The 141,812-nt window shown below is 36.1% G+C and overlaps 12 protein-coding genes, 1 long non-coding RNA gene and 3 pseudogenes across 20 annotated transcripts in view; 8 read left to right on the top strand and 8 right to left on the bottom strand.

Annotated features, from left to right (window-relative positions):
- CLF (SET domain-containing protein) overlaps positions 1-5,073 on the top strand; it is a 6,809-nt gene extending 1,736 nt beyond the window's left edge. For 2 of the 4 annotated variants that reach the window (XM_086646501.1, XM_086646502.1), the window contains 14 exons: positions 458-619; positions 1,132-1,216; positions 1,412-1,561; positions 1,658-1,705; positions 1,791-1,862; positions 2,005-2,720; positions 2,901-3,051; positions 3,130-3,350; positions 3,535-3,666; positions 3,869-3,959; positions 4,136-4,183; positions 4,251-4,379; positions 4,479-4,556; positions 4,652-5,073. In XM_086646501.1, coding sequence (XP_086502627.1) covers positions 458-619; positions 1,132-1,216; positions 1,412-1,561; positions 1,658-1,705; positions 1,791-1,862; positions 2,005-2,720; positions 2,901-3,051; positions 3,130-3,350; positions 3,535-3,666; positions 3,869-3,959; positions 4,136-4,183; positions 4,251-4,379; positions 4,479-4,556; positions 4,652-4,849 — 2,281 coding nt within the window. In that variant the 3' untranslated portion in view covers positions 4,850-5,073. The remainder of the gene's footprint in view (positions 1-457; positions 620-1,131; positions 1,217-1,411; positions 1,562-1,657; positions 1,706-1,790; positions 1,863-2,004; positions 2,721-2,900; positions 3,052-3,129; positions 3,351-3,534; positions 3,667-3,868; positions 3,960-4,135; positions 4,184-4,250; positions 4,380-4,478; positions 4,557-4,651) is intronic. The other 2 variants (XM_086646503.1, XM_086646504.1) reach the window with 1 other exon arrangement.
- Positions 4,961-8,085, bottom strand: LOC147533235 (wax ester synthase/diacylglycerol acyltransferase 11-like). Its single transcript, XM_086646505.1, has 6 exons — positions 7,195-8,085; positions 6,636-6,708; positions 6,479-6,546; positions 5,857-6,072; positions 5,628-5,765; positions 4,961-5,288 (listed from the first exon to the last, which is right to left on the bottom strand). The coding sequence occupies exons 1-6, from the start codon at positions 7,957-7,959 to the stop codon at positions 5,136-5,138; spliced, it is 1,413 nt and encodes a 470-aa protein (XP_086502631.1). The 5' UTR covers positions 7,960-8,085; the 3' UTR covers positions 4,961-5,135.
- Positions 8,086-12,745: 4,660 nt separating this feature from the next.
- LOC147533234 (uncharacterized) lies at positions 12,746-22,462 on the bottom strand. The gene is made up of 12 exons (XM_086646499.1): positions 19,806-22,462; positions 16,878-19,439; positions 16,647-16,754; positions 16,472-16,572; positions 16,272-16,362; positions 16,039-16,149; positions 15,877-15,942; positions 14,889-14,948; positions 14,220-14,777; positions 13,899-14,018; positions 13,693-13,812; positions 12,746-13,177 (listed from the first exon to the last, which is right to left on the bottom strand). Exons 2-12 carry the CDS (start codon positions 19,392-19,394, stop codon positions 13,112-13,114), a joined length of 3,918 nt encoding a protein of 1,305 aa, XP_086502625.1. The 5' UTR covers positions 19,395-19,439; positions 19,806-22,462; the 3' UTR covers positions 12,746-13,111.
- LOC147533233 (small ribosomal subunit protein uS9) lies at positions 21,873-22,556 on the top strand. Its single transcript, XM_086646506.1, has one exon. The coding sequence runs from the start codon at positions 21,949-21,951 to the stop codon at positions 22,378-22,380; it is 432 nt and encodes a 143-aa protein (XP_086502632.1). The 5' UTR covers positions 21,873-21,948; the 3' UTR covers positions 22,381-22,556.
- Positions 22,557-25,683: 3,127 nt separating this feature from the next.
- Positions 25,684-26,442, bottom strand: LOC147533232 (ethylene-responsive transcription factor ERF035 pseudogene; annotated as a pseudogene).
- Positions 26,443-38,141: 11,699 nt separating this feature from the next.
- Positions 38,142-39,784, bottom strand: CCOAOMT1 (S-adenosyl-L-methionine-dependent methyltransferases superfamily protein). Its single transcript, XM_086647885.1, has 5 exons — positions 39,484-39,784; positions 39,290-39,369; positions 39,044-39,188; positions 38,724-38,855; positions 38,142-38,631 (listed from the first exon to the last, which is right to left on the bottom strand). The coding sequence occupies exons 1-5, from the start codon at positions 39,574-39,576 to the stop codon at positions 38,338-38,340; spliced, it is 744 nt and encodes a 247-aa protein (XP_086504011.1). The 5' UTR covers positions 39,577-39,784; the 3' UTR covers positions 38,142-38,337.
- Positions 39,785-52,490: 12,706 nt separating this feature from the next.
- On the bottom strand, positions 52,491-55,321 carry LOC147533230 (protein FAR1-RELATED SEQUENCE 4-like). Its single transcript, XM_086650031.1, has 6 exons — positions 55,272-55,321; positions 55,141-55,179; positions 54,972-55,052; positions 54,354-54,487; positions 53,722-54,189; positions 52,491-53,530 (listed from the first exon to the last, which is right to left on the bottom strand). Exons 1-6 carry the CDS (start codon positions 55,319-55,321, stop codon positions 52,491-52,493), a joined length of 1,812 nt encoding a protein of 603 aa, XP_086506157.1.
- A 10,928-nt stretch (positions 55,322-66,249) lies between these two features.
- Positions 66,250-76,794, top strand: LOC147533229 (uncharacterized). The gene is made up of 6 exons (XM_086650459.1): positions 66,250-66,736; positions 66,975-67,035; positions 73,476-74,973; positions 75,879-75,998; positions 76,082-76,225; positions 76,333-76,794. Exons 3-6 carry the CDS (start codon positions 73,681-73,683, stop codon positions 76,462-76,464), a joined length of 1,689 nt encoding a protein of 562 aa, XP_086506585.1. The 5' UTR covers positions 66,250-66,736; positions 66,975-67,035; positions 73,476-73,680; the 3' UTR covers positions 76,465-76,794.
- A 301-nt stretch (positions 76,795-77,095) lies between these two features.
- LOC147533228 (uncharacterized) lies at positions 77,096-81,414 on the top strand. Its single transcript, XR_015228443.1, has 2 exons — positions 77,096-77,276; positions 81,069-81,414. It is a non-coding gene; the product is annotated as an uncharacterized LOC147533228 (long non-coding RNA).
- An 8,739-nt stretch (positions 81,415-90,153) lies between these two features.
- Positions 90,154-92,590, bottom strand: LOC147533227 (uncharacterized; annotated as a pseudogene).
- Positions 92,591-95,433: 2,843 nt separating this feature from the next.
- Positions 95,434-102,813, top strand: NAPRT2 (nicotinate phosphoribosyltransferase 2). The gene is made up of 15 exons (XM_086646797.1): positions 95,434-95,772; positions 96,227-96,371; positions 96,628-96,747; positions 96,898-97,032; positions 97,109-97,170; positions 97,618-97,693; positions 98,634-98,735; positions 99,275-99,391; positions 100,067-100,125; positions 100,831-101,005; positions 101,337-101,471; positions 101,559-101,657; positions 101,857-101,965; positions 102,309-102,421; positions 102,523-102,813. The coding sequence occupies exons 1-15, from the start codon at positions 95,618-95,620 to the stop codon at positions 102,598-102,600; spliced, it is 1,680 nt and encodes a 559-aa protein (XP_086502923.1). The 5' UTR covers positions 95,434-95,617; the 3' UTR covers positions 102,601-102,813.
- Positions 102,814-103,725: 912 nt separating this feature from the next.
- LOC147533225 (uncharacterized) lies at positions 103,726-104,430 on the top strand. Its single transcript, XM_086650029.1, has one exon. The coding sequence runs from the start codon at positions 103,726-103,728 to the stop codon at positions 104,428-104,430; it is 705 nt and encodes a 234-aa protein (XP_086506155.1).
- Positions 104,431-105,718: 1,288 nt separating this feature from the next.
- On the top strand, positions 105,719-118,694 carry ICU2 (DNA-directed DNA polymerase). Its single transcript, XM_086648361.1, has 31 exons — positions 105,719-107,212; positions 107,456-107,626; positions 107,733-107,816; positions 107,921-107,995; positions 108,612-108,676; positions 109,608-109,698; positions 109,801-109,983; positions 110,409-110,572; positions 110,707-110,821; positions 111,311-111,490; positions 111,610-111,723; positions 112,152-112,271; positions 112,370-112,687; positions 112,825-112,917; positions 113,830-113,948; positions 114,048-114,120; positions 114,233-114,289; positions 114,416-114,508; positions 114,905-115,030; positions 115,117-115,214; positions 115,355-115,400; positions 115,642-115,755; positions 115,844-115,927; positions 116,127-116,240; positions 116,789-116,878; positions 116,979-117,055; positions 117,143-117,374; positions 117,465-117,518; positions 117,637-117,756; positions 117,837-117,911; positions 118,323-118,694. Exons 1-31 carry the CDS (start codon positions 105,977-105,979, stop codon positions 118,470-118,472), a joined length of 4,731 nt encoding a protein of 1,576 aa, XP_086504487.1. The 5' UTR covers positions 105,719-105,976; the 3' UTR covers positions 118,473-118,694.
- A 747-nt stretch (positions 118,695-119,441) lies between these two features.
- On the top strand, positions 119,442-122,250 carry LOC147533223 (putative serine/threonine-protein kinase At1g01540). Of its 2 annotated transcripts, none has more exons than XR_015227734.1 (7): positions 119,442-120,437; positions 120,668-120,772; positions 120,891-121,013; positions 121,104-121,274; positions 121,406-121,530; positions 121,663-121,872; positions 121,966-122,250. XR_015227734.1 is itself a non-coding variant. In XM_086648362.1 (7 exons), exons 1-7 carry the CDS (start codon positions 119,878-119,880, stop codon positions 122,056-122,058), a joined length of 1,392 nt encoding a protein of 463 aa, XP_086504488.1. In that variant the 5' UTR covers positions 119,442-119,877; the 3' UTR covers positions 122,059-122,250. The 2 variants fall into 2 exon arrangements, 1 of the variants encoding a protein (XP_086504488.1); XM_086648362.1 differs by having other exon boundaries at positions 121,406-121,535.
- Positions 122,251-122,609: 359 nt separating this feature from the next.
- Positions 122,610-131,133, bottom strand: LOC147533222 (PI-PLC X domain-containing protein At5g67130-like). 3 transcript variants are annotated; one of them, XM_086648364.1, is made up of 10 exons: positions 130,861-131,133; positions 130,611-130,701; positions 130,411-130,500; positions 130,202-130,324; positions 129,959-130,096; positions 124,223-124,321; positions 123,842-124,145; positions 123,519-123,742; positions 123,068-123,151; positions 122,610-122,939 (listed from the first exon to the last, which is right to left on the bottom strand). In XM_086648364.1, exons 2-10 carry the CDS (start codon positions 130,614-130,616, stop codon positions 122,868-122,870), a joined length of 1,140 nt encoding a protein of 379 aa, XP_086504490.1. In that variant the 5' UTR covers positions 130,617-130,701; positions 130,861-131,133; the 3' UTR covers positions 122,610-122,867. The 3 variants fall into 3 exon arrangements, with proteins under 3 accessions (XP_086504490.1, XP_086504491.1, XP_086504489.1); XM_086648365.1 differs by having other exon boundaries at positions 130,837-131,069; XM_086648363.1 differs by lacking the exon at positions 130,861-131,133 and adding an exon at positions 130,811-130,858.
- A 6,507-nt stretch (positions 131,134-137,640) lies between these two features.
- LOC147533221 (mitogen-activated protein kinase kinase kinase 20 pseudogene) lies at positions 137,641-138,969 on the bottom strand (annotated as a pseudogene). The gene has a single exon (XR_015227735.1). The product of XR_015227735.1 is annotated as a mitogen-activated protein kinase kinase kinase 20 pseudogene (transcript).
- Between the last annotated feature and the right edge of the window lie 2,843 nt (positions 138,970-141,812).

Here is a 141,812-nt window from a genome sequence, read left to right as displayed (position 1 = left end):
TTATTTTCATGTTCTCCGGTTCTCCCAAACTTTATACTTCGGCATTAGTTTCTTTCTCTTATGCATGCAATGCTTCCAGCTATAAATGGTTATTTGATTTGATTCGATTTGATTTGATTTGATTTTAACATTTTCATCATTATAATGTCTTTTTCCTAAACAAGGTAGCCTAGCTTAGGGCTTCTTAATGTGCTTGTCAAAACGGCACAACTTTGTTACGAGATTTCTTTTGCATAATTTCAAATTTACTCTATTCAGTTTATGAAACTACTTTAAATATCAAATGATTCCAAATATTCAATTTTAAACTTTAGATGAGCTTTGACAAACTTCTTACAGGTTTAATGTCTTTTCTTGCAGTTTTCTGAGAGTCTTTGTAGTTTTTATTCCGTTTTGTTTATGTGTTGAAGTTCCATTACTTTTTTCAACCTTTTTACTCGTGACTGTGATGATGCAGAAATCAAAGAATGACAGATGATCAGTCTGTTGTTGGCCGAAGGAGGATTTATTATGATCAAAATGGTGGAGAAGCCCTAATTTGCAGCGACAGTGAAGAAGAAATAGTTGAGGATGAAGAAGAGAAGAAGGAATTTAGAAATGCTGAAGATTTTATTATCCGGTAGGTTCTGTTTATGATGTCCAACACACTCTTAAAGTTGTCTAAACTATAAAAAATAGGTCTTTACCTCTGGAGCTTCAGACTTTTTTTATCATGCCACACACTTAAGGTTACCATTATGTTCTTTTACACAATTTTATTCCACAATAATCTCAAGCTTGCGTTGTTGTTTTTCCGTACGTTTTCTAAGTATTTAACTGGCATTTTTTATCCTTTTTGGGCATTGTACTTCTTGTACTTAATGTCATACATATTAGAATGCGCAATCTTTTCACTTCTGCAACTATGCACTAAAACAAAATCTTGTTATTTTATTAATTTGATGTATCATTCCAATGCAAAAGTGTGGCTCCCATCTGCGTGATTCTTTCGTTTAATCATGTAGGTATCTATTTGTAAACATGGATAGGAATCCTGCTGCTAATACCCTATTAGTTGGATATGTTTTGTTGTTTGTACATCCTTCCTTGCATAGAAAAGATATTTATTGTGCTATTTCTGAAAAATGTCAGCATGACAATCGAAGAAGCAGGTTTGTCTGATGCGGTGCTGGATTCACTTGGTGAATGTTTTTCTCGGAAACCCTGTGAAATAAAGGTACGTGCTCTTTATGACAAATAATATATAATGCCGTTTTGCCTTAGAATTGCCTATTTTTTCGTTTTTTGTACCCTTTTCTACTTCTTTCATCTTACCTACTAAGAGCTCGGAGTAAATTTTTAGTCTAGCCGTGCTCATTCACTTTGTGTTGGCTTCTTAGATCTTTGAACCCATGTCAAACATGTTATGCAGGCAAGATATGAAAGTCTCAAGGGAGAGATCCCACAATGTTCCAAGATGGAAGATACTAAAGATGAACCTAAACTGGAAGAATTATTCGCTGATAAAAATCTGGAGGCAGCTCAAGATTCCTTAGACAACCTATTCTGTCGACGGTGCCTGGTAGCTTAATTTCTCTTGTTCTTTCCTATTTTATGCACTTCCTGCCCTCTGTAATGCTTTCTTCTTAGCAAGTTAATGGATTTGTTTTCTTGGCAGGTGTTTGACTGTAGATTACATGGGTGTTCTCAGGATCTTGTTTTTCCTGTAAGTTGGTTTTAGGAGTCACGATGTCTTAATGTTTCTAAGGATTTCTATTTAATTTCGAAATTTCCTTCCAATTAAATATCAGGCTGAGAAACAACGTCCATGGAGCCCTCCAGATGCGGAAAAAGTACCCTGTGATAGGCAGTGCTATCTACTGGTATGCATTTCAAATGTTTTTTTTGGTTTCTGAATCTACTGCTACTACATCTTTGAGGTTTATGTATTTCTTTACAAATTAAGCTTGGTAGTTGTCGAACTCCGCAATTTTTATTTAAATATCTAATTGTTTATCCTGTCAGACCTTGAAGTCAGAGAGCATTGCTACTGGTAGTTGTTCCATGATGCCGGATGAAGAAAATCCAATGCCTTCATTTCGAACTGGGGGTCAGAAATCACATAGAAGGAGAACCGTCGGGTCATCTTGTGGAAAGCGCACCAAGTCTAACAAGAGTGAAAGTGCTTCTTCTAATGCAAGAAATATATCAGAAAGCAGCGAGTCAGAAATAAGACCCCAACAGGACAAAGTTTCCACCCAAAAGTCCTCCCGGACCTCCCCTGTCAAGGCTAAGCTCGCCAGTAAGGGTATAATTCGGAATAGGCTGTTGCTGAGTACCCAGCAAGCTTCTGACCGAGCTTTGCGCTGCATGCAGAAGAGGCAGAAAAAACTGGTTACTTCTGACTCTGACTCTGTCGTCAGTGGGGCTATTTGGACAAGAGAGATGAAGCTTAGGTCTAACTCGCAAAAGGAAAATGGAGATGCGAGCTCTTCATCACAAATGAAAGTAAAATCTCCAAGGTTGAGGATGTCGAGGAAGGAATCTTCAGTTAAGAACAACAACAAATTGGTGCCAGTTGAAGGTGATGATGAATCATCGGATGAGGTGGATAATGATGACAATTTGGGGAAAGACGAGTTTGTCGGCGAAAACATATATAGAAATGAAGGTGATAAATCTTGGAAACCTATTGAGAAAAGTCTTTTCCTAAAAGGTTTAGAGATCTTCGGGAAAAATAGGTAAGACCAGTTCAGCAATTTTGCAGGTTTAGTTTCTGCTTTTATGGCAGATTTCAAATTTCCTACACTTAATTGTTTGGAGTAGCAAAATGGAATCATATTTATTTTTACCCGTAATTTTTCTCGACGGTTCAACTGTGCTTATGCATCTAACTGGGATTCGTTTATTTGTCTTGGTAGCTGTCTAATTGCAAGGAACCTTTTATGCGATATGAAGACTTGTACTGATATATTCCAATACATGAACTTCACCGAAAATAAGCAATCTTATGGAGCGGATGATGGTGCTGATTCTGAAGGCCAGTCCAAGGTTGACTACAATGATGCTCTGGTTAGTTCTTGATGATACATGGCCTAATTGGACCATCTTTGCCTGGAAAGTAAATTATATCTCTTTAATGCATTTCAGGGTGGTAAACTACGAACAAGATCAAGGTTCATTCGTAGGAGGGGAAAAGTTCGTCGCTTGAAGTATACTTGGAAGTCTGCGGGATACAATTCTATTAGGAAGCGGATTACCGATAAGAAAGATCAACCATACAGGCAGTATAATCCTTGTGGCTGCCAATCTGCTTGTGGAAAGCAATGCCCATGCCATTTAAATGGCACCTGCTGTGAAAAATATTGCGGGTGAGCCTTTGTATTTCACTATTTCCTATAGAAATTGGAATCAAGTTCAAATATCTATTAAAGAAATGAAAATGGATTATTGCACTTGCTTCGGTCAGGGTTTAGAAGCATGATTAAGAGTAACAGCTTTTTCGACTTCAAGTGATGTGTTATGTCCCAACTAAATCTATTAATTGCCTCTCAGGTGTCCCAAGAGTTGCAAGAATCGATTTAGAGGCTGTCATTGTGCTAAAAGTCAATGTCGGAGTCGACAATGCCCTTGCTTTGCTGCAGGTAGAGAATGTGACTCCGACGTTTGTAGGAATTGCTGGGTGGGGTATGTTTTCTTCCGACACATTGATGTAGTATTATAACCATTAACAATTGTTCGACCCTACACTTCATTCTTCCATTTTTACATCATTACGTCTTTTCTAAAGCTAGGATATAATGTATATAAATATCTAGGTTATGTTTCATTCAATTTACATCTCTTCTTTTCTCCCACATTTCATGACTATTTTGAATTATTATCACAGTTGTGGTGATGGTGCTTTTGGAGGCCCTTCCCAAAGTGGTGATAACTATGAATGCAGGAATATGAAGCTCCTTCTGAAACAACAGCAGAGGGTAATAACACTATCAAATTTTATTTACAAAAGGGGCTCTGATCTTTTCTGACCATATCTACTTGATCATTTGGTGTTACTATTTTCCCTCGTTACAAAAACTTCGTCAAGGTTCTCTGTTGATTTTATTGTTAGATGTTAAATCAATTTGATTTCTGATCGATTCCTTTTTTACAGGTGTTACTTGGAAGATCTGATGTTTCCGGTTGGGGAGCTTTTCTAAAGGTAATTTTCTGCGAGTTTCTTGTCCATGGCTTCTCAAATCGCCAAATAATTTATAACCATTCTACAGAATAGCGTCAGCAAACATGAATACTTAGGTGAATATACGGGTGAACTGATCTCACACCGAGAGGCTGACAAACGTGGAAAGATTTATGACCGTGAAAATTCATCGTTTCTCTTCAATCTGAATGATAAGGTATGTTTCACTAAAACCAGAACATTGAACTGGAAATCTCCATTTATTGATGTTCTTGTTAATGCTTCTTTCTTTGTATTGACATTCTAATAAATGCAGTTTGTGCTCGATGCTTATCGAAGGGGCGACAAATTGAAGTTTGCTAACCATTCCCCAAATCCAAATTGCTACGCTAAGGTCTTCTCATACTTTATCTCTCTTAAAAGTTCTTGGGCATTTATATCACACTCATTTATGTTCTGCCCATATTGATGATTCTTTTTCCTCATCAGGTCATCATGGTAGGTGGTGATCACAGAGTAGGCATATTTGCTAACGAGCGGATAAATGCTGGAGAGGAACTCTTTTATGATTACCGATATGAACCTGACAGAGCTCCTGCATGGGCAAAGAAGTCTGATGCTCCAGGTTTAAAGAAAGACGAAGTTGGCCCATCGAATGGTCGTGCAAAGAAGTGCCCAAAAGGTTAGAGAGAAAGACAGCGACGGAGAGAGTTTTATTTGATAGCGCGAACCTTCCTTTTGTTGTTATTTTTGTTGTTTTAAGATGTTCTTTTGAAACATATCATTTTTTGACATTGAAAGAAATCATATTGCAATAACTTTACCTAAAGAATTGACTAGAGAGAGAAAGAACTATCAATGTTGTCTTCTCCAAATAGGAATCAAGAACATGTTCATTTAATCAAACAAAACCTGTTTCTCAAGCTTACACTGATTTTCAACATTTATCAAAAGAATACAGGCATTTCAGCTTCTAGTTCTTCTTAGCAGAAGCAGCATGTTTCATTTTAACCAATGCATCTTCAAAACAGTTTGCGAGAAATTGAGGATCGGGTATTATGTCTTTAGCCACAAGAATTTGCATCTCTGCTTTTCCTGCGTAGCTCACCATATGCATTGTGAGTGCCTGTTCCAGGAATCTAACCCATTATAAAGTTTTCGAAAAGAAATTTATCGAACAATTCGATATCAAAAACATATCTAACACGTCCTAGTATTGGTCATATTGCTCCATATTTGGGCAGAACTGAGGCCACTGAAGCGCAACCCCGTAACGTACAAAGACCACTTGGTCTTGCCAACATGAGTAGTCAAGACGCCACACCCACCCAAAATGCCTTGTTTAAGACCATGATCTACTTGAAACTCGGTTACGGAAGTCTTTTTAAACAATGTGGGATTAAGTACAAGGCACATGAACCTTCAGTTAACATTAGAAGTACAGTCCAATGAAAAGAGATCTTACGTGAGGTAAGCTAGATGAGTTCACTCTAAATGAAGTAATTGGATTTGCTGCAAACATAATCTCTTCCTGTGGCCCAACGACGTTCGATATTGTAAAAGTTGTATTGCAAAAAATCCTGCTATTAAGAAACACAGAGACCTACACGAAACCCCCCAGAGATTATCAACACAAAAAGATCAATATCCATATGTGAGGTTCAAGAATGAGGGTAGTTTGATTTGTCTCTTACCTTAGGACCTAAAATTGACATAATTAAACTTCCAACTCTGTAAGAAAAATGAGCTTCACAAGAGAGCTTCTTTCTACCAAGAATGGCTTTAGCTCTCTTCACATATTCAAGAGGATTGTCAAACTCTTTATGATGATAAATTGGGAGTAAAATGAATCCAAATTTGTTACCCCACCACCTTGACACTGACTTATTTTTCACCAAATTAGACATATCCTATTTAAAACGAACAGAAAAATGATTTAATGAGTTCCATATCAAAGTGCAATATTTTGAACACTAGTTAACAAGATTTTCACATATTAGATTTGGGTATATCTCTTCACCAAACCGTGGCCGGCCAAAGGACTGAAACTGCTAACCCGTTATTCCTCCGCACTTTTGGGCGCACGACACGGAATGACCTGCTAAGGTGTCAAATGATGTTTGGCCTGTTTGCCACGATACAAATCATTTGGCGTGCCTGCCACGATGCGACTAGAGAGGCTTTAGATATTATATTCTTGATTATGAGGCTTCAATTATTAGACAATTCTCAAACTAAGGATATAGAGTAAAAAACCAATGGTAGATCAACTCGAGCTCAAACTATGATTCTCATAAAGCAAAAAAGAAGTAGAACCTGCAATCCAGGCTGCTTTCTTGTGTTAACCATTGCTAGTCCTGTGATTCGAACGCCTTCTTGTTGTTCTAGCAAATATAGTTGAAAACTTGATTAGAATTAAGATAATTAGATAGGATTATTACCTGAAAATTAGATTATAATCCTGTAAAAGTACTTGAGTTCGAATGATGATCCAAGTATTTTGATAGTCCAAATGAAATCATTCCAAAGAGGACATCGTTGATCGTCTGTCATGTCATGTAAACATTCATACGTTAACGGACGTGACACATTATACTTGGGAAGTTTGATACACGAAGGTGGCTGGCCGAACACCAAAACGGTCAAAAAAAAAGGAACAATCTAGCCGAACACCAAGGTGGCTGGCCAGATACGGCCCTCTTGATTGGTTTGGCGACATAAAACCAACCATCTACCGTCCACCTCAGAGTTCGGGTGCAGTGTTATTAGAGAACGTCTACAGACGCCCCTCTTTTTTATTCAGGTCCGCTTTTCCTCTTTGCGCCTAACCGATTAGGCAAGTCCGAGGGCATAATCGGTGTTGGGTCTGAACAACACGAACTGAGACCAGTTCAAAGCCCACTAAAAGTGGCAATAGTGAAGGCAGACTTGAGTGAAAAATGAGGGGCGCCTTTAGAGGCACCTGTTTTATTATACTCAAAAAGTCAAACTTAATACTACAAAAAGATAGAGAGAAAAAGTAGATCATTTACCACACCAGCTATAGCTTTCTTAACAGACTTCATATCATCTAATCTAAACCTGGCAGTAGCTAATCTTCTTGGCCAAAGCTCAACCCCTGAACCACCACTTACAACCGTTTTTCTATCTTTGACCCACAAAACTCTCACCAATAAATCAATAACGAAAATCAAAGTAAACCACCCAACCATTAACAACTTCCTCATTTGCCCCCAAATTCCACCATTAGTACTATCCTGAGTTTTGTTTTTCATTGAAGAAGGAATTGTGGGTAACTGATCAGGATTATCAGTTTTCCGACAATCAGCAAGAATTAAAGACATCAATGAAATCCCATCACCTAAAGCATGATGAATTCTCAAAATCACAAATTTCTGGTTTTTCAATACATGAATTTCCCAAAGTGGTTTATCTGTATTGAGAGGTGATGAAACTGATAAATCTGCTAAGTATCTGTTTACAACTTTATCATCATCTTCTGAATCATCAGAACTTGAATCATTACCATTAATGGGTTCTATTTCTTGAATGAAGATGTGTTTATCTAAATCTACTTGTTGGATTAATTTCCAGTGTTCTTTTCCTCTGTGGGTTTTTACTAGTAAGCTTCTAAATCTTGGGTGTTGAATCATGATTGATTTCTTGATTTCAGCTTTAATGGAGTCTATATTGATTGGGTTTTTGGCACCGATGGCGCAGTTTATGACTTGGTCTGTCTCATCTTGGAGGAAGAATCGTCCAGCTGGAGTGACTGGCTCTTGTTCTTCTTCCTCCATTATCAGAGAAAGAGAGAGAGAGAGGGAGAGAGAGAGAGAGAGAGAGAGAGAGAGAGAGAGAGAGAGAGAGAGAGAGAGAAATGGTACTGATGCTAGTTTTTTTTGTTGAGGAGTACTGATGCTAGTTAGGATGGTTAAAGTTGGAAATCACTCTTTTTTTTATTGTGGAATAAAGAGTACTTTTTTTTGACACCGGTTGGTCTAAAGGTGCCTTGCGGCCGTGCCTAGCACAATTGTTGTAGCTGTTCTTCTGTAATAATTTAATTTTTTTGAGAAATTAACTACGATCTACGTTAGTCGTTAGAAGGCACTAGTGCATCATTAAAATGCGATAAGCACAATAATTGTCTAAGTTAAACTAATAATTAAGGTTGTTCTTCCGTCATCAAACTTGTATAGTATTATACAAATTTTAGAAGGAAATTTTCTACATATTTAATTTTTGTTTCTTCCTATTATTCTTTGGTTGTCATGTTGATAAAGACAACTAGAGAAGACTTCTAATATTCCTTCTAAAAATTTTTCCCTACTTCCTCTATTCCACATTTCTGGTTCTCTTCCCTTTCTATCTCTCTCTAACTACTTGGCATCTCTAACTACTTGGCCACCTTCATCAAAAAAAAAAAAACTACTTGGCCAAAGAAAGACCGAAAGACCCCCTTCACAGGAATGCCGACTGATTTTTGGGAGACCCCAAAACCAGTGTCTAATTGGTTTGGAAAGACTTTTCCCCTAAAATCAGTCGATGTGGGGAAAGTCCCCTTCGCTAGAACAACGAAAGAGAAAGAGAGGAAAGGAGAAACATGATGGTGATGGTCATAAAATGAAGAGATGAGAAAGAAAATGAAGTTTTGGAGCTCCAAAAAATGTACTAAAATCCACCATTTTCCTTTATAATATTGTACTCCACATTATGAGATTGTTTCCAAAAGCGTCACATTTTTTAACCAATTACTAAAATCCACCATTTTCCTTTATAATACTGTACTCCAGATTATGAGATTGTTTCCAAAAGCGTCACATTTTTTAACCTCTATCTATATAACAAATGACATAGGTTTTAGTGTCATGTCATAACTTTTGTTTATAAATCTCGGTCGTCCAATTTTCTTTTGTAAATCATGACCCTTCTTTTTAAATAGCCTTTGAAAAGATTGATATTTAACAGTCAAAATAACTACTCACTCTCTCTAAACTCTCCAACTATTTTTCTTTCTGTCCTCTTTTCTCCCTTCAAACAACTCAATATAATCTCAGTTATTATTTTTAATATATTTTTATTGCTTCAATATATGTATAAGACCAAATTTTTTCATAATTTTGTGTAACTCAAATATAAATATTTCCGTTCCCTACGGGCACGGGCTATACCCTAGTCTATATAACAAATTAGCTAGATTTTGGTGTCATGTCATAACTTTGGTTTATAAATCTCAGTCGTCCAATTTTTTTTTGTAAATCACGATCCTTCTTTTGAACGAGAGTTTTAAAATATAAAAGTGTAAAAGTCAAAATAACTACCCACTCCTTAAAAACTCTCTAACTATTTTTCTCTCTTTCCCTCCTTCAAACAATTCAATATAATCTCGGTTATTATTTTAAGGGTTATTTCCCAAATGGCCCCCAACTTTGTGACCAGCTTCCTGCCTAGCCCCCTACTTAGCAAATATTCCCATATGACCCCGTTTTTTCGTTATCTTTAACTGTCCGTTACTCTCACTCCTCCACCTCATTTCTTCTCTCTGCCAAGTCACTCAAAATGCCACATCATCGTCTTCTCCGGCAGGGGTCGTCGCCGGCCGGCCAACTTTAAACATTAAAAAAATAAAAATAAAAAAATTTCCCTCTCTCTTTCTCTAAAAAAAAAATCGCCTTTCTCTCTCTAGATCTGATTCGAATCAATCGAACAGACCTCCATTGAAGGTCTGTTCGAATCAGACCTAGATCTGGTTCATGGTGAATCAGACCTAGATCTGGTTCATGGTGAACCAGATCTAGAGAAACAGACCTTCATTTGAAGGTATGTTCAGTCTGTTCAGACCTTCATTGAATGTCTGTTCGAATCAGACCTAGTGAACCAGATCTAGAGAGAGAAAGTTAGAGAGAGAGAGGGAAGTTTTTTTTTTTATGTTTGAAGGTGCCGGCCGGAAATTTTGCCCGTCGGCGACCCCTGCCGGAGAAGACGATGATGTGGCATTTTGAGTGACTTGGCAGAGAGAGGAAATGAGGTGGAGGAGTGAGAGTAACGGACAGTTAAAGATAACAGAAAAAGGGGGTCATATGGGAATATTTGCTAAAGTAGGGGGCTAAGCCGGAAGCTGGTCACAAAGTTAGGGGCCATTTAGGAAATAACCCTTATTTTAAATATATTTTTATTACCTCAATATTTGTATAAAAACCAAAATATTTGATAATTTTGTATAACATAAATATAGAAATTTGCGTACCCTACGGGCGCGGGCTATACCCTAGTTTAACTACAAGAGAGAGGTTGAGTCAACCTTAGTTTGAAAACAATAATTGGGATGAGGGAAGTTTTATAGGGCCCTCCCATTTTTGTTAAAATACTTTCTCATGAATTCATTGACTTAGTAAATAGTTATTGATCTTGTTTGTTCAAAGGACTCTCCTGCAATGAATTTAAAAAACCCACACTTTAAGGGTGTGTATCACCCACATTAGCAAAAATATTGTACAAAAGCAGAGAATTGGGAAGTCAGTATGAGTTTCCTAGGTGTCTTAAGTCTTGCTTTGACTTTAAAGTAAGTGAGGTCATGTCTGACTAAAACTCCCCTCTAGATCTTAAACGTGTGAGGTCTACGAGAGTGGGCCCAACACCATAAAGTGCCATATTGTCTCAAGGCAAGAAAAAGTGGAAGAGAACCTAAATTTCCCAACTAAACCCTTGCGAGAAATCGAGTCTAGAGAAAGAAAGAAAAACAAACTAAGGTGTCGTTTGGCAACCAGAAGTAGAAGTACTTTTGCTTGTAGTAGATTTCTTTTGCTTTAAAAAAGTAAAAAAAATTTAAAAGTATATTTGGCAAAAATGTTACTTATAAGTAAAAAAGTCAAAAAGTTAGTTTGGTAACTAAATTTACTTTTGATAATTTTATTTTTCTTTCTCATAGAGATACTTGATTTTAATTTGGATTTATTCAAGATTTTCACGATTAGTCTTGTATACGAAGTAGTGGTGATATTGGTAGTAGTGATGGTGCTAGAAGGTATGGTTATGGGTTGTGGTGGTGGTTGAGGTTTGATGGTGGTGGTGGTAGAGAGGTTTGATGGTGGTGGTGGTAAAGAGGTTCGATGGTGGTGGTGGTAGAGAGGTATAATGGTGGCATCGGTGGTGGTGGAGGTATGATGGTGGCGATGGTGGTGGAAGTACGATGGTGGTGGTGATGGTGGAAGTACGGTGGTGGTGATGATGGAAATACGGTGGTGGTTGGGATACGGTGGTGGTTGGGATACGGTGGTGGCGGTGGATAAGGTATGTGAGTGATAGTGACGGAGTTGTGGTGGTGGTGGAGGTATGATAGTGGCGATGGTGGTGGAAGTATGGTGGTGGTGGAAGTACGGTGGTGGTAACGGTGGAAATACGTTGGTGGTGGTGGATAAGGTATGTGAATGATAGTGACAGAGCTATGGTGGTGGTGGTATGGTGATGGTGGTAAAGGTGGTGGATAAGATATGTAGGTGGTACTGATGGAGGTACCGTGGTGGTGGTGAAGGTACGGTGGCGGTGACGGTGGCGGTGAAAGTACGGTGGTGGTGGTGGTGAAGGTACCGTGGTGGTGGTGAAGGTATAATGATAGTGGTGGTGGTGGTGGAGCTACGAGGTGGTTGTTGTCGAGGTGTGGTGGTGTATAGTGGTGGTACGAAGGTGGTGGTTAAGGTGTGGTGGTGCTAGTTGAGGTAGGGTGGCGGTGAGGGTAGAATGGTATGGTAGAAGTTTACTTGTGGTAGTGGAGCTGAGATAGACAAAAAAATTTCGTCAAGTAAAATTCATGCATGTCTCAAGGAAAAGTTACTTTACTTTGAAGTCAAAAGCTAAAAAATTTAACTTCTAGAAAAAGTCAAATTTTAACTTAAATGAAGTCGATAATTTTCGCGTACCAAACTAACTTTTTGACTTTTCTACTTAAATAAGCAAAAAAATAACTTATTTTAGTGTTGCCAAACGACACCTAAGCCGGGACGTCCGAGTGGGTTTTCCAAATTTGTCTAAAAACAAGTTAATATTGTTTGAAATTTGTATCCAAATTTGTCTAAAAATCAAGGAAATTTGTATCCAAATTTGTCTAAAAATCAAGTTAATATTGTTTGAAATGTGTATGGAGTGTTTCTTTCAAAATCGAGGTGAGCCTATATTGTTCCATACTTTGTAAGAGAAACCAGATCTGCCCCTCCATTTCTTCAAGACATGGAACCACTCCAACTTCCCTTAGCAGATTACGCAGGGGAGCCATTCCATCACTTCCTCAGTCAGACCGCTCATTGCTCGTCTTTCTACCCCTTGTTCTTCAAATGTCGATACGGTAAAATTACCCTATTGTCAGAAGTTTCAATGGAGATTGTGTTGATGAGGAAGACTAACCCTAATAGACTTTTTGGAAGCAAGAATACAAGTGGGTGACTTAAACCCTGGGGAACCATAGACCTGTGTGATCAAAGAGTATTGATCAGCCTCAAATCCGTAAACTAAACCCCCTGGGAGCTAATATCGCCCAGTTGGAATTACCTTTTCATCAGAAAATAAGAACTGTGTCAAAATGTGTGAAGTCTATAAAGAAAACAAATTCAATTCAGATATACTGAGTCATGAATATTATAAGAACTCCCAAAATCTCAAAAAGAAAACAGAGTGATTTAAAGTAGTAAGGAATCGCAGAAAAGACAATGAAACGACACAAATTTTGTTCTCTTTGCATATTATTGTTATCAGCAAGTAAATTGTCCTTTTTTCTCTTTTTCTCTTTTCCCACCTGATAATACTCTAACTACGATTACGACTCATTTCCACTTACATTAAGACCCCTTCTTGGGAGCAAAAGAACCATCTTCTTTCTCGCTAGACTTGAAAATTGATTGGGAGGTCCGACAAACTCCCTGCTTGCATTAGGGTACAGGAGCAGAAATCACAGATTCGGAATTACTGGATCTTGAAGATAGTCTTCAGTTTCACAACCAACCTCCATTCTTCTATAGACAAATCATCCTGTGGACAGTAGGTGGTAAAGGAAATACGGTTAGACACGAAATTGTCGAACCACATTGGTCCAAAACAAGAAGGATTCTAAGAGACCAGAGGTTGTGTTTGTTTTTCCTGTTCGAGTCTGACTTGTCTAAGTCTGCCTCTTCCAGTCAGGAGTATGATAGCAATTTCAGGATATCTCAGATAATGATATCTAATTCAGAATTATTTTATGTCGGACTCAGACAGAACCAAAATCAGCTTGACTCATCCATTCACACCAGTCAAACAAAAACGAACATTCTGAAATCAGCCGGTGTAAAACAAAAACCCAGAAACACCTAATTTATCTACACAATTTTGTAGTAAACAAGAAGAGACTAAATCGTCGATCCATCTCATGGAAAACAGGAACATCTCATGGAAAACAGGAAGGAAGACACTAAATTGTCGATCCATCCATCTACAGAGACTAAATAGTAGATCAATCTTTGCAGAAAACAAGAAAGAAGACTGAAGTATGGTTTTGCATTAATTACCCGATAGTTAGTTTTCAATATATCAATTGACTTCCTGCTAATGTGGCTCACAAGCTCATCATCCATCTCAAAATGCCTGCCAAACATCTTCTGTTGCTCCTCGCCATTGGTGCCCACAATCTGCACAGGAAAGAAAAAAGTTTGCAACTCAAAACAGAAAATAATAAACTCTTGAGACTTTTTATTGTGTATGGTTCAAAAGTTACCTTTATGGCCACCTTCTGCCCTTTCTTGGCTGTGTCAACTTGTTTGTGATTAATTTCGATTGATGCAATCCGGCCAATATCAATAAATTCCTTTGAAGGAATACAAATTGGAGTCCCAACCTGAGATCAGACCAAATCAACATAAAATAAAATGTCGCGGAATCAACATATGAGAGATTGTTATATAACTTGAATTCTGAAGACTCATAAAGTTCAGTGACTTCAGTACTGCTGTTTCAATTAGCTAGTACTAAGAAGAACGATAATTGGTCAAAGCAATGACTAGGTCGAGGTAACCGAGAAAAGTAAGTAAAATTATACCTTAGCGATTCCTTCAACCACGTCAACACCCAAAACAATTGGGTCTTTCTTGTTGAAAACACAATTAGGCATGATCTTAAGAACACATGGAAAGACGGCTTCTTCTGCTGCTTCCTTCTTCTTTTCTTCCTTGAGATTATCAATATAAGCCTTGAACTGATCAAACAAGTGATATATAATATCAGCAATAAATATTTTTACACCAGACTCCTCAGCAAGGTCACGGGCCTCAGGTGTCACTTTCACATCAAATGCCAAGATGGTGGCGTATTCCTTCTTCCTCTCAAGCATGACACTGGCCCTCATGACATCTTTTTTGTGTACTGGCCCTATGCTTATGCCACTGACGGGTATGTTCACATCTGGGGATTTCAAGAACTCCAATAAGGCCTCCAATGACCCGAGTGTCGATGCTTGCACACAAACACCTTCCCCACTCTTGTCAGTTCTGCTCATTACACTTTTCATATCTTGCATTGTTGTTTCCTTAATGTCTTCCACATCATCGTCAGGACCCACTACATAAAGCCCAGTTCCGGCAATAGCATGTTCAAGGCCCTGAAAAACAATTACATCTTTAGAACATACCCATAAAAGATGTAAAAGCACATGTGCATATGTAATCATCGGGATATCAATTCTAAAATAATGTGCAAAACTATTATATACCTGGGCAGTGATCTTGATACCCTGTGCTGCCTTGATTTCTTTATGATGCAAATAAGAACCCTGGAGAAAGCAAAATATGAAACTCGTCATGCAGCGTTGAGATTTCTGAACAAATTAAAGCTTCTTCTTGCACAAGAATATCTGAACACTCATCAGTTATAATTATTTGGAAGTTAACTCAAGCAGAAAATGAAATATTGGTGTGAATCATTGCATTTTCGCATATAAAGTGCCTGTAGGAACAATAACCATGTCAATTGAGTTAATGGTAATTGGCGAGAAAGAGGACAATGACATATTCTACTTTCAATTACATATCGGGGATGAAGATTAGCAATGAAATAAGCTGAGCATGTAGATGGAATATAATGGATGATGGAGGAAGAACGAGAAGGAAAAGAAGTAAGACATGTAACATTCTTTCAGACCTAAACTTATTTTCTATGGCTATTCTATCTACATTTTCTTTCTTAAGACCACAAAACCACAAATCGCAACTCAATTCTTCCAAAAGTCAAACATAACATAACAGAGAAAAATTACATCACGGGAAAATGAAGCCCTCTGAAACCAATGAAACATTTATAGTTTCTTAATATATCTATAAATAAGAGTGGGGAGATCTAAGTACTACCTACCAACAGCAAGACTTGATTTATAATTAGAAAATCTAAAGATGCGACGAAAATGTAGTCTGTAATCTAATACCTAAAATAAAGTAATTATATATGTAATTTCAAACATCTCCTCTCCAAATTTTCAGGGTTTCACTAGCATGTCATCTCTTTAGTTTTCAAGCTTGCGAAGTCTAGTACCAGCGCAAATTACATATTGCGGAAACATAGTCAACAGAAGTAAGGTGTGGCTTATACTGGATGCATAACTGAGCTCAACACTCTTCACCGCAAGTTCGGTACAATTTTTGTATTTCTCACATGGATAAAACACACCATGGTACACTTAGATAATAAAAGATATAACAAGTCACCTTTATTCGAAGTTCCTTCATTGGATGTGGAGTGAGTAACGCACGGATTGTAGTAACAATAGGCCCCTACAGCAAGCACAGGTGAATGTAAGAAGCTTACAGAAGAAAAAAGTGTCAAAAACCTCCTAATTCTTCAGTACTGTTACATATAAGAAGGTATACCTGCATTCCACAAACCACTATTTGATCTCCCTCATGAAGCACACCATTAACTAATACAACATCAATGGTAGTTCCTAGGCCTTCAATGACCTTAACTTCCAACACTGTGCACTGTAACACAGTACCAAAATAAAAAGAATAAATTATGTCAAATATGTTAAACCACTAGTTTTGATGGACATCATACTATGATTAATACTTCTTTGATGCATATAAATGACAATAATGTAAACCTGGATGTCATTGGTAAACATGAGCTTTTTCTTCATAGTTTTCTGAGTCCACTGGACCAACAATAAGAGCAAATCCGGGATGCCTTCTCCACTGTTAATTTGCACATGCAGACACAAAAACAGCTCAGAAAAGTATTCACAGATTGTGTTAATGCTATCTATAGTTGTATATCCAAGATAAGCTGAGGTTGATAAAGCACCTGATTGCACTTGTTGGAACAATACTGAAAGTTTCCCCCATTTCTTTGTTCTTGTAGTACAGCTCAGTATTCAGACCTTGCTCCTTGAACTGGGTAACAATCTGATAACGGAAGTGCCAATTATTATCATTATAACTCATGTCAGAGGAAGCAAAAGGTTCAGTTGTATAATTACCTGAGTCACCCTCATCTTGAACTCATTTAGCACATCATTTGACTGTTGTTTAATAGTTTTTATAAAAGGCGCATTTGGGCAGGTCTTCCACCCATATAATCTGTCTACCTTTTAAATTAACAAATGACATAGACAAGAAAACAATTGTTAAGACTATTCACTCTAAACTAATAACTTAAAAGAACTTGATAGAACCTAAAATCGACCTATCAAAGAAAATGAGCAACTCACCTTATTCAATGCAATTATGAACTCCGTATTCCGCATTTTCAAGAGATTCAACGATTCAATAGTCTGTGGTTCCAGTCCATGCATTATGTCCACGACTAAAATAGCAATATCACATAAACCTGAGCCACGTGAACGTAAATTTGTGAATGACTCGTGCCCAGGTGTATCAATAACCAGAAGACCAGGGACCATCAAAGTGGCATCTGCCTTTAGCTCTTTGGTTCTCTCTCTTATGTTCTCCGCAGGGAAGTAGGTTGCCCCAATCTGCTGTGTAATTCCTCCAGCCTCACCTTCCTGAACATTAGTGCCTCGGATGCAGTCTAGAAGCTTCGTCTTACCAGTATCGACATGTCCCATAATGCAGCATATTGGAGAACGCAAGTCTCCACTCTTTGACAATGGTGCCACGGAAGGCCCTTTAGGTGTAGAATCCTTTTTCTTATTATTTTGCGGATCATCAACTGGTGAACCATTTGTATTGGAATGTTCATTACTTTGGGTTTCCGTAGATTTAGAACTAGTTTTTCTGGAAGCAGTAGCAGGCTTCGGGGGAAGTGACTCTGCATTCTTAGAAACTGTTTGTGTGACATTCTTGATGTCTTTCTTCGCCACAACCAAGGGTTCAGGTTCAACCTCAGCTTCTTCGTCGGCAAAAGCACTTTTAACAGGCAAGTTGACAACAGCATCATCATCCCAGCTCTTTGCATCCCATTCTGCATCATCTTCTTCTTCTTCCTCTTCAACTGTTTTCTCCTCAACTTCATTACTAACAATCATTTCCTTGGGAGACTCGCTTACAGCTGACTCTACTTTAACCTGCTCAGCTTCCACTGAATCCCCTTCAGCAATGATATCCAACTGGTTTTCGTCTGTCTCAGTAGGTGCACCATTTGTTTGAGAAATAGCTTGTTTAGATTTCTTGGTTTGGTACTTCGGTCGCTTAGTTATCGAAGTCCCACTGTCAGCAGAGGGAAGCGCAGCACCACTCGCAAGAATCTGATTTCTCATTATCTCCCGTCTACGAGCTTCTTCCTTTTGCTTAGGTGTTAGAAACTTCCCTTCCTGCTTTTTCTTTTGAAGCTTCTCCTTTTCTTTCTCCTTTTTCCTCCGCCTAGCTTCCTCCGCTTGCCTTTCTTGCTCCTCTTGCCTTTGACGCTCCTCTTCTTCCCTTCTAATTTTTTCCTCTTCTTCCTGCTTCTGCCTCTCTTCAGCTTCTCTCCGCCTCGCCATTGCCTCCTGCATTTCTCTGACATGCTTGGGGATTTTCTTATCAGGAACTTTACTTTTAGTTTCCACTGGTTTATCTTCCGCCACTTCTACTTTCGTTACTACTGAAGTAGCTGCTGCTGCCTTCTTCTCTTTCTCCTTTTCCTTCTTCTTTTTCTTTTTCTTTGCAGCAGCAGATTCCCCAGTTTCTGCTTCAGCTTCCTTCTTCTCTGCCACTGCATCACCTGTGCTTATTGATTCAGGCTGAACAGGATTCTTGTCTTCTTCGGGAAGAGCACTAGGTTGTGCTACAGAGGGAGCTTCACCGAGTTCTGCAAGGAGTTTGTCTAGGTCATCTTCCTCTTGAGCAGTTCTTCCACTCTTCTTTTTTTTCTTTTTGTTCTTTGAGGTCTCCGCCACACCCTCACTTCCCAGTTTATTAGCTTTGGTATCAACACTAACGTTCTTCCCAGCTTCATTAGTGCTGTTGACAACAGACGGTTGTTCATCAGCGTTTTCATCTGCAGTGCTAGTAATTGAGCTGGACTCAGTCAACAGACCATTCTTCTTCTTCAACGACTTCTTCTTACCAGAAAAAGAAATTGTGGGTTCTTCATCTTCCTCCTTGACTTCATCAATGGCATCATCATCTTCATCAAGTAGTGCGGCTGCAAATAAGTTGCTACTCTTCTTCCCTGATTTTGAGGACTTCTTCTTACCGGTAAAAGTTATAAGAGGTGCATCTTCCTCATCCGATTTACTCCCGTCATTGGTGTCAATATCTTCATCCAGAGCATCAAAACTAGATGCTGCAAACAAGTTATTACCCTTCTTGGAAGATTTTGAAGATTTTTTTTTACCAGTGAAAGCAATTACAGGAGGATCTTCACTATCATCCTCTTCTACTGTATCATTCACTTCTGCATTGTCACCACCTTCCGAGGGCTCTTCCCCAGTATCCTCGTTGAGGAGATCAAAAGCGGAAGAGCTAACTAGACTGGTACCACCCTTCTTGGTTTTCGGCTTCTTTTTACCAGAGAAAACAATGGCGGGAGCATCATCCTCATCGTCTTCTTCGTCTTCATCTTTAGGTTTATCTACCTTATTACCCTTCTTGCCCTTCTTCATTCCAGCAATGGGTGCAATTTCTTCTTCTTCGACAGCTTGTTTTATGGAATCCTCAGATAACTCTGTCCCAATGGAATATTCATCATCTTCAATGACATGTGATTTTTTCTTAGATTTGGAAGTCCCAGCCTTTGGAGCAGGCGGGTTGTCTTCGTCACGAGAGTTAGGCTTCTTTCGACCCATTGAATAAACCAAATCAGAAAAAGCTTAACCTTTCACCACTCAATCCTACACATAAAAAGTTCCAGAGAATCAGAAACTAATAGATAGAGTTCCAATTCACAATGGAAACCCCAAAAACTCCAGAGATTTTCCATTAAACTTGAAAACACGAGGAAAAAATCCACCGGGAACGAATTTGAAGATTCTACAGTGGTCTTAGAGAGTAATCTATATCAGAGAGTTATATATACAATAGAAACTGTAAACAAAACAATCTGTAATCCTTTTCTGCATTAAATTTTAACAAAACCAGAAGTATTATTAGGGTTTGAAAGCATCAAACCTCGTGAAAGAACAAATCAGTGATGAACATGCAAATCAATACAAGATATAGAAAGAGAAGTTACACAAAGAGACGAGTTAGATCTTAACCTGGTTTGAAGTTGAAAGTATCTCTCTGCCGATTGTACTCAGTCGAACTTGACAGTAGTTGATGAAGGCAAAAGGAATCAGCTAGGGTTCCAGATTTTCTCGCTCTATAAAAGGGTTGGGCGGAGACGATGCAAGATTTTGTTTTTTTATTTCTTCGATTATTGTTCTTCTTTTTCCTATACGGAGTGTATATATAATAACACAAAAAAACCCAAATTTATTTACTACTATTAAAATAAAAAATAAAGACCTGTTTGGTTAGTAGTGAGCTAATTAGAAAATTGATTTTCGATAGGAAAAACCAACACCAACATAAGAGGTTTTTTGTCCGCCACCCTTTGGTGCAATGGTTGGACACCCCTCTTAAGTCCATGAGGTCGTGAGATCGAATCTCAGTGGAAGCAGTTGTCATCAAGATTTATCCCGCGTAATTTAGGTAATAAATATAGTAAATAATGTAATAAATTTGTCGGGTTTTAGGCCTCTTTCATGTTGTCGGATTTTAAGCCTCTTTCATTAATTAAATTAGGCGGTTCGTGCTCATCACATCTTAATGATGTATCAATGTTTTGTAACGACTAACGTAGATCGTAGTCGATTTGTCAAAAAAAAAAGGTTTTTTCAACTCCCACTCGATAAATCATTTTCCATCATAAGTTTTACTTCACCGTCTCAGACGTTCTCAAAACCCTAGACTTAGGTGTTGTTTGTTTTTTGAGTTTTTCAGATGTTTGTTTTATAATTTAAGAAAATCTGAAAACCAATCTGAATTTGGTCAAGGTAATTTGGCTGAAAAACAACCCCCAAATTTCAGACTTCAAACAAGTCTGGAATAAGGGTTCAAATGCTGAAAAGTGTCAAATGACGCTTATACCACCTAAATTTAGAAAAATCTCTAATTAGAATATTTCACCCATCAGCACAACGCAAGAGCACCACCACCGTCCACCACCACAACCACCACCATAGACCAAACCATCGTCTCACAACACCACCACCACTTCAGGCCACAAAACAAATCACCATCACCACCACAGCCCAAACCACCCTACCACCAAAGACTACAACACCACAATCACAAAACTTCACCACCATCACAATCTCATATCAAACCACTACCACACTAAAAATCAGACAACCACCATTCTCTGCGAATATAACCACGGACACCGCGACTATAAACCCTCGCCGGATCTGTCGAGGGTCATCTACTTACCTTGTTTGAAACCCTCACCGGATCTTGTGAGGGTTCAGCTTTGATGCTTCCGTCTAGAGAGATTTTAGAAAAAGATTCAGAGAGAGATATTCAGAACGAGAGTGAGAGATTTTGTAGAAGATGAGTTCTGATCATTGTTCATTTAGAGAGAGGCGTTCAGAGAGAGAGAGAGAGTAGTTGAGAGAGAAAGAGAGAGAGGGGAGAGACATTCTGAGAGAGGTTAGAGATAGAAAGGGAGGCAGATGGTTTCTACTTTTCGTTGGAGGGTCGGAGAGAGAAAAGAAACTCTAATGTAGGTTTTAGGGTTTTTTTGTTAGAGAATAATGAGAAAGAGTCATTTTGTCCAAAATGCCCATTAGGGGTATAATTGTTAAAAATTTAAGTCAGACGTAATAATTCAGATACAAAAACACAAACATTTAATTTGTTGTATAATTCAGCCGAATTCAGTTCAGCCAATTCAGATCCAGACACAAATAAAAAAACAAACAACACCTTAAGTATTTTAAATGCTCAATAGAAGCATGTTAGAAAATTTCAAACCTTGAATTGAAGTAGTATTTGAAATGAAGAAGATGAGAAATATATTCTTCCATAATCCTACCAAACACTTGCATTTGAATTCCGTGGGAAGAAATTGATGTTTTCCCGCAAGAAAAGTAGTTCTTACGTCCAACTATCCAAGTATTCTTACACGAACCAAACTGACCCTAAATAGAAGCTATGAAATCAAAGTGATATTTTGGGCTATTTGGGCCTTATTATCTAAAGCCCAACTTCTTTGCTTCGACCTAAAACCCTAGAAGTGAAGAACTGTTTAAAGCTCCATTTTTACCACATTAGTTCGTTTCTCACTCCAGAATTAGGGTTTTCAAAGAGAGAGAGAGAGAGAGAGAGAGAGAGAGAGAGAGAAGAAGAAACGAAATCATGGCGGCCGTCGAATCGGTTCAATGTTTCGGACGCAAAAAAACAGCAGTAGCTGTAACTCACTGCAAGCGTGGTAGAGGTTTGATTAAGATCAATGGATGTCCAATCGAGCTCATTGAACCAGAGATCCTCCGGTTCAAAGCTTACGAACCAATTCTCCTTCTCGGTCGTCACCGATTTGCAGGTGTTGATATGAGAATTAGGGTTAAAGGTGGTGGTCATACCTCACAGATTTACGCAATCCGTCAAAGTATCGCTAAAGCTCTTGTTGCTTACTATCAGAAATACGTTGATGAACAATCGAAGAAGGAAATCAAAGATATTCTTGCCAAGTACGATAGGACTCTTCTTGTTGCTGATCCAAGACGCTGTGAGCCAAAGAAGTTTGGTGGTCGTGGAGCTCGTTCCCGTTTCCAGAAATCTTACCGTTGAAGAAGAAGAAGAAATCAAAGAGGTTTTCCTCTACTCTTATGGTTCATTACTACTATATCTTTTCGTTTTTGTTATGAAAATCTGGATTCAAATGGTTTATTTTAGTTTTATATTACTTTTTGAGACGAGATTTGAACTGACATTTATGGGTTTATGATTGAAATGCTTTAGGTTAATTGACTGAGTTTGGTTAGATTGTTTATATTCTTTTTTGTCAAAGTTTTCAAGAGCTCTTCTGTTTGAAAGTTGATTGTACTGTTCGAAGCTGGTTAGATAAATACAGCTAGGGTTTATTGCATGGTTTAGGGTTTGCAGTACCAAACCAGACTCTTGTAAATGTAGACAAGTGTCAAAGTACTCTCTTAGAGCATAGTTATTTGAATAATGAAAAACTATAGCTTGTGGTGGAATTGTAGAGAAAGTGCTTAAGTCGTAGAAGCCAATCATAAAGGGTTTTTTTTAGGCTCGTTGTGTGAGACATGACAACTTAGTACCATTTCAATGTAGCATCCTGATGGTACAACACAACATGAGGTAGTTTTTAGTAGGTTACGTTCACAATATGATCTACCACCCAATTTGAAAGTCCTTATCTATCGTAAGTTACTTGATACATTAAGGAGGAAGGCGATCGGATCGGAAACAACCGATATCAACAACTAAGGGTCCATGGTTACTGTGGTGTCTTGTGCAAGTGTGAAGTCTATCCTTCATCCACCATTTCCTCAACTGTGTATTGTTGTCGAAATTTGTGGAGTTTTTTGGGTTGACTCGTGCAAGATTTGACATTACTTATGACTGTTAAGAAGGTTCGATGATTTAGAAGACTAGGAACAATTGAAAATTTCATGGATATGATTTAGAAAGAAATTATTTCTTTGAACTTCTTTCTACTCTTGTAACCCTTTCTTGGTTTGTGAACAAAATGATCCATTCATGGTTTGGGGAAAAACATAGTTATCTAGCTACTTTAGTGCCTCATTGGGCTAAGGATGTTTACTAGTAATGTGAACAATCAATTTTGAGTTAGAAACATTGCTTGTGAAACAAATCCCCAATGCAAAAGATCTTTTTTCTTACTTCTGTATGATGAAAAGGATTTTATATTCAAAAGATTTTGTTAAGAGATATCATTTGTTCAACGAGTTATATTTTTGTATTGAAAGCATTGCATCGTTATAAAAATTGAACCTTGACCTAAGCTGCAAATTTTCCGTTCAGTGCTTTATTAGTTAAGTTAAATGTATGAGTACTCATATCTTTCGATATCAATTGTTTATTTTTACATTGAATGGTCTTGTCTTCGTATTTTGTTGTGTTCTCGGCAATGTGTAAAATAAGTAATTCAGAGACTTGAATGTATTCTTAAGCCTCTCTTCTCCTTCTATAATTGATTCTGGATCTCACATGGATTACATTGATTTGTATCAGAATTAATTGAGTACCAACCTGAAGTCTAAATAGAAATTTAACCTAGACAGCTATGGTCAACTTGTGTGGTTGATTTTGGTCGACCCTCTGTGCTAGATTATGTTTATTAATCATCTATTTTTAAAAAGCCAGGTTATATTGGCTGCACAAGGAGTTTCTGACCTAATATCTTATGGTACACTGTTATTGCTGATATCTGTGCTCTTTTTGGACAAGAAAATGTATGTGAAACATGATGGTTGACCCAATTGGTTAGTGGATGATACCAAAATATTGGTATGTCATGATACTGGGACCGTGTTGAACTGTTTCGAACACAGGTTAAAACAAATATTCCGTTAAGGTCTGTAGTAGATGGTCTGTTAGACCAGGACAAGGAGTTTCTGGCCGCGAGTTACCAGTGCATGTCTTGAACAGTGGTAACCAACTAGCAGTAGCTAACCCTAACTCTGGCATGTCTAACTCTAACTTGGCATGGTGGCAACTTATTTTGTGGAACGATTACCAAAATAGTATTACGCTGTAAACTGTCAAATATATAATTGACGAGTTAATAGCATATGTTGTAGTTGTGGAAGTACAAAATAAACGAATGCCAAATGCAACTTCGTTTTTTGCCTATTGTGTAGTAAGAAATTTTTCCAGTACAAAATTTTGTAGGAAAATTATGGTTTTGTCAAATTTTTCGGAGAAATAGAACTTTACCCTCGACATCGGCCATCACCACCATCACTTCTCTCTGTTTTCTCTATCTTCTTCCTCTTAACTACCACCCCACCATTTATTCCTCTTCCATTTCTTTCCTCCTTTTCCATCGCTCCTCTTCTTTCTTTCCCTCTCTTTGTCTTTCCTGGCAAAGAGGACTCCCAATAGGTTACCTCGGAGAAATCCTTATAATTAGATTGTGAGGGAGGAGGACACGGACATAGACAAAGGAGAAGAAAAAATAATTATGGCGAGATTAGCTGTAGGTGTTGGAAGGGAAATAGAAAAATTTGAAAAAAAATTGAGGTCGTTGGCCATTGCAATTGCAATTTGTCAGTGATCTTTACCGGCATGGAGAAGAAACGGTGGTGGAGGCTTAGTTAGAGATTGGTCTATATATTAAAATCCAATCATCGTCTATTCGTCTGCATATACATGAAGACTAGTCCACCAGGGTCAGGGTAATGTCTAACCACAAAATTTAGGGTTACTTTGAATTTAGCCTCCATTTCTATACACGACGATTTCAAATGACTTTCAATACTATATCTCTAGTAGTCAACTCTGGTAGTTCTTTTTTTTTTTTTGAGAGTAGTAGTCAATTTTAACAGTTAATGACGTTTTCTTTATCTTTGTCCTTTCTTTGGAGTGTTTCTCTACCATTATTTTTTGGCCTTACTTCTTATCGAAAAATAGTTGCCAGCACACATGGTTGGCTAGTTACGCTAGTAGGTCATCTATTTGGGATTTTTCATCTGATATTGTTTTTCTATTTCTCTTTTCTTTCGGCCACGGCAGTGGCTACAACCTCCATCTCTCTCGTACAATCTCTTTCTTTTTCTTTCTAGACATAACCGGACACATACCCGGATAGGGGTTCGACCGAAATATGTCCCCGACATAGTAGAAGTGTAAAGAAAATAAACAGATAATTCATGGCATAAGAAGTTCCACTACACACAAAATAGTCTCACATTGAAAGTTTTGGAAAACTTTTGACAATTATAAACAATATGAACATCACTCTATTAAACAACAAACAGTTTTCCCTGATTTAAAATTTCAAGGAGTCAAGTTTTTTTTAATCCAAGTGTAAAAGAGAGTAGTTTTTGAAGAGAGAGAGAGAGAGAGAGACAGCATTGAGAAAGACCAGAAAATCAAACTCTACTAGTAACTCCACAAAAATGGTTCTTCAAACCCAAGTTCCAAGTCAACTCCATCTTCAAGTAATGAAGGAAACAAATAACATTGACCCTCAATTGGATCATTCAAACCGAAAAGTAAATTCGGAGAATCAAATAATGTATGCTCATGTATCTCCATAAATTTTGAAATTGAAGAAAGTTCTCTACTATCATTTGATCTTGTTAGTGGCACCGAAAATTCAGCTATCTTTTGTGGCTCATTACCTGAAAAGATCACTTCATTTTCTTTTCGCCTCTTCGATTCGCCAAATGTTGTTATGGTTGCTGCTTTAACTGCAGCTTCTCTAATATCTTTAGGTGATTTGCTAGCCGGGCGAGGTAGCTCCCTGGCTAAGTCAGGGAAATTTAGACAGGCTGATTGGCCTTTGATGGTTAAAGCAGCAACATCATGAGCTCTGGCAGCCATTTCAGGTGTTGAAAATGACCCCAGCCAAATCCTTGATTTCTTTCTAGGTTCACGGATTTCTGATACCCATTTTCCCCAAGTACGCTTTCGTACACCATGATAAGATGTCTTATGATCATCAGTTTTATTTGTTGCTTCTAATATTACGTCGCCTTTCCGAAGAATATTTTTCTCTGCTTGTGGCTCAGATGGAGCCGAGGAAGTTGCAGGAGAAATAGTAGTGGTGGAAGTGGTGGTGGTGGTGGTACAGAATGTGGTGGTGGAAAGAGAGGGGAGAGGGGTTTGAAGGTCAGACTCTAAGAATAGTTCTTCCATGTTTCTTAGGGTTGGTATAGATGAGAAAACATGTTGAAAGAATAGAACATTAAATAGGGAAATGAAGGTTTTAATAATTGATGCACCAAAAATGGGGAATTCATACTATTGGTTTTTGTTGTGTTTTGTATGATTTTGACATCATGATTTTTGCAAATTTCCATGTGCCACCAACTTGTTGTACTTTATTAATATGGGTTAGGTTGTTTCTTTGTGTAAGTGTTGTTTTAATTAATATGACTATGTCAATCAATCATAGAAATATGTTTTTAAAATCCAACAAGATCGAATTGATGATTCAACGGTTTCTTCACATAGTTTTCTAAAGAGCGGCAAATAGGTAGTTGAAAGAAATGTGACTGATAGATGCTAAACATATTTATAGTAAGGAAGTGAGTAAGTTGGAGATTGACAGACAAATGACATTATAACACACAAAGGTGGTGTTTGTTTTTTTATTTTTTCAGATCTGAAATCTGAATCGGACCCTATTAAGAAATCAGATGTTTGTTTTATTTGTTTAACAAAATCTGAAATTTCGGCTGACTGGGATACTTGTCTGAAATGGCTGAATGACTGCCCACTTATTTCAGACTTTAAAACAAGTCTGAAATGGGAACCTAACATCTGAAAATATCCTAAAGACAAATATACCCCTGTTAAATCTTAGAAATTACTTCCCCAGAATCTTCATCTTTCACTTAACTGACCACTGCCGATCATACCACCGCGGACCATGACCACCGCCTAGGGGTGGGAATTCTACCCGAAAGCCCGATACCCGTCACGTTTACCCGCGCCCGACAATGTCCATGGACGCCCGCGCCCGAAGATGGGTACTACCCGCCCAGCCCGATGATTTTTCGTGGGCGGGCTCGGGTGAAAAGCTCTGCCCGCCACCCCGCCCATACCCGAGCCCGATATGCTCACCCGACGGGTGCCTATAGATGCCAATCACTTTGAGTGTCGATTATACTTCACTATAAAGCCCAAAGTAGATTTAAGGTTTCTCCCAAGATATATAAACTACACATTGAAGCAACCCTAATAGTTTACCACATTGAATCTGAAAAATTCGGTAGCATAGAGAGAGAAAAAGAATCTACGTTGTCTCTCTAGCCGTTTCTCTCTTATTTACTAGACCTTCTTGTGCCAACCTTCTTCTCTATTAAATAAGTTATTCGGATCATCTTCCATCTCTATGTAGTGGTCAAATTTTAAGATTATTTTGATGTGAAGGAAGAACAAAGAAGAACTAATGGAACATACAAAGACAAGAAAAAAAGTGGACGACAACCAAGTCTCATGTTTGCATATATAGATCTATATCAGTTGTTGATTACTTATGTTACGGAATCTGAGTATTTCTTTCATTCTTGATTTATAAGTTTTGTAAAGATTTGGTATCAATTTGTTTAGAGAAGCTTATTTGAACAATATCAAATTTCTAGAGTTTCCTGATCTAGTAGAAAAATATCTGATAAAGAAACCCGATGCCCGATTTGCCCGAAGCCCGACTTGCCCGATGCTTTAGTGGGCATGGGCGGGCTTTGATCATAGGAGATTTCAGAAAAGCCCGCCCGAATTCGCCCGAGAACCCGAGTGGGCAGAGGAGAAACTTACCCGACCCGCCCGAGCCCGACTCAGAATTACCCGCGGGTGTCCATACCCGCCCGATTCCCACCCCTACCACCGCCGACCATGACCACCGCCACCACCAACATCACCTTCTCTCCCACTTTCATATTCTATTGATTTCTATGTCTTCTTCAGTATATTGAAGAAACTGGAAGATAAATTAGTAAATTCATTCAAAACCCTAGCATTAAAACCCTAAAACAAACACAGTGGAGACAAGTTAGATCCATTCAAATGTTGGATCTTCATTCAAACCCTAACAACAGAAATCAAAGAGATTGGTTGGGTACGTCCAAAACCTTGGATTAAATCAACAAAAACCATAGGATACTAAATACTTTAGATCCATTCAACATCTTAGAACAAAAACCCCCAAAATATAGTCTTTCTTCTTCTTTCAATATTTCGATGTGTGGTTCTAGAGAGAGAGAGAAAGATTTTTCATACGGGAGCAAGCAACTGGAGAGAGACGAGTAGTCGCAGACTTGCAGTAGACATTTGGGGAGAGACAACCCAGGAGAGAGAGGGAGAAAGAGATTTAGATTTTAGGGTTTTTAATGTTAAAAAAAGTGAGGGTATAAAAGTAAAAGTTTTAATGCAGATTTCATTATTCAGATTAGAAAACAAACATCTAACTTTTAAAATAACTCAACCAATTCAGATTCAACCAATTCTGTTTCAGCCAATTCAGATTCAGCAATTTCAGATTCAGACACATTAAAAAAACAAACACAACCAAAATCACATCTAATTCCTTTTACATAAACATAGTTGAAATTTGAAGATTGTAAATATTTGTTTAATCATCCAAAAAGTTTGATGGAGTCTTACTCTAAATTACCACGACTAAATAAATTTTCAAATTTGTAGAAGTTCAATAGCTCAGCTACGCACAAATTTTGGTACAATTGCACTCTTATTTCATGATACATTACAAGAAAGTTATTCTATGAGAATATTTGAAGTCTCAAACATATGAACCATACAGACTAGTGTATAGTATGGAAGAAGGAAAAGAGTATGGGCACTTCCCCCTTAACATTTTCAAATATATGACTTTTTTTAATGAACTTCAATTTACTCAAAAGGAAAGTAAAAGGAAAGCTTGAGATATTAAGGTCTCCCAATGGGACAAATTGGCAGGTTTAGACATAAAAGAGTAATGCACACATATCACAATGAGTATTTTATGTGACTCTTATGTCAATGTTGTTAGAACTCCACATTAGGTGATTTTACTTTTAAAGACCATACTCAAAATTATAATGTGACCAACCTATATATATATATATATATATATATATTGTTAAAATAAATAAAATATCATGACCGAGAGAAAAATCTGTCATTTGAGTCACATCAGTCAAATGGGCTCTAAATGACGTTGAAAACTCAACATATGAGTTAATTTGTATGTAAAATCTTGACGGTTGAATATGTATTTAATTTTCCTTAGATTTTGAAAAATGTAAATGCTAAAATCACAAAGGATTTTGAACAAAAAATGGTTCCCAGCTGATGTGATGGGCGTGATTTGAATTTTTGACTAATCTGGACCGTTGAGAGAGAAATATCACAACCAACACAAACGCTTTCTTTTCCTTCATACCATCATCATCATGTTATCATGGAAGCAAACGTGTCTCTAAATCTATCATCATCGATCTACAATGAGGAGTTAGAGAGATAAAGAACCTTGTTTTAGAGAGAGAAAGAGAGTACAACCATCATAAGAAGAACTTAGATTCTAAACCAACCTTGATCCATGATGAGGAGTTAGAGAGAGAGAACCTTGATTCCAAACCCTTGATCCAAAACCACCATTATAAATATTCTCGGAAACCTTACTAGCGGACTGGTCAATCCGAGACCTTGCCAAAAGTTTCAGACTGGTTAATCCGAGACCGTGAGCAAAGTTCAAGACTGACCAGTCCGAACTCCAAAGCAAGGTCTCTGGGCCAGTCTGAAACCTCTCGGATGGATCTGAATTCAAAGTCTTGCTTTGGGTTTCGAACGTGTCGATGTGTGCCCGAGTCCTAAAAATGTTTTGGTCAGAGGAGATTGACTCCCCCAGATGATAACAACAATTTTCCGGGTGATTTTAGCCGCTCCCATTTGTAAATTACTTAAAAGAATGATCTCGTCAAAAGTACTGACACCTCTTGGTTAGAGTGGTGAAGTTTAGTCTTCCGCCGTAGAAGTCAAAGGTTCTGAAGCCACTTCCCATTAAACAAAAACTCGTCAAGGGCCATGTTTTCATACCCTAATTGTGCGAATTTAGGATACTAATTAGATGCTCTGCCCTACTTAATTTGTCTTATTAGAAGTACCACTATCCTCCTGTCTACGTAAATCCATCATTAATTGATAAGTGTGACCTATGATAATTGTGATTTAGCTGTTCTGATATTATGTGGAAGAACCTAATCAATCAGTTTGTAAGTCACCTTTCACTACACATATTATAATTGACTAATGGGTAGTTAAGTCTTTGGAATTTTGTAATAGTGTTGAAATGAATTTGATATATCTGAGCCAGATCTGAACAGATTTTTAGCCGTTTGATGCTTTAGTCTAATGCAGTTCAACCATCAATCGGGATGGGATAAAAAGATACCTGATATCCACATGTATCAAGAAGACCAATCAGTTTTTTGGGTTCAATCAAATAGCAAAAAACCGAATTTTGTAAAAAAAGAAGTGTTACTTTATTTTCACATGTATCAAACTAGTGATGTTTAAAAGGCTGGACTGCTTGTCGGGTCGTGCCAACCCCAATTGGAATAGTCCCGCGGTGGGTCTCAACCCAGGTCTCCGACTGGGTCGGGTCATCCCGCTTTTTATACAACTTAAAAAAAAAAAATCTAAAAAAACAAAAGTTAAATGAAAAAATTAGTATAAATCTACCGTTTTTTTGAAGATATAAATCCATAATCTAAAATGATGTTCTTGAGAGATTTTTTAGAATGAATTAAGGATGATTTTAAAAGAATAATGACATGATTTAGAAATGACTTTGGAAAGATTTTAAGAATAGTTAATAGGATATGATTTACTATTAGTAATATGTCAATCTTTGCCTGGCCTTGAGAAAGACTTGAAGATTCTTATCAATAATGACTTGATAAGTTTAGAAAAAATTTTCAGAAGATATTTCTTAAGTGAATTTAGAAATTACTTTTTAGAAATAATTAATACAAGATGATTTACATAAATAAGATAATAAGTTTAAGAAAAAAAATTTGAAAAGGTTTTATGAAAATGAATGTTTTATTGGAAGGAACTTTATCTTTTATTTCTCATAAACTTAAAAGATTCCTATGGAATTTTAATGAAATCTTTTGGAAATAAATCTATGGAATTTTAAAAAGGGTTATTTCCCTAATGGCCCCCTACTTTGTGACCAGCTTCCCGCCTGGCCCCCTACTTTACGAGAAATACCCATATGGCCCCCTATTACCGTTAACTTTAACTTTCCGTCACTCTCTCTCCTCCATCTCTTTTTCTCTCTCTGCCATGTTAGGCCACCTCATCACCTTCTCCGGCAGAGGTCGCCGGCCGGCCAAATTTCCGGCCGACGACCTTCAAACTAAAAAAAAAAAAAAATATATTTTTTTTTCTTTTATCTCTCTCCTCTCTCTCTCTCTAAGAACTCCGGCGAAGGAACCCTTCGCCGGAGTTCGTCTGTTCTCAACTTTGTTTGGCCGGCCGGCGACCTCTGCCAGAGAAGGTGATGAGGTGGCCTAACAGATGAGGTGGCGTGACATGGCAGAGAGAGAAAAAGAGATGGAGGAGAGAGAGTGACGGAAAGTTAAAGTTAACGGTAATAGGGGGCCATATGGGTATTTCTCGTAAAGTAGGGGGCCAGGTGGGAAGCTGGTCACAAAGTAGGGGGCCATTAGGGAAATAACCCTTTAAAAAAATAAAGAATCCTATGCTGACACAGGAAAAAGCGAAGAAATGAATTTGAGTCAGCTTTGGTAACAACTTTGTTTTGGTCTCGGAACAACAAAAGGAGGTCTGCAGAAGTTACCACGACACCTTGAGCCTTATCCTGTCTCAAAGCAAGAAGGCGAGTCCAAGTCAGTTTCGCGACCTGATGGCCGCTCTAGTTAGAGCCACAAATTAGAAAGATCGGTTAGAGTTAACTCAACTCCTTAAGCTCATATCTGCTCGGAAATAACAACATTTACGCGAGAGGCTGAATAGAGTCAAACATTTGCTTTATATAAACGAATTGTGATGTGTCAGAAGATCTTTCATCATGAGATGATACACACTCATCAAATATTGCCCTCCTAACAGCCAATCACATGTGGTCATCATCATAACTAATGCCTTACCACCGCATAATTTGGATTGTGCATCACCACAACTCCCCAAAACTATAAACGCATATAGGTTTTCCATAGAAGGAATGAAAGGTCATCTTCTCCACTCTCACTCATTGAATTATTTCCATAAGTTGTACAAATACCCCTCTGACATGGGTGTCATAGTGACTTGTCCCCTTTTCGTTGGTCCTTCTCATACTAGAGTTCGACCACAACATGAAAAGAGTTTGTTAGTAAGACCGAGATGATTGATGTTTAGGGAGATATATTCACTTTCCGACATCATCACTTTTTATATATATATATATAAGTTTTATCGAAATACGAACCGAACTAAAAGAAAATTATATATATTTAAATTTAAAGACAAAAATAAAGGAATTATGTAAAGAAATAGTTTAGTTTATATATATATATATTTTTTATCTAAATAATAGTTATGAAATATTTGTTTCTTATTTTCTTGTCATTTCAAGTATTATTTTGACTCAAATAGCGAACCCCTTACCTAAAATCCTCCAAAATGACATTCACTTAACAGAAACTTGACCATAAATGACGGCCAAAATCACGTCCAACTGTGTAGTCCAATTTAGTTGTCATAAGATGACCCATATTCATTTTTTATTTTAATATGACCCAAAATAATAGATTTATAAATGTTATTTGAAAATATCATTTTATTTAATGAAGAATTTGATGTCACACTATATATGTTTGATATTGTTGTCCAAAAAAGATATATATTTTCTGATTTTACTAGACCTGTATTACTAAATTATAAATATCATTCATACTTTCTATACCTACCCCTAACATACATACTTTGTCAAGTTTCTTTAGTGGTAGATGGAGATTTCGGATGGCTTTATGTCTTACATTATATGCACAATATCACTAAGTCACTAACCATTGCATATTTGCATATTTGCATATTTGAAAATTGAAGAAATTTTTAAGCTAAAAGTAACCTTCTCGTGACTACTTACAAAGTTACAAATACATTTTGGGACACGCTTGTTAGAATGTGGTTAGTTGGGTAGAGCAAAGTGGTTTGACACAAATATGCTCATAGTACATGCAGGTACTACAGCAAGACCACTGTTATACAAATACCATTTCATAAAACAATAAGAAATTAAGATAACACCATTTACTACTATATAGTCTATATACGAACAGTGTGTGTATTAATGTATATGAGAATTTGCTTACCAAATTTCATGCGCGATTTGACTGTTGATAGAGAAGTACAAGACAAGGCACGAGTGAATTTACAAAACAGATGGAAACCCCCTTCAGGTGATACAATAAAGCTAAACATAGATGGGGCCTTCAAGAATGGAAAAGGAGCATTTGCCGTTGTAGCTAGTGTGAGAATAGACTCATATGGGAGAGCGGGTATCTAGCAACCAAGAATGTAAGGTCTAGGTCATCTCCACTCATTGCCAATTGGTTTTGAGTTGGATAACCACAAAACTCAACATGGTACCAGAGCCAGACCCACACGTGATAGGTTTGAAAAAAAAACCACACGTGCTCCACGTCACCCGAAAGAAAAAACACACGTACTAGACTTAAATAACGCCACACTTGAGGGGCGTGTGAGAATAGTCCAACATGGGAGAAAGGGTATCTAGCAACCAAGAATATAAGGTCTAGATCATCTCCATTCACTGAAAATTGATTTTGAGTTGGATGACCACAAAACTTAACAACTAGAAATTAGTTGGAATCGGAGCCGATTTTGGATCGGTTAAAGTCGTCAAACTCAGAAACGGAGCATGCCATTGCGTTCGTCTCGTCGAGCTCTTAAGTTTAGACTCAAGAATCACTCAAATCCGATTCCGGATGAATGAGATATTCAAGTCCGAAGTTTGATCGATGTTTGGTTGATTTAGGGACTAAGTCGCAATAAGGAAAAGTTGGTTTAGGGACCATTTACGCAAAGCGGACACGGCCAGATCTGATGGCAGGCGTTCCTCCCGAGATCTTGAGCGAGATCTGACGGTCCTCATTGTTGCCGACAGAAACCGTTGCTAAGAAGTGATCCGTCACGTTTCTTTTCAACAGATGCGTCCCTAAAAGCCAACAGACCTGTCCCTTATGAATGTATCTATTCGAAACCTATTTATAGGACCCAAATCAACTCCAAATTTCAATCCGTTTTTTCCAGAGTGTCAAGCATTGTTAGAAGATCATATTAGAGTGTCTAAGAGAAAGATTTAGCAGAGTTTTCAAGGAGTTTCATAAGCAAGAAGTTTGGTCCATTTGCATAAGTCAGAGGTTAGTATACTTTCAAGTTCGACTGCTTTCTGATTCGAAGTACCATTGAATCGAAAGGTTAATCGTTGTATCCTGGGAGACAAACGCCGGTAACTGTTTGGTACTATACAGGGCGTCAATTGTCTTAAGGAAAGAGGAATACCTCGCCTCGATTAAAAAAATTATTTTTCTTCTAATCCTCCGATTTTCTTTTTCTTTTTAGTCTATCTGATTTCTTAATCAAAGACATTCTGATTTTCCAAATCAGAAGTGTGTTGATTTTTTAAAGTAATAAATCAGTAAACACAGAAGGATACAATTCCTCTTTCCGATCTTAAATCGATAGTGAGATTCGACTACGAATCATCTGTTCTGGATAACAGACATTATCGGTTAGAAATACGAAAGATATTGAGTTGTTTTATTCCTTAGTTTTTCTCCATTAATTTGGAAAGAAAGTGTTTTTGATTAATTTACAAATAAAATCAAACCAGTTTCACCAGTGATTCGGTTATAGACTCGCTGAGTCAACTCGTTGAATCGGTACACCGAAACCAACAGTATGCATAGTAGCTATGATTGATCATTATGAAGTTAGTAGTGCTATAGAAACCGAAGGAAGGGGCTGCTCTCTTAACTATTCAAACAACCAAAGCAAATGTATATGATAAAGGTGATTATTGAAGGGATACCATAAATGAGAAGACAAAGAACCTCCACCAACTATTAATAGATTATTGATTTCAGAACAAACTTTATTTGTATCTGACAATTCTATTGAATAAATAAATAACGCCAAAGCTTACTTTCATAAAAAAAAAGATACATATATGAGAATTTAAAGAATACACTTGTAAACGAAAAACTAAATTAGATCGCCCTTAAGTCACATCAAGAAATCAAACAAAGACATTCCCATAGGTCACATAAAAAATCAAACAAAAATGTTGCAAAAGAGTGTGGTGATGTTTGATAACACAAAAATAAGTAATTTCAAATCAAACAAAAATGTTGCAAAACAGTGTGGTGATGTTTGATAACACAAAAATAAGTAATTTCAACTCATTTACGAAGAGAAAATATGTTTTAATTATATAGAGATCATAATTCCACGAATAATTGACAATACTTATCTACTAGCGGTCATAAAAGGTTTTTATCCAAGAAAAGTACTTATTTTGCACCAAAATAATTGTATGCATTTGGTTACAGGCTCCTCCAAATTGGAGGTACTGAACTTTTTTTTTTTTTTTTTTTTTTTTTTTTTTTTTTTTTATGAAATGGGGGTACTGAACTTTGTTACGACTCAAGGTACACCACATTCAACTCTAATATTTTGAGTTGAAATTGGTGGACTTAGACTGAATTTTGATACAGATTCAGCTCAAGGTCTGCCGAATTCAACACTAATATTTTTAATTCAAAATTAGAGTCGAAGTCGGTGTACTTGAGTCAAAATTTGGTCCCAATCCACCAATTTGAATTGTATTCAATAGTTCTTGAGGCCTTTCGGATCGGTGACTTTGAGCCGATTCTGCAATCAAATCGACTCAAATCCACCAATTTTAAGTTGGAAAAAAGTGCAAGTGGCTATTTTGAGGATGGGTGCTTTTAACCATTTACAAAAAAATGGGGAGCCAATCAGCCGGAGGCCCCTACAAAACTTCCCATTTTGTGAAATGTTAAATCCACTCACCATTTTTGTTATATGCACTCACATGTCCTTTGATGTTGAACAAGAAATACCTATAATGTGAGTGTGTTTAGGTATGGAAGACATTGGGCCAATAATGGACCATGAATATCCAACGACTTCCAGGCCCATAGACCTAGGGGTTCCATAAGCTCTTAATTTTTGCCAGAAGCACCCCATTTCCGCATGAACACCCAACGAATTTTGACTTAGGGAACAACTTTAGCAATAATGGAAGCGCCTATAGAACCTCCCATGGACCCGTGGAGGCGCCACTTTCACTTGGTCCCTGACTTGAACAGAAGTCTTTATTAAGCACAATTTTCACATAAGAAAAAAGAAAAAAAAGAAAGATAATCCTCCTGGATGAAGCAATATTCAATCTTGGGAAGTTTTACAAGGCCTCCCCAATTTTGTTAAAAGGCCTCCCCATGAGCCATTTTACTTGTTAAATTATCACTGAGGGGAGGCCTTTTAACAAAAATGAGGGGCCCTATAAAATCTCCCTTCAACCTTTTATTCTGCCAACATTCTTTAAATGGAACTAGGCACACTGGAAAATCTATTACTCTATATTGATTGCTTTTATTTATTCAGTGCGAGGAGAAAGAAACATGAGTCTTATACAGGAGAAGAGCGCACCGAGTTCACTGATTCCAGTAGGGAGGCAAAAAAAAATGGTGGTTTTGAAAGGAAGGTAAGTTGTGTGCCCACTGGCCCCCCAACGCACCGGGACCTTACAAAATCAAATTTGACTTTGTGTGAATATGTAGGAGTTCCAAGTTATTGCTCCAACTAATATAATATCTAGTAACTAGTTCAACAAAAAAAAAACTAACATAATATCTCATTATTTTTGTCAAATTAGAAGTTAGAAGAACTCAAATATATGATACTCATATGGGAGATGGTTGAATCATGATGGCTATGATGAAAAGAGAAAAGATTATGTTTCACCAACCAAGAAAACACAATAGGTATCGGATATACTTCACCAACCCCACCTAAAATGCTTTTGTGGATCAGCCAACTATCAATGAAATTATTTTAGGTATTTGGATTTTTTTAATGAGATAGACTTAGGTGGACATTTTCAATCTCCTTCTAACTTTGTTGCCCACCACTTCCAACTTTCAACTTTTTTTTTAAATTTTATGTCCCTTTTTTCTCAAGCAACTTCCTATCCATTTATATTCAATCTTCACCAACCCCAACTCCCTTCTATTCCAATTCTCACCCTCCCTTTCCTAAACAATCACATATTGGTAGCACTTCAGATTATACTTTTGTTTACTTTACCTAATGATACATTTCTACTGCACAACATGGAAATTGAAATAAGTTTTTTTTTTTTGTATTTTCAATTGATGATATAACAACGCAAAAAGTAATAGAGGTGAATTGCGACAAGAAGAATTTATGTGGGTGATGTTATTCCAATTGAATTCTGGACTTGTATATCACATAATGTTAGAAGGAATACTCTTACGACGAGTTCTTGAATTTGCAACCTAAAGAGAGAGCACTGAAATGAACTTCTCCCTTTGGTATAGAGTTTGGTTCTTATCTAAAGTTTCAACATACTTATTGTAGACATTAGGTGGAACCATGGAATTACTTCCTACACAAAGTCTTGGATTTCTTATTTTCATGTAGAAATTAGATCCCTTTCAAATTTTTTTTTCAAAAGAGTAAAACTTGAACCTTGTCTCTTTAGTAGAGAGACAATGTGTGTTATTATCCCTAAACCCAAGTGATTCTCCGGCTTAAAAATAAATTCTTTATTTCAAGAAATGTAAACACAAAAAGAAAGTATATAAAAAGAAAATGAGGGAGAAAAAAATTTCCCCACCCATCTCTCATAATCCATAAATCATCATAAAACTCAGAATTTAAAATATCATGAAAATACCCAATAAGTAAAATAACAGATTATATTTCAACCCAGATTTTGGGAGAAATGATTTAGCTGATACGACGGCAAAGGGTAATTCCATCACCAACAGGAAGTTGACAAATCTCAATCCTTGGATCAGCAGCAAGAGCTTTGTTCAATTCCAAGATGAAGTCTCTGTAATACCTAACATATTTCCTCAATGGAGCATCAGGTGGTGCTACCACTGATCCACTCCATAGGGTATTATCATACCCAATCACTCCTCCTACCTTCACTAATTCAATCAATCTCTTGTGATAGTTGATGTAATTGTCTTTATCAGCATCAACAAAGATGAAATCATATGACCCATGATTTTTTTCCTGCAAATTTTGATGAAGAATGAAGCAATTTAGAGAGAGAAATTAGAGAGAATAGAGAGAGCGAGAGAGAAATGGGTTGTGAATTTTCTTACATCTTCAATCATTTGGTCAAGAACAGGCAAAGCAGGACCTTCTCTGAATTCAATCTTGTGGGCAACTCCTGCTTTCTCAATTACTGGAAGACCCAATTCGTAATTTTCTCTATTAATGTCCATTGCCAATATCTGAAAAACAGAATTAAAAATTTATCCAATTAAGGGATTATTTTCAAATGTGGGATTCTACTAAAAATGGGGATTTTCTTGTTAGAAAAAAAATCAAGATTTTGAAACAAAAATGGAGATTCATTAAGGTTAAATAAATCTACAAATTAAATTTTTTTGTCTTTGCCAGTTTTGGTTGCTTTAATTACCTTTCCATCTTGAGGAAGAGCAAGAGCTGTAGCTAGAAGAGAATAACCAGTGAAAACACCAATTTCCATGGTGTTCTTAGCATTGATTAGCTTAAGAAGCATACTTATGAATTGCCCTTCATCAGCAGAAGTAGTCATGAGATTCCTATTTGTATAATAACAGAAGATCAGAACCAAAAAAAAAACAGAGTCATGAAGAAAATTAAAAGTTTCAATTTAATGATCTGAAAAATGAAATCATCTCACCATGGGTGTTTTGCTGTTATCTCTCTAAGCTCTTTCATGGATTCTGGCTCGTTTGGGTAGACACTGGTTTCAAGTATGTACTAATAGAAACACAAATAAATCGATTTAGAATTACAGAATAAGAAAGAGATCTAGAGAGAGAAACAGAGAAGGTAGTATTTTTCCAGAGAGAGAGAGAGGGTAAATTTAGTTACCTGGTAGAGAGCATCGCTTTGGAGAAGACTCTTGTGACCAACTTCTTGGTGTCTACCGGCTTGAGTTTGCTGATCATCTTGGTTGGTTGCCATTTTCTCTCTCTAGATTTGTGTTTCTCGCTCTACTCTGTTTTTTGAAGGTTTTAACCTGAATTTGGAAGAGGAGGAGGTGAGGGTATTTATGGAGAGAGAAAATAATGAATTGCTAGCAGGTGGACTAACTTTTGGGTTTGGGATGATTGGTTCTTGGGACCAGCCCACCAACCAATTTAGGCAGGGAGTTGGTGAGCTCCATTTGTCTAAGTGAGTTTTGGTGACACCCACTTTCAAAGGGATCGACTTGATTGTGGGTCCCATTCACCTACCCTCTTGGATGCTGATATGGTCTCCCTAGTGCCCCACAATAGCTTCTCCATGGTTCATGAAAGTCGGAGCTCTCCTCACATGTTTTATAAGTCAACGGGTCTTGACTAAGACCGATTCTACCTCTTGAGCTCAAGATAGAGATTCATATCTCTTAAAGTATGTTTGATTTTTCCAAAAAAAATTAACAAAGAGACAAATTATGTTCAAACTTTGATTATGTTTGATATGTACAAACGAGAAGAATTAAATCATTACTTTCAAAAATAGAAATAATGTATGATTTGGAAATACATGGTAGAAGAATTATTTGAAAATAGTTTTGTATGATATGAGTTTGTGTAACATGTAAAGTCATAAAGAATTTTCATTTTAAACAAAATTTGACAGTCTGGTATTAAATTTAATGGAATACCTTCTTATGAAACACAAAAACCAAATATTCAGAGACTGCCGGGTTGAATTAATAGGGAAGTAAGGAAAAGAATTTATGCCGTAAAAAGTTATTACACATTTTTATTATTGTTCTATTGATTCGTCGTTAAGGCTCGGCCCTCCACACACATAGATGTGTAGATTTGATCAGGCAACCCCGAGCTCAGACTTTGCCCTGGCTAGGGCGCTATGTCTAGCCAATTGGGCTTTAATTTGTTAGTTTGTAGAAATGGTAGTGCCAGTAAAACTGTAAAACTTCCCAAACAATTGAAAGGAAATGGGCACTAGGTAAGGAGTCTAGGTTCAACTGTTCAACATCTATTTACACCCGAATACACACCATACTTGACCTTCACCTACTACCAAACAGAAAGTCCACCATGGTTGCTAGGTCACCTACCTTATATAATAAAAAAAAGGTTTAATCTATTTTTGCCCCCTAAAGATAACAAACTTCTCAAAATAACTCCCTAAAGATGATCAGATTCTAAATTGATCCTCTTTTTAATTTTTCATAAGGCAACTTTTACCGGTTTTTTTTATTTACCTTTATAACCTTCACTCGAAATGTAATTCCTTTCATGTCTGACTCTATTCCCACCTATCGCCTATCGGGCAGTCCTTCATCAAAAAAGTTTTCTAAATATTCTTCCTCTGTCTCTCCGTACTAATCCTCTGTCTCTATCTCTCTAAACTATCTGAAGAAACTCTAAATGGGGCTTCATTGATAATGGAACCCTAGATTAAAGTCTCTGAAAGTTTGATTGAAGCCCCAACAAGGTTCAATCAAACTCTGAATAGATCTAAACCCTAAGGGTTAGGGTTCCAATCTACATGAAGGTCAACCGAAACCACAAAGGATTTTGTGCTGCTTGCAGTCTAACCAAAGCCTCGAAGGGGTTCGAGCTGCTCTAAGTTTGATGCTAGCAATGCGGACAAACAAATGATAATGAAATGACTATTTCTTTCCCTTCCTTCTCTTCTACCCCCCTCTCCTCTCTCTCACTCTCTCCCTCTCAGTCTCCCTCTCCCTCTCCCTCTCACTCTCCCTCCCTCCCTCCCTTAGAGAGAAAACAACTCGGTCCATATTAATAGCGTATTTCTCGTGTCATGTGATTGTCCCATACAGTGGCACACTCTCATACAGTAGTACTGCACTCATGGGTAGTTACACGCAAAACTTCAAATTTTCTTGATATTAGTAACTACTTCTTAGCGTAATGTGCAAACTAGAATTGTATGCACCCGTAGAGCACATGTTACATCTAGCATATATATATATATATGTGGGTGTGTATGTGTGTTATTTCTCTAAAAAACATACTTGTGAAAACCCGCCACCTGATTTCCTCATGAACCCACTGCCATAAGAAAGAGACACCCAGCTGGTTTCTACAAACTTTCGGAGTTTTCGTTAGTAGATAACTAATGACAGAGTTCAACAAAAAAATATAACTAATGACAGAAATTAACTGCACCTCAGAAAATTGATTCGATTATACTAATGTAGAGATTAATAATTAAAGAAGAAGGAAAGTAGTGACAAACAAGAAGAAAGAAGATTAATTGATCAAAAAAATAAAGAGAAGCTGCTCAGGTGGAGAAAAACCCTATTTTGGTCGAAAAAAAATACCAATTGGGCCCAGTCGATGAAGTGGGGCCTGGCGATTAGCTCAACTTGGGCTAGTTAGCTACCTAGGCGCCGATTTATTCAGATTGACAAATGACTAGAGGCCAGGCCTCTAGTCGAGTCAGCTAGATGGAACGTAGCGCTTTTTAAGAGCGTAGGCCCGCCTAGTCGAAGATTTTTCAAATCGGAATTTGGACCTGCCTCACATTTCAAATTTAGTGAGAGTTTTCACATATTTGAGACATCCTGTCGGGAAGTATGCCAGATTTTGCCATTGTTAAACAAGCCAAGATTTTCCTTTTGAAAAAATATTGAAGAAACTATAACATAGAGAGACAAGGGCATTGTTAAGTGACGAGACGTTTGTCTCTTATCATTGACCAGCAGTCACTCCATAAACAAAATTGGGTTCTTTTCATGATATAACCAGGGAATGTTTAGATATAACCAGCAATTCCTAGTAGTCATAAATCTTGTTCATTTCTAGGTGTTTTTACCCGGTTTCTTCTTTTGTCGGAGATCAAGAGTAAACAAAAGATATATCATATATGCATTGACATTTCATGAGATACAACTACGAAGGACTTTCAACAAAAAAAAAAACTACGAAGGAAGGTTTGAACTGAGAAATGCTCACAGTAGAGCCCTAGAAAGACATACCTAAGAGAGACAAAGGCATACACGGAAGCTCTTGTTTATCATGTAAATGCATGAAAAGCGAAATAGATTGAGAGCTAAAGGTGTAGAATCAAAACCAGTTATTTATTGGTAATTGACTAATTGCTAATGCTTTAAACAAATGAATCTACAGAAACGTCTGGGTATATTGAGATGTTCTGACTTCTGATTAACATGTCATCTTAATCACTAGGATATCAAAGTATAGGATTTCGATCACATTTTCACGACTTTCACCTCCTACATATGAAACAGAAAAAGCTATTAAGACATTGATAATTCTTCATACACAGTTTATCGATCAGAACTTTGAAGCCAAGTTTCAAATCATCCTTCAGCATCTCTACCAAAACATTGGCAGACCAGCACACGCCAAATATGGTGCCTATATTGTAAAGAAAATAAAGAAAATAAAAAACACCAATATTTGTGATTTCACTTGACAATAACTAGGAAAAGTTAAAGCGATTAATTCGTTTTTCTACTTAGGTTTTAAGTTATGGGGGTTATGACTGGGGCAAGTTTGCGCAAAGGCATAAACATGATTGCCCTCTAATACTGACCATACATAGTACACTAACAAATGTTTGTAACAGTAGTTTATAGCTTCTTTACAAAATCTTCCAGATAAATTACATGCCAATTTATGGTTTATATAGTTTGAAATTTGGGCATCCCATTCATTCATTCTCTTCAATCTATTGTATAAATCATGGAAACCCAAGAGAAACTAAAAATTCAAATAAATTATCAAAAACCCAATCTTCATTTACAATCTAAAAAGAGTTGAGCATAGTTGAAATGCACTCACAATGTTAATAAGTTCTGCAATTTGCCATCAAAATATATGAACCCCAAAGGCGTGATGCCATACAAGATATTCATCAAGATGTTGATTGGTTCGGAACAAGAACTTCTCTTGCTTTCTCAGCCAATGCATTTCGTATAATTGAACCCTTCATTTCGACAGAATTCTCCTCAAAATTATTATCCGAGTAATATTGAGGACTCGGATTTTGAATAGAGTAATCATCTATCTCATCCGAAATTGCTGAATAATCTTCTCTCATAAGTAAAGCATTGTGAAGTATTGAACAAGCACCAATACAAGCAACAGAAATTTTGAATTCTTCTTCTATAGGTTGATTCAAAATCCCCCAATTTCGTAAACTTGCTAGGGTTCTAAGAGCTGCCAATCGCATTTTTCCGTGTTTAGAATTGAAATTCTGTTCACATGAACCAAGTACTGGATCAACAAAAGGAACTATCAACCAAGGAAGTAATGGATACCCATTATCTCCAATTAGGTATTTAGGTACTTCAATTCCATTCAAATTAATTGGAGCAGAATTCAATAATTTCCCTTCTTCAATATCCCTAAACAAATTTGAAGACTTTAAAACCCTAGAATTCCCTTTATCACCACGAAAACCAGCCACAATACTCAAAATTCTCAATGAAGAATCAACAACAATTTGTGCATCAATTGTTTCTTCCTGAAGAAGCCCCTCTTTTTTAAACTTAAATCGAGCACAATCAATAACTCCACAACAATTAGGAATCCCATTAATACGTTCAAAACCTGAGGAAATTGAATCTAGTTCATTTGAACAAGGAAAAGCAATCCAAAACCTAAAATTAGTACAAAGAACTCTACATAACTGTTTAGTACAAAACCTAGAAGTAGATTCAGAAACACCAAATCTTTTAGAAACTTGAGAATAATCAGAACCAGTAGCAAGTCGGAAAAGACCAATTCCGAGACGAATATGAGGAGAAAGATTAAGAGGTGAATCAATTGGATCTCTACATTCTAATAAAGGTTCTAATAAACCAGATAACCATTCAAAAGTTGTAGAATTCATCCGAAAAAATACCTTAAATGAATCAATACGTGTAAGATTAACAAGATCGAGTTGATTATCATCCTCCACCTCCTCTGAGTTCTGGTGGTGGTGGTGGATACGTTTCCGTTTCCGGGAGGAGGAGGAGGAGGAGGAGAGGAGAGAGAAAGTGGTGGAAAATTGAGAAGAAGAGAGAAAGTGAAGGATGAGAGATGAAAGTTGAGGAGGAGAGAGATTGAAGTTGAAATTGTTAGTAGGAGAGAGAAGAAGAATTAGAAGAGGAAGAATTTGAGAGAGAATGGAAGAGAGTGAAGTTGCCAAAATCTTTTTTCGAGAATCCTCCATTGATTTTGTTTTTTGGGGTTTTTTCTGAGGATGTGGACTTTTATCTGACTCGATTGTCGGGAATCAATCCTCAATCAAATCGTTATCATTTCGTTTTTTTGCCAACTATAAAAGCTATTGAGACATCAAATATCCCGGGGGTAAAACAAAGAGAGGTTCATCTGACCGTCATTTTGATATAGTGCGTATCTCAATGGTTTATATTTCACTGATGGGACGTCCGGATCATTCATTTCCACTCATCCGGGATATATCGAACTTTTTGCAGTGTTGATCTCTCTCACCGAGTGGTACTTGGTGGAAATGGGTATGTCGGAATGTCCGCTGGACTTAACTTCCTGGCCCCAAAATTAAAAGGTGGTCAATACGTGGACAACCAATCTCCCATATTCTTATATGACAACTATTTACGAGTCTGGTGTGGGTCAATTATGTTTGACTTTGTTGACCTTGATTTAATAAATGGACAACTCCATAAAGTTTTAAATATTAAATGTTATTAATGTGTGGATCATTAACAAAAACAATAGTTAATAACATAACTCTTCATTCATCATCTTCATCATCATCATCATCATCATCATCATCATCATCATCATCATCATCATCTTGTTAGTTCCTTAGGGCTACTATTTCGCGAATGGGCAATACCTATAATCAAGGCGAGAGAAAGCGGAAGAGAGAACGAAAACTTATAGAATTTCATAGGGTTTTCCTCTTATTCTTCATTATCTTTGTGAACCTTAAAAATTACCAAGTACAGAGAAACAGATGAAGAAAACCATTCCACAGTTTCACTTCGACTTATTGAAGAGAGTGATTGGTGGGATGAGGAATTAGAGTGAAGTGGGAAAAGGGTGTTCTCTATTAGCATAGAATAATCCAACCAGAGAGGATGAGATGGAGGACAATGGGACTCCGCTAAAAGACCACGAAAGTTCCCTTACCCACGGCAACGCTAACCCCGAAATACCAAGAATGACTTTTAAGGCAACAAAGCAAACCATTAATGAAGGTGCAACTTTCTCTAGTGGCACTGAAAGGCAACAGGCAGCTAGGGTTAACAGTAAAAAACAAAGCAGAGAAGAGGCTCTTCAAACGACAACTCGAGTACTCGACATCTTTTAGGGGATAATATTTGGACAGAGTTTTCAACAAATTTTCTTATTTTTTTGGTGTCATGATCAACAATGTCTTTCCAAAATTTATCTCCATATAAATTTAGAGGGAATGGATGAAAGGCCCAAAGTTAAGCCCAAAATAAGGGCCCGATCCAAAGTTGGGAAAAAATGTGAAAGAGGTCCTCTGTGTCAGATCTGAATATGGAGAAACCAAATACCCTTACTTTATTAACAAATTACAATTCGTGCCATTCAAAAATTACGATTCGTGCCACTCAATATTTACGATAGTTGCCACTCAAATTACCCGGGAAACGCGAAAAAATCTGAAAAATTCGGCCCGATGTGACCGTTGCAGGTGGAGACGTCCCATCTCCATCACTCTCTCTCTCCCACGCCTTTACTCAAGCAAACGTTCACTCTTCTTCTATTAACTTCTCCATCACTCAGAAACCGTTCCCTCTCTCAAAATCCCTCTTCTTCTATTAACTTCTCCACCACCAGCCATTAAAGAACTAGAAGCCATAAAATCACCTGATTTCAGTTCATAAACAGAAGCCAAGAAGGAACGGTTTTCTCTCTCTCGTCTTAGCCCTCTTTCACCCGATTTTAGTTCAGCCCTCTTTCACCTGATTTCATTTCAAAGGTAGGTTTTCTCTCTCTCTCTCTCTCTCTCTCGATATCATGAACATACGTTATTGAAATACTCTGGTAATTTTTCATTCAAAAAAGCCCTAATGTTCTCTCTCTCTCTCTCTATCTATCTCTATATCATGAACAACTAAGAGATTTCGTTACTGTGTGATATTACTTTGTTTTGGACAGATGGTAAAGCCTACTTCATCAAAACAATCAAGTAAGAAAGTATCCATTGATGAACCTCGGTCTAGCAGATCGAAGACAGTTATTGAAGAACAAGTAAGTAGAAGAATGAGCCCTAGAAAAAAGGTATGTAACTGAAAACTTTAACAATTTTCTGTTTCATAAACTTATTCCGAGTACATAATGTTTCCTGTAGATTGATCTGTTTCATAAAGTTGTGTACTGGTACAACTATATAGTTCCAGTAAACCAGTTGATTTCTTGTACACTGGATAGTTTCAAAAAAATTCAACTCTTTCTTACGTAACTATCTAAGAAACAGATAAATTTTTCAAAAAATTCAACTCTTTCTTATGTGAGTGGTTTGTAGTTTTCTTTTTTATAAAGATGTATATTTTACATAGAGGAATTCGCAAAAAATTTTACCACGTACTAGTACAACAAAATAGTTGCAGTAAACCAGTTGATTTCTGGTAGAACAAAAAGTTGCAGTAAACCAGTTGATTTCCTGTACACTGAATGGTTACCATAGTTAAGTTTTATTTATGAAACACACAGATGATTGCCCGAAATTCAATTCTTTCTAATGACAATGGTTTGTAATTTTTTCAGGTCTCACAAGATGATCCCTTAACAGTGGTGCCACAAACAAAAGGAAAGAGAAAAATGGCAAATGTAAAACCTGAAGGAAGGCCAAAAAAGAAGACACAACAAGCTGTAACTGAAGGTGACTCTGCAAGGACCTGGGTTGGCTCTCCAAGTGAGCCAAAAAATAGACCCGAAAATTTGGCAACCAAGTTGTCCAAGGTGTACAAGATTTCTCTTAAAAACACATGGACCCAGTTGAAAGTAACATATCCAAAATTGACAAGCAGGCAGAAGGAGTTGCTTGCAGAGTCTCCCTTCAACAACTTGGTGAACGCGTTTCTAAATGACAGGATTGGCCTAGACAGCACAAGCAGACCAAACAAGATGATATTTGAACTACTCTGCTTATATTCCTCTTCCACAGAAACCTTCAACCTAGCTGGGAAAATGTTAAAGCTGAAGCCTCAGGATGTTTCTTTGATTCTGGGCATGCCATTGAGAGGGGAGGTGACAGAGCTTTTCTCGTCCACCAAAACACTGAAGAAACCACAACAAGATTTTTGTGTAAAGTACTTTGGAGAGGTGCCTCCAAAAGTAACATGCATTATGATGGCTAATGCACTGAGGATGGCGGTTGATGAAGAGGATGAGCTGGATGCCATCAGGTTGATAATCATGTTCATTGCTGCCAATGTTTTGTTTCCTTCAACAACCGGGTACTCGATTCCACCACATATTCTGCTGTACCTGGAATCGATGGAAACAATTCAGAGCTATAATTGGCCAGTGGTGGTGCACCAATTCATGATAAACTACATGAATAAGCACCCGAACGACCCGATTAAAGCTTCAGGCTGCCTACTACTCCTGCCTGTGAGTATTTTTAAGTTTATTTCAATTATATATTAGAATTGAAGTGCCTTATTGAATTTACAAATGTGTTTATCTTATTTAAAGGTATGGTTCTGTGAGCATACTCTATGCTATGAAAGAGAGGAGAGGCATAAAGATGAAATCCCAAGGATTGTAAGGTGGTCTCTGGTGAAAATAACAGATACGTTTGACGAGAAACTAGCCAGCCTGACATCTGAACAGGTATAAAATAACATTTACATACCACTAAACTTGTGGGTTCAATGTAAACTAACTTATGAACTGGAAACTGTTTGGTTTACTGGAAACTGTTTGGTTTATTGGAAATTTATTGGTTTACTGGAAAATGATTGGTTTACTGGAAATTTATTGGTTTACTGCTATGGTTATTACTGAAATGTTTTTCATTTTCTTTCAGGTAACTGAAGATTTTGTTTTCCCCTTCAATGAAGAAGAAACCAAGTTGGTGCAAACAATAGAGACCAAGTCCAACGTAAGTGACTTGATTCTTGAGATCGACCAACTTAAGCTAAGAAATGACCAGCTGGAGAAAGAGAATGAAAAGCTTAGGAAAGAAAATGAAGAACTTCAGGCAGAACTGGCAGAAGCTATTGAAGAGAGGGACGATGCATTCAAAGGTTATTCAGATCTACTGGCAGAGGGAATGATTCCAGTAGCCACTTATGTACGATCAGAGGATGGCATTTTAGTGCCTGTAATGGAAATGAATACAGAGAATGCACCAGAACAACAACAGGAGGCTCAGGAGAAAGAGGGTAAAGAGAGAAAAGAAGTAAAGGAAGTAAAGGAAAAGGGAAAAGAGGAGAAAGTAAAAGAAGATAAGGGAAAAGGTTTAGAAGTTGCAGGAAAAGGTAAGGAAGAAGGTAAAGAAGTTGCAGGAAAAGGTAAGGAGAAAGCAAAAGGTAAAGAAGTTGAAGGAAAGGAAGATAAGGGAAAAGGTAAAGAAGTTGCAGGAAAGGAAGTAAAGAAAATTGCAGGAAAGGAAGATAAAAAAAAAGGTAAAGTGAGTAAGGAGGAACATTCCGAAAGTGGAGAAGATGATACGGATGATGAAGAAGGTGAGGAAGAAGAAGCTGAAGAAGATGATGCTGAAGAAGATGACGGTGAAGAAGATGAGGGTGAAGAAGATGATGATGAGAACAGTGAGGAAGATGATTCAGAAGGTAGTAAAGAAGAAAAAGAAGATGAAGCGAGTGAGGAAGAACAGGATGAAGATAAGGAGACAAAGGATGAAAAAAAGGAAAAAAGCAAGGGTGCAAGCAAAGCTGCGAAAAAAGGCAAACTCTAATTTCAGATTAAGAATTTATTTTTGTTTAATCTAATATTGTTCTCTACATTTCGTATTCAGTTAGTTTCAAGTGTTTTTATTCTTATTCCAAAAATAGTAAACATCTGGCTGGTTTTAAGTATTGCAATTCTAATTACGCTCATTAGATCCTCTATAGGAAACTTTTAGATTCAAAGTAAATTATTATATGTCTCGGAAATGACTTAGTGTTGTTTTCACTGAACTTATATCAGACAATAGCGAGGAAAGCGATGAAAGCAAGGAAAGAGATGCTGAGAGTCAACAAGGCAAACAATTATCTTAACCCACAATTTTGTACGTAACTATACTAAATGGTCCTCAAAATCAAGTTTAAAATTCTTCTTTTATATCCATTTATAACAGAAATAAGTAACGAGGATTCTGATGAAGAGGAGATCCAAATTAATTTGTCAAGTGAGGAGGGGGGCTGAGTTGAAGATACAATGGAAAAGGAGTTGCCAAAAGAAAGAGGTAACGTTCTGATATTAAGTTGTCCCCACCATTAAGTTTTGTTCGGAATTTAGAAATTTAATACTCCACATGTAATTTATTTACAGATTATAATGTAAAGAGGATGGTGGATCCGAACAATGATTATCCTAGTTTTGATCTCAACATGGAACTCCAGACTCAACTAATTGAGTGGACTCCACCAAAAAAGTCTCCCGTGCAGATTGAAGAAGATGAAGAGTGTACACCCAAGGCCCAAAATTTCGACTATATCGCTGAAATGGGAAGACAATCAGTGGAAGAAGTGTCCGCAAACATGGAACAATATCAATCACCCCATGTAAGCCCTCCCAAAAGAGTAGCATCCAAAAAAGGGAAAGGGTCTTCGCCAGTACCAACATCACTTGTGAAGAGGATTAAGAATAATCCAAGGGTGAGGAGGAGAACAGAAAAAGGGACATGTGAAGTGCAGGTTATTGATTTGGAGATGATTACACTGAAGAAAGAACCCCGTGTGAAATTGAGTAACTGGAGAATAGGGGGGATATGGCCATATGTGAAAGAGAATGAAAAACCATTGATGGAAGAGTTCATGAAAAGTGGATGGACAAGGTATTATCTATTGCTTCATAATTTATTTGGTTCATAATTTTTTTTTTCAGACAGAAAATTAGTGTGTGTCTGGAACACAGGAAGGTTCCGGGTAAACTGGTTTGTGGTTAGTAAACTAGCCAGTTTCTAGTTAATTATTCTGAGTGACTGATGAATTGTACTTTGTCTTGCACAGCCTCGATGTCTGGAACAAGGAACAGCATCACTGCCTAACAGCAAAAGATTTAGACGAGCTGATGATGAATAGAGGCTGTGACTCTCAAATAATTGATTGGTTTGCAGACAGCTTAATGTGGGCAGATTCGAACATCGACCGTGAAGTGCTATTCCTATCATCGTTGCTATTTGTAAGTTTCTTAGCCATTACTATAATAAATTTAAAGAGGATTTTGTGAATTCAATAGTAAACTAAAAATGACACAATGCAGACAATGATAAGGCAGAAGCGCAGTGAAAGAACAATCAAAGCTAATTTAGATGATCGGATTAAGCAACACTTCATCAAAGATCATACATCAATGTTGTGTGTTCCACTTAATTCAGCATCCACTGATGACTCTTTGGAGGGCCATCACTGGACTTTGTTGGTGTATGATTTTGAGGAGAACGAATGGACGCACTTCAACTCCTTACTTCGTGACATCGACCTGGGAAACAGATGTAACTACAATGCAAAAGAATTAGCAGAAATCCTGGCAGCAAAGATGATAAAGATGAAGTGCGGAAGGAAAAAAATTGCCTCAAAAATCCCATTCATTAAAGATGTTGAATGCCCCCAACAAGGGGACAGGTGAGCCCAGATTTTGGACCATTACAGTACTATGTTATTCCGTACATGAGACTAACTGTGTGTTCCTCAAATTTTAAAAACAAACAGTCCTGATTGCGGTCTATACGTAATGATAAAGATGGAAGATATATTTCTCGAAAGCATCAAGCATAATTACCCGCCAAAGTGCTCGCAAAAGGAACAATATGAAGACAGAGCAAGGAGAAAGAGGGCAGAAGTAACCTACCAAATTTTGGAGGAGTCAAAGGACGGATGGAGGAGGAGTATTGTAGAAGAAAACTAAAAATTTAAATATCTAAAAGTTTATGTGTTGTTTTGTTAAGTTTAATTAGGAACGGATTATATGGTGTTTGAAATATTAATGGTTTGTCACTTAGAACATTGACATATTTGGATGTATATTTTGTTAAGTTCATTAATCGAAGTTCAAAAGTGTCTAACTACAACATATTCTCGGAAACAATTCAATGTCCAATACACTACTAAATTTACTTTAAACATAAATTGGAAACTCAGAACATAGAAACAGTAAATTTACAAGCTTCACTTTAGTACACAAATAATGTTCAATGTCCAACACATTACCAGATTCACTGGCATAGGTTGTAGATGGAAACATAGAGACAGTACATTTACAAAATTTCAGGAAACAGTTCAATGTCCAACACATTTATAAATTTACTGGAAACAAGATAGAATCCTAAAAAACATAGGTTGGTGGAACTAAATAACTAACTTATATGACACATTATTTACACAAGAAAGGGAGAGCAAAATGTTAACAAAAACATAGGCATAGATTGGAAACTCAAAACAGAGAGACAGTACATTTACAAGTTTCACTTTAGTACATTTACCAGATTCACTAGAAACAATGAAGGAAACCTAGAGACATAGAGACAGTACATTTACAAAATTCCAGGAAACAGTTCAATGTCCAACACATTACTAAATTTACTAACTTATGTGGCACATAAGTTACACAAAAAAAGAACATCAGAATGTTAACAAAAAACACAGACTCTCTTCATAATCTAAAAAACTTCAACACTGTAGAAGCTATTCAAAATTGTAGAATGCCCGGTGCACACTCTTCCCCAGCTCAAATGAAGAACATTTACAACCACTAAATAGGTTGGTTGCACGAAGCACTGTTGTGATAACAAAGTTGTTTACATCGACCACATACCCTCTGTCTTTTCCGAAAGTTCCCGGCACTTTCAATCCTAACAGTTCGCGGTCTCCCGGGACGCTTCTTGGTTAAGGGAGGAAGTATCATGTTGGCTTTATCGAAAGACTTTGGTGCATCAAAAGTAGGGACAGGGTTGATTGAAAGACTGTAGGTCTTACAATAAGCATCCGTTGTGACAGCAGGATCAAAAAACTTTGAGGAATTACCTCCATGCACTTTAATATACAAGATAGCATGTTCACATGGAATACCTTGAACTTGCCACTTACGACATGAGCAAGTCAGATTAGCAAGATCAACGGAGTGGCTGGGGTTCGACATAACTTCATATTTGAATTCAGAAGACTGAAGACATTTCCAACTGCAGGCAACATTAAATCTGGACTTCATTGTCTCATTGACTTTTGGGCATAGGAATGAGTTCCAGGAGGCCGATTCAATCCGTCGATCGTTCATCATGTTCATTATTTTTACCCGCAACATATCGAGCATGACCGAAATGGGAAGTACTCTCTCGTCCTTTACCCAAGAATTGAAAGACTCCGATAGAGAAGAACAAATCAAACCATACCTATTACCTGGAAAATATACATCGGCCCAGTTTTTAGGATTGACAGAGTACAAAAATGACTGCACTCCATTGCCGCCCATGACAACAAGTTCAGTAGTGTACTTTTGAAAGTCTGGAACAGTTAGCGCCCGAGCAGCTTTAAATATTAGTGACTGGAAGTAGTCAGACTTCTTGGCACCATTTTTGACACGTAAATTCATATTGTTGCGTAAATGCCATACACAATATGAATGGTGGGCCTCTGGGAATATGTTGGAAACTGCATTTATAATACCATGGTGCCGATCAGACATAAACGTCAACTCTGGACTACTAGCGACAACTCGTCCCAAATTGCAGAAAAACCATGTCCAGTTTGGATCGTTCTCTACATCAACAACAGCGTAGGCAACAACAAACAATCCTGCAATGAATCAGTAATGAATCAGCAGAGGCAACAAACATTTATTTTATTTTCTTACCAGAAAGTTTACAAAAAACTGGGTAGTGGTCAGAAAATCAGGTAGTGGTCAGAAAATCAGGTAGTGGTCAGAAAATCAACTAGTGGTCAGAAAATCAGGTAATTTTCTGAAAACTATACTAGGCCGTACGTACCATCGTTTCCATTCTTTGCTACCGCTGCAAGTATGCATCCATTGTATTTGGTTTTGGCAAAGGTACCATCAACAAATATTAACGGTCGGCAGTGCTTGTAGCCTTCGATATTCGCTCCAAGAGCAATAAAAATTCTAACAAAACGACGAGAAACTGGATCGACTTGAAGATCAATATGACTATTTGGGTTAGATCGAGATAGTGCATCCACATACCACTGGAGCTTCGCATATGAATCCTCTTCTTCACCATATGTTAAAGAAATAGCAGCATTCCGAGCTTTATATGAATAGTAGTAGCTAAGAGCTATACCATAATCCTTTTTAAATGATGTTATAATGTCTTTCGTACTCTTTGTAGGATTCTCTCGGATGTCATCAGCTATTAACTGGCTGACAGCTTCTGTAGACAGCCTAGGCTTACGAGTAGACAATACAAAATCATCACACGTATGGACAGGGTTGAAAGCTTTAAGAACAAACATGGAACGGGAGCAACAGCATGAATGGTCCAACCACAGCTGGGGGTTTTGCATATACAAGTTATCCGGGATAGATCATTCTTAAGGAATTTATAATTGTATCCATGTTTTATGGAATATCGACTAAGAGCTTGTCGAAACGCAGGAGCACCTCCGGGAAATTCCTGCCCAATGGATGTAAAAACTTCTGGCCAACTATCTGATCGTAGAGGTTCACTCCTAACGAGCGCAGTAGATGCCTCAGCATGAGTTGTTGAAGAGGGAGATATAAAATCTTGTGGGAAACTGCATGAAACATAACAATTGTCAATAGCCAGAGAATCTAGTTCACATAAAATCTTTCTGGTTCCAGAAACCTGTTAGTGCACCGGAAACCAATGAGTTTATTGTAAACAAGACTACGAACATATATGAATAGGGTAATTCTTATTTTACAGGAAACTGAGTTTATTTTACAGGAACATATATGTTAGTGCATCAGGTAGTTTACTCGAAACAGACTAGTTTTACGGGAAACATCGACTTTACTAAAACAAACACAGCTTACACAGGTATATGGTTAGAGAACTATGTAGTTGACAGAAAATCATCTTGTTTACTAGAAACCAGTTGGTTTACTGAAAATCAAAGAGTTAACTGTAAATAAGACAATTTACGCCCTTATCTAAATAAGGTAATTACTACTTTATAGGAAACCAGATTGTACAATGGAAATCAATGAGTTTACTATGAATTATTATGAAATATGAGGAGTATTAAAGTAGACTACCGCTGTCGTTCCTGTTGAGCATATCTAGCGTGTGCTACAGCTACAGGAAGAGGGGTAGAACAAAAAAAGTCACGCTCCACCCTGAGTAGTTCAAGTAAACATTCATTCAGGTAATCGATGTAAAAGCAAAAGAGAAGTATTAAAGAAAGTAACATAAACACCCATTCACCAGAGAGGACCGGTTGATCCAACGTTCAAAAGCATTTGACTGAAAGGAAAACAGAAAAGAAAATGAGAATACGAATCTTGTTATCAACAAGGATTCAGTTTTTACATAACAATATAAATTTACTTCCATACGTGAATGAACCTGTGTTTGACAGGTTGGTTATTTCTTCAAGGCCATCCATTATGTAACGCCAACAAATAAACCTGGAATATAAGAGCGTTTGAAAAAAAAACAGAAACATTCAGGGTGAAACCTTGAAGGTAATTGTTTAGGAGAGCATTAAATTAAGTTTCTTAGCCATGAAAGTCAGAAATATTCAGGTGAAATATTTAGGATAGCATTGAAGACAAAGAAGATCATGGTCTCATTGGTTTCGGGTGAAATATTTAGGATAGCATTGAAGACAAAAATCAGAAGCATTGAAGACAAAGGAATAACAAATAAGAAAGTTTCACCTGAAAGAAGAAAACAAAGTCAGAGGAAGAGCAGAGGTTGGGAAGATAATGACCAAAATCTCGGTATAAATAAGCTTCTCAGACTCAATCTTTCTAACTTATGGGCGGGCTTTCAAATTTTAGCTGAAAATTTGGCTGAAAATTTGAACTTTGAATGAAATAGAGAGAGATGAAACGGTTTTGAGAAGGATTTAGAGAGAGAAATAAGCACAAAATAAGGAGATTTGGAGATATTTAGGTGTGATTGCCAGAGTTTAGAGAGATTTTTGGAACAATTAACGTCAAATCTCCATCCCTCATTAAATGGTATTAATTGTTCCCTCTCCATCAGCTGACAAAGGCGTCAGGAAGTAAGAGGAAGGGTAATAGAGGGATTTTTAAAAATCTGTCACAAATAAGTGTGAGCTGTCACAGAAAAGTGTGAGCTGTCTTCCCTCTTTGGACTGGAAATGCATATTTGGCTGAGAAGGGACAAAACGCCCATTTCCCCCCAAAAATTTGGACCAAACGCTCATTTTTTGATAAATTTATGGGTGATGAAGAAGAAGAAGTAGAATAAAGTTTAGGGTTTATGGAAGAGAAGAGGGAGGACTTAAAATAAAATTTCTAATTCTTATAGAACAGAAAAATCATAGTGTGATGTCCCCTTAAAAATTATTGTCCATATAAAAAGTTTAATTTTTCTAGTTGTCCACATAAAATAGTTGTCCATTCAATTAGTCCATCACTCAAAATTACGAATTTCTTTGATCATTATCTCCTTTTGACTGGTCCATTCTTTGTGTTTGTTGAATATTGGGAACTTCCGGTTCGGACTGACTGCCAACTTAATACTAGTATCTAGTAACAAAGTTTAGCTGATGAAACATCAATCGATTCTTATGTTTTCACACATTACATAGTTTGACTAATTTAATTCACCATTTAGCTTATGAAACATCAATCAATTCTTATTTTTTCTTTGTTTTCTTTTATCCTAGATGGCGCGTGTTCATGGATGATTATAATGTTAATATAGAGGATTAGTTCTTTTTCATATACGTAGAACTTTCGATCAAAAGTTAAATTAGTATCAATGAACCAAAAGATGAAATCAGTAAACAATATGAAATCACCTTTAGTGTAATCCGATAACTTTACAAAAACTTAAGAAACTACAAAATATGACAAGTAACCTTTAGATGTTTGGTTTTTCAAACAAAAAAAAAAGATTGATATCAACAAGCATTAACCATTAGCCACTAAGTATGGACCAATTGAAGGAACCACTTTGCCTGGGAGTAGGAAATTACAATCAATAGGAAACTCCACAAATGTTAGAGAGTCAATAATGACTGCTTCTTGAATCAACTGACGAAGATGATGAACAAGTTATGGTTACGTTAAACAAAATATGATGAGATTACGAGGAAAAAAACTTGATACTAATATTGATGTAACTGAAATTAAAAAATATCGATTCTGGCGAACGGTGGTCATTGAATCGGCTACTGCAATCGGTTAAGCGAAAGCGAGATAGGATCGAACTATACTCGTTAGAGCTTTCTAAGCTCCGATACCATAACAGATTATGAAACTAGTTAATATTGGTGTAATTGAAATTTAAAAAACATCAAACATTTAGATGATTGAATTAAGAGATTGATTTAGAGGACTTGAGATTTTGTGACCTTTCAAAAATTTAGGGCTTGAGAGATTGAGACATTAAGGATTGAGAAATTGAGACGTAAAGAACTGAGAGATTGAGGGGTTGAGAAATTGGGAGAAGAATGAATTTCTAGTGAAAACAGGCAAAGAAATGTAATTTACATGGAAGATTGCTTTGGGTGCCTTGAAATGTTGCTCTGATCGCTCTGGTAGTCTGGTGTGCTACTTTCGACTCCCAATAGGTAGGGCGCCTAAAGTGGAGGCAATTAAATTAAATCAGAAAAAATCAATGACTTTTCCACGCTAACCAAAATGAAAATAAAGTAATCAATATACACTTAAAATGTTGACAAAATGTTTTAACGTTAGTTATACACTATATATTTTTAAGTTGTTTAGTGAATAATAGATCACATTAAATTGTTCACGAAACCAAACTCGTAGTATGAAGTTTCTAGTGATAGCTTCAAATAATTTTCTAGTAAGGTTTCTTTGATATGTCAGCTATATAACAACTAAGTAATTAGACTCTTAGAAGATCAAAGAGAACATAATAAATGTTAGAGACGATAATAGATACATGTACACCTAAGATTCCATGTCAGAATTGACTAACATAAAACTGAAAACTATATAAACGCTTCGGTACAAAAAATTTATAAATAAGAGAGACATTCATACTCACGAAGTCTAATTTCATTTGTACTAGTTTAAAAAACAAGGTTGAATTATCCCTAAAACCGTGAAACCCAGAATATTTGAAATCTCATTGAATACATTAAAAACTTGTGGAATTTTCTTCTACCAACAACCCTTGGTTGGTGTCGTAAGAGGTATAATCTTCCACCTTAGAGGTCAAGGGTTGGAGGCACACGCTGAACAATTCAAAAAAAAATTTGTGGAATTCTAAAGGGTGCCAACAACAATAAGTAGGAGCGCTTACAGAACCACCCTAAGAATATAAAAAATAGTGTTGTTCACGGTAGTCGAACCCAGTGGCGTATCCAGGATTTACTTTGAGGGGGGTCTAAAAAATTTGTTTGAAATTCAGTTCAAAGTACATTAAAAAATACTAAAATTAGTTAGGAAAATTCGACCAATTTTAGAAATTCTAAAAACCTAAACTAACACCACAAAAAGAAGTTGTGGGATTTGAACCCACGACCTTCTTGGCCCCTCCTAAAATTGCCTTGAGTTCTAACCAATCTGTCAAGTTTCAAGTTATGTTAAGGTTATGGACGGAATACTCTATGTGCTCGCCTCAGAGTTCCAACGGAATAATAAAAGATATAAAGGTGTATGCGCGGTCTCAAACCCTCGACCACTAGAGTGGTAAAACAACCTTTTAACCGTTGAGCTAACTAAGATTATTGTTATTAGTAGGAACCTACAACTACCTAACTGTTAAGATGTTTTTTTTCGTTTTTTTAATCAAATATCGTATACTAAATCGAAAAAGTTGAGGGGGGTCTATAGACTCCCCTGGACCCTTCATAAATCTGCCACTGGTTGAACCCATGACGCAGGACATACGTTTATCCGCTAAGTCATATACGATACAAGTACATGATCTTAGTATTAAGAGCACTTACTCAGAAATTTAAGATTGGGCCCATGTTTGGTGGGGGGCCGAGGGTGGACGCCCTGCCCCCTCCCCCCCCCCCCCCCCCCTCAAACACGGTCCTGTGTAGGGCTGGGAAAACGGTCTGAAACCCCGCAATCCGGCCCGTTCGGCCCGAACCGTGAGAGACCGATGACCGAAGCCAACCCGAGCCGGGCTTACCCGTCCCGATAGCTCAGGCTTATAGGGTCGGGACTCGAACAAGGACTCAATTCCGAGTCCCGGCCCGATAAACTCGCCCAACACCCGAGCCCGATATCCGAGCCCGATGATCACCCGATTACAACCCGCGGGATCTTAAGATCCAACGGCCAAGGTCTTTAAAACATATAAAGACTATGTTTTAAATTTATCCAAGGGGTAAAATCATTTGGCCTTAAAGAGCCTTGCTCCCGTGTCTTTGACGCAATAGTGAGGGATTTGAGAGATGGAACTTACACTAGGCTTGAGCCCATTATCACAAGGCACAATATATGACTTGGATAGGTTGTAGATGAAGTGTTGAACATACTTATAGAAGCTTAAGGTTCTTTAATTCTTCACAAGTGGACAATGTGGTACTATACTTTTTATCAACAATGAGTTTTCATTCTTTTTGTTTAGTCCCACATAGAAAAGGAACAAAGTTGAGGAGAATTATGAGCTTTATATATAGGCTTCTTGCATTCAGCATTGGCTATGTTGTGCTGAAATTCCTAGACTAGGAATTAGTACCGACCACAAAGACGAGATTTGGTAGTATGCCGATGTTGAGGCATTGTGCTTATGCCATGTCATCAAATAAGTCAGTTGAGAATGTTAGAGATCCTAGATGGTACTTATAGAAGTTCAAATATCTTCAATACCTATAATCTTTCTATGTGGGACTAATACACATTGCTTAGTATGAGTGTTTCTTGTTTAATTTGGTTCTACATAGAAAGCTTACTAGGGAAGAGAAAGATTGGAGCATGATACAAGTGTGTGAAGACCAAAACAAGAATATGTCAAACTATTGTATTTGACCAATAATCAATAACTCAAACTTGATTCAACAATACCACTGCCTGTTGTATGGTAATTTAATATTGTACAATGGTAGTTTTTTTGTTGAAAGTGTATTGTGGTAGTTTTTTTTGTTGAAGATGTATTGTGGTAGTTGGTGCAAAAAATAATAATAAAGTGTTTGCCTAGAAAAATATGTTGACCGTCGACGTATGATATAGATTGTTTATTATATAGTTATTACTATTTTTCCAATACAATATGTATGGTATTGTTCATCGTCGACGTATGACATAGCTTGTGTTGTTAGAGTGGGTGAGGGTGGTTCGTATAAGAACATATAACACAAGTACTAACACAGGTTTGTGATTTTAACATTTCCCTAGTTAGTTTTATCTCATTTTCGAACAAACAATAGTTAAATCTTCGTGGTAGATTTCTCAAATCTAATGGGACAAGATCAAGATTCCTATTATGTTCTTTTAATTTTCAATACTCTTAATGATAAATCAAAACTTTTTAATCAAATCTACCTTGTGTAAGAGGTGCTCGTGTCATTGTTGCATTTTGGTGTAGTCTAATACCATTGGTGGAATTTCAGAGGTTTAACGTCCAATATTAACTACTTAGGATGGGATGTACAAATCTTAATTATTTTAATTAACTTAGAGTTTGTTGAAATATATACCTCGAATAGCTTTCTTTAGTATGTTATTTAAAATAAAAATCCGCAAGTTGGAGATTTGATAACTCCAATAAAGACTCAAAGTTTAATTGTAGCTCCTTTACGTAAGACAAACATGCTCAAACCGCACGATCATGATCACCAATTAATTAGCTAAAATTAACTATGTGCGAGTTGAACCCCTCATTTGGTATCAATAATCTCAACTTTAGAGTAATGTGTAGGCTCTAGAGAGATTTTCCAAATCCATGAAATGCTCGAAATATCTTTGAGAAGCTTTACGGATGGAAGAATATATCTTTAATTAGATACAAAGTACTAAAAGTAGAAATAGAGAGAGAACTCAAAATCTCCAGAGAAATGGGACGGGGAGAGGGGTGGGAAAAAGATCCGGAAGACCGCTATCCGACCCGTTCGACCGAGATAAAAAGTGTCCATGAACACCCGATGGTCATAACGGTCAGTGTCCGACCGGCCCGAAAGAATTGGCGGACGGTCACGGTCAAAATTCTATGTCGAAGGACCGACCGCTGACCGACCGGTACGAGTGACCGAATAGGTTGACCGACTAAACTGTCCTCATTTTTAGAAGTTGACCGTTGAATTTTATAGACATATGAATATATGATGATCGTTGGCTATAGTCATATAGTCCTCTGGAAGACCAAACATTAGTGCATGACTTAATTATATCTTGTCAAATGATGATCAACTGTGTTTTTTCTTTTTTATATTTACTTTTGATTTCTTGGGCTAAACATCTTCATTTGTAAGTAATTTTGTTTGTGGTAATAAAAATAAAGTTCTGAATTAAGTAAATTTGTTGGAAAGTCCGGACCGAGACCGTCCGGTGTCCGACTGGACCGGTAAAATAAACGGTCTTGGACGGTCAATGGACAAAGAATTCTTGAGAGTGACCGTCCGAGTCCGCCCGAGTAAATAGGTGGTCGCCAACAGTTTATGTCCGAGTCGACCGGTTCGATGAAGTTAGAGTCCGATACCGACCGGTCCGAACCGATTCCCACCCCTAAGTAAGGGTGAGCAACGATCGTTTTTTTTTCGGTTTTGGTTCGAGCCGAAGTTGAGCCGATAAGTGGCGGTTTTACTTAATCGTCGACCGAAGTCGAGCCGATCATTCGGCCGACCGACCGACATGATTCGGTTCGGTTTGGTTCGACTCGGTTGAGTTCGGTTGATCCGTTTAACCGGACACAATTTAGAGAAAATGGTAAACCAATGTTATTCATTTCATTGCATATACGAAAAATAAAAATGAAGAGTCCATCGTACTTTTCCACCATTACATATACCGAAAATAAAAATAAAAAATTCATCGTACTTTTTCACCATTACAAACAAAAAATAAGTAGAAGTGCGAATACAAAATCTATACTTTTAAGTTACTAACTAAGAATGAGTTCTGGTACATAGAAAATTAGTGAAGACTTACCTCGAAAAACCTTTCAATCAAGTTGAATAGGTTGTGGTTGATGAAGCCGACAACAACAACAACTAAGAAGGAGGACAAACGGTAGACTTGGAAGTATTGATTATGGTTTTCCTAATTTTTTTCCTTATTAACTTTACAAATTTATTTTTTCCTCTCCATAGAGTTCGATCAGTTCGGTTTGGGCGGTTTATAGAAACCCAAGCCGAGGCCAAACCAAGCCGATTTGTGTTGTTCGATTTTTCTGCCGAACCGAGTCGGACGGTGATCGGTTCAGCCGAACAATAGATCGGTGTGGTTCGGCTTGGTTTGGTTTGGCCGATTGGTTCGGTTTTTGCTCACCCCTAGGGGAGAGTACGTAGAGGTACGAGGAGAATAATAGCGAATTCAAAACTTTAGACAAACTCTAATGACTGACCGCCTTTCCTTACTATGGTAAGTCATTTTGCCAAACTTTCTATAGCTGGCGGGGCTCGGCTCAGCCGACTTCTTTAAGTTAGATGGGATATGATCGAGAGCCAAGGGTCGCGTCCTTTACCTGTTCTGGTTGGATTGTATCGTTGGTGGCATGTCCTAGGGGTGTTCATTTACTATCCGAACCAACCGATCCAAACGGATTTCGACGGTTTGGGGACCGATCCAATAGAGAGCCGGATTGATTCGGATGTTAAAATGACAAAACCGAGTGGTTTGATCGGTTTATGTATTTGGTTGACGGATAACCGAACCAAACTATTTATTGTTATTTTTTATATATTATATATATAAATAATATGATGGATGGGTGTGGTTTAATAGTTAAGTTTGTTCCATGTTTGTTGATATTGTAGTTTAATGCATGTGTAACAGAAAGTAAATGGCGCTGATAATTGTAGCTTAATTCAATAGTTAAGTTAGTTCCATATATTTAAGTCGAAAGTGCGAAATTTTGGTTATGACACAGGTGATTCGGTTATCCAACCGATCCAAACCGTTCATGCATAGTTCAGATCGGTAACCGAACCAAACCATGAGTGGATTAGTTCGGATTTAGATTTGAAAAAATCGAACCCTTCGGTTTGGACTTTAGATTGGCCCAAAAAGTCGGTTATCCAACGATATTCACCCCTAGCATGTCCTGGTTGGCCAATACGCTTTAACTTGGGGTGAGCAGCGGTCGGTTTTTTTCCGGTTTTGGTTCGAGTCGAAGCCGAACCAATAGGTGGCGGTTAGACTAAATCGGCGACTGAAGTCAAACTAATATTCGGCCGGCCGACATAGCTCGGCTCGGTTTGGTTCGGCTTGATTGAGTTCGGTCGATCGATTTAACTGAACACAATTTAGAGAAAATGGTAAACTAATGTTATTCATTTCATTGCATATACGGAAAATAAAAATTAAGAGTTCATCGTACTTTTCCACCATTTACATATACCGAAAATAAAAAATAAAAATTACTTTTCCCCAATTAAAAACAAAAAAAGAAGTAGAAGTGTGAATGCAAAGTCTATATTTGTAAGTTACTAGCTAAGAATGAGTTGTGGTACATAGAAAATTAGTGAAAACTTACCTCTAAAAACCTTTCAATCAAGTTGAATATGTTGTGGTTGACGAAGGCAACAACAACTAGAAAGGAGGACAGACTGTAGACTTGGAAGACATGATTATAGGTTTCTTAAATTTTTTTTCCTTATTAACTTTGTTAAATTATTATTTCCTATTTCCATAGAGTTCGGTCGGTTCGGCTTGGGCGGTTTCTAGAAACCCAAGCCGAAGCCAAACCAAGCTGATTTAGGTTGTTCGTTTTTTCAGCCGAATCGAGCCAGACAGTGATCGGTTCGGTCCAAAAACCGATCGGTGTGGTTCAGCTTGATTTGATTTGGCCGATTGGTTCGGTTTTTGCTCACCCCTAGCTTTAACTTTGTTCGGTTGAACTTGGGTCCAACCCAAGTCCTAATCCCATGGGTCCTAGTCCAACCCGACCTATGAACTTCTCTATCTTATATATCTCTCTTCATATATTCTACCAGTTGAGACATCTGATTACGTCCAACACTCTTAGTGTGTAACCTATTTATAGGATTTAGTTGCTACTCATATGTTATGTCTCGACGATCGTAGTTAATTCATAACTAAACACTACTTACGACCCCTAAAGCGACTGGTCTTTATCATTCAGGTCTTCTGACGTCACATTTCCACCTTGACCAAATGACATCTTCTTAACCTATATCTAGAGCATTCACCGACCGACTACAACAAAAGGATGAGGACCGCAATCAGGTTGTCCACTAAACAAGCATTTAACGATCATACTAGATTATGTGTTTAGAGTATGTAAAGTTTATAACATTAATCCATGTAAATACTTTTTTGCTAATAAATCACCTTGTTAATCTATATCTCTCGAGTCATTTTTCCTTATGAATATTATTTTGCATTGGTTGCATTTATTAATCACTATCCCTTTGTCAATTCTATACACGTTATTATGTAATGTTGTTATATATTTTTGTAAATGATTATTTAAAAAAAATTAGATATCAATTTCTTTTCGTTAGCGACTTAGATTCCTTTTACGTCTATGGAGAACGCATATATAATGAACTCCTTAAATGATCCTATACGGAGGAGACGTCTAGTAATGAGACACGATCCCACGCATATAACGAAACCCTTAAATGATCCTATACGGATGTTCAATCGAATATGATTAAACTACGTCTTTTCTATCTTTGGAACTAATTTTTAAGATGATATATTAAAAGAGTTATTATGGCATCCTATCTACAAGATTTCCACACTTTTAGTGTCTTAAAATTACATAATTCATCATTAATTCTTGACTACTAGCATACATGTACCTAATCATGAGTTTGTTATTCTGAGCAAGTATCCCTAGGAGAATATTTTCTCATTATGTATTACCGTTTCATTTTTAAATGAAGACAATGATATAAAGAAGATTTATTGTAGACATAAAATTTATATTTGTTAACTAAGTTATGTTAATTGAAATCTTAAGTTAATCAAAGTAAGATACTTATTTCATTTTACTAAATAAGTAAAAACTGTTATCATGATGTGGACTTTTATGAATAAAAAATCTAAAATATTGAGATGAGATTTGGTTGATATGTAGTTCAAAAGAGAGCCATATCATATAAATATGTTCGGTGTATATTAGGACAAAACAACATTTCCACTAAGACGACGAATATAATTCATCAAATCTCTTAGATTGTTGTCAACGAAAAAAAATCTCTTAGATTGTTTTCAAACTTATCTTTTTTCCAATAAACAGAGGGATGGTAATTAATAAATTACTTTCTTTTTCCTAGGATAATAAAATGAGGAATTTTGAATTGATTTCCAATTTATATGGAAGAATTTCAAATGATAAAGAAATCAACAAAATCCGAATTTGAAACCAAAGAAAAATAGAAAAAAAAGTATAACTCATCAAATCTCTTAGATTGTTTTCAAACTTATATTTTTTCCAATAAACAAAAAGATAAAGATTAAAATATTAGTTTTTCTCCTAGGATAATAAAATGAGGAAGTTTGAATTGATATGGAATTTATATGGAACAAATTCAAATGAAAAAAATTCCACAAAATCCAAATTTGAAACCGAAAAAAATTGAAAAAGTTATCATCAAATCTTTTAGATTGTTTCCAAACTTATTTTTTTCCTATAAACAAAAAGATAATGATTAAAAATTTAGTTTCTTTTTTTTTTTTTCTAGGATAATAAAATGAGGAAGTTTGAATGATATGGAATTTATATGGAACAAATTCAAATGAAAAAGAGTTCCACAAAATCCAAATTTGAAACCGAAGAAAAATAGAAAAAAACAAAATAAAATTCATCAACTTCCTAAATCCTAATAAGAAATGATAAGCAAAAATATTCTCATTTATTTCGGCGGGCCCATTAAAAGTGTAAAGTGGTAGATCCCACCATGCCACCTCTTCACTTTCTTTACACCTAGACAACTATAATGCCAGATATACAGGTACAAAAAACCAGATAGGGGCACTCCTGCTGAAGAAAACCTAATATGTTCTTCCATAAGATATAAGCATGCGTATTATTTTAATCCAACGGTTCTTTTTCGAACTAATGTGTCCCGTCCAAATACCGTCCTAAATCTTGTCCGTCGATATTATAGCTAGGGTGATTGGAGAAAAAGAATCACCTAACCCCATCTAGAAGGGGTAAAAACGCAAATAACGAAGTTGATTTCCATTACCCTTTGGTTTTAAGTGACACATGTAAATGGACGTTAACACCAATGGCACATAGACGTTACTAAATAATTTGGAAGAGACAAGCTATGTGTAGATAGAGAGAGAAAGTTTTTAGAGAGAAAGTGATAGAGTTAACCCGATTGGTCGGTGACCCGACTGGGTTAACCGGAAAATTAATATTTAATTACCTACCCCACCACTCTCTCTATTTCTCTACTTGCTATATAACTGCTAAACCAAAGCAAATACCGCTTTTCGCTAATCACTTTCGCTCTCCGTCTCTGTTTTTCTCTCTCTCTCTCTCTAAAAATCCATTATCACCTCCATTTTCATCAGTTGTTCTACTAGTCTTTCTCTTAGTTTCTATCTCTTAATCGCTCTTCAATCGTCATAGATTGAAAGGTTAGAGAGAGAGAGAGATTTTTCATCTATTTCGTACTTCCCCGCGCAAACGCGCTCTTTTTGCCTCCCGGTAAACGATCGCTGGATTATCGGTTCAAGCGATTTCGATTTGTTTTCGGAAGGTATTGCGATCGATTGTTCTTCTTTCGTTTCATTCATTTATTTTTTGTTCAAGTGATATTAATGAATGGATTATGATTCTGTATCTTTACGATTTTGAAGGATTTTGATTTGCCGCTCTTTTTTGTGCATGTCTAAGATTTTGATTATTTTAGGGTTTTTTTCAGTACGATTACGATTTTAGTGTTGTTTTTATTGATATCTGATTTTGTTTTTGTTGATTGTTATTATTGAATTCAGGAAGAAAAGGAGTTCGATCGTTGGTGATAAGCTTCTTGGAATTGAAGTACTTTTGCTGGTGGTAATGAAATTGATTCACTTCTCTTATTTTGTCTTTACCTTTTTCTATTGATTTGATTATCTATATTGCTATGTTTGTTCTTTGTAAATCAAGATTGTATTACTCATGCATGAAAAAGTTATTTGTTTTTTATTCTTGCTTGATTTGATTGTCGTTCTTAGTTCAAATCAGTGGCCTTTTTGTATATTCAATCTCTTCTATGATGTTTTTCAGCTCCTCAATGCTTGAGTTTAAGATTTTTTCCTTCCAATGGATTGTTGTTTTTTTGTGCTCTATTTTCTTGTTTTCTTCTATGTCTCCCTTAAAAAAAAAACATTTTTCTACATCGGGAGGATGACATAGATTTTTTCAAAATAATATTTGTAGGACTAAGGCTGCTTCGGAGAGTCGTATCTTAGTCTTGATTAAAAGGTCCATCTTTTGTTAATCAATTAGCGGATATGTGGATCTAGATGAGCTGCTGATGAGCTGCTACGTGTTTAATTTGTTGTCTTGTTAGATGGTAACGTCTTGATGTTTTGGTCAATTAGATGTATACATCCTTCATAGTGAATGTTAGATGCCGTATATTTGCTTGAACCCTTCTGTTCTGCTAGGTCTATATTCAAGAGTTATTGATATCTCTTGATTCTTTGAAGAGGATGAGACAAGTTCTTATTGGCTGATTTCTTTGCGGCTGAAGTTTCTGCAGTTGAAGTTGCTGTCATTAGCCAATAAGAAGGTTTCTGTCTTGAAAGGCAAGCGGACCAGAATGGTGTAGTAAAACTTACTCGTCTGTTTTGTTATTAACTCATCCAATTAAGAATACCTAGTATAACTTGATGGCAGAAAGCCTCAACTCGTCTCACCAAACAATGGTTTGGATTAGTCTATCCGCTGCCGAGATAGTTAACCGAGGAAACCTGATCTGCAAGTACCAGTGTTGCCAATGGTGCTGTACTTGACTCAATTCTTGGGGATTGAACGTTACAAAGTGATGAAGAGGAATGCTAGTCACTCTGCAGAGGAGAAGGTATTTTAAGAAATTAAGAGAGTTTGGAGTTAAGCTTGTTTTAGTCACATTAGGACATCGATCAAGGGAGGAATGAAGGATCCCAGTGAGACCGTTGCTTGGCGCGCTTAAGGTTTATGGCTCCTCTAATGCTTGAGGCAAATCACTAAGGGAGCATCTAAAGCAATACAAGGAAGCTTTTTAGAGTCAATTAGATATAAATTCACACAAGAATCCAAATATACGAACAAAAATGGTGTAGTTAAATAACCATATTAGCAACATAAGTCATCATACATAAAAACTTATATCTCAAAATATAAATCTTATAAGTAAATGTCGCAAGAGAAAAACATAACAATTGTACTTTTTCTTTATCTGCTAGTATCTACTCTTTGCCCGTTCTAGTTTACAATTATCCCTTTACGTTTCAATGCGAAGCCTTGAGATATCTATATTCGCGCGTATAAGTAGTGGAGGTGTAGAAAAGAGTTGACTATTATGGGCGTTAAAGGTACCTATTGTCGATCTTCGTTTTTGAGATAAAGCAAGATTTTATTCAAAAGGCGAGAAGGCAAAGAATACAAGAAAGAATTGCACTACACTCCTTAACCTCATGAAGAGAGGCAAGAAAACTCCATATATATGGAAAAATATCCAGTTTGACATAAAAGTATGGAAATTGAAAGTTACTTATTTATAACCAAAAGCCCTACACGAAGATATTAAACTTGATATAAAATATGTTTGCTTCCGGGGAGTCTATCGATCCTAAAAAATCTTATTGATCCCCTGTTGCTAAAGGAACCAATTGATGGCAAAGAAGGTAAGCTTCGTGATCTACCTCTGCAATTCCATGATAGGAAATCATTCATCGTCATTCCGAAGGCGTCCAGTTGTAGCTAAGCAAGGCCTCAAAAAAGTTTCCACATTGTTATAGAGAACTTACTCCTACATAGAACACATCCCACATTTTCCTCAGATTGTCTACAAAGAGGGCACATGTTTGCATAGGGAATCCAATCACCTTTAGATGAAGAAATAACTTCCAAGATACATTTTTGGCTGGTCTACATGCAAGCGGTTGTGTATGATCATCACTAATACCGTCGTAGATAGTCTTAACTTAAATTTCATCTTCTTCATTGAGGGTCTTGGTCTAAATGCTTGTATCTGCTATGTTAGATTCCTTGTCGCACTATCTGCCACTGCCAGTGAAGATGGAAATATCTGGACTTCTGAGACGAATAAATTTCTTTCCGTCTGAAATCTCAACCTAGTGTCTATCTCTTCCGTGAAGACTTACGCCATGGACCAAATTATTGGTTGATACTCGAGAAATTTTCTCATAAAGAACTCATCTTTGCTTTTTTGCATTGATAAATCCGGCATAAATTTGCACTTCCAAATTTAGATTTCTCTACTTGATTAATGGATTCTTTATTTAGTTGGAGTGCTAAGTCGGTCTGGTATCACAGTTGAAAGTTTACGTAACATTTTCTTCGAAGTGGCGAGCCGTTATGGAATCTCTATGATAGCGATGCAGGGTTGCATAGAAAATTAACTTTGAGATCTTAAAGATTCCATAAGAAGCTTACTCAAGTTAGTATCCTTTTTATAAGGTTAATGTAAGATCAAAAGTTTGAGGGAGAATTAACCAAATTGAAATGTATGGTTTGAAGTTCATCATCATACGTATGATGAAAATATACCATCACTCGTTTTTTTAGTATTACTTCACTTGATTATACTATTGGTTGAGTGCACATCCTTCTCACGTGCGTGCAGGAACTCCATTTCCCTTGCATCCATAGGTTGAGGGATCTTATGTTTTTCAAGCTCTACGCTCAAATCAAATGCTTCATTATATTCGCCCCGTCTAGAGATGTTTTATTTAATCTCTTTCACCTTGTCCTTGAACACAATTAGGTTGTGCTACCATGCGACAAAGAAGGAGATGCATGACAATATTAACTTGTTCGAGGAAATCACTTATGTGTGCACTTCACAACAAGCCCACCGACGATTATAGTATATATCTTTTTGGTACAGTAAACGATATATTGTTGTTCACTAATGTGAATTCCTCATTGGAAATAAATAATGTATATTTATTTTTCGTTACCAAAAAAGAAATAATAATAAATGTCAAATAATTGAAGATTACTATTTCACATGGTTTATTAGATGAATCTCTTCTTGAAGAATTTGACGTTTAAGAGAAATAAGGGTAAATTTCAAATGCTTACTCATAAAGCTCGATAAATTACGGTGGCGAAACTCAAAATTTTAAGTGGTGGCCCTAGTGTCATTTAGATCGTCAACGAATATGAAACACTTAAGCAATGATGTGTTATTAATGTACGCCATTACAAATTATATCCTTCTAATTTAAGAACTTGGTATTTCTTGTCTACCCTGATTCTCTAAGTGAATTGGGGACCGACTAGCAATACATCGATTTTATGGTAAAGAAGTAAGAAAAAGGAGTAGTATGCACTAACCCCTTAATGAATGGAATGAATACAAGGATAGTAATGATCACTCAATTCCACTACATGTTTGTTATTTCGGGAATGCGGATGAGGGATGAGATAATAGGAAATAGATTCGATTGATCCTGATTCACGAGATTTCGGCCAAATCACTTTCTCCGTTCATTCAAGCTAATGGTGAACAAAAAGATAAAAATATTGGTAACTAACCGCTTGCGAGGTTCAATCTCCACTCCAGTTACAGGCGATTCCAAGCCCCAGACATAGAGATTTGATGAACACAGACTAGTGCGAGAGGGTCAAAAGATTTTTTGTGGATCAAATTTGTGAATCTATGATTGCTAACATTAGTACATCATTGTTACAATTGAAGTTTGCAAGTATTATAGAAGGATCTCGATACCAGTAAAAGGGCACAAACCACTCATCAATGTTATTTGTCTAGATTTATGTACAAACTTTGATTGATTTGTCTTCGAAGTGAAACTTATCGTAAATGGGGATGTGCAAGCCTCGCGAAAGTGCTAAGAGGCAAGTTAGCTCGACTACAAGGGAAGCTTGCGGATCAATTTGGCTAGGTTTATCATGTTTAATAGTCCAACACCGCAATAAGATACCATATTGATTAGTAATTGACATTCATAAATAGTTAAGCTAAAGAAGAAGGTTTAACTATGTCTGGCTTCAAAGCACTTCAGTACATGAAATCCATAACTAGTTAAGCTAAAGAAGAAGGTATAACTATGACTACTTAGGTCCTCAAAAAGCTTTTATTCTCCATTTTACACGGTCTAAGAGAGCGAATTCCGACGGAGTTTCATGGTTACGTGGAACTTCAATGTAGTATTTTTAATTTCTTGAAATCAAGTGTCAAAAGATGTAGAGGTTACCACATGGGAAGTGGATCAATCATATAAGGAAGTTACCGGCATATTAAAACATCTTGAAAAAGGTGTTTTACCTAGGAGACAAAACTAGGGCCAACTAACCGTATTACCTCTACGAGGTTCCCCATTCTTCATTACACGGGAGAATCTTGTTCATTTATACTAGTTTATAATGTATTACGCACGACATAGATCGTAAAGTCACTTGGCGACCCACCAATTTGTCTGGGTTCAGTGTGAATGTACCGTTCCTTTTGACTTTATAAGCTCGATTGGTTGACTTGCCAACTTAGGGACAAATTGTTTGACTTTTAGATCTCGTGTGTTCAAGGTCGTATAAGTTTCCATTTCCTAATTAACAAAATCCAAGCGATTGCAGTGTTGGATCTGAATTACCAAGATGGCAATAGTAATATTTGCCACGTTTGTACTTTGTTTGCATTGCTTTGCTGCATAGATTACTGCAGAGAGAATTGAGATTTTTTTAGGTTTCTCGAAAAATTACTTCGACATGTAGGTGATTAGGTGACTTGCCTTTCAGAGCATGACCATATGTGATCTTTTAAACAAAATTCATATGCATATAATGGGCCAACCATTGGTTGAAACAACTTGATCCAACTAAATATTCTTTTGCTTGTTAGGTTTCATAGCATTGCCATAAATACTAATGCTAGAGATATCTGTTATGTGTATACAAAGTTATAGATTTATATGAATTATGGTTGTTATAGGCTTCCTATATTAGTGGTTAGTAATATGGAGTAATTTTTTAATGTTGTGGTAATCTATTATACCAGTAAGTGGTAAACGTATGTCCATAAGTGGTTAGTAATATTGATTCCCTCCTTCATATATTCAATCATCTTTTCAAAAAAATAAATGGTATTGATTTGACTCATTGTTGTTTGAACGCTTCAAGCATTAGGTGTTAGCCTAAACAAATATAAAATTAGAAATCTTAACCGCGGCTTTCCTGCATACCAAAATGAGAGCACGCACGTGACTTTAGACACGTTGAGCCTGTAAATGAACCCCCTACGTCACCAAATAAAATATAATTGATAACTAAATTAAAAGTTATTATTTGCTTTCTCGAACTGTTACCATAACACAAGTACGATATATCCAATTTTATACAAGATATGTAGTAATCTTATTTTCCTTTTTGTTAAGTCGTTGTTTGTGTGCCTCAAGGAATGTCTACTCTTGTTGATTATCCTTACAGAATATGAGTATTATAGGAAAAATATGTACAAACATATCCTTTAAAATTACGATCTTCTCAATGTAAGAGAAGGAAGGGCATTTGTAATGAGTTTAAAAATCCAAAATTTATGGACTTGATTATTTGTTCTGCGCCATCAGCTTCTTAGTCGTATCCCCATTTAATTAGCTTCATCCAATCTTTGTTTCTATGGTTCACTTCACCTTATTCTAGAGTTTTATGTTTTATCTGCCACAACGCATGTTGTTATAGTCATGTTTACCAAAAACTCCTCTCCCCTTCTGCCGCGCATACTAGATTTCTTGCTGGTTCTTGGGTATTTTCAGTGGCCAAGTAGAATCCGCCAGACCTAAATTTGGCGTGCAGGACAACTCTGTATGAATAATTAGTTTAGTAAGTGATTATCTGGCTGACTAATCAATATGTTCAAATGAAGTGTTCAAACACACTGCTGCCTAAAACTTTGTATGAATAACTAGTTTAGTACATGATCTCTTAGTACGGAAATAACTCTGTAATAACTAAATAAAATAACTCTGTATGAAGTGCTCAGTACAGAAATAACCATGTGAATACTAGCTTATTACATGATTGTATAGCGTCACCGCAGAGAGTATACAGCACCTAGACAAAGTGTTCAAATGCCTGCTGCCTAAAATAGCGTACTGAGGAAATATACCCGTGTGTAAAATGAAAATAGTAGGTCATTGGCTCGTTTTTCTTTTCGGGGTTTTCATTTATTATTGGTGGTGCTGGTACTTCACATTATCCTTGCTCACATTTCTTGGTTTCTTTGATGGGTTTCATCTGCAAAACTGATGTTTCTTAAACCCTTGCAGTTTGATCTATTTCAGCTCCAGCTGAGAAGTTTTTGCGGCAATTTAGAATCTGGGTCAAAATTTTCCAAGCGCCTTCTTCAATCCTCTCTCATTGTCTTCAGTTGAAGGATAAAGGAATCTAATTGGTTCCTTCCTTTTAGTAACTTGAATTTGACCAAGGTTCTTCAGTAATATTCCTGTGGCTTATTAACTACATTCGGCCAATATGTCATACTCGATTGGGAGGAGCACACCTGACCATCAAAGGGAAGCCAGTGACGCAGACATCTTATTTCCTCAAGAAGTTAGGCATAATGGGATGAACTCTCATGATTCGAGTTTAAGTAGACAGAACCAGATTGCACATGAAGAAGATAGAGTTGAACGGGGAGAGCAATCAGTCCCAACTGTTAACATTGCCACCAATGCTCAGTCTTTGGATGTTAACTTGATCCATCGTAGCAATCAGGTGTCCAGTGGCCAAAGGAATTTGCAAAATTCAGTTTTTGCACGTTTCCCTCAGAACCTGGACCTCAATGCTGGATACCCAGGTGAGGGGGATGGAAGTCCGAGTTCCTCCGAAAGTGGTCGCCGAACATCCGTAAAGAGGAAAGCCTCTCACGTAACTTCTTCTGAATCTTCTTCAGATGGAGGTCCAAGTTCTGATCCTTTTCGTGAAACAATTCAACAGAATAATGCTTCCTCATCAGCAAATCAGCTCCGCGTCGATGGTCCAGTTCTGTTGCTACCAAGACCTGGGTTCAGGATAAGAGATATTAACAACTATAACTTATCTGATTTAGTAGGAAACACAGTTAACAGGAACACAAATCCTGCAAATCGTCAAGAATCTGCTGCTTCAAGTTCGTTTCCAGTTGGTAGGGAGAATCACTCTAGGAATTCAACTGTTCGGCAGCAAGACTCTGCTGGTCCAGTTCTGTTGCTACCAACACCTGGGTTCAGGATAAGAGAGATTAACAACTATCTTGCAAATCGTCAAGAATCTGTTGCTTCAAGTTTGTTTCCAGTTGGTAGGGAGAACCACTCTAGGAATTCAAATTTTGAGCAGCAAAACTCTGCTGGTCTTACTCTATCACCAATATGGTATGGTCAGCATTCTGCTGCAGTAAGTAGTCCATTGCCAGTTGGAGGACCATTTATTGGATCTTCTTCGAATGCTGGCCTACCTACAGGAAGTCCGAGTGGTAACATGCTTAGACAACATTTGGCGTGGAACGACACCTCCACTTCTAGAGCTGGAGGATCATCAATTGGCACACAAGGGCATGTGCCTCCACCAGCAATTGCTGCATCCTCTACAATCTCTAGTTCAGCTCCACAGAGGATTGGGGTACCGCATCCCAACAATCATCAGCTGCAATCTCAACCGGCTTCATCATTTAGGCCATATCAGCCGCAGCTTTATATGCAGCATCAACCTTATCCGGGATTGCAGCAGCTGTTGAATGGCCTTGCTCAACAGAGACTACTGGCTGCAAGAGAAAATCAAAGATCAGAGGTATGTTTTAATTTTATATGTTCTTACATTTTTATTGCTTGTTTCTTGTCACAGAAGATGTTACTCTAATTTTCCATTTTTTTCTAATGATTGAACTGCAAAAGACGACTACAGCTATAAGCTTTTGTAAATTTCAGATAAGTAACTGTGCATGATAAAGAGTTTCCTGGAACACATTTTACATTTTGGAAACCACTAAATCTAAATTGAAGTTGAGTTCCCTCTGATAGGTTAAACTATAGGGAGTTCCTGGGAAATACATAGGATCTAAGACATTCACATGACGTGGAAACTAATTGTAGATTATATCAGCACATTCACTACAGATGTAGCCTAGAAGGCAGCCTGAGTTGCATAGGAACTATTAGTAATGAATACTTTTACTTAAGCTGCCTTGTTCTAAGAATTTTCACCAAACAAACCTACACAATGTTAGAGACCATGAAGTCACTTTCCTGTGCTTTTTGTCCATCTTTACAGATTCTAAAACCTTTCCAGAGAACAACTAAAATGAACATTGCAGAATGTAAAACCTTCGTAAGGTCCATGGATCCTTCACCTCATGTTTGGCAATTTTTTTGCACTTCTTAGAACAGGATTAATTTAAGAATGTTCACCAACTATTCATCCTTTTGAGAATGTTACAGTCGGATGTCTATCCTCCGCGCATGTCCTTTTTTCATGAAGAAAGTGATATATTCTTTCAACTTATAAACACGTCATGACACCACGAATTGCTTATCAAAGAACCTGGCTATGGAAAAATAGAACGATATTTTAATCCTTACACACACACACACACACACACACACATATTCCAGTGATGCCTCTAATGTTTTAGAATTTAACCCACATCTTAATGTGTGTGTATATTATATAATATGTAGTTTTTTATGTTATGACAGGGTGTTGCTGTGGTTCAACAACCCATGCTTTCCGAGGAGGAGGATGATGACCCAGACGAGCCTGACTCTCCTGATATGCACAGCGATATGCGGCTTGATATTGATGACATGACATATGAGGTAAATTCATATCTTGCTTCCAATATCCCATCATTTTCTATGAAAAAATAGTTCATTTTAACTCCAATCGTTCTTCATCACAGGAATTACTAGAACTCGGAGAGAACATAGGAAATGTCAGGACGGGATTGAGTGAGGATACTATAATGACTTATCTAAAACAACAACAGTATCCATCACTTAAAATTGGCGGTCAAACTAAGGTCGAACCCTGCTGCATTTGTCAAGTAAGAACCACTCAGAATTCTTTTCTTTTAATAGTAACCTAGTGCAGCCAAGAATCTTGTAGAACATTTTTTCTCTCTGCTGACTACGTAAATGTTAATATTTGCAGGAAGAATATGTTGACGGGGACGGTGTAGGAGTACTAGAGTGTGCACATGCATTCCATACTCACTGCATTAAACAATGGCTGATGGAGAAGAATGTCTGCCCTATTTGCAAAACAACTGCCTTGGTTACTTGAAATGAGGCCTTCGGATTTGGGTCGGACCCTGGATGGTCCAGGATCCATCTCGAAAGAAAAAACATAATTTCTATTTTTCGCATTTATATCTTTTCCTTTACCCCCTTGAAATTCGAGGTCCGTGAAGCAACAGGTGAATCTTTTTACAGAAAGGAGCCAATAAATCTCCTTGATTGACCTTCTTTTTATTGTTATCTGCTACTTAATTATTCAATTTGCAGGATTTTATGTGGGGATTTATATTTTTCATCCATGGTTTCATGGTGATTTGAACCTAAAAAAGAGAGATACTTGTATACTTTCTTTAATGTGAAAATTTTTTAGACACAAGTTTTGGTTGCTAATTTTGTTTGATATTATTGTTCGATCTTATTGGTGATTTGATTCATTATTGTTTTCTTATTTGTGGTTGATCTTGTTTTGGTTGCATGTTTTATTTGATTTTTGGTGTTTAATAGTTTCTATATACTCATGCTTAATTGGTTCTAATACTAAATAAATTTGTTTGAGTATAGAGTATGTTATTCAGCCCAACTTTTTACTAAATCAGCCCAAGTTAGGTTTTGATGATATCAGCAATATAGGTTTCATCACTAACACTATATAAGACCATAACCATCAAGCCAATTTCATGATATGGCTGACCTAGTTAAATTTTTGGGGATTAGGGTTTGAGGGGAATTTCATTTTCTGCAACTAGGATTCTAATCCCTCCTCTTTGCTTTTTAAAATTCCATCTGATCTACCTAATCTGAGTCTGCATCCCTCTTCTGTCATACAATGGAATTTTGAAGATAGTGTCCTAGATAAAGGTTTGTTTTAACACCCCTTCCTATGTTTTTTGTTCCCCGTGGGGCAATACTCTTCCTTATTAGGTTAGGGTTTTGTGAAACAATTTGGGTAAATATTTAGGGTTTTATTCATTTTTATGCTTCGATTCAAATCGTAGCATATTGCGAGTAAGGTGGTGCTTGTTCTTTCTCATAGTCAAATATGAAATCTAAATTGAAGCTTAAATTGGCTCCAATTAGATTTTAGAATGACTTTGTTTATATCAATTCATAATTTTGACTCGTTTAAAATACTAGTTCAGGTTGAGTTTAGATTGATTTTAGATTAAGACATGTCAGATTAGGCAACGAGAAAAAAATCTCTTTCTGAATTGAGCGGGCACACCCTTGGTTCGTTAGGATTTTACTTCCAATCGGGGGAATTGGGGAAATCTCTTCGTCACATCTATGATTTTCTTCTTCCATAGAAATAAAAAAATTATAACCAAATAGATCATCCGAATAAAGCAAAACTCTATTAAGGGAGCAGAGAGTTGATCCTGGCATGATCGTTTAATTTTTGTTTTATTAGAAGAAAATATCTATCTGCCTAACTAGCATTCAAGCTAAATCTCAGCGTGAGCGTGTGTCCGTATAAGATTTAGAGAGAAAAAATTCGCTTTCTATCTCTGAATCTTAACCAGCCACATCCCTTGGCCTGGATTCGGCTGGAAGAGTGGTCAGGCAGAGGATACAATTGTTTATTACATGGAACATAAACTTGAAGGACAACCGCCTTCTCTATTTTTTTACAGGACTTCTCAGAGAAGTTGATAATAATCAAATCCTTTTATGAGACTACAATGACTCTTATTTCTTTAACAAGGCTGACTACAGAAATGGAATTTATCTTCACTGGCTCAAACTAGATGCAGCAATTGTAGGTGCAGTCATAATTCCTTGTGTGCTAATTGAGCTACTAAATGAGGGCCTAGATCGATGAGTTTGATGATCCTCCCGCTCTAGAATTAGAGGTGTCTTTCCATGCTAAATGTTGTGTAACGAAGTTTCTAGGATTTTGGAATATGGAATATGGTACCACTCGGACCTCTTGTTGTTGGGTCCGCGTTTAAAGAAGATCCAGTAAATGGTCTATCAATCGAAGAATGTTGGTGTTACTCTGTCACCACTGTGGTATACTCAAGAATTCAAGTCTTCAGCAACAAGATTCTGCAGAGTTTTAATGGTCTACCAACCGACAATTGACTAGTTGCTGCAATGGAATGTTGGTGTTACTCTGTCACCACTGTGGTATACTCAGGAATTCAAGTGTTCAGCAACAAGATTCTGCAGAGTAAGGACTCTGCATAATCTTGTTGCTCAACATTTGAATTCCTGAAGTGATTCTCCATACCATCTGGAAACCAAATATGAAGCAACAGATTTTTGATGATTGGAAGGATTTCTTCTCTTGCTTACTGCGTTTCTTACCAAATGAGAAAATTGATGGTTGTGAATATCTAATTCTTTTATACTGAACCCATGTCTTGGTTGCAACAAGACTGGACCATCGATGCAAAGCTGATTTGCTGCTGGTGAAACATTATTTTGTTGAAAGATTTCAGCAAACTGATTGGAATTTGGATTTTCACCTTAAGAAGATTCAGAAAAAGTTACTTATGTGGCTTTCCTCTTTATCGATAAACGTCGACCATTTGCAGAGGAACTCGAACTTTCATCACTGTCACCTGAGTAATTACTGGCACTACCATTATATCCAGCATTAAGGTCAAGATTTTGAGGAAAACGCGAAAAAACTGTATTTTGCAAATTCCCTTGCCCATTTGAGACCTAGTGGTTTAAGCTATCATCTAAAGACCGAACATTGGTGGTTGTTCCCAGATTGGAAGGAAAAATAGTACACGAAACCACCAATGTTCGGTCTTTAGATGGTAGCTTAAACCATCCGGTCTCAAATGGGCAAGGGTATTTGCAAAATACAGTTTTTTCGCGTTTTCTTCAAAATCTTGACCTTAGTGTTGGATATAATGGTATTGTCAGTAATTACTCAGGTGACAGTGATGAAAGTACGAGTTCCTCTGCAAATGGTCGACGCCCATCGGTAAAGAGGAAAGTCACAGAAGTAACTTCTTCCGAATCTTCAAAAGATGAAAATCCAAGTTCAGATGGGTTTGCTGAAATATGTATTCATCATTTCCAATCAAAGTTGAAAACTTCATGGAGTTTATTTTCTTTTTATCATTTTAATGTGAACTTGGTTATATAGTGAAGTTTCCTTTCTATCATTTTAATGTGAACTTGGTTATATAGTGAAGTTTTCAGTGTGATAAGTATTTCATGTCTTGAACAAAGTGAAGAAAAAGTAGTTCTTTTCTACAAGTTTGGTCCAACGATAAAGTGGTCGGTTCAGTATTTGTGTTTGAAGGATGAAACTGATTAAAGGATAAGTTGGAGTAGAGGTGAGTGATTATTTCTCGTGATATATATAATACAAGTTAAAAGTACAAGTTATATTTTATTTGGTTAAAAACTGAAAATTTATATTTCGTTTGGTTAACAACCCAATATTTGTATGTAGTTTAGTAAAAAATTATTTTTTGCAACCTAAATTGCTGCAAACCTTTCGCAAGTTGTTGCAAACCTCTACCAAATTACTGTTTTAGTCCTCTCTAATCCCATAAAGGGTTTAAAAACCAAAATATTAATTTAAATGGATATCTAGTCCATTTGTATACATTTAGAGAGAAAACACAAATCCCTAGAATACATAATAAATCTTAATACCTAAACTAACCTTCCTTGTATATAAAAACAGATTTACCTTCAAAATCCTTAAATATCTTTTTCATTTTTATCTCCCACCTTCTCTCTCCAATCACGTTTCTAATCAAAGTAACCTCTATCTTCATTATCTTCAGTAACCGAAACTTGTTTATTTTCTCCCCCTCTCTAAATTCGAATCATCTGATAATCCTCCATTAAACTCAGAAAGCTTGATTCATCTTCATTAGAGCAGTTGTAAACACCTTCATCGTTTATCAGGTTTTACACATTTCAGAAGTCTTTGTTCGTACCATTGAAACAGATTCTGAATCAGATTTAATATTGCTTTTCAGGTTATTGAATCAGATTCTCTCTCTCTCTCTCTCTCTATAGCTAAACATATATGATTTTGATTATGATCTCAAAGATTTGTTTACTATTTCATTAACTTCGGATGTTTGCTGTTTATTTTCTCTCTCTAAGATTTTCATCATTGTTTTTTATCTTGATGTTTGATAGATATTTACTGATTAGTTCAAATCGAGTATGTTTTGTTTTCATCCGATTATCATATCATTTTTCATAAGATTTAGGTTTAAGCTTCTTAATTTTCTGATATTTCTTCACCTCAGATCTTTGGTTTCGTACAATTTTATGAACCAGGTGTTATTCCGTACGTTTATCATACCAGAATATACAATATAGGTAATTTACACTAAATTCTGATACTTTCTAGTACATTATGCAAACATCTTTTGTAAGATGTGTTTATAAGAGAATGTAAAATACGTGTAATTTGTTATACATTATATATAATTTATAATAAACTCTAAAACATCGTATAAGTACACATAAATTATGTATTATTTATTTATCATTACGCGTACTTTTCACCCAAAACAGTATCCTTGTTAAGCTGACCAAACAACTTAAAACCTTCAAATATTGTCAAAATTTGACAAACATTATACATAATTTATGGAACTGTACATGTAGTTTATAATACAATATATGATTTTTTGTTTAATGTATGTGTATTTATGTTTGTAGATTTGATATAACAGATGGAATTTCAAACAGAATCATCAAATCAAAGTAAGTCAACGAAACTAAAATCTGATGGCTGAGATAAAATATTTACTGAAGTTGGTCAGTTGTTTCCTGGTGGTGCAAAAGCATTTGGATATGCTCTTCCACAATATAGTGTAACTGCTATTTGTCCTGCTCAAGACTGCAAATGGAGAATATATGGATGGACACCATATCTGAACCAGAGAAGATTTTGTACGTTTTTTTGTAACAGAATGTAAACGATGTGTAATTTAATAGAAATCATGTGTAATTTATTGAAAATGACGCATATACATTTAATAAATTACGGTGTATACATGACAAATGATGGTTACCTCGTCATAAATAACACATAATTTACGAACCTGTTTCATAATTTTGTATTCGATGTGTGGGTTATGTATGAGTAAAAACGAAAACAAATGTTGCTGTAATGTTTCTAGAAAAATATATTTTTTCCAAATCTGAAAGTTAAGTGAGAGAAAGTGATACATAGGTTTTGTATATTAATCCCCAAATCACGCTTGATTGATCCTAGAAAATATTCTCTTTCTAAATCTGAAAGTTAAGTGAGAGAAAATTGATTTGAATCGCAAAAAAATTACATAGTAAGAGAGAGAAAATTGATTTGATTTCCAAATCCGTAAAGAGAGACTGGTTTCCAAATCTGTAAAGAGATAGAACATGGATTTGGTTAGGGTTTTTGTTTTCAATCGATTAGGGAATAGATTTGTTTTCCAAAATAGTTTAGAAGCGAGAGAAAAATCAATTTTGGGTTTATACCGTTAGCTGCTTTAAACCCCCAAATCATGCCCACATTAGAAACTTTCCAGATTCACCCCGAAAAATTAAAAATCCCGCGATTTTTGTAGGAGGGACGTGAACGGTAGTTATTTCATAAAGAATGGGTTATTATGTCCATAATGCAAAGGGAAATTTGGCCAAAACTCCCTAAAAACTTTGGCCTTTGGTTAAAAAGGATTGGACAATTTTTTATGGGCTTCAGCTCCCTGTGACATTTTTGTAAATTATCTAATATAGGGAAAAGACAAAACTGACCTTATTGCAAACTAGTTTGCAAACCAGTTTGCAAACCAATTTGCAAAGCAGTGCAAACTAGTTTGCAAGGCAAACCAGATTGCAAACCAGTTTGCAAATCAGTTTGCAAAGCTTTGCAAGGCAAACCAGATTGCAAACCAGTTTGCAAATCAGTTTGCAAATCAGTTTGCAAAGCTCTGCAAGGCAAACCAGATTGCAAACCAATTTGCAAAGTAGTGCAAACCAGTTTGCAAATCAGTTTGCAAACTAGTTTGCAAAGCTTCGCAAAATCAAACCCTAACAAAATAAGTAACTAAGAAGTAAGATTATATAAAATGTGAGGGTTTTTGGAAAATCTGAGGGTGTTTCTAAAATTTTCCTTTATACAAAGGTCAATTCAGGTATACAAAATTAAGGGATTTTTAGAATTGTCCTTCAAGCCTATTTCTAAACTTTTCATGGTGCCTAGAAGGAAAAAAAGATAACTTGTCTTTTTGCAAAAAAAAACAAAAAATTGGGTCTCCAGCCCAATTTCCTGTAATGCAAAAGGACTAAATATCCATATTTTGGGAAGATTGGATCATAAACTATTTTTGAACATTATTTTGGTCTATACCCTAATGGACCCAATGTAAATTACAAAAATACATAAGGAGTTCAAGACTAAAAAAATTGAATGATATTTTTTACCAAAAATATTATATAGAGTTTTGACAAAATTTCTCGTATACATATTAGGGTATAGTTCATGTCTGGGTCTCATAGACTTTTGTGGAGCAATTTACCTATAGAGACTTGTAAGTGTGCTACCATATTTTTTTTTCTTTTTATGAGATAGTGTGCTACCATATTTAGAGTGGAGAAACTCTACCTGATATAAAATCCAAATTGCAACATTTTCATTAAATAAAACCAACAACACACTAATTTACAAATTTGGACACGTACATTAACAGTTACAGAAAATTTAAAACTAATAACTTTTAGGTAGTGTGACAAAGGAAACCAACAATTACATTGGAAATATTATGGACCCCAAAGCATCTGAAATTCTTCGTCTTGGTAATACAGTCAAATTGACAACAACAACATTAACCTCAAGATTTAAGATACTCGGTCTTTAGAGTTTCCAATTTTGATTGGTTTTCCTCTGTTATCACCATAAAATTGGACACTGAGGCTACGATAGCTTATGATCCTGAGATGTCATTGCTTTGCCCTATGCGAGTAATTAAGGATCGAAAACATTTGAAGCACATAAAGATATTCCTAAGATAAAAAGGGTTATAATTCAAGCATGATTGAAGTGTTACAAATAATGAGAGACAAATAAATTAGCTATACATGAAATCTAGACAAATATTCATTGAGATTACAAGTAATTGGAATTACAAGAGAAATAGAAAAGAAATCACCAAATGGAATCCAAATTCATAGGGAAAAATTGATTGGAGGCTCAAAAGGTCATGGGTTAATGAGATTCCGCCCTAACGTGTACAGGAAATTAGTCGCAAGTCCAAATTGTCAGTTTATGTACTTTTTTCTGACATCTTTCCTTTCCAGCTGTACATTTTACTTTTTTCGTACTCATTTACCCTTGCATCGTACATTGACAACCAATCCTTCATTTTTCTTTATTTCTCTCTATAGTTTTTCAATATTTTTTCTCTAAAATTTACAGAAATTTTATTTCTTCTCTCTCTAAAATTTTATCTACAAATCAATGAAGCAAAGATTGATACGGTTTTAACCAATGAAATCTCAAGGATTCATTATTAAAATTACATGAAGTATTTCTTGAATAAATCTTGATTTTTTTTTCTTGAACAAGTTTGGGTTTCTCTTCTTGAAAATATCTAGAGGTTTTGTATCAGATCTCTATTATAAATTTTCGGTTCTAAAATATTGGAGATTGAAGTATTAGTTTATTTCGAAATGTACAATACATAAATTTCAGTAAAAAAATTTAAGTTTTGGAAGGCATGTATAAAAAAGTTTATTACGTACTGTACATAACAAAATTTCCTATAATTTTCCAGTAAATAGTTTAAGTTTTGGAATGAATGTATAAGAAATTTTATTATGTACTGTACATAAAAAAATTCTCTATAGTTTTTCAGTATAATAGTTTAATTTTTGGAAGGAATGTAGGAAATTTTATACATAATATAATTCCCTATAACCTTTTAGTAAAAGAGTTTAAGTTTTGGAAGGAATGGGTCGGAAATTTTATTATGTTTTTTTTTATGAAAAGAGGCTAATGTCTAAATTTATTAGCTACTCGAGCTTAGAGAAGTATTTGTTCTATCATTCGTCAATTGACTTACAATACATCTAAGAGTATATAGCAAATTTTATTAAGTACTGTACATAACAAAATGCCCTATAATTTTCACTAAAATAGTTTAAGTTTTGGATTTAATGTATAGGAAATTTTATTATTTATTATACATAACAAAATGTAGTAATAAACACGAGATTTTCTTTCATAGATGACACATTTGCAGTTTTACTGAAAAAAGAAAGAAAAAATGACTTGTCATTGTCTTAATGGATGACACATTTTTAATTTTACCGCAAAAGAAAGAAAAAATGACGTGTCAATATCTTAGTGGATGACATATTCGTAATGTTACTGGAAAGTAAGAAAAACACGGGATTTTCTTTCATGGAAAATATGTAAATATCGTGTAAAGTACACCCAATTTTGTCTCCTCTATTTTTTAACTGACATGAAACCTACGTGTGGACCTGCAACGAATTTTTTTCTGACGCGGATTGGATTCCCATGAATGGGTCTATTTTGGGGTGTTTTTTCAATCCCCCAATCCATAGTCAAATGTGCTTCTAAATAATATCTGTTGTTGCTCCAATTATTTAACCTATGTGTAGACCAGCAACGATTTTTTTTCTGACGCGGATTGGCTTCCCATTAATGGGCCTATTTTGGGACGTTTTCCCAATCCCCCAATCCATAATCAAATGTGCCTCCAAATAATATCCCAGGTTGCTCCAAGAATAATTCTAAGAATCCGCAGTAATGACCCATTTTATTTGATTGATAAGATATTTAGAAAAGAAAATGAGAAAGATAGAAATTTAGAGAATGAGTGAGAAGTACGACAGAAATTGTGAGAATAAATGAGTGTTTTCTCATTTCAGTATCCATTAGATGAAGGAGCACGGGTCGGTGTGAATGCGTGGCGTTGGGACTATGGGATAATGTTGAGATAGGAAGCAATGAATCGGCCTCCTCAAGGCTTGTTTGGATGTAATGCGAAACATGGTATTAAATTGCAACGATCCTCGGTAGTCATGTGGCCTATTATTATCCCGTTAGACAGAACTGTGTGCGAAAGTATCTCATTGGTAAACCTTGTTTGACTCTTTTGTTCGCCCGGACTCCAATTTTACTTCCATCTTCAACTATGGATTCGTCTTCGACTCTACTTTTCACTCATATACTGATATTGGCTAAATTTATCGGAATACCCTTGGTGTCAAATGATTGAAATGCCCTTCGAGTATCTTTGTCCTGTTTTTAGTCGTTTTCGCACTGAACTCCGCAAAAGACATATAATCAAGCAAATCAATCACTTTATTATAATAAAGCTTTGAAATGGATTAGCTCGCCTAAGTTATACGACTCAGATGAGACATTTCATGTCTCAATAACATGCTACCCCATATAAACAACACAAGTTTGTCTTAAAAATTGTTTTGATCCTAAGGGGGGGGGGGGGGGGGGGGGGGGGTAGTGGAGCGGGACTTTCACAGACTTTCATAGACAAAATGTCCCGTAGACATTTCAAGACATTTCGGATGAGTTATTATAGACAACATGTGTTCATAGACATTTTCAAGACATTGAGAGTTTGTAGACAAAATGTCTTTATAGACATTTCAAGACATTTGATCCATAGACAAAATGTCCTGGGAACATTTTAAGATCTTGAGTCCATTGACAAAATGTGTAATGCATATTATATTTGTGCTAATCAAAAATATATTTTTCGACTTTTGTAGACATCTGTGAATATTTGTGGACATTGATGGACATTTGGTAGACATTTATTATTTTAATATTATTATTATTATTTAATCACATGAAATAATATATTAATACTAACATTTCAAAAATATATTTTTCGACTTTCGTAAACATCTGTGAATATTTGTGGACATTGATGGACATTTGGTAGATATTTATTATTTTAATATTATTATTATTTTTTAATTACATGAAATAATATATTTATACTAACATTTCAAAAATATATTTTTCGACTTTCGTAGACATCTGTAAATATTGTGGACATTGATGGACATTTGGTAGACATTTACTATTTTAATATTATTATTATTGTCAGGGGCGGCCCTAGGTTGTGGTGGGCCTAAAGCGAACGCCGAAATTGAGGCCCTTTAAAGAATTAATTTTTTTTATATAATTGTGTTACCTTAATCCTATTAATAAGGTGTCCTTAGTTTTAGGTTACATTGTTGGGTTGTATGAACAAAATTTTGTAGAAAATTTCGAACAACTTAAAAATAATGTTTTGTTCAATACAAATATAAATTTGGTGTCAATTTCAACATGAAATTCATATTAATTTCAAATACTTGTAGAAATTGTATATCTTACTTACCCCTTTGTTTCTAATAAAAAAACGACAAATCCTTACATTATTTTAGTTTGATGGGTATAATAACTTTTTAAAATTAGATTGAAAAGAACATGAAAAAAATAACATATAAATAATAAAAACTAAAAATAAAACTCAATTTGGTTTGTATTGATGATCAAGATTTGAACAAAAAAAAACAAGATCAAGAGAATTTATTAAAACAAGCTATCAAAAATTAAATAGGATACTAATAAAATAAATGAGTTGTGGTAGAAAAGGAGCAAAATTATGTACACAGTGGGGATTGAACCAATGACCTTTTGGGTGTTCAAAACGAGCTTTGCCAACTGAGCTACATGGGAACAAGTTGGACTTCAACGTTTAGCTTTTATATATTGAATCCTGTTGGGGGCCCTCCTGGTTTCATTAGGAGTTGGGGGCCCAAAGCCACCGCTTTGGTGGCTTTGGGCCTAGGCCGCCCCTGATTATTGTTTAATCACATGAAATAATATGTTTATACTAACATTTCAAAAATATATTTTTCGACTTTCGTAGACATCTGTGAATATTTGTGGACATTGATGGACATTTGGTAGACATTTATTATTTTAATATTATTATTATTGTTTAATCAAATGAAATAATATATTTATACTAACATTTCAAAAATATATTTTTCGACTTTCGTAAACATCTGTGAATATTTGTGGACATTGATGGACATTTGGTAGACATTTATTATTTTAATATTATTATTGTTGTTTGATCACATGATGGACTTCAGATGTCTCTTGTTTTTTGAAAGACATTTTGGCTTCCAAATTTGTCCCAAATCCTTCACAAATTCATCAAACTATGAAGTCCACCAAAGTCTGGGACATATTTTGTCTACAATCGAATGCCTCGAACTTTCATAGACTCTCAAATGTCTGGATTTGAATGCCTCAGACTTTCGTGGACTCTCAAATGTCTGGATTTGAATGCCTCAGACTTTCGTGGACTCTCAAATGTCTGGATTTGAATGCCTCAGACTTTCGCGGACTCTCAAGAGTCCGCGAAAGTCTTGCTCCACTACCCCCCCCCCCCCCCCCCCCCCCCCTTAATATTTGATTTCGCATTGACTCTTAACCTGCAACACTAAACTGACTTAAGCTTTCGCATGTCTTTGCGAACATCCCCTCCCCCCTTCCCCCATAAGTCACCAATGATAAGGAGAAAGAACTGAAGGTAACGAGGACGATTTTTGGGAAAACATTTGTGAAGTCAATTTCTGACATGTTAAGAAAATTCGGTCATTGGTGTTTTACTGGCAAATAATGATAAGAATGGGAGAGAAGATGAAAGGACATTGCTTTAGGAATGGTTCACACACACGTCTAGTAAAAGAATATACCTAAAATTAGAAACCTAGAAACAAGGTATCCTTAATTGGGCAACATGACTAGGGGTAATTAGTAAAAACCTTTTTGTTTAATTGAAAAGAGAATTAAAAGTGGATTTTAATAGAAAACTAATGAAAAATCTATGCCACATATATTTATATAGTCAAAATTCCATATTTAATGAAAAAGTTATATATATGTAACTAAATTTTTTTTAAAGAAGAGTAAAGTTCTGTTTTTTTAAGATAAAAAAGATTAAGTAGTTAAACAAATTGATAGTATATCTATATAACAAATGACATAGGTTTTGGTGTCATGTCATAACTTTGGTTTATAAATCTGGGTCGTCTAATTCTTTTCTGTAAATCACGACCCTTCTTTTTGACAGGTTTTTAAAGGATAAAGGTGGAAAAGTGAGAATAACTACCCACTCCCTATAAACTCTCTAACTATTTTTCTCTCTTTCCTCTTTTCTCCCTTCAATTTTCAAACAACTAAATATAATCTCTCTTATTATTTTTAATATATTTTTATTACTTTTTTTTTTTTTTGAATTGGTAAGCGTGTGCCTCGAACCCTTGACCTCTAAGTTGGAAGACTTACCTCTTACCACTTGAGCCCAGAATTGTTGGCAATTATTACTTCAATATGTGTATAAGACCAAAATACTCGATAATTTTGTATAACATAATATAGAAATTTTCGTGCCCTACGGGCACGGGCTATACCCTAATATATAACAAATGACATATGTTTTGGTGCCACGTCATAACTTTGGTTTATAAATCTCGGTCGTCCAATTTTCTTTTGTAAATCATGGCCCTTCATTTTAAAGAGTCTTTGCAAAGATAGATATTTAACAGTCAAAATAACCACCCACTCCCTAAAAACTCTCTAACTCTTTTTCTCTTTCCTCTTTTCTCCCTTCAAACAACTCAATATGATCTCGGTTATTATTTTAAATATATTTTTATTACTTCAATATTTGTATAAGACCAAAATATTTGATAATTTTGTATAACATAAATATAGAAATTTTCGTGCCCTACGGGCACGGGCTATACCCTAGTATTTATAAAAGAATTAGTTGTTTTCACATTTTTGTAGTTCAAGTAGTTTTTAATTGTGGGCGTTTTAGGAAAGGGTTATTTCACAAATAGCTCCCTACTTTATCAAACATATCTAGATGACCCTCTTTTTTTTGTTACCGTTAAGTGTCTGTTAACTCTCTCTCCTCCATCTCATCACCTTTCTCTGTGACATTATCTCTCCCGCCACCTCAGCAAGTCATCATCTTCTCTGATAAGGTTGTCGGCCGGTCAAAATTTCCGGTGACCTTCATACTTAATTTTTTTCTCTCTCTCTTCTCCGGCGACCTTCATATTAATATGTGTTTTCAATGATTGTCGTATCATTTTCTCACTAGTATCACAACTGACATATTTAAGAAAAATAATATCATTGACATATAAAGGAGGCACCCCTCCTTTTCACTCAGCATGTTTACCTTCACTTTTGGCATTCTGCGTGAGCTCAGATTGAGCAGTTCGAGGACACTCGGACTAGCCTCAGCCTGTGTCATTCGAGCCCAACACATGATTCCTTTCGTATTTGCCTAATAAGTCGGTCACGACAAGTCCAAGTAAAACTTAGGGACGTATATCCCGTTAAAAAGTATGCTATTTTTTCTTGCTTTTGTTCGGTACATTGACTTAGGCTTCATTTGGATAAGCGGAATTTTTATGCAGCTGCTTTTCTTTTAACGCTTAAAGTTTGAGCGCTTTAAAAAAGTTATATTTGATCGTTTGGCAATGTTATACAAAAGCACTTTTTGTTGCATAAGTTTTTTATGGCGCATTTGGCAAAAATAAGCTGAAAAGGCCTTTATAACAATTACATATTAAATGAAATTTCATACATGCTTATAAAATAAATCTATTAAATTAATTGTTTCAATTTAATAAACAACCAAATAAGAAAAATTCGTGACTTAATTATTCTCAATTTGCAGTAACTATATCATTTGCTTATAGAATCACGGATAGTGTCTATTTGTATATGGTTTTGCTGATTAATTGGTTGTGAGTCCTCATGGCCTTCTCCATTCTCTTCATCATTATCATCATCATTTTCTACTGTTTCATCATCATATTCTTGCAACAACCAATCATTAGCCATCTCTTCGCGAATGAAGTTGTGGACTGCCATGCAAGCTACAACTATTAATACTTGTGTTTCATAAGGATATGGTGGCATCGATTTAAGAATTGGAAATCGCGCCTTTAATACTCCGAAACACCTCTCTATAACACTACGCAATGATGAATGACGATGATTGAACAATTCTTTTCGATTTCTTGCTTGACCGCTACGATGAAAATCAGGAAGATGATACCGTACACCACGATAAGGAGCCATATAGCCGTTCATATTAGGATATCCAGCATCAACCACATAGTATTTACCTAAGACAATATACATTTACTGATAAGATTATGTTGTGAAAAGAAAAATGACGAAGTGAGAAATTACCTGGTGGTGGATGAGGAAAATTTGTTGAAGGGTTATTAATTATTTCTATCAAAACTTTACAATCATTAGATGTCCCCTCCCATCCTGCCATTACGAAAGTGAATTTCATGTCAAAAGAACATACTGCCATCACATTTTGTGTGCACTGAGCTTTCCTCCCTCTAAAAGGTACTTGTTTTGCCAGAGGGATGTGGGCACTTATGTGTGTCCCATCAATTGCTCCAACGCAATCCTACAATAAAAAAAATAATTTAAAATTCCAGATAATATTAATTATAAACTATTTTACATAAGAGTAATTAAATAATGTTATTACCTTAAAAAAGAGCCAATACGTTGAATTATGACGAATATGAGGGGGGACGACATTAGGTGAAGGAGGTTTTATGATCAAAGTTGCAAATTTAGTCATTGCTTTCAAAACAGAATTGAAATGACGGCTGATAGTTTCTCCAGAGTGTTGAAAGCGATCGCACATCATTGAATTTCTCTCGTTATGCCCAATGGTCATGAGAAATATTGCTAGTTGCTCTTCAATTGACAATGTCTGGTGCTCTTCAAAAATCCTTGTTCTCTAAGCGTGTGACATAGTCGTATGAATACATGTTGATCCATTCGCAACAAATCACGACATGGTTGAGGGTGTCCATGTAAGAGTTCTAATACGTATGCATGCCCTCTTAAAATAGATTTTCTAACTGGATTCTTAATTAATTATATATGTCTGATTATAATACTCTGCGACACTAGCAACTGTAAGAATAATAGCATCTTCTTCGTCTGAATCCATCTTATCCGTCGATGACGAAATAACAAATTAATAGGAAATATATATAATTTCAATAAACAACCGACAATATAATAGAATATTAAACAATATCAAACGTGAGTTTTAGCAATATATAATAAAGTGTATCTAAAGCGTGTCAATTAAGAATAAATAAATAGCATATTCTAATTGTAGTGTCGCCTTTGCAACCATTCAAATCGAACTCCTGACGGGAGCGACATAAACACTTCCCTCACATCTTTGTCCGTGAAGCTCTCTACGGCTGCAAAATGCAATCCACTTCCCACTGGTATCGTATCTTCCATTCCGGTTAACGTCTCAATGCATTCTTTAATTGTATATACTTTTTCACTATTCTTAGTCCTGTTTTCAACTGCCTCAACTAATTTTTCCATTGAATTGCTGATCTTAGAGGGTCCAGACAATTTTCTTCGCTTTTTTACTTTGTGATGATTGTTTAGTACCACGTTGAGTTTCATTTTTCTCTAACACAACATCGTCATCCGAAGATTGTTGTTGCGTTTCGTACGTTTGAGTATCAACCGTAGACCGTGTTTCATGGGGATCTGCATTAATTCGGGTTTCTACTTCTAAATTCTGAAGAAATGATGGCATTACACCAGAATTAGGAGTAAAGGCCATTTCACCAACAACAGTTGTACCACCAAAAAGATGGTCAAGTTCCTTTTCAAATTGTAGTCCGGTGTCTCGAAATTGTGCAGCCTTTGGATATGTCTGCGATCGAGATGAATATAAATTAGATTAGAATACAAAATATTAAACATTAAAATAATTATTAATACAATAATTTACCTTGATAAAATCACGCCAGAAATCATCTTCAGCAGATATTGTACCAGCTATCGGATCCCAACCGGAACCTGTCTTGCTAATCAACTTTTTCCATAATTTCCATAATTCTTTGGTGCTATCCCAGTGATTTTTCATTTGTATTTTATCGTATGACTTCTTTGTCTTGGTGAAAAATTTATCGCAAAGATTTTGATAACCTTCTCTGTTCAAGTGTGTACCGGGTCTGTTACCTTGTTGTACTTGTTCTAAACACAAGTAAACAAATACTTTGTGAAGTTCAGTAGTCCAGTGTTCCCTATTTGCAGTACTAGTTCCCGCCATCTTGAATTGGTAATTAAATTTTGGTAAGTGTTAAAAAATAATAAATCAAATTTATTTTTGTCTAATTGAATTACAAACAAAAAGAACAACAAGTAGACATTATAATTTCAAACTTATTGTGATTATCCCGTCGTATCGATGACTTCAATGAGACCATTCTAGTCAGTACTCATTATAAATAAACGAAAAAACTCTATTGAAACAACCATGTGAGAACAAGTAGGCAATAAATAAGTTCAACACAAAAAAAAAATATGCAGTAAATATATTTTGTATTATACCACTATAATTTATGTAAATATATTAATGAGATATGGGACACCCCCCTCTCCCATCTTTATCCATCACTGTACTAGTCTAGTAGTCTATTCCTTTCTCTTAAGAGAAAGAGAGAGGAAGGAGAAAGAGAGAGGCTAAAATCATCACTTTAACTTAAGGGTTTATGGGTGTTGTGTATATTTCTCTCTCTTTCTAGCTTGGTTCATCTTCAAAGCTCAGATCTCTTAAAATCCTTTTGTGGGTAGTTCTTTAAAGAACTTGATCTTGTCAAAAAAAGAAGAAGTAAATACAAGAATTGGTTCATTTTTTGCTATTTCTACAAGAATTGGGTTTATGGGTTTGTTCTACTTTCTTGTTAGAACTGAAATTTGGTTACTTTTTTGTTGATATAACATGGGTTTGTGCTACATGTGGTAAAAAAGTGGAGAAATTGAGGGTTTGTTTTCTTTAGTTCAACAAAAAAAAGCTCTAGGCTTTAGAATTTTCTGATAAAATTGGAGGTTTAAACTTTTAGTTTCAATGGTGATGTGCAACCTAAACTTAAAAATCATTCATCCAGATAGAGAACACTACCTATTAATTAATGAGAGATATAGAACAAGAGAGAGAAAAGAATAATACCTTTCACCCTTGTTCTCTTTATGCTGTTGTGGAAAGCAAGATAGAGAAAAAACAAAATAGAAATCAATTAATAATACAAAAAGTATAAGTGAGAGAGAAAGGCATTAATTAAAGACAAAGAAGATAGTACTTTCTTTGCACAACTAAGGAGATGAAGAGAGGACAAGGCAGTGAAAAACTCACCTTTTGGACTACAACCAAAACCCTATTTTTTTTAAACCTACGTACCATCACTCCGCCTTTTAAGGCGTGCGCTTCCCGAAAAAGTTATGAGCTGAAGCTACAATTTGTAGCTTTAGCTTTTCCATACAAAAAGCCCAATACGGCTTAAAATAAGCACCAGCTTAATTTTGCCAAACGGTACCCTGATCCAACAAGTGCTTAAATTTAAGCTAAAAGCGACTTTTTACTGCTTTTAAGCTTAGCCAAATAGTACCTTAAACACTTAGGTGCTGTTTGTTTTTTTTTTTAAGTCTGAATCTGAATTGGTTGAATCTGAATTGGCTGAACTGAATTGGCTGAATCTGAATTGGCTGAATCATTTTGCAAGTCAGATGTTTGTTGTTCTAGATCTGAATTCTTATGTCTGAATTAGTAATTTGACATTAATACCCCTTTTCATATGGTTGGCAAACAAAATCCAATTTCTATTTACACATTCTCCCTTTCCTAAATAAAAAGAAAAATAAAACCCTAATTCCTCTCCTCTTTCCTTCATCCCTGGAAAGTGAAACCCTAGGTTCCTTCTCCATCCCTGGAAAGTAAAACCCTAGGTTCCTCCCTCCCTCTTTCTCCATGAAAGGAAAACCCTAGAAAGTTCCCCCTCTCTCTTTCTCCATCTCTAACAAAAGGTAGGCAAAGGTTTCCACCTCTCTCTCTTAGTCGCGCTCTCTCTCTAATAGTAAATCGGTGAAAGGTTTTATTATATTTTAGTTTATCTCTCTTGATCTTGAACTATTCTGATTCGAGTTTTCATCCATCACTAGTTGGTTTGGTTTGATTTGTTTCTGGAAGGAAAGTTAGGTTTTTTTTTTTCCATATAGGGTATCCTTCATTTTTTTTTATCAGTGATTTGTTTGGTGGTGTTGTTGTGGGTGGAAAAAATTAGAGAGAAACTAGGGTTTGTGGTGGTGGCGACCTGGTTGGTGGTGTTGTGGTGGTGGCGGCCTGGTTGGTGTTGTGGTGGTGCAGCATGTTTGCCTGGTTTTGGTGATGGTGGTCGCCTGGTTTTGGTGGTGGTGGTGGTGGTGGTTGCCTAGTTTTTTAGTGGTTGCCTGATTTTGGAGGTGGTTGCCTGATTTTGGAGGTGGTGGTTGCCTGGTTGGTGATGGTGATTGCCTGGTTTTGGTGGTGGAGGTAGTAGTGGTGGTGGTAGTGGTGGTGGTGGTAGTGGTGGTGGTGGTGGTGGTAGTGGTGGTGGAAGAATATTTCTAATTGACGGGGGGGCATAAATGCCATTTTACATATTTCAGATTTGAGGACTTCATTTTCAGACTTGTTTTGAAGTCTGAAAAATGTGGGTTATAATTCAGCCCGTTCAGACATAGAATCCGTTCAGCCAAATTTCAGATCTTACCGGATAAAAATAACAAACATCTGAAATCTGAATTGGCATCCAATTCAGATTTCAGATCTGAAAAATATAAAAAACAAACAGCACCTTAGATTTTTTTTTTTTATCCTCTTTTACGGTGAAGGAACAATTGTCGGGCTGCTATTTAGTACACAAAACCAAACCAATAATTGTCTGTCTAAAAATAGGGGATAGAAGGGAATCACTCTTGGAAGTTCTATAACGCCTCACTATAATTCTATAGGCGCTCTTCTACACACAAAACCCCTCGAAGACTTGGCCCGTGGGAGGGCGACAAGAGCATTAAGGTGGGGCGCTTTTAGAATTCCACGTCTTAATATGAGTGTACCGTGTACGGGTCTGATTCAGTGAATCTTTTGATTTTTTTTGTCCGATGAAAAATGGTAGGAGTCTAATTATCATTCTAGATTTTTTCTCTTTCTCTCTCTAGAAAAAAGCGATTTTTTTCTTCTTACGCTTCTCCTGTGATAAAATCTATCATATAATCCACTAAAGCACAAGAGAAACCCTAGAATTTCACAGAGAAACAAGAAATGGAGGCGAAACTGAATGGATTAGAGAATGATTTTAAGCAAGTCGAGATTGACGGACCAACGAATCCGATGGTTACACCTTTATTGACAGATCTATATCAGTTTACCATGGCTTATGCTTATTGGAAAGCTGGAAAACATCTGGAAAAAGCTGTGTAAGTAGAATTTAGAAGAACATTATTTGATGTTTGATTAGTTATTCATCTCAATTAATCTTACTTTTGATTCATTTTTGTTGTTTTTTTTTTTCTGTTTGCTGAAGATTTAAGAAGTTTGTTTTGTTATTAGACATATAAATTTCCTGATGAGCCGATGCTGATAATGGTTGTATTCCATTTGTCAAATTAACCCTACTGATACTGCTAAAGGGGTACTTGAATGAGACAAAAGAAAGGGGTACTTGAATGAAATAATTAACCTTGATAAGCCACCACTATGATCAGTCAAAATGGGGGTTTTGGTTACCTATTGAGATTGTTAAAAGATAAATTTTTTACATTGGGCTATTTTGGGGCAGATAGATTGGTGGTTGATCACATCACTTAATCCCCAAACAAGTTCATTGAGCTTGTGTAACATTATCTCCATTATGTCTATATGTTGTTTCAGGTTTGATTTATTTTTCCGGAAGAACCCCTTCGGTGGTGAATATACTATTTTTGCTGGTCTAGAAGAATGCATCCGCTTCATTGCTAATTTCAAGCTTAGTGAGGAAGAGATCTCCTTTCTTCGTGCGTCAATGCCAACATGTGAGGTGAACTAATTATATCAACTTTGCTCATTGCTTTGCTTTGTGATTCATTTTATTGCTTCAATTATTACTAGGTTGTGATTGTATTTACGTAGTATAATCGCTATTACTACATGAAACAAATTCAAGTGTTTCCTTTCTATATCATGGTTTAATGTTCTCTATAATGGTACAGGCAACTTCAATATGTCATGATGTCCTATTGTTTTGTCTCTTTGAATTTTATATGATTGACTATTAACGTTTTCTTTTGCCATAGGATGCATTCTTTGATTACCTTAGGGGAATTGATTGCTCTGATGTCGAAGTTTATGCTGCTCCTGAGGGATCTGTAGTTTTCCCAAAAATACCATTGCTGAGAATTGAAGGACCAGTCGCTGTAAGTATATATGCTCAGAGCAACTCCTTTTCGGCTAGAATGCTAGATTCCATTTCTTTTCTACTTTATCATTGTTGAAGATTCTTTTTGACAAATATCCATTAAATTAACATTTCCCGTGAAAACCTCCAAAAATATTTATTGTTTCAGGTGGTCCAGTTGCTGGAAACTCCATTTGTGAATCTTGTCAATTTTGCTTCTTTGGTTGCTACTAATGCTGCAAGACATCGGTTTGTTGCTGGGGAATCCAAAATGCTTCTAGAGTTTGGTCTTCGACGGGCACAGGTTGCTAGCATTTTCTTTCACTTGAGATGCATTATGTAGCATATTTGTGATGAAAAATCTGAATGTTCTTCTGCAGGGCCCTGATGGTGGAATAAGTGCATCCAGATACTGTTATATGGGTGGATTTGATGGAACAAGGTTATCTTTTGTCATCGCAGCGTTATCTTTTGAATTGTAATTATGATTTGATGTATAGTTCTTTAATAAACAATGTGCGATTGAAAAGAAAACATGAACTGAAGGAATCAGTCGACGTGCTGGTAGTCGTTTTTCTCCAAATGTTGAGCGCCACATATTTAGATGCTTTAATTTTATCATAACAAAACTCTTGTTATTTTTCGAAAAATAATTAAATTATCATAACATTCAAATGTTGTTTTAGATTTTGGTGTTTATCATATATTCCACGCATGAAAGTGAACTTGTTTAAGCTTAACTGTTAAGAAATAGGACTAGTTAAAGTTGTACTCTTTCTGCCGGTCTTATTTGATCATCGTTTAATGTTGTAATGATCTTCACTTGCTTTCTTTGTTTGATCTACTCAAGTTATAGTATGTCATTGATGTGTTTCATCTATATTGGCAGCAATGTTGCAGCTGGGAAGTTGTTCGGGATACCACTTCGTGGAACCCATTCTCATGCCTTTGTTAGCTCATTCATGGTTGGTAGTTATTAAATAGTTGCCATGTAAGACTTGTGGGAATATAAGTATGATATTCTGTTAGATGGTTAGAATTTCAGACTTATGTATTATAACATAATACCCATCTTAATACCAACGCATTCTCCCTGATCTAGGCCCAGCTAGGTCAACTGAACCGACTTCCACATGTATATGTTTGTTTTTTGGCATAGTCCTGCCTAGACTACCCTAGGCTTCTTCAGCCATCCACGCTAGGCACCAAGTTTATAGAATATTTGTAGCAAATATGCAAGACCAGGTGCTTACAGCTTACTTATAGCCTTGGGCTGGAAGGTCTTCCTAAGCGAGTGGGACTAAGTGAAATGTACAACGCTTCTGGCTCACATTAGCCACCACCTCTTCGGAGCATTCCTGCCCTCTAGTATTGTAAGACTAATAGTTGTCTGAATAACTTTTCCTGATTTAAGTGACATCCATGTCCTGTCAACCCAGTTCACGTGGTACAGGTTCTTTTTTCCTTGACATGGGCTGCCTGCTATATACCGTCCTAGGCTTCTCTAATCGACCAGCCTTGGCGCTTCTTTCCATTAAGCTTTCCAAGATGCTTCATCTCTAGAGGAGACCCCAGTCGAAGGAACTATAATATGTCTAAATTGTGAAGGCAAACAATACCTTATCCATCTATTTTAATCTCAGTTACATCCTTAGTTGATTGTTCTACAATCTATTACTTGTCTGCAAAGCTGGAACTGCTGAAATATACATTTTCAAACAACTAGAGAGTATTAAAATGATAACTGGAAGCTTCTGAATCAAGTTCTTTTATGCTTTACAAAAGGTTATGGGTTTTAAAATATTCTTGTACTGTAATTTAGGTGCTGTTTTTTACTTACAGTATGTACCCACCTATTCACTATTTTGTCATCTTATCTGAACTGATTTTACTGGTGACCTGCAGAGCCCTGATGAAATTGTAAACAAGTCACTTCGCTCTTCAAATGGCTCAAATACTTGTGAGGATTTTGTTAGTCTGGTGCAGACATGGTTAAACAAACTTCAGGTTGTCTTTTGATGATTTCACTTTCTCCTTTTACTGTTTTATGATTTCCTCTCCAGATTTTGTGTAGACTTATATGACAGAATGCGAGTAGTTCCTTGAAACTTTGCTAGCATAATTTTTCTGCTTCTAGTTTCGTTCCTTGGAGTCTTAATTTCTTTCACATATTTGAGAACATCTTCCAGAATATTATATATAGAGCCTTTAAGTCGAAATTATGCATTACCTAATTAATCTCATAAGAATAAAACAGAAACACTTTAAACAGTTTTGCTTATAGTTAAGTTATCTCGTGTAATCAGTTTGTTCCATAAGCTAGAAAAAATCATACGAAACTAAAATTTTAGGTTTATACGTCCATGTGAGTCCAAAGTTTATAATGTTGAAGGACTTATTGAAGAGCAATGCATGCATGATAATATTTGGCAGTAACACACTCTTAAAAAAGAACATATGAAAAACTCGCTGATCTTGCAAGACTATTTCTCTTTGTTTGCACTTTCTCCATTTCTTTTGTTTAACTAGTCGATTGATGCTTTCAGAGGACAGATTCCCTGCGTGGAACTTTTGGTGAGACTAATCAAAGCGAGCTGACAGCTTTTACATCTTATGCATTGGCGTTTCCACATAACTTTCTTGCCCTTGTAGACACATATGATGTAAGTCTAATTTTGTTATTGACTTTTTAAAGTTGATAGAAGACTCAAGACACTATGTTTCTCATTCTTTTCAGTAGTAGTTTGCTTAAGGTGAATTTGTGTATATTATAGCATATGAGATCAGGTGAAATCTATAATATAAAAGCATTGGAGGATTTATTAGATGAGAGGTGATGTGAAGTATTTGAAAGTGTTGATTTCGATCATAGGTTATTCATTTTATGGGTCCTATCATGTGCCTTAACGATGCATGATATTTGATAAGTCATAAATTCTTTCCAATTTTAGCAAATCAAAGTTCACTTCTCTCAAAGGTGTTACCGATTCTAAGTCTCCAATTTAAAAAGGAAAAAAAGATAAGTCTTATTATGTGCCCATAGGGCACATGGTGAAAAAAACCCTCATGTATTTTAAATTGTTGTTGTAATAGTATTCCTCATCAATATACGGCTTTTGTCTACGAGACTGAAAGTTGTTGTAATAGTATTTTAAATTGGCTCGTAGCATGCAAAAGTGCTCTGTTGTTTGTTTATGCTACGCGACGTCTTGCCAAAGAAAATCATCAAACAAACATTTAGTCTGTTATAATATTTGATCGGTATGGATGGATTCAGTTTGCTATTATATTACTAGAACTACCTTATTTAGTCATGTTATTCTTTTTTCTTTTACCAGGTTGTGAGGAGCGGAGTTCCTAACTTTTGTGCCGTTGCTTTGGCTCTTCATGATTTGGGGTATGCCTGGAACGATTTAAGTTTCAAATACATGTTGAATATATTTTTTATCAAGTGAATGGTTTTTCTTGCTTCCATTGCCAACTCCTAAATTTTGAGTTGTTCTTCCTTTCAAGTTGAGCTATAAACCTCCCGAGTCCTAACACTTGTATGCCAAGTGACTTTAGTTCTAGCCGTTAATTTCGTGAAGAATTGATGCCCTGGGGATGTCTCAACTCTCAACGTTTATCCGTAAAAAGAATAAAGGAATACATTCTCTGATATTCATGAGTGCTTGATAAGCTACTCATATGAAATGCTTTCGTTTCCGTCTTTCTATCTCTTTAAGTATATGTGTTCTTTCTTTTCTTTTATATTTTTTTTTTCTTACAAATTGTCTAGAAGAGACAGGAACTGCGTGAGATGTCTTCCTCCGATCATCTTGTATAATGTTTAGAATTTAGATATGGAAAAGGCATCGCATCAAGTTTCATCTAGTTTATTTTTTCTTTGTTTTTTTTCTAACAAGAGAAAGAATATTATATTGATATCTTTAAAGTGTAAATGGTACAGTTTTGGGACTCACTCTCACTGCCTGCCTTTGCATTTAGTACTATACTCAATAGTTACATCTATATTTAGTTTCCTACCATTCAAAATAAGAGGTTGAAATACATCAATGAATATGTTCACTTATTCCTGACCGATGAGTATTGCCTGGTGCAGGTACAAGGCATCTGGGATTAGGTTGGATTCCGGCGACCTAGCATATTTCTCTTGCGAGGCTCGTAAGTTTTTCTGCACCATTGAGAAAGAATTTGGAGTACCGGGTTTCGGCAAGATGCTCATCACCGCTAGTAATGACCTCAATGAAGAAACTTTGGATGCTTTAAAAAAGCAGGTAAACTTTCTGAAATAACGTTAATTATTTTAAGTTATGGCTTGTTTCCCAATCCCCAAAATGCTTATGGAACTACTTTGGAACTAAAAAAAATGTAACTTCACTTAAGAAGTCAAGGCCCAAATAGTAAAATGATGGATTCTGAAGTTTGAACCTCGTTGGAGTTGCAGTTCACATAGTTAGGGAAGAGCCAAGATGTGCCACTTGTCCATGTTATCAGTTACTGAGTTTTGCATTGATGAAAATGTAATTTGACTCTCGAGTGCCGAAAAAAAGACAACCTTAGTCGTTCCTTTTCTCTTGTCTGAACTCAGCTTCCTTCTCCTTTCAGGGACACGAGATTGATGCATTTGGAATTGGAACCTATCTGGTTACTTGCTATGCTCAAGCAGCGCTAGGGTGTGTCTTCAAATTGGTTGAGATAAACGATCAGCCTCGCATCAAGCTTTCTGAAGATGTTTCAAAGGTTTGACCACACTGTCAGAGTGTCTTAGTTGTTAGTTACTTAGTAACATAACTTGATTCTTACCCCAGATTTTGTTACTTATTCTAGGTCTCGATACCATGTAAAAAGCGGTGTTTCAGACTATTTGGGAAAGAAGGTTACCCCTTGGTAGACATTATGACAGGGGAAAATGAACCACCTCCAAAGGTATTTCGTCTACCTGTCATTTTTGTTTACAATTCTTGTACTTACATATTTGTATAGTTGCACTTTCTAGTCTATATTTGTCAGTGATGTTAGATCTTGTACCACTAAATTCTTATTTTAGCAAATGTTTAGTAGAACACCTCAGTATATATGTATATATAAAATATTATCCTTTGGGTACTCTTTTTTGAATGTGCAGGTCGCAGAAAGGATTCTGTGCCGGCACCCATTTATTGAATCTAAGAGAGCATATGTGGTTCCACAGCGTGTCGAGGAGCTCCTGAAGTGTTACTGGCGTGGACGTTCAGGTTTGAAGCTTTTTATAAATTTACTTACTGAGCATTCTCCATCAGCAAATTATTAATTGAAATGTCAAAGGGAAGTAGTTGATCTAGAAAAAAAAATTAGAACTTTCTGAGTAGTTGCTGGAAGTTTTCGGAAGCTGGTTTACCGAAAACTAACGAAGCCATATAAGAGAATTTCATATGAACCTTTTTAATGAAACCCTCAGATATCTCTGAAACCGTTTCTATTTTTTAAATTGTTACAGGCCGTTACGGGACATTTTTCTGTTATTTAAACATTATATTAGTTAAGTGTAACGGTAATGTTCTCGTAATGACAGATACACTTGATTGTTGTTGCTTACAGATCAACCAAGAGAAGAGTTGCCACCTCTAAACAAAATCAGGGATCGTTGCATGCAACAGCTGGTTCAAATGCGACCTGATCACATGAGGAGATTAAATCCAACACCATACAAGGTTAGAAAATCTATATCCAGCTTGATCTTCAAGATTATAAACAGTTTCGTTTCAGATCTATCTTTTTGTGACCTAGTTTTTTTTTTTTACTTTGTGATCAGGTCAGCGTCAGTGCTAAACTATATGACTTCATTCATTTCCTCTGGCTCAATGAAGCACCTGTTGGGGAGTTGCAGTAAAGAATGCATTAATGGAAACCCACACATGAAGTTTCATCACATAATGTGAACAAGATAACGATTTCGGTGAGACTTGAGAGTAGGGAGCTATATGAAAGTGTAGGAACTTCATCATTCATTTAAAACATTGTGGACCTTCTGAAAATGGGGGAGTATAGAAATATTTATTATATGCTTGGGTAATAAAAATTTATGCTTTAGTTCATGGTTTAATTAGGCTTAAACCGTTGCCCATGCTTCGAAAGCGTCTCCAAAAGTGGCCTCGTGAACCGAATTTGTTGGCATAAATGCCCCCAAAGCTCTACAAACGTGACAGCAGGCGTTGCCTAAAGTTCTAGAAAAGAAACGGTGGCTTTAAAAGCCTCACTCAGAGTGGTCCAAAGTGTGGCTGTAAGTGACATCAAAGCAGCATTTAAATAGGTGATCAAAAGTGTGGCTGTAAGTGACATCAAAAGCATTTTTGGGAGGAACCAAAAAGTCACCCAAAAGTCTAGGTGATCAAAAGTGTGGCTGTAAGTGACATCAAAAGCCGTCGTTGGAAGTGACACAAACGTGCAGTCAAAAGATACTAGAAGATGTGTCAAAAATGATGAAGATCTTTCAGAACTGCCGACCCAAAGGTGTCGCCGAAGTAACCAGAAGTGGTGGCAAAAGCGTAAGCATTGCCAGAAGTGACACCAAAAACATTGCCGAGAATAATGATTAAAGTGTAGACCCAACAAGAAGTTGCCCCCACATGTGGCGGTAAAAGTGACCCAAAAGCGTGACGAAATTGATCGCGCGAAATATGGGATGAAGTAGATATTTCTTACAAGAATGCTAGATTTTTCTTACAAGAATGTTTGGATTTGATTGTTTCTCATAAATTACTAAATCTTAATTTTCTCTCTTTTCTCAGTTTCAAAGATATCTACTTGCAACAATCTCAACCTCATCTCACTTCTCCTCTTCTGTTGGAAACTTGCTCGTGATATCCTTTCTTTAAATAGCCTTCTTTCTAAAATCATACCTATCTCACTTCTGTTTGTCCTCTTTGCTGCTCTGATGAAGAAATTTTAACCCATTTCCTACAAACATGCCCAATACTTCAGGAAATTCTTAGAAGTCTCACTTCAGGGAACATAAATGATGCCACTATCACTTCCTTCACTGATTGGCTATGCCTATCTTTCTAACCTCACATCAGATGAGGACACTAGGATAATTCAACCTTTGGAACAAATGGCTATCATTATGTGGCACCTCTGGAAGCATAGATGTGAAATAGTCTTTAGAGGAACACAACTCAACACCTTTGGCTTAATCCAGAAAATTCAAAGTTACTCTCAAACACAAGCTACTCTGAACAGAAAACACTCACCATCTAGAAACCTCAACTTACAACTCTGGACTCCACCACCTGAAGGTTTTATTAAGATTAATTATGATGTATCTTTCGTATCTAAGTCTTTGACTTCATCTCTAGCCTTCATTGTTTCGGGTTTTACAGGAAACTCGGCAGCCAAGGAATCCATCCTCACCACCTCCAGGTCAGTAGATGAAGGTGAAGGAAAGACAGCTCTTTCGGGAGTTATCTGGGTTGTCAAGCATGGAGTCAGACAACTTATTTTGGAAGGAGACTCAGCCGATGTAGCAAACTTTTTGAATGGATTGCCAAATACCATTCACTGGACGGCAAGACATATGATGAAGAACATCAAGAACCTCTTCTCTTCTTTTGATAACATTACTTTTGTGTATGTAAATGGGAAAGCTAACTCTATGGCGAACTCTGTCGCAACCAGCAATAGGAAAAATGGACTAAGTATTACTAGTTGTATTCCTAACTGATCTCTTTCCCATCATAACATCCATGTAACTCATTCTGCTAATCAATAGATGTTATGTTTATTTTAAAAAAAAAACAATCTCAATCTCAATCATGCATAATGAGAAAACTAAGGGGGCCCAATATTTATCCTTCATCTCGTTTTCTGTGACAGTCGTCCGACTAGTTTTTGGTCGTTGTGGTCTTTCTTCAGATCAATCACATGTACCGCCTTACTACAATCTCATGTCATTGACCTTGAGTCTTGAGGGCTCGTGTCATTTTTCTTCGAAGAATTATAATGTCAATCTCATTTTACCATTGGATCCCGAAGGATACTATATACTAGATATGTACTCTCCTCGTTATCGCCCATGTTTATATATAATTTCTCAGTTCCCTTTTCGTCGCTCACTTATTCTTTTGGTACCGTTTAGGTCTAACTTTTTATCATAAAACATTTTCACTTCCACACTTTCTCACAATTCATCTGCGATGTTTTGCTAGCTTAGTTCGATATTTTATACTCATATTTTGACAGCAATCCTAATTACCAGGTATTGAGACTCATTTCTTTCATTTAAGATTCAACTGGGGCATGATATCTTTGTTTAGAGAATAATAACGGATGAATTGGAATCAATTTTTGGTTCCTCCCTGTAGACATCCCTCTATTCTCTTGGAAATTTTTGGGTGTTCATTTAGTCCACCTTCAATGTTACAGGATGCTAGATAAAAATTTCATCTTCCGTCTCTTTTTTAAGACCAACGGACAAATTTACAAGTCACAGAATGAAGACTAGTTTACCCACCCAAGTTATTTTATCCAATTGTTCAGTTATCTTTCTTTTTGATGGGGATAATTATCCCCTCTACTTTCCACAAGAAAAGTCAAACGACAATGAAAAAATCAACTATTGAAGTCCTGGCCAAAAACTATATAAAAGAAGGTCATTTTGGAAGGAGAGGAAAATTATAAGACCCAAAATTCGGGTCAAAATATCAAATGAAGCCCAACCCGGAACAATAATGTAAAAAAACTCAAAAGTTGAAATTACAAAACATTTTTGAAAATTTATGTACAAAACACAGTTTGCTCTCAACAATTTTGTAAATGTATGAACAAATTTGTTTTTGTTCACACATGATTAAGAACATAATTATATATGTTGTCACAATTTTAAAAATGTTGTCAACAGTTTCAAAAGTATTGCCAACAATTTAGAAATTATATTTTTTTTATAATATTATTGCCGAGTGGGTTTTTTTTCGTATTTGAGATCAAATGCTTTTCTTACATAGTTGGAACTTGGAAGGTGGGGTTATTATGGTACACGGATTTTAAATTTTGATACGTCATTTTGTAGGATCTTCCGTACCCAATCTTTCCTTTTCTGCCCGAATATACGACCTACCAAGAAACACAAATCATTTTGGCGCGAAAATCATTAATTTTGCCGCCATTTTCAATTGATTCATAGAAGATGACCCAGATCTTTCTAAACTTCACATACGAAAGAGAGAGAGAGAGAGTAAACAAAAAGCGAGAAGAAATCTAGAGAGAGATCGATGGCGGAAGAACCTAGAGAGAGATCGATGGCGGAAGAACCTAGAGAGAGATCGATGGCGGAAGAACCTCGAGTTTCAAGCAGGCGAAGGAACAAAAATGTCGATACTTCACGTGCCGAGGCTCTTGACCGGTTGCAAGCCCTCCGCCAGGGCGACCGGCGATCTGAAGTAAGAAAATACCAAGTACGGATTGAAGAACCGATCTATGATACTCTACCTGAAGATCAGTACGCCTCTCTCGTAGCTAAACGCGGAGAAGAAGCTCGAGACTTCATCGTAGGTGACGATGGTCATGGATATGTAGACGAAGGTGAGGAAGAAGATTGGACTAAAGCCGGTGGCCCTCCGTCGTCTGATGAATCTGACGAAGAAACTGAAAAGGCGAAGAAAAAGAAGAAAGTGAAAAAAGTAGCACCACCCAAAAAACCTAATCCTCTTGCTGCTGCTGGTGCTCTGATGGGTAAGCAACGTTTATCTTCGATGTTTACTTCTTCGGTTCTGAAAAAAGGGAGTAATAGTAGGGATGATAAGAGTAAAGAAGTAGCTTCAGATAGTATTCTTGATGATGTTATTGCTGAGTTTGCTCCGGATGACAACGATAGATTGAGGCGACGTAGAGCACAACCAGGATCCTTTTTACCCCCATCTATCACTTCGGTGAAGTGCGAGAATCGTGGATTTGTCAGGACTGATTCTGTGGTTAGGACTGATTCTACCAATTTCTCTAGAAATGAAACCCTAATGGGTGGTCTTGATGATTCGAGATGTCAAAGGGATGTTCCGAAGGAATCCAAAGATGAGAAAATGGTATCATGTGATATGGGTATTGACCAGTTTTCTCAGAATGGTAGTTCATCTGCTGATAAATGTATGGTTGTGGCTGAAGCCCCAAAAATGAGTGAAGTAGTGGAACCAGTGAAGAGAGGGGAGGTGTTTTCTCTTAACGCGAAGATTAAGAATGAAATAGATCCCAATCTTAGTGCTACTGCAGACTGGCGGAATATATGGAGTGGAAATAATGAGAATAGCGGCTCTGTTGAAGGGGAGACCAACTCCAAGTCTGTTTCTAGTTCCACCGGTTCCATCAAAGGGGAAGCTAACTCCAATGGTGATTCTCTCTCTGAAGAGAAACCAGCTTTTGATTTGAATTCTGATGGGTCACTTTCTTTCTTCATCATTGATGCTCACGAGGAGTCGTATGGTGCCAATGCAGGCAATGTTTATGTGTTTGGAAAGGTAATCTAATATCCAGTCTTTCTCTACGGAACTGTATATGAACTCATTAAGTAGATGGTGATTTCTACAATTTTATCTTTCATATGAAAATTACTGACATCTTCTAATGACCACATCTATCATGCAAGGTAGCTCATTTATTAAATGTAGACATGCTTTTTTATCCTAACTATTATTTGATTTACTCGAGATAACTTTTGGCTGGAGGAACAATATTGAGAAACTGACTTGTGTATTATGTAGGTGAAAACAAAGGCCACATATCAGAGCTGCTGTGCAATTGTAAAAAATATGCAAAGATGTGTTTATGTAATTCCAAATGGTTCTGTCTTTCCAAATGACACAATATTAGATCTCGAGACAGATTTAGCAGAATCCCGGATTTCACCAACAGTTTTTCGAGCAAAGCTACATGTAACTTTGTCTCTTAATGCTCCATTCTCCAGATACATAACTTATTCTGGGATATAATATGATACTGAGTGTTATTTCCTTGTTGTTTCTTGTATATCTTTGTTAGGAGATGGCATCACCATTGAAGCATGAAATATCAACAAAGTTACTAGATTTGAATGTGTCAAATTTTAGTATCGCTCCAGTTAAGGTATGTAACAATTAAGTGGTAGCAAAACTTTTTTTTTCAATGCTCTTCCCTAACTATTTCTGGTTTCTTTTCTTCATTATTAAAAGAATGTTTTTGTTATGCAGAGGGGCTATGCATTTGAACGATCAGATGTACCTACCGGGGAAAATTATGTTCTTAAGATAACTTACCCATTTAAGGTATACCTTTTCTCAATTATTATATCACATTGATAAGGTTAAACAGGGACAGGAGAGTTGGCAGTTAAATTAGTGAAAGTGCCATTGATTTATTCCATTTTCTGTCAAGGTTCTTCTTTTAGCTGTCCTCTGTATGACTGTATCTGTAGAAAGCACAAAAGGCACTTGGAATAATGTTTTAGTTTCTTATGAAGGGATGTTTGACATTCAGAACATTTTCACAATGACCGCTATTTCATCTTATTATTTTAAAATGCTCCTAATTTCGTTTAAAAAAAATGCTCCTAATTTCAGGATTATAGTTTTCCAAGGGACATGTCTTTGGCCGAAAAAGGCTGTAGATATAAGTTCTTGCAGTGTATAGTCTATTAAAGACCAGCTCTTCTCAAATGATAGTTTGGTTTGATGGTTTCAAACGAAATTGATGTCCTTGTGGCTATATTTTCTCTGCGTTCATGTTTATGTGATATTTGGTTGGTGAAATATTTAACCTTGAAATCCCGAGCCTTACTTTTTCCTGTTCTTAACTTCTTATCAGGATAATGCGCATACTTATGTTGACTTTGGAAGCCATTCTTCATTGTTTCTAATTTATTACTGAAATGCATAAACGCAGGATCCAGCACTTCCTACAGATCTCAAGGGAACCCATTTTGTTGCTCTGCTTGGAACTCATAGCAGGTACAAAGATAACAAATGGATCTTTGTGTAGGAGATTTATTGTGTTGCAGCTTTTCATATTTTGGATATATTTTGTGGTAGTGATGCATGCTCTACTTTGACGTGGTACCGTAGACAGGGTGCATGCATTTGGCATAATAAAAAATTAAGCCACTCCAAATAGGTGATCAGTTTACTTAAGAGTTTTCCTCTGATACCGAAATACATTGATCTTAGGATGCAATGGTCCACACCAAGCTAATCCAGTAAGATTGTGAAGTTAACTTACCCGAGTTACCGTAAACAACGACCCGTTCACTCCCCGGTTAGAACTCTCACTACAACTCTCTCACCGCCACACTTACAAAACTCTCTTCATGTCACATTCTTTCTTTCTCTCTCACATATACAATGAAGAACTTGAGAATGGGATGATAAAAATTTTTTGATGAATGAAGGAGGCTATTTATAACACTATTCATCTGGATGAGAAAGGGAAAGTTAAGTTCATTGGCCAAATTTTCTACATCCACCTTACCTTAATGCATGGCTGCATTTTTCTTCCTCAAAACAAGGGATGGCTAATGCTTGACCCCAAGTGAGCTAGGTAATCTAACAAAGCAGGGATAACTTGATATTGACTCTAAGTCACACCCTTTAATTATTTGACCCCACCATATGTCTGATACTGACTCAAGGGGTTGAAAATGAACATTAAAATCATGATAAGAAAACATGGAATACATATAAATATATTTTTGACTTATTACGTCCTCATCTTTACTTGCAACTTTTATACTTCTGGATCGACCGTTGTTAAATTACACATAACTAACCTAGAGTACTTTTTGGGCCTAGCGCGATTTTGTGCAAGTGCAAACGACAAACGAAATATCGCATTATACTCATTGAAGCATGAAATTAACTGACATTCTAAAATCATTTCATGCAGTGCACTGGAACTGTTTTTGATCAAAAGGAAAATAAAAGGACCATCCTGGTTATCATTTTCAAATTTTGCCGGCCGCCCAGCTCCTCAGCATGTGAGTTTTCAAATTCTTGCTTGTCATTTTGTTCGAGTGGGTTTGTACCTTTTGTTGTAAGCCAAAACATGAACTGATCATAGTTTGGGCTGAAATCAATAGGAAAGCTGGTGTAAGCTCGAGCTTACAGTTGATGATCCAAAGAACATTATAGTTTCGCCAAAACCCCCTTTCGAGACTCCTCCAGTAATTGTTTCATCAATAAATCTGAAGACAGTCATTAACGAAAAGAAGGGTGTGAATGAAATTGTTTCTGCCTCTGTGATCTGCTGTCGCGAGGCCAAGGTATCCAATATATGCTTCTGTGACAGTACTTGTTTAATTTGCGTTGGATTTTCTTGTTGGTTTTTCAAGTGAGGCATGTTGTGTTAAATCTTGCTTTATTTCAGCAAAATGTCTGCAACAGTCTTAAAGAAGCTGAATAGTTTGTAACTTTTGTTGGACCAAAGAGCTATCATACACGAGAGTTAGTTTGTGTTGATGGTTTGTTTCTTTTCCAACTTGACAATAGCTTGGGTCTAATTCATATAGTCATTGCTAACTTTCAACTGTTAGTGATTCGTAAGCTTATAATCATTATTCTTAAACTAGATGCAGTTAGGGTTTTCACATACTTGGTGTTATTGGTTGCTTTTGTTTTGTACCACAGCTTACGGATCATTTTTATGCATGAAATTTTACTGATGTTACCTCCTACATTGAGTATATAGATTGATGCTCCCATGTTGGCATCACAATGGAAGAGAGCCGGAGGACTTAGCCATTTCACTGTTGTTCGTAAGCTTGAAGGGGGCATATTCCCATTGGGTTTTACGAAGGAGGTTACAGATAGGAATGCAAAAGCTGGCTGTGATGTCCTATCGGTTGCAAGCAAGTACGCTTGAATTTCCCTCATATGTTGTGTCAGCTTATTTTTGGGTTCTATAGAAGGATATGAAGATATTTGTAAAAAACTACAGTTGGACTTCCCTAATTTGAATCTTACATTTTTTGCATTTTCTTTTGCAGTGAAAAGGGCTTGTTAACTTGTCTGATGCATAAACTACACGGATTGGACAATGACATCCTAGTTGGACACAATATTTCTGGGTTTGATTTAGACATTCTTCTCCACAGAGCTCAGGTTATTTTCTGCTAAATCGTGTAATTAGAAAAATCTTACAATTGACAAACTCACTGAATATGGTGAAGGTAATCAGAGCTGCCCAGTAATCTGGATAAGCTAATGAAGTGACCAATGACATGATCTAGCAAGACGCTGATGTGTTACTTCGTTCATTGTTATTGTCCCTTGGTGCCCTATAATAAATGACACAGACATAATAATAAATTAGTGAAGTGGCCGCACAACATAATTAGTTGTTTTCTAGTTTTTTTCTCATTTCTCTGGCGACCAAGATATTCATTTGGTACTATTTGGAGTTTTGGATGGAGATACAAAAATATTGATTTCTATTTAGACCAAGCCAGCTTCAGCTGGTTCATATTGGTTCTCAGTAGATTCCTTCTACCTGATTTTCCTATCCCAGTCAGCAATGTGGCTGCCGACTTTTGCCTCAATAAGGTTGAATTTACTCCATGTGGTTGAATTTTCTGTAACTTTATTTTCCAGGCCTGCAAAGTACCAAGTAGCATATGGTCCAAAATAGGCCGGCTCAAGCGTGCAGTTATGCCTAAGCTTACAAAGGGAAACACTGTTTTTGGTTCAGGAGCAAGTCCAGGGATCATGTCTTGTATTTCAGGCCGACTCTTATGTGATACATATCTTTGTGCTCGTGACCTATTGAAGGAGGTAAGGATGTCCCTGTTTTCCTTCTTTTCTAATTCTACTAGGAGAATGGCTTCCTGAAAAACATAGGTAAATGACCTACTCGCGTACTCTTAATTTGAACATGGATGGTTTTCTTCCAGGTCAGTTACTCCTTAACACAGCTTGCAAAGACACAGCTAAACAGGGATAGGAAGGAGATTGCTCCACATGATATCCCCAAGGCATTCCAAACATCAGGATCTCTTCTGGATCTAGTATGCTCTTATACTGAATTCTTTATTATTCTTATGATGGTTTTGCCTGTAGGTTTAGATTGTGTGAAACAAAACTTTTGCCTAACTTTAATGTTGGAGAATTAAATTGAGACAAGATATATAATTTTATTTTCAAGGACAAAATAATTCAAACTTTCTTGTCTATATCATATTCATGTTAAGTAATGACATGTTATTTTCTTGCATTTATTGCATGCCTTCACTCTACAACGTTGGGTATTATTTGCTGGAGTCTTTATATAATATGCAGCAGTACATTTGGATATATCCAAACCTTTGCCTTGTTGAATTGTCAGTCTATGTCTCCCGAAGTTTATGTCTCCTAGAAAACTGGGTTGTAAATAGGATTTCTAACCATGAATTTTGTTTAAATAATATGTTCAAACTTAAACGTTTTAATGAATTAGGTTGAGTATGGAGAGACAGACGCTGGGTTATCCATGGAATTGATGTTCCATTTAAGTGTTCTTCCTCTTACACGTCAACTTACTAACATTAGCGGTAATCTCTGGGGAAAGACTCTTCAGGTTAGTAATTTTTACATGTGATTTTTATGTCGAGATTTGGAAGTTCAGCTGGAAATGATATTGATTTCTTATACATATCCGATATCTGTGTTTTTCAGGGTGCCAGGGCACAGAGAGTGGAATATCTTTTACTGCATGCTTTTCATGAAAAGAAGTTCATTGTTCCTGATAAACTTTCTGCTCGTGACAAGGATGCCCTGACAAAACGGAAAACGATTCATAGTGCTGATGGTGAGGATATTGATGATTTGAACAATAACGAACTCAATTCCGAGAATGAACCTCAGCAGCTTAATCACGGAAAGAGAAAAGGTCCAGCCTACGCTGGTGGATTAGTTTTGGAACCTAAAAAAGGTTTATATGACAAGTATATATTACTTCTTGACTTCAATAGTCTTTACCCTTCGATAATCCAGGTTAGCAACATTTTTGGTCTTCTTCTCAGTTGTGTATAAGCTCTTCCATAAACTGTTTCCTGTTATCCAATATGAGTGAGGAAATTACACTTCTATTTATTACTTGTTTGGAACTTTTATCTTTATGTACTTTACAGGAATACAATATCTGCTTTACAACAGTGGAAAAATCTACGGACGAATCAGCTCCTCGTTTGCCATCTTCGAGAACAACTGGAGTTCTGCCCAAGGTAAATCTATCTTTTTCATATATGAATCCAGAATGCCGTTCGTCTCTATCTCTCTCTATCTCTATACATATACATATAATTATAAATATATACATATATACGTCTTGGTGATGCCTAGCTCTTTTTGTCCTGAGAGACTAGGTATTAGAGGTAAGAAGGCAAGAAGCTTCAAAAGAAAATGCAGCAGCATATGTAAGATGCAAATGAGGTCTATGCACCTTGAGGTTCTGACAAATAAGTTACATTCAAGTTGCGAAAGTTACCACCAGGCTGCCTATAGTGGCTCAACCGTTCTAGTAGTTAAAGAAAGAAATCTATTTCACATAGAAGGGACTAAGTAGGTAGTAATTACCATCTTTTTGTTCTTTAGATATCACTCAGCAGACTGGAATTGGAGAGTCTTTGAGGAACTTCAATTTTCATGCCATTTTTTAGGCTTTAGCTCACATATATGACCATTTTTGGATGGTTGACGCCTAAACAAACCAATCAAATTATTAAAAAGGAAAAAAAACAAACCAATCACAGGAAAATATAGATTGTTTTTTTTTGTCATTTCTGCACGATTTCTTATATTGGCACACTGTCGCTAGAGAAGAAAACTGGAGGTACACTTAGGGAGAAGTGGAGAACACGGGAGATACATATGTTTGCATTTGTAAGTGGATTACAAAAACTAATTTAGGATGATATGCTGCTATATTCAAGTTCCTGACATCCATAAAATATTGATTATGAGAGTTATCTGACAAAGCTTTCTTGGTAGTTTAAGATGATGCTAGTGATTTTTTTTTTCTTGTTATATTGGGTGCCATCTATCTGTATTGTTTGTATCATATTTACTCTTCATCTTTATCTTCTGCCTTGATGGAATCTAGGTTTTTCTCAACTATCACTTGCTCAATTTTGTAGTTGCTGAAGGATTTGGTGGAGAACAGGAGAAATGTTAAGCGATGCATGAATCATGCATCTGGTCCTAGACTTCATCAGCTTGACATTCAACAGCAAGCACTAAAACTCACAGCAAACAGGTTTCCAGATTTTCTTTTTGGCGCCTTAATAATCTTCCATATCATGTCAGTTTTTATTACTTTCTATGAAGTTTAACTTTCCATTTGACTCGCAATCAGTATGTATGGGTGCTTGGGGTTTTCCAACTCAAGATTCTATGCTAAGCCACTTGCAGAGCTCATAACACTACAAGTGAGTGTAGCAGCAAATAGTAAATTCTGTTTGTTTCAAAATATTGATATTTTGTCCTTGTCCGAAAAAATATTGGTAGTTTGATGTTATTTTCAATTAACATTTCTTTCAGGGTAGGGAGATTCTACAAAGTACTGTTGATCTTGTCCAAAATGTAATGAAGTTGGAGGTTGGTTTCTTAAATTCTGGGCACAATTAGTATAACCAATGTTTTTTTTTTCTTTCTTATGCTCATTTATGAAGTGGTTTAAGTTGTCCATTTGATTGAGAGATTTCAATATCTTGTATTGGACAGGTAATCTATGGTGATACGGACTCCATCATGATTTACAGTGGACTTGATGATTTTACACAAGCCAAAAAGATAGCAGCGAAAGTCATCCAGGAGGTAAGTTGAATATCCTAGTAGGTAGAGTGGTGAGAGTTTTAGAGAACACCAGCATGTATACTGCATACAGAGGAATGGGAAGTCCATGTTCTGGTCTTGGTAAAGTTTGCATTTCAAAAGTTAAACTGAAAAGCAAAACCACCAAACAAATATCTTTTAGATGACTAGAAACAAATAAAAAATGGTCCAGACTCCAGACGGATATTTGACAAGCAGATCGGTAAAATGATCCATGCAGAATGTAGGATGTGTCACTACAACCTGGTCTTTCTTGTCGGACTATAATCCTTTTATATTGGTTATAATTGTAGGAATTAGGAAAGAAAGCCTATTTGTTTTTCGTGCTCTTATTCTTTCTGTGAATGTTGACAAATGACAATTCTTCTCTAAATTTAGGTAAACAAGAGTTATCGCTGTTTAGAAATTGATCTTGATGGCTTGTACAAGAGAATGCTGCTTCTCAAGAAAAAGAAATATGCAGCTGTCAAAGTCCAAAAACTAAAGGATGGGACAGAACATGAGGTTATGTTTCAATCCACTCATTCTTCTATCTGTAAATGAGACTCAAACCTTTTTTTTGATGTGGCTGGTAATTTTGTATTTAGCAGGTAATTGAGCGAAAAGGTCTTGACATGGTTCGGCGTGATTGGAGTTTGCTATCAAAGGAACTAGGGGATTTCTGTCTTAGACAAATATTATCTGGAGGGTATTATTCCACCTTATACTTAATGTACTTGTGTGATTCTCTTGTACTTGAATGGGAGATTGAAAGAGTGCAGAGATTGAAAGAGGTCCACTGTAACTTGTCTTCGAATTCGTGTACTTGTCTGACTGTCATGCTTGCAGGTCATGTGAAGATGTTGTTGAGTCTATACATAGCTCTCTAGTAAAGGTACAATCATAATATCATGAAGTGGCATCTAAATTTTGTTACTTCTTGGTTTTGAATAGTTATTAAAGTCACTTATAAGTTTAATTTGTTTTTAGTATAGGTGATCATTGTCAAGTTGGTTGATTCGTTCAGAAAATGAGAACATTGACATTTTCACCTTAATCATATAGATGACATATATATGAGTAGATGAAGCTTCACACAATGAACATCGAGTTTTTATTCTTGTCGACATCAACAGGTACAAACAGAGATGAGAAATGGGGAAGTAGCACTTGAGAAATATGTCATCACAAAAACATTGACAAAACCGCCTGAATCCTACCCGGATGCCAAAAGTCAACCACATGTGCAGGTGAGCCAACATTTTGACCCCGTAATTTATGCGTATTTATATTAGGTGCACCTCATTTCAATTTACTTGGCCATAAATCTTCCTCCAGGTAGCTCTTAGGTTGAAGCAAGCTGGTTATTCCGCTGGATGCTCTGCTGGTGATACAGTTCCTTATATTATATGCTGTGAGCAGGTATCATGTTTCTTACATTTTATTGTCTTTTGCCATCAAATATTAATTTAGTACTCAAATGCTTCTGCTCTTGTGACTTTTAAGTTTCTACAAACTCTGATGATAACAATTAAGTGATTGGTATTATGGACTTAGGATAACTTAGAAAATAAAAAGCAAATATACTGACATTCTTTACGCATTTGTTTATTATGAACAGGGAACCAGTTCTGGTTCTTCCACTGGTATTGCTAACCGGGCCAGACATCCTGATGAGCTAAAAAAGGACAACGGCGCCTGGATAATTGATATTGAGTATTACTTGGCGCACCAGGTAAGGAATCTACTTGATAACGCATTTTGTTAACTTTTTTGTACTGTGCCAATTTGACCTAGATTCGTAGTATCAGGCAATTTGGTCAGCTCGTAATTAACCTATTTTAACGAAACTAAAGTGGACATTGAGTACTTCAGAAACTCCATCCGGAGAACTTTGTATTTTGATCCGTGGAAAGGTGTGGACTGGAGGTATATGTTACAAGGACGGCACTTGGTTCTGGGATGTTCTGTCGAAACCAATATATTTTCTGGAAAATTCAAGATTTTATCAGAAAGTCCCCCCGGAAAAAGGACTTGCTAGAGTTTTGCTCTCTATTATCCCTCCACACATATGAGGGAGGCTTGATCTGACTCGAGCAGCCATATATAAGTTGGAACCTTGACGTTACATCTTCTAGCCTCTCTTCTCTTACTCCAAAATTTCTCCGGTTACTTTGTTTCCATTGAAGTTTGGTTTTGCTTCTACATTTTTACGATTTTCATCTCTTCTATAATTCACCGTTCCCAAGGAGAGATCTAAGGTTCGTAGTGTTCTCCATGCAGATTCATCCTGTGGTATCACGTCTATGTGCTTCCATTCAGGGTACAAGTCCAGCACGTTTGGCTGATTGTCTGGGTCTTGAATCATCCAAGGTAAGCCACATCTTCTCTAGATTAACCACCATACAAAGTAAGCTGCACCTCATCGATTCTCTTGTTGTATGTTATTGACCATGTGACAATTGTTGTTTAGTTCCAATCTAAAACAAATGAAGCAGCAATTAGTGATTCATCTCCCTTGCTCTTATTTACCATGGATGACGATGAGAGGTGAAATTTCTTTCAGTTAATTAGTCTCCCTGCACGATTTAGCAGAATAAGAGAAGTTGATTGGTCGATCTTAAACCAAAATTGCAGATACAAGGGTTGTGAGCCTTTGCGATTATCTTGTCCAAGTTGCTCTAGTACTTTTGATTGCACCTCCATCTCCAGTTCAGTATTAACATCATCAAGCAATAAAACCCCAGTAGAGTCGGAAGCAGAGAAAGAATCTACATCTAATTTCTGGTGCAGATTGCGTTGTCCTAGATGCCCAGATGACGGCAATGATAATAGAGGTAGAATGTCTTCTGCGATGATAGCTAACCAGGTAATTTTCCTATCGAAATCTTGACAGCAAGTTACTTATCTCTCTGTTTAGGATTAATAACATAAACAATCCAATTTCAATTTTCAACAGGTCAAGAACCAAGCTAACGAGTTTATCCGCATGTATTACAAGGGCTTGATGACGGTATCTCTTGGCACTATGTATCAATTTTAATTGTAGTATTACATGCAGATAGTGATTTACCGGCACAATAGTGTCCTGCAAATATAACTCTGATTGTTTTGTTTATATTGCTCCTTAGTGTGACGATGAAACATGCAAATACACAACTCGTGGTATAAATCTGCGAGTGATAGGTGATTCTGAGAGAGGAACAATTTGTCCGAACTATCCTTCCTGTAATGGAACCCTCGTGAGAAAGGTTCCTATCCTCACCAATTCATTTATCTTGTTTTTAATGTCTTACCTGAATACTTAATTTGACTAGTTGGAAAATTGCAGTATACTGAAACGGATCTATACAAGCAGCTCACATATTTCTGTAATGTGTTGGACACTGTCCGGTTCATCGAAAAGGTTCGCGCCATTCCTTTAGTGTTCTAATTAAAGTTAATTGTTTCAAGGTGGTAAGTTTTGAGAGGGACAGATGCATAAATCACAAGAGAAATGTTTCTTTTCCATAGTCTTACCCGGAGTTCCGATTAAAAGCTGATGTAACATCTTTGTGGCCACATACTTTCATCAATTTTTTTTTTTTTGAAAATCTCAATGGTATAAAATCAAAAGATATAAATTGTGCTATCAATGCATTGAGTACGACTCTGAGTCACCCTAAATAATTTTAGCAGTTCTCTACTCACTGTCACTTTAGATGGTATAATGTGAGGCACCCTGGTTTGGCCCTTTTCCCTTGGGTATCAGATTCTAATGCCAGTATCCGTGTCATATACAAGAAAGTTTCTCATTTCGTTGTTGATATGCTTGCAGTTGGATCTCAAGACAAGAATACCATTAGAAAAAAAACTTGCAAAAATCCAGCCGGTAGTCGCTTTGGCAGCAGCTACAGTAAAGAGGCTCGGAGACAGGTGCTCTTATGGATGGGTTCAGATGAAGGACCTCACTGTCTTTACTATTTGATCCGCTGAACTTTTGAATTGTAAAATTTTGTAGTTGTACATATCTTACTGAACTATAGTGCCCATCAGTTGTCTGATTAAGGAAAACACAGAAAAAACTAGAATGGTTAGATAAAATATGAATCATTCTGGGAGATTAATTTATCTATGATCTGTTCATTTGAAAAGTATTAACAATGTAAAAGTGGTATATCTCGAGTCTATCTGAATTCAGTTCTATTTCCTCTGACTGTCATTTGCATCATGTTCTCTTGAACTTCATTATCATGCATAGTTACATCTTAAGTTATTTGCTTTCAACAATTAGTAGCTTGAATCAATATTTTGAAAGGGAAGAGGTTATGTCTCACTAAGTATTACATGTAATGTTACTCAAAATATTTATTACACAATTTTGTTGATTTGGGTTGTATATATTTTGAGTAAAATTCCAGTAAGTAGGAACATGATATTCAAATATGGTTAGTGTTTTGGTACCAAAGAAATCATGTACAAAGAAATACTTCATATTTGTCTGTTAATGTTTCTCTTATCCTCTGGGAAACAAAAACTCTGTATTTAGAGGAATTATTCGTGTATGCATACAACTCAAATGAGGATTAAGTTGTCGGTGAGCCAAACTCATTGACCCCCTCCTCATCTATAGTTATTTTATGTGAGAAAACTGTATGTACAAATAAGTTACCTTATTTCTATTGGGGAAAAAAATGAAGTTTTGTTGCTTGAATTTGAAGCAGGATAGAAAGTATTGGTAGGTAAGCCCTAGTTTCTCCTTCCAACAAAAAAAAAAAAAGCCTTAGTTTCTCTGTACCAAAGATAAAAAATCAGACAAAAAAGTACCCAACTTATTCAATCATGGGCTTGCCATGCTGACTTGCAGTTAGAGAACAACCTCAATTTTCCTACCAAGTAATTATTGATTCAAAAACAGGTAGTCCCTTAACATATAAGGAATCATAATCTTTCCCCCAAAGTGAAGAAAAGAAAAAAAAAGAGATTATTCCCTTTATCACCCACATAAAATACTCAAAAAGATAAAAAACAATGAAAAGGAAAATAAAAGAGAAATCAAATCAATATTTAGTTGTTCAATTTTTATCTCATCAAATAGATTCATGCACTTTCAACAAAAAAAAAAAAAAATAGATTCATGCAGAAATTATTAAACAAAGGATTAGTGGGTTGTCCTCTTTACTTCAAAAGTTTCTTGATCCCCTCTCTCACTGTGACAGCTGCTGTTGCTGCTGAAGAAACTTCTTACTTTCTCATCTTCTTCTTCACTACCCACTACTCCCCACTATGAATCACCATTACCCTTTCTCTCTCTTACTTCAATTCTTCCTTATTCTTCTCTTCTTTCTCTCTCTAACTTCCTCTGTAACAAATATTGAAGAACAAGCAAAAGAATGTCAGAAAATAGAGATGGGTTTTTGACTGATCAATTATCTAAACCAACTTCAATCTTTGGACTTAGATTATGGGTTGTTGTTGGAATTTCCATTGGTGCTGCTTTTGTTCTTCTCTTTCTAATCTCACTCTGGTTAGTTACTAAACCTAACACTAAGAATAATAATAATACATCTAAATCAAAAAAGTCTTCTCCAAATCAAACATTCTCAATCCCTTCTAAAGAAATCAAGATCGACCCAAATCACCATTTAGATTCCAAATTTCAAATCCCACCACCATTTGTTGAACCAGAACCAGTTGGGTTGATTGAAAAGCAAGCTCTTCTTCTCCAAGATCAACAAATTTCAGATCCTGTTGATCATGTATCTATTTCTGTAGCTGCCCAAGTTTCTCATTTGGGTTGGGGACATTGGTATACTCTCAGAGAGCTTGAGGAATCTACTAATGGATTTTCAGCTGATAGAGTTATTGGAGAAGGTGGTTATGGAATTGTTTATCTTGGTGTATTGGAGAACAAAACCAAGGTTGCTATCAAAAATTTACTCAATAACAATAGGTGAATTTCTTCCAACTTTTGTTTAATTGTTTGTTTATACAAAATTAGCCCATTGATCTAATGAAGTAATTTGGGATGTTTTTGTTTTGATTCATATGGAAATCGAATTTCTTCGAAGCAAAAATCCATTTTAAAATTGTAAATTAGTCATATCTATTGCCATAGGAATTACCGAATTAGTATCCCAATTGTTTGATATAGTACATTAATGGGTAGTTATTGTTCTTCAGGGGACAAGCTGAGAGGGAGTTTAAAGTTGAGGTTGAAGCAATTGGACGAGTTCGGCATAAGAATTTAGTGAGATTGCTTGGCTATTGTGCCGAAGGAGCTCATAGGTTTTTTCCTTTTTCAAGTTCCATTTATTACTAATTGCCCCACCATCATTGGTTTAAATCTGACTTTGTTTTTCGTCGAATAGTTTAAATTGAAACTACTTACATGTATATGTATTAGGATGCTTGTTTATGAATACTTAGACAATGGAAACTTAGAGCAATGGCTTCATGGAGATGTAGGACCTTATAGCCCTCTTACATGGGAGGTTCGAATGAACATTATTCAAGGAACAGCAAAAGGGTAACAATCTAATCAATTTATACCTTTTAATGAGCTTCATTTTTCAATTTCATTCGTGTTTATATGGTTGAAACCTAACTTAACTTATAGGTTGACATATCTTCATGAGGGGCTTGAGCCTAAGGTCGTTCATCGTGATGTTAAGTCAAGCAATATCTTGCTTGATAAGCAATGGAACTCAAAGGTATCTGATTTTGGTCTTGCTAAACTATTGGGATCAGACATGAGCTACGTCACAACTCGCGTGATGGGAACATTTGGGTTGGTCTTGAACTCTCTCTCTCTCTCTATATATATATATATATGTGTGTGTGTGTGTGTGTGTTAAGATTTATAGTTGAACAAAGACGAATTTGAACCAAAAAAGTAATGCTCCATATCTGTATTTGTAGCTATGTAGCTCCTGAGTATGTTAGTACGGGCATGTTGAACGAGCAAAGTGATGTTTACAGTTTCGGGGTTCTTGTTATGGAAATGATATCTGGGAGGAACCCTGTGGATTTCAGCAGGCCTCAAGGTGAGGTTAGTATTGGACTAGATGATGATGAAATTATGTTTGTCCTTGTTTGGATTACTTTTTGATGTTATATTAAGATCACTGATTCAAGTTTATACCCTCATATCTCTGGTTGCATCCTTGGTATTTTAGGTCAACCTAGTTGACTGGCTTAAGACAATGGTGGCGAACCGAAATGCTGAGGGAGTCTTAGACCCTAAGCTACACGAGAAACCTACTTCAAAGTCACTGAAACGGAGCCTTTTAGTGGCAATAAAATGTGTTGATCCGGATCCGCAAAAAAGGCCAAAGATGGGTCATGTGATGCATATGCTTGAACTTGATGATTTCCCATTCAGAGAGGTATATAAAAGTTCGTATTTCTCGATTAATTGATAATCTAGCCCATAATGTGTATCATCATACTTATCTTTCTTCATATGTTTGAGTTTTCAGAGCCGTAATGCTCGCCAGGACCCGAAGGAGGTAGCTTGTGATGGTTCACTCAGTGGGCAGGAAATTAGAAACCAAACCAAGAGCTCAAGCTAGAAAAGAGAAAGAATTCAAAGAACAAGGAGAACAATATTGCGCAATAGGTGAATCTACTCCCTAAGATTTCAGGTTTTGGGGAGAGGTTTTCTACCATTATTCCTCTTATTCCTTTTTCTTCTCTTTTTGTTTAATTATTCAACATGATGTGAAAGATAATCTGTGATGTGAAAATTTCTCCATCTTCTTTCACTTCTTTACCAATTTTTTAAATTAAATGTTATAAATTTGAAATACACAACCTTGTGATGATAATTATAATCTTTTAGGACTTCGTAAATCAGATACCACACATATTTTAAAATCGAGCAACTTTTGAATTACACATAGGAATTAGGAGGGGTCTACTCCTGAAAGATAGGTGAAATGCAATACTGGTTGTCGTGTCTATAACTAGATGTTTACATGCTTTTCTTCATGGGTCTGGTACGATGTCCATGAAACTAAACCCATTCGTGATAATTTTTTTCTTTTTGAAAAGCCTACGCAATCGTCATAACTCGAAAGGCTATATCGATGATTACCTTACCATTTGCAATGAAGTTAATAAATTTCGCAGAACAGTTTATGCTTATGTTCATTCAAAGTCTAGTAGAAGGAAGTACATAGTAGAAGTTTCAATTGTAGTTGATGTTTGCAAAGTCAAAGTCATTTCTTATTTTTATCGACAAATCTTTTCCTGAATTGTTAATTTAAGTGAGAGAATAAGATACATGAAAATCTACAGGTTTACCAACATGAGAATGTTCATTACAAACATTCCAAGCAACCATCTCCCGCTTCCATTTGATGAAGCAGTACTCGAAACTTTATATTTTCCTTCTGATGCCAGGTATTGGTGCCGCCTCAGGAAGGTCACAAGTTCCAAATGTCTCATTCATCTGTTTTAAGAAAAAACAACATTATTAACAACCTATCTGTACATGCTATTAGGAATACTGAGAGTTATAGCCTTGTCAGTTTATCACGCCACGGAATGGTTGTTCCAAAATCGTACTAGCTAGTGTACCTTGCAATAAGCAATGCTTCTGCAGCCGCAAATTGCACCATTTGCAACATCTACAGCTTCAGGTGCTCCTCCTCCGTCGCTTCTCTATAAATCAGGACAATAAAGTAAACTCTCAAGGAACTTGTTTTGGTAGTATATTGTGTGAGATTAGTCCCACGTAGATAAAGGGATTATCATAACAACAAATATCTCCCGTCAATGCTAATTAGTTTCAATTTAGACGCCTATAAATTTAACAAGGTATCAGAGCTAGGTTCACACGTGTCACAGGTGCTCCGAGAATTGTCCTACATGGACGAAAAGTTTATTGCCTAGAAATACAATATCTAGGATTTTTCGAATCGTGGCAATTGGTTTTGAGTTGAATGTTTACAAACTTAATGGATTCTTCCTTAAAAAGGGCCCCTCGCTTTTGATACTAATAAGACTATTTTAGCGGTAGTAGGAATACCTTATAAAAATCAACAGCGATGAAATTAGGCCATCGTTTACCCGCAGCTTCATAACAAGTATTCATCATGCTTATCAATGGAGCTGAATTATGTTTGCAAGCTTGCTCTAGATTTGGGGCATCAGGGAAATAGTTCTCCAAGACAAGTGATCTTGTCTTTGTATTCATAGGAGACGATTCCGCACGATTAGGACATGAGCCTGCTTTCATCCCACCGTTACCATCTGCAGATCCAACCCCACCATTAAAACCAAGTCATCGATCACTTCATATGATATTAGTTTACTACAAAATCTTGAAACAAATAGAAATTGGGAATTCACATTGGTTTTCGACAATGTATTTCCACTCGAACGCTATTCCTTCAGAAGCTTCTTTTGCGGGTTTAGACGTAAAGACTAGCAAACGTTGATTCTTCTGAACCATGTCATCTATAGTTGGCCAATTTTCGCCGTTCTTGGGCATTCGAGATACTGGAAACCAATATTTTCTAAGTCCAGCAGCATTGAAAACTTTGGTGAGGCCTTCTGGAGATGTGACATAATCTTCAATGAAGATTGTTATAATCTCTGATGGGTTTGTTTCAAGGAAGACTTGAATCTCTTTCAGCACATTAATGGCAGGTTGCTGCAGGTTAATGAAGCAAGTCAAACAAGGTTCTTGATATATACATATAGAGAGAGGGGAGGCAGAGAAGCACTTACAAAAGCAGTGAAGTTGTAGCATTTTCCACCAAAGGAGTGACAAAGCCAGATATCATTGTTAAAGTCATACATATCGAGCATTAAACCTCTAACGCCATTCTGCAAGACAACACTGCTACTTTAAGAACTTACTGTCACTTTACTTTATTCTAGTTATGAGGATTTTTTTTTCAATATCTTAATCTGACTCGTCTGACTCAAATGGATCCAAAATCAGTCCGAACCAGATAATTGTAAGAGTCAGACATCACAAACTAGCCAAACACACTAACAAAACCAATATTATTAACCTACTTCCAGTTGATTACTCCAACAGACATTGAATTATATTTCAGTTGGTAAGGTGGGTGAGTCACACTAGGAACGCATTTAAGACTCTTAACAATTGTGTGGACAAACACCCTGACAAAAGTACAAAACCAATAATATTAACCCGCGACTTAGAATTTGGTACTTAGAGGATGACATGTTTCCTCGTTTGAAAACAAAAACGGTCCCCATCGTAGTCAAACTTTGAAAAAATCTTGTCTTTTAGGGAATTCCACGTCATTATATTATCCTCTAAATCATCATCTAAGTAACTCTAGCATCTCCCTTTTCATTAATTATAATAACCATATCAGCAAAATTCAATGTTTTAAAAGGAATTTTCAAGATACATAATAAAACATGAATTCTTTTTAGTTTTAAACATGAATTCAATGCTAACTCAAAATGAAACACATGAAAATATGACTCAAATTACTTTGACTAAGACGAGTCAATTTCAAAACTGAGTTTGACTCTCGAACAAGTCAAACTAAGAGTACCTCTAATGCAAAACTCAAAAAGAAACAATCCAAATTATCTTATGTGTCAAGTCTCACTTAAGAATATTTTTCATAGATGACACAATTGATATCTTGATTCAAAAGACATCTCCAACATAGCCACTCTACAATCTTAAAGTTACCTGTGTGATACATAATTTAGTAGTTATGTTTTTAATATTGAATAGACAATTAAAATCTTCAAAAAAATTTCAAATATTGAATTTCTTGTTATTCTTTATTTCAGATTAAGCCCTTAAGTCATCCTAAAAGGTCTGAAAGTCCGTCTATTTCTACCTTTATTTTATTTATTGTTCAAATTACAAGGAATAAATTTTGATGGTAAATTACTCCACCAAAACATGATGGACATACTAATTAGAGAGTGTCCAACTACTCCACCAACAAATGATGTGTTGGGAAAAATAACCTAATTAACTTGTTCAGGAATATGAAGATAAATGATGCGAAAGTAAAAGTAGAGACACCAAGTTTATTTAACGTGGCAAAAAACCCCTCCAAACTAGAAGGTAAAAAACCACGGGACCTAGTCTAGAAATCTTCCACTATAATTAAATAATGGGTTACACAATTCTTCAAGATGTGTAGAAACACTCTTGGACAACTCTTCACCAAACCTATGGTGGATAAACTGAACAAAGAAACAAAGAAATAAAATCTCTTACTCCTTAGGATTTGAACAAATCCTAGATTCCTAAAGGTTGAAGAAGATAACCACAAACTAAATTGCTTCACAAGATTAATAATCTTCTTTTCTTCCAACCAATATTCTGCTCTTTCAATCTCTCTTGAAAGAACCACTTCAGAAATCTCTCTTTCTCTGACTTCTCTTTGTTCTGGAAGTTGTTGTGTATAATCTCTTCCCTTTCATTCCCTTTTATAATGATAAATAGGGAGGTTTACCAAAAGAAATAGGAATTCCTTTTTAGGCTTGAAAAAATAGAAACTTCTATTTTTTCCCCAAACAAGGAATAAGGGAAATCCTATTCCAACTAGGAGTCCTTTTATTATAAGGAGGGACCCCAACAAACTCCCCCTCCCGACTTATGAAGAGGGACCTACCATCCCCAAACCTGCAACACTGCTACATAGCTCATGTTTGCCTTTGGGTAATGGTTTTGTCATCATATCTGAACCATTGTCGTCAGTATGGATTTTCTCGATCTTCAACACCTTTTCTTCAAGAACATCTTGGATCCACTGGTATCTCACATTTATATGCTTGGACTTGGAATGAAAACTAGAATTCTTACTGAGGTGGATGGCACTTTGACTGTCGCAATGAATAACATAATTATCCTGTTTCATACCAAGTTCTTCTAACAGTCTCTTCATCCATAACATCTCCTTGCAACATTCTGTAATGGCAATATATTCTGCCTCTGTAGTAGATAAAGCTACACACTTTTGTAATTTAGATTGCCATGACACTGCTCCCCCTAAAAATGTAAATAAGTAGCCTGATGTGGACCTTTTAGAGTCTACATCTCCTGCCATGTCTGCATCTGTGTAACCGACTAATACTGGCTTATAATTACCAAAACATATACGAGCTTTAGACGTACCTCTAAGATACTTCAGAATCCACTTCACTGCTAACCAATGCTCTTTGCCTGGATTAGCAAGAAATCTTCTTACTACTCCAACTGCAAATGCAATGTCCGGTCTTGTATACACCATTGCATACATCAAGCTTCCTACAGCTGAAGCATAAGGAATTTTCTCCATTTCTTCTTTCTCACTTCTAGTTGATGGACACTGATCACGAGTCAACTTGAAGTGACCGGCTAATGGACAACTCACTGGTTTTGTCTTGTCCATACTGAACCTTTCTAGAACCTTCTCAATGTATCTTTCTTGTGATAGCCAAAGTTTTCCAGCTTTCCTATCACGAGAGATATGCATGCCAAGAATTTGTTTTGCTGGACCCAAGTCTTTCATATCGAAATACTTGTTTAGTTCCTTCTTTAACCTGCTAATTTTATTAGCATCCTGACCAACAATCAACATATCATCAACATAGAGTAGAAGTATAATCAAATCTCCATCAGGAAATTTATGAACGAAAACACAATGATCTGAAGCCGTCCTGTGATACCCTTGATCCTTCATGAATGATTCAAACTTTTTGTACCACTGTCTTGGTGCTTGTTTCAACCCATATAAACTCTTCTCTAACTTACAAACCAAGTGTTCCTTACCTTTAACTTCAAACCCTGTTGGTTGTTCCATATACACATCTTCCTCCAAGTCACCATGAAGGAAAGCGGTCTTGACATCTAGTTGTTCAATTTCTAGGTTCATACTTGCAGCCAATCCCAATACTAACCGTATAGAGGACATCTTCACCACCGGGGAGAAAATCTCATCAAAATCAATACCCTTCTTCTGCCCAAATCCTTTCACCACTAGGCGTGCCTTATATCGTGGTTGTGAATTTCTTTCTTCGGTCTTGATTTTGAACACCCACTTATTTTTAAGAATTTTCTTATTCTTAGGTTTTTCAACCAACTTAAAAGTGTTGTTCTTATGCAATGATTCAATCTCATCTTGCATAGCTTTCAACCACTCCTTCTTGTGTTCATCATCTAGGGCTTCTTCATAACACTGTGGTTCTCCACTATCTGTAACCATCACATACTCGTGTGGAGGATACTTGGTAGATGGTGCTCTATCTCTAGTCGATCTTCTCAATTCAGCTGGTGGTTCATGTTGAACTTCCATTCCTTGCTCAACATCATCACCCATAGGAACATCTTCATGAGCTTCATCTTCATGATTTTGTTCTTCACCTGCATTATCATGCATAACCTTAGAAGAGATATGTGGATCTAGATCAATGAGATCATTACTATGATTCTCATGCTTCTCAACTTTTCCGAAGTCCTCAATAGTTTGATTTTCAAGAAAGACCACATCTCTACTTCTAATAATCTTCTTATCGACTGGATCCCATAACCTGTATCCGAATTTCTCATCTGCATACCCTAAAAAGATGCATTGCTTGGCTTTATCATCAAGCTTTGCTCTTTGATCTTTAGGTATATGCACAAAAGCCCTGCAACCAAACACCCTTAAGTGTTCATAACTGACTTCTTTCCCAGCCCACACTCTCTCAGCTACATCTCCATCTAATGGTGCTGAAGGTGATAAATTAATCAGATAACATGCAGTACGCATTGCTTCACCCCAGAAGCTTTTAGGCAACTTAGCTTCTGAGAGCATACATCTGATCCTCTCCACAATAGTGTGATTCATGCGTTCTGCTACACCATTTTGTTGTGGAGTTTTGGGAACTGTCTGTTCATGTCGAATACCATGGGTTTTGCAATACTCTTCAAACGACCCGATGTATTCTCCTCCATTGTCCGTGCGAATGCACTTCAATGGTTTTCCTGTCTCCCGTTCTACCATGTTGTGGAAATTCTTGAAAACTGCAAGTACCTGATCTTTGGTCTTTATGGCATATGCCCAAACTTTCCTGGAAGCATCATCTATAAAAGTAACAAAATACAAAGCACCACCAAGTGTTTTGACCTTTAAAGGTCCACAAACGTCAGAATAAACAAGCTCCAAAACACTGGATTTTCTTTCAGATGCATTCCTTTGAAAAGAAACTCTATGTTGCTTTCCTACTAAACAATGAGAACAAGTGTTTAAATTTATACCTTTTACGTTCGGTAAGTCTTGTCGTTTAGGAAGGATTTGAAGTCCTTTCTCGCTCATGTGCCCGAGTCTTCTATGCCAAAGATCAGTGGAAGAATCTTTTTCAACTGCATTCAATTCTTATTCACGAATTCGCTTGAATCATGTGTAAAGTGCACTCCTGTTTTCCTTCCATATTCTGAACGATAAATCTAACCTTGGCTCTGGTACCACTTGTTGGGAAAAATAACCTAATTAACTTGTTCAGGAATATGAAGATAAACGATGCGAAAGTAAAAGTAGAGACACCAAGTTTATTTAACGTGGCAAAAAACCCCTCCAAACTAGAAGGTAAAAAACCACGGGACCTAGTCTAGAAATCTTCCACTATAATTAAATAATGGGTTACACAATTCTTCAAGATGTGTAGAAACACTCTTGGACAACTCTTCACCAAACCTATGGTGGATAAACTGAACAAAGAAACAAAGAAATAAAATCTCTTACTCCTTAGGATTTGAACAAATCCTAGATTCCTAAAGGTTGAAGAAGATAACCACAAACTAAATTGCTTCACAAGATTAATAATCTTCTTTTCTTCAAACCAATATTCTGCTCTTTCAATCTCTCTTGAAAGAACCACTTCAGAAATCTCTCTTTCTCTGACTTCTCTTTGTTCTGGAAGTTGTTGTGTATAATCTCTTCCCTTTCATTCCCTTTTATAATGATAAATAGGGAGGTTTACCAAAAGAAATAGGAATTCCTTTTTAGGCTTGAAAAAATAGAAACTTCTATTTTTTCCCCAAACAAGGAATAAGGGAAATCCTATTCCAACTAGGAGTCCTTTTATTATAAGGAGGGACCCCAACATGATGGACATACTGAGTTTCTTTCTAAAATTAAATGTTCTTAAAGAGAACCAACCCTTTCTTTATTCTTCTAAAATAATCCGAAAAGGAGAGAGATGGGCAAGAGTGCCTCGTAACTTTTTGTTTGAAAAAGAAACTTTAAAGGGCACGCGAGAGGAACTTAATCGAGCCTCTTTCTTTCAACAGTAACAGGGTGATCGAGCTGGGCTTAGACCCGACCCGATAATCCTGCGATGACTCGTCTTTTCACAGTGAGTGAGGTAGCAGGATGAGAGAACGTTGTCAGAAAGAGATAACACCACCACAAAAGCAATCAACAAGTTTAGAGAGAGAAAGTAGAGAGAGAGAGAGAGATTTGAGGTGAAATTGAAGTAAAAAAAAGAAGGGCTTACATTAAGTTGACTAGTAATTGTATCTTGTTGATTTTCAGGAGCAAGAATGAAGGATCCAATGACTGATTTTTGTCCAAAACGAGCAAATGAATTATGAGTAGTTAGCCATGAATACCGATTAAATGGTAATCCTTTTACCTAAAAAAATCACAACCAACAAAATCAAATTAACAAATCTTTAATTTTCAGAAATGACTCTGTCTGTCTGTATTTTGATGTTGAATTTGAGTCTTAATAAGAGACCTTTGAAGTAGGATTAATTGGTTGAATTCGAGTACATCTTGGCCGTAGATTTCCATTTGCTATACAGGTTTCACAATGTAATCCTTTATCACAGTTCCTATCTGATATACAGGTCTGTCCAATCTGATCAAACAAAAATGAACATGTACAGTCATTTCTAGAGAGAGAAAGAGAAGAATACTTAGTTTTAGAGAGAGAAAAAGAGAGACCTTGAGAGAGGAAGAACAGAGGAAGAGATGAGTTGCTAACAACAAAGTTACGACGATGAGATACCGGGTGAAGTTTGATAGTATATGAAACTGGAAATTAGAAAACCATTGTTAAATTAAACATGGAAAATTGAGTACTAAGAGCACCAGAATAAAAAGAACGAACACAGTAGGAAATAGTGAAGAAGAATTTCTTTTACCTTCATCTGGTCTGAAAATTATTGTTTTGGAGATAGAAGAAAGGTTTTTGTAGAGAGAGAGAGAGAGAGAGGGTTTGGGGAAAGGAAGATGCTAGAGTGCCCAGTTTTTATGATGAATGGAAAAAATTGTTTTTTTTGCTGAGTCGACCAATCGTCCAACCACCTTCTAAGCCCTCACTTGAGTTACAAGCTCTCGCTACTGAGCTCGGCCGTGTGATTTTTTCACTCTATCTCTTGTTTCTCTCTCCACGTGACTAAACATGTGAGATGAGAGAGAAACTCTTGTTTCTCTCACATGCGGTTCAAGTGGGAATCTCTAGAGGCGTGTTGTGTAGCCTTGTTGAAATTGTTTAGAGCAAACCGAAGGAGCTTGTAAACTAGAAACTGATACACGTTAGATATCGTCATATGTTTTTGGGGGAGGGGTAGTGGAACAAACGTTATAGAATGCCCGACCACAATTACTCTCTCTCAATCTCAACCCGTCACCTACCTCGACAGAGATTAAACCGAGATTGTGTCCGAACATTCTCCCATTTTCTGAAAGGGATTTTGATTTGGAGGGAGATCCATGGACGAAACGTCTCGTAGATATTTAAAGACAATTGAAGAGATTTAGGGGGGGTAGTGGAGCGGGACTTTCACAGACTTTCATAGACAAAATGTCCCGTAGACATTTCAAGACATTTCGGATGAGTTATTATAGACAACATGTGTTCATAGACATTTTCAAGACATTGAGAGTTTGTAGACAAAATGTCTTTATAGACATTTTAAGACATTTGATCCATAGACGAAATGTCCTGGGGACATTTTAAGATCTTGAGTCCATTGACAAAATGTGTAATGCATATTATATTTGTGATAATCAAAAATATATTTTTCGACTTTTGTAGACATCTGTGAATATTTGTGGACATTGATGGACATTTGGTAGACATTTATTATTTTAATATTATTATTATTATTTAATCACATGAAATAATATATTAATACTAACATTTCAAAAATATATTTTTCGACTTTCGTAAACATCTGTGAATATTTGTGGACATTGATGGACATTTGGTAGATATTTATTATTTTAATATTATTATTATTTTTTAATTACATGAAATAATACTAACATTTCAAAAATATATTTTTCGACTTTCGTAGACATCTGTAAATATTGTGGACATTGATGGACATTTGGTAGACATTTACTATTTTAATATTATTATTATTGTTTAATCACATGAAATAATATGTTTATACTAACATTTCAAAAATATATTTTTCGACTTTCGTAGACATCTGTGAATATTTGTGGACATTGATGGACATTTGGTAGACATTTATTATTTTAATATTATTATTATTGTTTAATCACATGAAATAATATGTTTATACTAACATTTCAAAAATATATTTTTCGACTTTCGTAGACATTTGTGAATATTTGTGGACATTGATGGACATTTGGTAGACATTTACTATTTTAATATTATTATTATTGTTTAATCACATGAAATAATATGTTTATACTAACATTTCAAATATATATTTTTCGACTTTCGTAAACATCTGTGAATATTTGTGGACATTGATGGACATTTGGTGGACATTTATTATTTTAATATTATTATTATTGTTTAATCACATTTGGTAGACATTTATTATTTTAATATTATTATTGTTTTTTGATCACATGATGGACTTCAAATGTCTCTTGTTTTTTGAAAGACATTTTGGCTTCCAAATTTGTCCCAAATCCTTCACAAATTCATCAAACTATGAAGTCCACCAAAGTCTGGGACATATTTTGTCTACAATCGAATGCCTCGGACTTTCATAGACTCTCAAATGTCTGGATTTGAATGCCTCAGACTTTCGTGGACTCTCAAATGTCTGGATTTGAAATGTTATAGACGAAATATCTTTATATTCAAGACATTGAATTTGTAGATATTTCAAGACATTTGGTCCATAGACAAATTGTATTGTCTTATTTGGAAACTTTTAAATGCCCTCACAACTTTTGTTATATACACTCACATAGTTTGTAATTTTTTGTTGAAATCATGGATTCGGGGTCACGGGCGTTGCTGTCTAGTGTCTATCATCTTATGTAACATAAGATGTAATTAAAGTAAGAGAAGTTTTATAGACGCTCACTGTCATTGTAAATACAACCCCACAAATCTAAAATTACTGGGCCGGGAAAGTTGCATTTGCGTGCTTATAGTACTTCCTTTACAGTAAAGATGGTTTAGATGGACTTTAGAGCCCTCTACGTAGTAATCAGATGATCGCCTTTAAAAATTATTTTATGGCAAATAAGATTTCTAGTGTTTATATTAGGGAAATTTTAAATGCACTCACCATTTTTGTTATATACACATTCAATCCTCATGTTGTAACCAAATTTAGAATCCTCATAAGGTTGAAAGTTTTAAAGGCACCCCTATTAGTGTTAAAAGCACCTCCCTCAAGGCAAATATGAAGGGGAATTGTCAAGGGAGAAGAAGCCATTAAAACTTACAGGGGACGACACCTTCAAATTTCCCCGTTATGGATTTTAACAATTTTCATAGTTACCATACTTATATATGGATATTTTTGTCACATTCTTCGCACGAACATCAAATTTTGGTGCTTATGATACAATATTGAGATCTTTTCCTAGCACATGATTGATCGCTAAGATTTTTTTTTAGTTTAAGCCTTTCACTAGTTAGTCTCGATAAAGCCTCGAAGGCAATGTATTTTTCTGAAAAAAGGCCTTTGTGACTAGACATAAAAGACTTCTTGTTTTATTGAGTTTTTTTATTTATTATAATTAGCACTTAACTAAAATATATTTAGGTTGAATAGTTTGTCAGGTAGAAGGATTAGAGAGTTCTATTGGCGGTGCAATAAGTAAGAATCCTGAATCCATCACACTTTCATTAGTAGATACTTATCAAAGTTCCTAGAAGCTTATGTCTGATTCACATTAAAGTCAACCCCAAAATAAGTTTCTCTACTACTTTTTATTAAAGTAGTACCTAGATCCATAAGGACGATTTATATTAAAGTCAACCCTAAAAAGTGATAGTCTATACTACTTCTAAGAAAACCCTCCATAGTGTTCACATTTAAGTCAACTATAAAATAACACAAATTTTGAAAAAGTATCCAAGTCAAACTAAAGAGTTGTTAAGTATGAAACTAGCATAGAAAAAAAAATGGAAGTAGCAAAGTGAGAAGGTCCAACAATGTGGTTGTTGAAGATCTACATTCAATAATTTTGGATGTTGAAGCACTTTTATTTGGCCAACACCAATTAACCTAGTAAATAGCAAATACGACTATATATTTATTGTCGGGATTATTGATTTGTTGGTTTACTGTTTGACATGAGTGATGTTTAGAAAAACACCTAATACACTATTTTTTTTTTTTTGATGAAAATAGGCCATTGCCTGTTTTATTAGCTATTAGAACAATAATGAATGTTGGCTAAATCTGCCGCCAACGGACATACAATGCAACTAGGAGTCTCATAGATCTCCAAAGTTTGATTCAAGTTTACATTAGAGAACTTTGCTAACATATGCGCAACATTATTCGCCTCACGAGGACAATAAGAGAACTCTGTCTTCTCAAGCTTTGCAATATCTGACTGGATCTCCATTACAATCGGTCTTATTCTCCACGGTACCTCATTCAGCTCCTTCGAGCATGCATGTATTACAATCATAGCATCGCCCTCAATACCACACTCATACTCGGGGAGTAGTAGTGCAATGGAAAGTGCTAGCTTTGCAGCCATTGTTTCTGCTTCCAAAGGCAATGAGGATCGACAATTGGTTGTTAGGGCCATCACAAACTCTCCTCTTTCATTTCTACAAACAGCAGCAAGTGTGGCATTACCATTGGAGTATGCAGCATCGAAATTTACCTTTAACTGCCCGGATTTTGGTGGAACCCAGATTTTGAGATTAGGCGCGAGACTTGCTTCAACTATTTCATGACTCAATACCGGGTCTTTAGAATTCCTTATACATATTTTGTGCTTCTTGCATTATTCTATAATTGTTCGGTGCTATATTCTCAAACGTACACTTGTTTATTGTTTTCCATAAGAACCATGTAACGTAGATACGCAATGTTATCACCTCTTCCTGCTCTTCACTCATTAACCATTTACATAAAAGAAGTTTGAAATCATCATTCCCATCAACCCTGAGATTTAGCGGGTAGCTCATCCAAGTCTCCCTTGCGAACCGACATGTTCGAAAGAGATGATCAATATCTTCCTCTTCTTTCTTGCAATATGCACATAATGTTGAGGCTTGTGAATTAAACCTCAATGCCCGTTTTTTGGTAGGTAATGCATCATGTAATAAACGCCACACAAACATTCGAACTCTTGGTGCCAACTTTAACCTCTTCCAAACCCTGCTCCATGTTAAACATGCTGGTAGTTCAATGGACTTTGAGGAACTCGGCTTCTCCTTGGCAATAGTCATATATAGTGATTTAGTAGAGAATTCACCTTTCTGAGTATGTACCCATATAAGTTTGTCTTCTAACCCTCTTTTGTGTAACGGTATTTCAAGAATTGCTTTGACCGACAAATCATCAAACAACTTGCCTATAAGTTCTTCGTTCCACTGTCCTTGGCGATTCATGAGATCTTTAACTAAAAATATATTTGTCTCCTCCATATTGTTTGATTTCATGTTTGGTTTAAATCCCCTTAAATTCGGCACCCACGGGTCATCCCAAACACGAATTTTATCTCCATTTCCAACCATGAAGCAAACTCCATCTTTTAGAAATTCTCTCATGTCTAAAATACTCTTCCAAGTAGCCGTCGATGTCGATTTGTTTTTATAAGTCCAGAAATTTTCTGTTTTAAGATATTTTGCTCTCAATAATCGAACCCATAAAGCCATTGATTCCGTCAGGAATCGCCAAGTTAATTTCCCTACCATAGATTGATTTACCATACCCATATCTCGGATACCCAAACCTCCTTCTTTTTGACTTGCTTGCATATTCTTCCAACTCAAGTAGTGCATTTTAGATTTCTCCGTATTATGTCCCCACCAAAAATTCCTCTGCCACTGTTCTATTTTTTCAACAACTCCTTTAGGTACTATATTTGTAGATAGAAAGTATATGGGAATTGATGAGAGCTCACTTTTGAGAAGGACTGTTCTGCCGGCATGAGATAACGAGCTTCTTTTCCACCCCATTAGTTTCTTTTCAATCTTTTTCACAACAAACTCATAGGAGGCAATTTTATGTTTCGACTTCAATAAATAGTTTCCTAAATAGACATCGTCCTTCTTCATCTCTTTAACTCCAAGAACTTCCAGTATCTTAGCCTTTCTTTCTAACGTACAATTTGTACTAAATTGAATTGAGGATTTCTGAAAATTAATTAGTTGTCCGGAACAACCGGCATATGAATTCAATATAGATTTTAGTTGATTCGCATTCACTTCCGATGCTTTCCCGAAGAAGAATAGATCATCTGCAAACATAAGGTGACTCACACTCGGTGCATATCTGTTAATTCGAAGTCCATTATAAATCCCATTTGTTTCTGCCTGATCAACGAGCTTGGTGAGAGTTTCCGAACATAATATAAACAAATATGGGCTAAGCGGGCAACCCTGTCGAAGACCTCTTTTACTATAAAAATACCCCTAATACACTATTTACATTCATTTTTAGACTCTTTTTATATGATTTAATACAAAAATAATGAGGCTTTACACCCATATAACCTTACATCTCTACAATTAAGACAAAATAAAACAAAAGTCTCAAATTTTGCAAAATCATATTTATATCAATTTTAATCATTTTGCACCTATTATTTCTTTTGGTGAATAACTTTATTACGATTTGTTTTTCTCATTATTTGAACTACGAAACTAGCCTAGTTTGATTATGTGCAACCTATTAGTCGAACTTAAATGAATGTATAACTAGCTTAAATTAAACACTCAAACGAGTCAAATATCATGAGTTAAAGTAACACAGTCTAAGGTGGTTAGGGCATCTCCAATGGGACACTCAATCTCCAACACTTAGAGTGCCGCATATAAATTTTTGGAGTTTTTAATAAAAAATTCCAATGAAACACTTTGTTAGACACTCTAATATGAGGTAGACACATTTATTATAGGGTGTCTAGAGAGAGAAACTCTAAAATGAGAGTGTCTACTTAAGACTCTCTAAGTCTTACTTTATAATTTCAACCAATAAAAAACCTTACTTTTTAACTGCTTTTTATGTATTGGATTGAAGAGGGAGATGTGTATTAAGTATAGAGACTTTAGATATCTCCATTGGAGACCAACAAAAATTAGAGTATCTCTATATTGACATTTAGGAAAGATTATCTCTATTGACACTTGACAATTAGGTATTAAGTGTCTCTATATTGACTTTATAGAGTGTTTGTTACAGTGTCCCATTAGAGCATCTCCAATGCAAGACACAAGAACTCTAAAAATCTTATGTGTCAAGTGTGAAAAGTGGATCTCTAAATGGTCTCTTTCCTATTTGGTCCTTTAGAGATACTCTATTGCAAAGCCTTCTCCAATGCAATTCTCAAGAGAAAATCTAAAAACATATATTTTGGTATAAAATTACTTGATGAGCTTATGTGTCACTTAAAGAAACGCAAGAGGACACTCTAAATTTAGAGTGTCCTCCTAAGGATATCTAAAACAAATCTTGACACATCATTTTTTAGATTTATATTGAGTTTCACATTGGAGATGGATTTTAAAGAAAAACTCTGCAAATTCCTATGTGGCACTCTAAAAATTTAGAGTTCGAGTGTTGTCTTAGAGATGTTCTTAGAACCTAACTCATACCTCTAAGTCACACCCTCAAACTTATGTAAAATAAATACGGCTAAAGTGATGAGAACATCGGGAGACTTTTTTTTTGTTGAACAAACATAGGAAGACTTGGAAATCTTCAAGTATAAAATTTGCCAAACCTAATTTTTGGAGATACATTGTATGGGAAGGAAGAATTAAACACAATGATCATTGTTCATATTGTAATAAATCATTCCTATTGTACAAAATTTGGTCAATCTGAGTCAATCAGAACCGTTATTAAATTCTAGGGCAATCAAGAGAAAAACAAAATTGGCCTAAAAGAATGTTATATTTACAGTTATACCACCCAATCAAAAAGGGGATTTTACTCTGTTTGCCTGATAACTAACCAACTATCTGAAGAAGACCAAATTGGATCTTCCCCAATTGCCAAATCACGAATTCGATCCAAATTCTTTGATCTTTCATTCACTTCAAAATTTGAACAACTCCATGATTCAGGAAAATCAAAAGCACTTCTTGGCGAAATTGTTGATTTCTTCTGAAACTCAATCAAACTAACAGATTTACAATCATCTTCTTCATAATCTTCATCAATGGCTATAAAAGGATGATTTAATAACATTTTTGTTGTCCATCTCTTTGTTGAATCCCTAATAAAACATTTCTTCAAGAAATCTTTAGCTTCTTCTGATAACCCATTAGGGATTTCAGGTAATTCTTCACTAAATCCAATTCTAAACAGCAAATTAGTCACATCAGAATCACAATTCCAAGCTGGTTTTCCAGTTAACATTTCTAATAAAACACACCCAAGTGCCCAAATATCTGATGGTGTTTCATTTTCTTTTCTAGAAATTGATTCCGGCGACATATAAAGTGGAGTACCAAATAATCCGGTGACTGGTAATTTCTGATTAGACATCTTTGCTAACCCAAAATCTCCAATTTTTAGATTAATTTTCTTACCAGATGAAGAAGATGAAGAACAGAGAAGAATATTTTGAGGTTTGATATCATTATGAACAAACCCTTTCTCATGAATATAATCAAGTCCTTTAGTAATTGATTTTGTATAGAATTTGATATCAGATATTGGAATTGGATTATGGGTATTCTTGATTAGTTGTGATAGATTACCATTCGAAGCGAATTCGAGGAAGATATTATATAATTTTTCGCCATTTTCGATAGTGTAATCTTCACCAAAACAACTGAGAATTTGTGGGCATCCATTAAGATGAGTTAATATTTCTTTCTCTTTTTGAAGTGTTGATGAATGAGTAAGTAATGAAGATTTGACTGCCATTAAAGATGGTATTTGTGAAACTTGAATTTCATCATCTGTTCTTGTTGTTGCTAAATTAACTGTACCAAAACTTCCTCTTCCAATGATTTCTCCTTTTACCCAATCCATTAGCTTTAGCTCTGATCTTACTTTCTCTCTCTAAAACTTTCTTCTCTGACTTTCTCTCTCTCTAGAAGACTAGAATTGGTTTGTATGAATGATGTATATTTTGGGTGGGAAGAACCCAAGTTATATATATATAGAGCCGACTTTGAAACTAGTTGAATGGAAATTGGAAAGGTGGAAACAGGGACTGAGTTTCCTTTTGTGAAGCACGTGAGAGAAATGGAAGTCGGAAGAAAAAAAGGAAAAACGTGGGTTACCCGAGTCCACGCCGAGGAAATATCTATCAGCCAGGTGAAAGGGATTTTGGATATTCAATAGGTATATTACTGGATTGCCACTTTGAAGAAAATATAAATTAAGGGGGGGGGGGGGGGGGGGGGGGGGGGGGGGGGGGGGGGGGGTAGTGGTTGGGGATTTTGAGGGACATGGCAATGTCCCTCAAAATCTGTGTTATTGGTTGGGGACATTTTAAATGTCCCCAAATGTCTGTGTTATTGGTTGGAGACATTTAAAATGTCTCAAAATGTCTGTGTTATTCGTTTGAGACATTTCAAATGTCCTGAAATGTTTGTGGTATTCGTTAGAGACACGAAATTAAGGACATTTCAAGACAAATTGGTTTTGGAGACATGTGAGGACATTTTAGTGTAAATTTGGAGAGCTTTTGGAGAGAAATTGTCTCTCAAAATATGGAAGACACTTGTGGACATGTCATTAAGAAAGATAAAAATAATTATTATTATCAAATTAGATTAAATAATTTATAATAAATAATATATAAAAATATTAATTATTATAATACTTTATTATAGTAATAATGATATTATTACCATTACTATATTATATTATTATTATATTATTATAATATTATCTTATTATTATATTATTATACTATATTATTATTATTTTATTATATGTTACTATATTATTGTATTATTATTATATTATATTATTATATATTATATTATTATTATATTATAGTAATAATGATATTATTATCATATTACTATATTATATTATTATTATCCTATTATTATTACATTATTTTCTTATATTACTATATTATTGTATTATTATTATTATTATTATATTATTATATTATTGTATTATTATTATTATATTTTATAATATTATCTTATTATTATATTACTATGTTATATTATTATTATCTTATTATATGTCTACCAATTGTTGATCAATGTCCACAGATATCTACGAATGTCTACGAAAGCCGAAAAATATATTTTTGAAACAGTGGTACAAATATATTATTTCATATGATTAAACGATAATGATAAAATTAAATAATTAAATGGTTACCAATTGTCATCCATGATGAGATAATAATAATAATAATAATAATAATAATAATAATAATAATAATAATAATAATAATAATAATAATAAAGTAACAATAATAATATCTACTACACATTTTGTCCATGGATTCAATATGTTGAAATGTCTCCAAAACATTTTGTCTCCAAAACATTTTGTCTATAAACCAAATGTCTTGAAATGTCCATAAAGACATTGTGTCCATGAATCAAATGTCTTGAAATGTCTATAAAGACACTTTGTCTACAGATAAATGTCTCGAAATGTCTTAAAATGTTTCGAAATGTCTACGAGACATTTTGTCCACGAATGTCCTTCTAAAACGTGCCTTAATAATAGAAAACGCCCACCAATTTTATTTTTTCTAATCCTCTTACAAATATCTACTATTAAGAGCAACTCCAATGTGGTGGGGGCTGGGGCTCCCAATTTAAATTTGGGAGCCCCAGCCCCCAGCCCTTGGCCTCCAACCCGGGAGCCCCATGCTCCCGGGCTCCCAAAAGGGAGCCCGGGCTGGGGGCTCCCAGCCCCCAAAATATGATCGTTGGGAGCTCCAACGGCCATATTTGGGGTGGATCCCCTAAAAAGGGGATCCACCCCACCTTATTTTATATTTTTTTAATTTTTTTAATTTTTTTTTTAAACTAATTTTTTTTAATATTCTTATTATTTTAAATACTACTTTTTTAAGTATTTTTCTCTAATTTTTATTTTTTTTGTTTTTTTTTGTGTTTATCTTTTTGAAATTATCTCTCTCGAATAATATCACATTTTAATTCATAGTCGAAATCTAATAATTTATAGTCGAAATTTAAAATTAAAATTTCGCACACATACTTCGCACACGTATAATATATTGATTTGGGAGCCCCGGTTGGGAGCCCGACGTTGGAATTGAGGAAAGCCCCGGGGCTCCCAAAATTCAGGGGCTCCCAAAATTGGGAGCCCGAGCCCCACATTGGACTTGCCCTAACTAAGGCTGCATGTGTCAACATTTGGTAGCCCATAAACTCCAAAAATTCCTGAAGGTCCCAGGTTCGAATCTCAGAGGAGGAATCTTTGATTATTTGGAATTGGGATTATTATGGTATAAATAGTGTAATGTAGTTGGGGTTTAGGCCATCATCTAGTTGGGCTATAGGCCAGGTCATGTTAGAGTTTGAGTGGGCGGGTAGCAGGCTTATCACATCTTTGATGTATTCAATACCAATTGTAACTACAATGTAATCGGTTCTAAAAAAAAAAAAAAAAAATCAAGGCTGCGTCTGATAAGTTTGAAAAACCAAGTAGAGAAAAATTGTTTTATCTACAATTTAGTACTTTTCAGCCAAAAAAGAAGATGGAGAAATAGAATTGTAGAATATTTTTCATTTACAATAGAAAAAATTCCACTACGTCTAAGATGTACGGACGAATTTGAAATTTATCATACGAGAGTTGTGTGTGTTCTCTCCTGTGCCCTATCTCTCTCCCTCGTGCATTAGACTCGTGATTCCTTCTATTTCCTTTTCTTGTATGAGTCACTCTCTTGCTCTCTTCCCCTCTTTTGATAATATTACCTACAGAAAAGGAACACGGGAAGAAGTAAGAAAAGTCACTATGTCAAACCCT

This window comes from Eschscholzia californica, unplaced genomic scaffold (genome assembly GCF_041429995.1).
Source record: "Eschscholzia californica isolate CP2 unplaced genomic scaffold, dmEscCali1.0.p SCAF_6, whole genome shotgun sequence".
In the NCBI taxonomy this organism is placed as follows: domain Eukaryota; kingdom Viridiplantae; phylum Streptophyta; class Magnoliopsida; order Ranunculales; family Papaveraceae; genus Eschscholzia; species Eschscholzia californica.
The sequence above is the reverse complement of the archived record's forward strand: the minus strand, read 5'-3'. Positions and strand labels throughout refer to the sequence as shown.

Coding starts and splice junctions, on each gene's coding strand:
- LOC147533235 (XM_086646505.1), bottom strand. CDS start 7,959: ATGGAGGAAGAAGAACAAGAGCCAGTCACTCCAGCTGGACGATTCTTC. Junction 6,709..7,194: donor AGAAAGCTATAGCTGGTGTG/GTAAATGATCTA, acceptor ATGACATGACAG/ACGATCAACGATGTCCTCTT. Junction 5,289..5,627: donor ACTCATCTAGCTTACCTCAC/GTAAGATCTCTT, acceptor TTCCTGGAACAG/GCACTCACAATGCATATGGT.
- LOC147533234 (XM_086646499.1), bottom strand. CDS start 19,394: ATGGGTCGAAAGAAGCCTAACTCTCGTGACGAAGACAACCCGCCTGCT. Junction 16,150..16,271: donor TGTTTACCAATGACATCCAG/GTTTACATTATT, acceptor ACTGTGTTACAG/TGCACAGTGTTGGAAGTTAA. Junction 15,943..16,038: donor TAGTGGTTTGTGGAATGCAG/GTATACCTTCTT, acceptor TGCTTGCTGTAG/GGGCCTATTGTTACTACAAT.
- LOC147533233 (XM_086646506.1), top strand. CDS start 21,949: ATGGCGGCCGTCGAATCGGTTCAATGTTTCGGACGCAAAAAAACAGCA.
- CCOAOMT1 (XM_086647885.1), bottom strand. CDS start 39,576: ATGGCAACCAACCAAGATGATCAGCAAACTCAAGCCGGTAGACACCAA. Junction 39,370..39,483: donor AAAGCGATGCTCTCTACCAG/GTAACTAAATTT, acceptor TGTTTCTATTAG/TACATACTTGAAACCAGTGT. Junction 38,856..39,043: donor CTCTTCCTCAAGATGGAAAG/GTAATTAAAGCA, acceptor TCTGTTTTTCAG/ATATTGGCAATGGACATTAA.
- LOC147533230 (XM_086650031.1), bottom strand. CDS start 55,321: ATGGATGGCCTTGAAGAAATAACCAACCTGTCAAACACAGGTTCATTC. Junction 55,180..55,271: donor TCAAACACAGGTTCATTCAC/GTATGGAAGTAA, acceptor TTTTCCTTTCAG/TCAAATGCTTTTGAACGTTG. Junction 55,053..55,140: donor GGATCAACCGGTCCTCTCTG/GTGAATGGGTGT, acceptor TGAACTACTCAG/GGTGGAGCGTGACTTTTTTT.
- LOC147533229 (XM_086650459.1), top strand. CDS start 73,681: ATGTCATACTCGATTGGGAGGAGCACACCTGACCATCAAAGGGAAGCC. Junction 75,999..76,081: donor TTGATGACATGACATATGAG/GTAAATTCATAT, acceptor TCTTCATCACAG/GAATTACTAGAACTCGGAGA. Junction 76,226..76,332: donor AACCCTGCTGCATTTGTCAA/GTAAGAACCACT, acceptor TAATATTTGCAG/GAAGAATATGTTGACGGGGA.
- NAPRT2 (XM_086646797.1), top strand. CDS start 95,618: ATGGAGGCGAAACTGAATGGATTAGAGAATGATTTTAAGCAAGTCGAG. Junction 95,773..96,226: donor AAACATCTGGAAAAAGCTGT/GTAAGTAGAATT, acceptor ATGTTGTTTCAG/GTTTGATTTATTTTTCCGGA. Junction 100,126..100,830: donor TTGGCTCTTCATGATTTGGG/GTATGCCTGGAA, acceptor TGCCTGGTGCAG/GTACAAGGCATCTGGGATTA.
- LOC147533225 (XM_086650029.1), top strand. CDS start 103,726: ATGATGCCACTATCACTTCCTTCACTGATTGGCTATGCCTATCTTTCT.
- ICU2 (XM_086648361.1), top strand. CDS start 105,977: ATGGCGGAAGAACCTAGAGAGAGATCGATGGCGGAAGAACCTAGAGAG. Junction 108,677..109,607: donor CTGCTTGGAACTCATAGCAG/GTACAAAGATAA, acceptor CATTTCATGCAG/TGCACTGGAACTGTTTTTGA. Junction 117,757..117,836: donor ATGGAACCCTCGTGAGAAAG/GTTCCTATCCTC, acceptor GGAAAATTGCAG/TATACTGAAACGGATCTATA.
- LOC147533223 (XM_086648362.1), top strand. CDS start 119,878: ATGTCAGAAAATAGAGATGGGTTTTTGACTGATCAATTATCTAAACCA. Junction 120,438..120,667: donor AATTTACTCAATAACAATAG/GTGAATTTCTTC, acceptor ATTGTTCTTCAG/GGGACAAGCTGAGAGGGAGT. Junction 121,873..121,965: donor ATGATTTCCCATTCAGAGAG/GTATATAAAAGT, acceptor TTGAGTTTTCAG/AGCCGTAATGCTCGCCAGGA.
- LOC147533222 (XM_086648364.1), bottom strand. Junction 130,325..130,410: donor TCTGTTCTTCCTCTCTCAAG/GTCTCTCTTTTT, acceptor TTGTTTGATCAG/ATTGGACAGACCTGTATATC. Junction 124,146..124,222: donor GCTACAACTTCACTGCTTTT/GTAAGTGCTTCT, acceptor ATTAACCTGCAG/CAACCTGCCATTAATGTGCT.